The 144179-nt window shown below is 41.6% G+C and overlaps 5 protein-coding genes across 7 annotated transcripts in view; 3 read left to right on the plus strand and 2 right to left on the minus strand.

Moving 5' to 3' along the window:
* The first annotated feature begins 9631 nt into the window (after positions 1 to 9631).
* On the plus strand, positions 9632 to 18893 carry TXN (thioredoxin). Its single transcript, XM_030969047.1, has 5 exons — positions 9632 to 9820; positions 15589 to 15693; positions 16323 to 16382; positions 17174 to 17239; positions 18671 to 18893. The coding sequence occupies exons 1-5, from the start codon at positions 9797 to 9799 to the stop codon at positions 18731 to 18733; spliced, it is 318 nt and encodes a 105-aa protein (XP_030824907.1). The 5' UTR covers positions 9632 to 9796; the 3' UTR covers positions 18734 to 18893.
* A 7694-nt stretch (positions 18894 to 26587) lies between these two features.
* On the minus strand, positions 26588 to 49398 carry PTGR1 (prostaglandin reductase 1). The gene is made up of 11 exons (XM_030969392.1): positions 49354 to 49398; positions 37585 to 37732; positions 36824 to 36930; positions 34921 to 34966; positions 34158 to 34217; positions 32792 to 32959; positions 30857 to 30974; positions 30416 to 30571; positions 28833 to 28938; positions 27707 to 27825; positions 26588 to 26796 (listed from the first exon to the last, which is right to left on the minus strand). The coding sequence occupies exons 3-11, from the start codon at positions 36927 to 36929 to the stop codon at positions 26686 to 26688; spliced, it is 990 nt and encodes a 329-aa protein (XP_030825252.1). The 5' UTR covers position 36930; positions 37585 to 37732; positions 49354 to 49398; the 3' UTR covers positions 26588 to 26685.
* A 63-nt stretch (positions 49399 to 49461) lies between these two features.
* On the plus strand, positions 49462 to 73220 carry SMC2 (structural maintenance of chromosomes 2). The gene is made up of 25 exons (XM_030968558.1): positions 49462 to 49602; positions 50204 to 50452; positions 51266 to 51415; positions 52333 to 52455; positions 53330 to 53368; positions 53551 to 53661; positions 53847 to 53891; positions 54324 to 54557; positions 55233 to 55382; positions 56707 to 56940; positions 57781 to 57940; positions 59806 to 59923; positions 60576 to 60714; positions 60953 to 61072; positions 61389 to 61593; positions 62168 to 62303; positions 63299 to 63423; positions 64225 to 64418; positions 64721 to 64864; positions 65109 to 65303; positions 65869 to 66069; positions 66864 to 66980; positions 68269 to 68429; positions 69064 to 69211; positions 70702 to 73220. The coding sequence occupies exons 2-25, from the start codon at positions 50285 to 50287 to the stop codon at positions 70849 to 70851; spliced, it is 3567 nt and encodes a 1188-aa protein (XP_030824418.1). The 5' UTR covers positions 49462 to 49602; positions 50204 to 50284; the 3' UTR covers positions 70852 to 73220.
* Positions 73221 to 78342: 5122 nt separating this feature from the next.
* Positions 78343 to 135245, minus strand: ECPAS (Ecm29 proteasome adaptor and scaffold). Of its 2 annotated transcripts, none has more exons than XM_030968224.1 (49): positions 134782 to 134898; positions 127586 to 127716; positions 123940 to 124056; positions 122252 to 122370; positions 120999 to 121151; positions 118781 to 118949; positions 118167 to 118306; positions 116881 to 116962; positions 116517 to 116636; positions 116259 to 116344; positions 115919 to 115997; positions 114785 to 114834; positions 114159 to 114225; positions 113929 to 114051; positions 112738 to 112841; positions 111510 to 111633; positions 109451 to 109531; positions 108515 to 108746; positions 107899 to 107990; positions 106040 to 106174; positions 103892 to 104057; positions 103299 to 103471; positions 102727 to 102828; positions 100847 to 100970; positions 99789 to 99934; positions 98778 to 98832; positions 97960 to 98074; positions 96984 to 97049; positions 96624 to 96741; positions 94717 to 94884; positions 93772 to 93851; positions 92912 to 93017; positions 92219 to 92266; positions 91136 to 91257; positions 89920 to 90070; positions 89058 to 89123; positions 87281 to 87370; positions 86720 to 86786; positions 85997 to 86088; positions 85842 to 85908; positions 85416 to 85607; positions 84217 to 84425; positions 83695 to 83738; positions 82979 to 83171; positions 82306 to 82450; positions 81590 to 81695; positions 81351 to 81439; positions 80104 to 80175; positions 78343 to 79291 (listed from the first exon to the last, which is right to left on the minus strand). In XM_030968224.1, the coding sequence occupies exons 1-49, from the start codon at positions 134807 to 134809 to the stop codon at positions 79152 to 79154; spliced, it is 5544 nt and encodes a 1847-aa protein (XP_030824084.1). In that variant the 5' UTR covers positions 134810 to 134898; the 3' UTR covers positions 78343 to 79151. The 2 variants fall into 2 exon arrangements, with proteins under 2 accessions (XP_030824084.1, XP_030824085.1); XM_030968225.1 differs by lacking the exon at positions 134782 to 134898 and adding an exon at positions 135140 to 135245 and having other exon boundaries at positions 79152 to 79291.
* Positions 135246 to 138034: 2789 nt separating this feature from the next.
* The window catches only part of DNAJC25 (DnaJ heat shock protein family (Hsp40) member C25), a 7546-nt gene continuing 1401 nt past the window's right edge, over positions 138035 to 144179 (plus strand). The window contains exons 1-3 of one of the 2 annotated variants that reach the window (XM_030968879.1): positions 138035 to 138349; positions 139334 to 139486; positions 141446 to 141916. In XM_030968879.1, the coding sequence (XP_030824739.1) occupies positions 138044 to 138349; positions 139334 to 139486; positions 141446 to 141916 (930 nt within the window). In that variant the 5' untranslated portion in view covers positions 138035 to 138043. The remainder of the gene's footprint in view (positions 138350 to 139333; positions 139487 to 141445; positions 141917 to 144179) is intronic. The other variant, XM_030968880.1, reaches the window with a different exon arrangement.

Raw genomic sequence — 144179 nt, forward strand, 5'->3', positions numbered from 1 at the left:
AGGTTCCGATCTCAGCTCAACACTGATTTGGTTTTTTCAATTTGGAGGTTTCTGAAGGTGGGCTGTCTCCAAGATCTTGTAGGATATGATAGCACTCTGAGAGGGAGTTAAATGTCCAGCACGGGAAGGAAAAGCAGCAGCTATGCCTCCCTGCATCATTAACCACTGTCATATCCTTTGTTCTACAGCAGTTCAGGGACTTGGTATGACAGCACTGGCTACAGCAGCATTCACCTTTCCAGAAGAGCATGAAAATGAAAGGAAGATCCACACATTCTCCTGCATCTTCACTAGGCAGATGACAACAGCTTCACTGGGAGGGCCATGGTCTGTGTGTGGCATGGCCAAGTAACTTGAAAACCTCTTCTGGTTGGAGAGACAGGGTTCAGCCTGGCTGTAGAGAGGGTGGAAAGGGACCCCATTGCTCCTCTGTAGCACACAGAAAAGCCAAGGCCAGGTCTTCCCCTCGTGCCCTGTTGGTGACTAGAAAAAGGTTCCCTTGTAGTCCTCTGCTCCAATAGACAAAACTGGTGCTGACAGATGCCTGAAATGCATCACTGGCACTCATGTGACTTGTAGCCAGTCACATGAGATACAAGCTTGGGTACAATCTGTCAGTGGTCACCCTGATCATATAGAGAGACCCACAAACCACACATATATGTTGGCCAAACAGCTGTGAAATCCTTATGAAAGAGATGACACTTGCCACCAGCATGGATGTGACATTCACAGAATTGCTTCTGCCTGGATGTTGCAGTGGCTTGAGATGTCTGATGGATATAGAAGGCTCCTCTGTCCTGGGACTCTGGCTGTGTGGTTCCTCAAGCCTTGTTGTCATTGCATGAATCACAGCCACCTTCAAGCTTGTGGAAGGGGCAAGAGCACATGCCTCATGAGATTGCCAGGTAGTTTTGTTTCTTCCTGTCTGCTCCAGGGTATCTCATCCCTGTTTTTCAAATGCTTTATTAGAGATGTCTTCAAGTATCCTAAGTTTTCCTGGGATGTGGTGACCATATTCCTACTCATCCCTGCATATTTGCACATCCAAAAATATAATTGCTTTGAAAAATGTCAGCTGGACAACTTCTTCAGTGTAAACATGGGTTCTTCAGCACTATTTGTTTGGGCACAGAAATGCAATTGTATGTGCACTTTCAGTAACTGACGCTTGGGCACATCTCTCTCCAGTGAACACCATGGTTCTGTTAAACAAGTACCTAGGAAATCACAGATTACGTGTTTTTTAACTTGACTCCATACGCACACACAACCATCCCCTGACCTGAGCCAGCAATAAGAGATGAAGTGCTGCTGGTTTTGGGTAAGAAAATGAGACAGTGATGGTTTATTAATGCACTGCATTTTCAAGGCAAGCTTTTCATGGTGGCGGGGGACAGTCTACAGGGGTGGCTTTTATGACAAGCTTCTAGAAGCTTCCCCCATGTCCAGTGGAGCCACTGCTGGTCAAGGCCAAGCCCATCAGCAGTGGAGGAAGCTCCCCTGGAGTAACAGAAGGGGAAGAAGTTACTGTGTAGGAAAGGAGAGCCAGGAAGAAGAGTGAGAACATGTGAGAGAAGCAACTTTGCAGACAGGTCAGTGAAGAAGGATAAGGAAAAGATGTTTTGTGGGCTGTTCTCCTGTAGCCCACAAAAGTCCACAGCAAAGCAGAGATCCACCTGCAGCCCCTGAAGAAATCCAGGCCAGAGAACGGGAAGACTGTGAGGAGCCCTCCCCCTGCAGAGAAAAGAGCAGCAGAGACAATGTGTGATAAACTGACTGCTGTCTTCTCCAACTCCCTGCATTCTGGGGGATGAGGTAGAGAAATTGGCCAGGAAAAAGGGAGACATGGGGTGGGAGGTGATCCTTTGGCATTTAGTTTTATTTTTTATTACCCTACTCTGATTTGATTGGTAATAAATCCAATTGATTTCTCCTCCAAGTTGAGTCTGTTTTGCCTATGATGGTAATCAGTGAGTGACCTCTTCCCGTACTTATCTCAACCCACAAGAATTCTCTCCTCTGTTCAGCTGAAGAGCAGAATGACAGCTTTGAGGAGCACATGGTGTCCAGCCAGGGCTGACCCACCACAAGAGGCAACCATACAGCTGCATTTTAAGAGACCAGCCAACCCCCCAACCTAGGGACAGCCATGGGTGCAAGGACAGAAAACAATGCTGAGGCAGTGCTCTAGTGTTCTGAGGTACACCTTGTGAGAGGGATGTGATGCTGTCCCACAGCTAAGATGAATTAAGGCCTTGGCATGCACATCCAAAGCTAGTTTGCCTTTCTCTTTCCTCTTTCCATCATTTTTCCTTCACACTGGTAACAGCATTACTGCACTGCTACATCTCCAGATATCAGATCACCCATTAAAGGATTGCAGGCAGAGCATGAAAGTAAGAGCTGCATGGAATCCTGAGAGAGGGAATATACTTGCTCTCCTGAAGCCAGTGAAGATGACCCAGTGCCCCAAACCCATTTTAGTTTTTGGAGCAGAGAGGACCATAGAGGCACTAAGTGTAGGGACCCTGGTGCCAAATTTGTCCCTGCAGTGGTCCAGAAAACGTGCAAAACAGGAAAGAAGGGGTATGTGAGCACCACACCTTCCCAACAGGGCCATGAACAACTCTCAGTGTACAAATCACACCACGTTTTTTAATCAGACCTGTCAAATGCATCACTGATAAGGTCAAAGTCTGTGGGGCTTATGCATCTGGGTCCCTCAGCCTGCAGGTGGTACAGGAATGTGGAGGTTTGTGAGGCAGATTCAGAACTACACAGAAATGTAGTATTTTACGTCCAGAAGAAAAGATGAAGAGCATGGTGGGAAGAAAAAAAACTAGGAGAGGTCAGGAATTAAGAAAAAAAAACGAAACAGGGAAGAGGATGACACTGAAAGAGAAATAAAGCAGAACAGCTTTGGGCAGCAGCCAGTCAAAAACAATGTTTGTCATTAGCATTGGTTTGTAATTTGAAAATGAAGAACTGAACCTTATTCCCACACCCCTTCTCACACACTGCTTCTTGCAGGCAGCTCTGCATGGTCTGCCACAGCCAGCAGCCAAAAGGCACTGGACTCCTATACATTCGACTGAGAGACCAGAGCCAGGCTTGATGCAAGGATACCTGAATGGTGGCAGTCAGAACAAACACTTCAGGACCACAGAACAAGATTTGAGAAGGTAGCCAAAGATAATTACAGCTTGCAACTTCTCTATATTACATAAGCACCTGTGTGTGATGTCAGTACTTTTAACACAAATGTGAGCGTTAGTTCACCGGTAACACACCAACTCAGTGTACTTCATTCACAAACTTGCATTTAAGATGAAGAAAACCAAGAGCACCTGGCAAATTGTGCTAGTGGATTGGCTGAGACCTGTAGATTTCCTGGAAACTCTCTGATGAAAAGGGTCCTGCCCACACAACAATGAACAGACTCATCTCTGGTGAAATATATACATTAGTCATTTCCAGGAACTAATTGTATTTCAGATAAATTCTAAATGAAAAGCACTGAACTAAATCCCTGGTGAATGGGAATTATGTGTGAAAGTTTTTGTAATAGGAGGCCTGCAGGGGTGGCTTCTGTGAGAAGCTGCTAGAAGGTGCCCCCATGTCCAATGGAGGCAATGCCAGCTGGCTCCAAGACGGACCTACCACTGGCCAGATGTGAGCCTGTCTGCAAAGGTGCTAGCACATCTGGCGTAAGAGATCCAAAAAAACACCAAGGTCAGTGAAGGAGAAGGGGGAGGAAGTGCTTCAGGAACCAGAGTAGAGATTCCTCTGAAGTCTTTGGTGAAGACCACAATGTGGTGGTCTCTGCCACTGCACCCCATGGGAGTTCATGGTAGAGCAGAACCTACAGGACTGGCAGTCTGTGGAGAATTTCATGCCTAGAGCAAGGGGATGACCAGGGGAGGCTGAGACCCCATGGGAAGCTCATTCTGGAACAGGTTTCTGGCAGAACCTGTGGAGCCATGGAGAGAGGAGCTTGTACTGGCACAGGTTTGTTGGCAGGACTTCTGACCCCCCCCAGGGAACCCCAGCTAGAGCAGTCTGTGCTTGATGAATGGCACCCCAAAAAAGGGACCAACACTGGAGCAGCTCAGGAAGAACTCACACTGAAGAAACTCATGGAGGACAGTCTCCCATGGGAAAGAGAGGACGGGTGGGGAAAGGTGTTTTAAGGTTTGTTCCTATTTCTCATTATCCTATTTGTGATTTTAACTAGCAATACATTAATTTCCCAAAGCTGAGGCTATTTTGCCTATTACAGTAGCACTAGTCTGTCCTCAACTCAACCCACAAGACTTTTGGCATAATTTCTGTCCCCTCTGCAGTTCAGAAGGGGGAGTGATAGAGTGGCTTTGGCAGCCAGCCAAGGTCAACCTGCCACACCTGGAAGCAAAACACACATCAACAACTTTGTCATCTATGTAGACACCACATACACATTTATTCTGCATGGCCTGCTTCTTCAAAGACATCTCCACATGTGTATCTCTACAGGTCCTGAAACACCAGTATTTGCCTATTATCAGGCCAAGTCAGCAGATACTGTCCCCCAGACAAAATGTTATGAAAATGTACATGTCCCAAAAAAGAAAAAATATCTCACATCCTCTCCAGGACTTTCCTGGTCTCCCATTCTGCAGATACTCAGCACAAGCACAGCAACCACAAAGTGCTAAATTGCAGCTTCATGCTTTTGCACAGCCTTGAAATTCTCTATTCCTCTTTGTCCACTGCTATCCTCAAGGTCAAAAGGTCAAGAGCCTTTAAATAGCCTCCTGTGCCCCAAAGACTCTTGCTCCTGAGTAGCAGCAGGGGACATTTGGCACAGACAGATTCAGCATCATTCCCTAGGAAAATGAAGGATCCCCTAAGAAAAAGACGCAGTTCTCTAGAAATAATAATTAAAAAAGAAAACCAAACAAAAAACCAAACAAACAAAAAAAACAAAACAAAACAAAACAAAACAAAACAAAAATTGCAGGTCTGCTTGCTCCAGCCTGCTCTCCTACCCAAGGAAGAACAGAGGCTGGGAGCACGGAGGAGATGACTGAGTTTGAGACACTCAAGGCAAATACACAACATGTGTTTGTATTGACATGAGACCTGAAGTGCCTCGATACCAAAGAGTGCAGATGAGCATTCCTATGCTCACAGACCTCCTGTCAGGGTACCTTCCTTTGTGGAGACCTGGAATATGTCATAAACCCAGGTGAGCACAACAGAAGCTTTCTTTAAAAAAGAAAAAGAGGTTCCTTCTAATAAAAGTCCCAAAAGTAGCAGTTTCATCAGCTCTAGAGCATTTTGAAATTCTTTTCTCCAAAGAACTTACTAAAAATGAAGCAAAACTGAGTGTGAGCGAAGTAACATGGATGTTTTCTTGATTCACAGAAATGCTTTGTTAACCAACATCCCCACACCCCCCACCTATGGCAAGGGGAGATGAACTGTGGCAAGATCTTTATTCCCTTTTTTTTCACATTTTACTCAACTTCTCATTTTTAATCAGACATGCTACACCAAGCATTCAAAGGACTCTGGGCAATTACACCTGCAGTATATCAGCCTGGGAGAGAGAAAGAAGCATGTTTCCCCTGTGCCTGGCACAACACCTAGCACACTTATCCAATTATTAAACATTTATTGCACCTTTAATACATCAGTTACAAAAGCAAAATTTTCCCAAAGGGCAGGCTGGAAGGAAAGCGAAAGTACAATTAAAGGTTGCTGCTCTGTTGCAGTGTCAGGGCCAGGTGTTACACTCTCAATTTCCATTGTAAGACACTGGCAAATAACCTGGCTTTCCTATGGTAAAATCTGATGTTGCTATGGCTGGACTTGTTGCCTCTAGTTGCTTCCTAATTTCTGCAGCTGGATGCACCAATTCTTAATGTTGGACATGACTGACCATCTGTGCCATGGCTGTAGTATTGTTGTCTTTGTAGCTGCGTCTTTTATTGAATGACACATTTGAGTGGTCAGGAGACTGAAGAGACTGTTTTAGGAGACAGAAGTTTGTCTTAGATACGCTCATGGGAGCTTGGAGAAGTTAACTTCCAAGAAATTAGCACAAGCTGCTGGATCTAGTTTCCTGCTCTTTCTTTCCTTTTCCATTTCCTTTGTTCTTCCTCTTCTTTATCCCTCTTATTTTCATGTTTTCTCACTCTCCATTGCATGCCTATGAGGAAATGGAACACCAGTGACTATTGTGTGCCAGAGTCCAAAGCCTGCCAAGAGCAGGTTTTTTGTTGGTTAATGGTTTGCAACACCACATGTTCAGCTGCAGACCTCCAGCCTACCCTGGGTCTCACCACTCCATGGTCTCACCAACACGCACTGGCATACAAAGAAGAAAAGACAAAGCAAGCCCTGGAAAGAAGATTCGTGGCTCCAAAGCCTTTAAACCACAGACAGGTAAACAGATCTGGAAAGTCATGTGGAGCTGGGGGGAGCATCACACCAGGACCATGTGTCACAGCTCTGCCTCGTTCATCCAGATGGACACCATGATTTACAACCTGCCTCACTGATCATCCTGTCAGGGATTACTGCTGCCCACCTTTCCTACCCTGCTTCCCACCTCTCCTAACAGCTCAGAAAAAACTGAAATTTGCTCAGCCTCCCAAACCCTACTGCAGGTCTGACCCTGAGCACACCTTGAGCTCACCTCCAGCTGTGGGTGAAGCGCTTCCCTACTGCTTTTGCCCATGTTGCTCTCACCTAAGAGGTGACAGAAATCAATACAAGCAAAGCCCAAAAAATAAAGGGTGCCTTCCATCATGGGAACCTTTTTAAAGGTGACCAAAACAAGGCAAATTGAATTCCCACCTGGATGTTTGTGATGATTGTGGCATAGCATGAGCTCTCCAAAAACACAGTCCTTTTTACTGGCCTACACCTAAGTGGTACTGATTAATTCTCTTGAGGGCACCTAAATTTAGACCTTCTGACTTCCTCTCCCACATGTTTTCACACATCCAAGGAGCATGGCAAATATATACTTATAGTGCATGGGTGGCTCAGGCATTTGTCTACGTCTCCAGACCTTCTGCAAGAGAAACTATCTAGGGACTGATTTTTGAGGCTTACATTGCCTTTCCACTCTGTCCCTCCTCAAGCCATATTTTGTGATTTCAGAAGCAAGCAAACACACCTTCCTGATTGTTTTCAGTGCTTCCTGGTTTTCTGCCAGACCACATTTGCAAAGAGCCATCTATTGGCCACCCTCCTATCCAGTGACTCCTGGGTATGACACATCATACAGCAGTCTGCTGAAGCAGGAAATTCACGTGATTTTCAACGTCTCCACAGTCAACTCACATATTTTTAACATCCACTCTCCAGCAGCCTGGGGGAGAGAAGTATGTTGCATTTGTGGTTGTGAGGAAGGTGGGTGGGAGTGAGGGCACATGAGAAGCTGAGGCCCGTATGGTTGAGTGATTGTGTACATGGGACAGCTACAGCATTGTTGAGCTAAACAATGAAACATTCCACAGTTTAAAAAACAAAATACAAAAATAATAAGAAAACAGGGTATGTTTTCTGGGGGTGTAGATTTTTTTCCCCCATTTAGAGGACACACATTCCTCTGTACCATTTTTATTATGTTCTGTCATGATAGTAATTACTACAGTCTAAGAATCAAGCACAGATCACATAAATTATATTACTGTCCAGTTATTTTAGGCATCCATACAACAATTCTACAGCAACATGTTGGACTTCAAACTGCTGTATGCCTAAGCCTGTCAAGTCAAGTGACTGTGAGCACAGCAGGAGACAAGTGGCCATATATGGCACCTGAGAAGGGACACACTTCTCCTAGTTTAGATAGGGTTTACCCACCCACACTTGCCTTTAGAAAGCTGTTGGTTTCTAAGAATTTATTATCTGGGTGGGTTGTTCCCTGCCTTTGCTTGCACTGGCTTCTGCACGAGCCACACAATGCTTGGCTGAGCTGGGACATTCAGGAGCTGCACTTTGAAGGTAGTCTGGGCTTCTCATTTTATCCTGCCAGGCAGTTGGTTGTAGAGCAAGGTGCCTTGGCTGATGAGGAATTCCTGCTTTCTCTTGAGCCATTGGCAGCAGCTGCACCTCCCCAAAGCAGCACAGGGCACATGTACCAGCTGTGTCTGTCAGCCACAGGGCACACGGACACAAGGGCAGCAGGGACCAGCTGGAGGAAGCTGGAAGAAAATATGAATACCAACAGAAACCACCAAGCCTTCACGATGCTGCTTCCTGGCTTCTCTAGTGATGCCACCAAAGAAAAAAAGGGAATGCTTATGGCATCTAACAGGAGGGGGAAGAAGCAGGGAGAGCAGCATTCAAAGTGCTTCCAGCAGACAAAACCTATCAGGTCTGGAAAGAACTAGACAGGAGGAGGCCTGCTGTGGTGCAACTAAAGTTGAGCAAAGGGGATGCAACCACAGGGCCAGAAAAGAGCTTACTAGATCTGCTGCAGTAGTATGCCACACACTTAAAATTAATTACTCAGTTTCCACCACGAGTAAAGTAACATATGAGAGCACATCCTGTTGGGATGGGTTGGTACCTGTACCCAAGGAAAACTGTCTTTTGTTTTCTTTTTCTTTTCAAGGAAGAAGTGTATTTTTTTTTATCCAGGACCTGCACTAACTCTTCCCATCCTCTGCTCAGCTGTAACCCAGACCAAATCTTTCACAGGCTGGTAACTCAGCTGCTAAAACCTGCTTTTGTAACACACCCGGCACCAATATCCCAACGCCTAACCTTTCCTGTGTCCCGAGCAGTGGGAGCTGGAGTCAGCAACGTCCAGAGTCCAACATTAAACCCTACCGGCTCAACAGAAGGAGAGCAGGGCTGTGGCAGACCTGTTTTGCACTGTAGGGTGGGCAGTGGTGCAGCATGTGGTGAAACAAAGGATGTCTCTAAAACACAGAGAAATAAACAAGATAGATGGTAGATGGGAACTTAAGGTTCCACCAAGGAGTACTCTCGGATGGGAAGGCTAAGTTGTTCCCATGAGGGGTTTTTCTGGTCCTGGTTGAGTCCCTCCATGAGGGGAGCTAGGGGAGACGGTCAGTGTTTCACCCCGGGCAAGCACCGCTCGGCTGGCTGAGCCTTCTACACAGCAGAAGGGCCCACATCCCACAGAGAAACGGCGCCACTCCGTGCTTTTGGTGGTGGGAAGGAAAACAACAAGGGGGAAAAAGGGAAAAAAGAAAAATATTCCCGTGATTTATTCCCGCCTTCCAGCTTTGCAGCAGCCCCACTCTACCCGCATTACGGGTAACACCACCTCCCTTTCTCGTAAGGCGAGCAAAACGCCGCGTCAGGCTGGGCCGCTCCGCGGGGGGACGCGGGGGGGGGGAGGGGGGCCGAGCACTTCCTGCTCGTCGTTACACAGCACTTTTCCAACCTTCCTGGGTTTTCCTTTCTTCTGCTGCTGCTGCCGGTTCCCCCTGGCAGCCGGCAGGGACGCACTCTCCGCGTCCAGCCGAGGCTGCGAGCTGCCCTCGACCCGCGCCGCTCCCCTCACTCCCCTCAGCGGGGCCCCCGGCGACCCCGGGCCCCAGCGGCGCCGTGGGCGGGGGCGCGCGGGGGGCGGCAGGAGGCGGGTCGGCTCCCGCGCATGCGCGGCGCGCCCCGCGCTGGGCAATAAAAGGACGGCCGGGGTGGCGCGGGAGACGCGCTGGGACGGCGGGAGGCGAGGGAGAAATCCGAGCCGAGTGCGGGAGCGAAGCCCTTGGTTCCTTGCATTTACGCCACTGGCCCTCCTTTCCCAGCCGTCGCCGCTATGGTGAAGATCGTGGGCAACCTGGTGAGTCCGATGGGCGAGGCAGCCATGTCCTTTCGCCGTGCGAGGGGCGGACTGCGGGACGAGCATCCCTTCCCGGCGGGCGGGCGAACAGCGAGGGAGTGCTGCCGGAGGCAGCGAGGCAGGCGGGGATCAGTGCTTGGGCTGCCCCGGGCTCTCGGGAGGCCTTGGCCTGCGGGAGATGGCGGGTGAGAGCCCGTGTGCTGCCCGGGCAGGCGGAGCCTGCTTCTCCCATGCGGCGCGAACGGGGGAAGCCGCGCGGAGGGCTCGGCCAGAGCGGAGGGGGCGGAACAAAAAACTGCGCGACCTGGGGCTTCGGGGAGTCGGCATGAGCAGGGGAGGTGATGCAATTTCACGTTATGACAGATTGTTGCTCATAGCACTTTAAAGTCTTAAGGAAAACGTTCCGTTTCTCAAGCGGACAGTAGGGTACTAGAGCGACAGGAGGACAGGACGCAGTCTCAAGCTGCGTCAAGGGAGATTTAGGTTGGGCATTAGGAGAAATTTCTGAAAAGAAATTCTGAAAGGTGATTAGGCGTTGGAATGGGCTTCACAGGGAGGTGGTTGAGTCACCATCCTCGCCGATGTTTAAAGAAGAACTGGACGTGGCACTGAGTGCTATGGGGTAGTTGACAGTGTGGTGTTGGGTCGCAGCTTGGAGCAGCTCGATGATTTCGGAGATCTTTTCCAACCTAACTGATTTTGTGATTCAGTACCTTAGTTTAGCAGTCCTGATTTGCCTTATGTACTGCTAGTGTGTAGGGGACCAGGTGGCTTTCTTAGAGTTTGGGCTAAGTTCTGTTGCATTTCGGAGCAGGACATAATGGAAAAGTTCATCCATTCCTGACTTGAAAGGAGCTGCTAGAGCCCATTCCCCATACTTAAACAGCAGGCGTTGCTGGTATAAGAAGTATTTCCCTTGTTATGGTGCTGTCTGACATAGTCACAACCCTAATGCAGCACATCACTGTTTGGATGGTTCTGTGAATGCAAACACATCTGTGGCTCTGAGATACAAAATAGTAATAAAGCCTAGACCGACACAAGGAGAATACCCTGCTGGTGGTGAAATAGCATGTGGTCTTGTGCACAGCAGCTGATGTGGTTGATAGACAACAATGGAGTATTTGTTAGCTGTAACTTAGGAACCCAAGTCTCAAAAAATATTCTCCATGCAAACTTAGCAAGCTCTTCATTTCAGGAAAAATCCTGCTGGGCTAGTCTCACCATTTGAACTTGAAATTTGGTGCAAGTATCAGTTTGATCTCATTTTGAGGCATCTGCAAGTGATGCTGTGTGAGCATCCTGTAAGGCCCCAAAAAGTTGCTCAGCAGGTCTTTAACAGGGCTTACAGTTGTTCTTATACTCTGAGTTAGACACGGGAGAAATACCGTCAAAGATATCCTCAAGAGGTCAAAACAACAAAAAAGACTTTACTGGCAACTTTAGAAAATCAGGAAACTTTGGCAAAAGGTGTACTGCAACATTCAGTCAAAATAAAACACTTCTCAAAGCATTAACTTAACCCCCTCAGCTTAGCAAACTCTAAACCTGTTTGATTTCAAGTTACTTAAAAATTCTGGGAGAAGAGAATTAGAAGAAGAATAACACAGAAAAGACATTAAAAAGGGCACATATAGCTGCTAACTGCTGGGTCCCAGCGGTGTTCAGCTGATAGAAATTCCAAGAGGAAGGGTAAGACATATGCTAGCAGCCTGTTTGGCCTTAAATACCCCTTGCCTCCAGTGTGCCCATGACTGGCGGACGCCGTGTGTCTGGGATATGGGCTCTAGGGATGGGGGGTGTGGGGCAATGCACTGCCTCACCAGAGCCAGGCCTGACCTGCCCCTTCCCCCACACATCTGCACCTCAAATTGTTTCGAGATCTCTGTCTTTCCAGTCTCACGCATCCAAGTTTGTTTTCTAGGCTGTGCTCTTCTACAGCCAGTTCACTTTAAAAATGAAAGGTGTGTCAGACCTCTCCCACTGGACCGAAGAAGTGTTGGGATCTGATACATAAATATACAAACTAACACTTGTGACCACAGCTCAACCGGCGAATGCCGGAAGCTCCTTAAGAGGAACGAAATGGCTCAACTTTCAGGTCCTTGAGAGAGAATGGTGTGTGAATTCCGCAACCCGGAATTGTTGTTCTGCTTTGTATCTCTTCCTCCTTCTCTGTTTATGGCGGCACAGAAGGGGCAGACTTTTAGTGTAAGGGTCGAGGGTTTTGTTACACAGGGGAACAGGTTAAACATGGCAAGTCAAATCCGACTGTGCTCTAAGTTAGCTAGGCTTCGACTATCCTCCTAACTATGAGCCTTGTTTAGTAGTCTGCTGTAGTTAAAGCGACCTTTGGTTACGCATTCATGGACAGTGTGAGCTCAACCGTCCTGCTGACAACAGCATTTTAGCATCAGTGACACCCAGAGTATTCAAGCACAGTGCATCTGGGATTTCTGGATTAATTCTGGTTTTCAGTAAAACAGGTTTGTATTCTTCTCGGATACAAAGGGGAAAACCCATTCTTGCACTGTCTGCATTTCTGTGAGTGAGAGCTAGATAGAGGTGGCCCTTTTCCCTGCACACCTCTTCAGAAACAAAATAGCTTCTGAAGAATGTCTGCTTTCAGGGTGCTTGACTGATCCCTCTGTAGAAGCTGCTATAGCACTACAGAAGGAGCTGCATTGGTCGTTTTTTAGTGGCCCTGAGATAAGTGACTAGTATAACTTGTAAGAGGGTTTGACCATGGGACATACTGTCTTTTATAGTCAAAGCTAATGGAGTGTATAAACTTAAAAAGCTGGTGCTGCCAAAGCTTTCCTTTTCACTCTAGCTGCCTCTCTTGTTATTTAAGTTAAAGAAAAGGCTGAAAAATTGCAGCTTTTGCTATAAGTGATAATTTTATAAGTGGCCTGTGCTAGGAAGTTCAGGCAGTTGAACCTTTGCTTTGTTTATGCTAGCTTCTGTATTTAAAAGCCTCACTAAATTACATAGTAACCATTGGCAGTCAGCCGATGATTGGGCAGTTCAAGGGTGACTTGATATGTGTTGAAAATAATGTTTACAACCAAGCTTTAATCAAATAAGCCAGATAGTGTGGGCCTGTATTATCTATTGCTGAGGGCAGCAGACTCCTCCTTTCAGCGCCATCTGAAGGAGGCCAGCAGCCTCCTTTTTGGAGCTCTACCTGGTGCTGGGCCACTAGAGGCTTTCATTGTTAGAGCTTCTTACCTGGCCCTTGGGAACAGATGCCTGCTACCAGTGTGTTTGTTGGAGGTAGCATGCCCTTTTCTGCTGGACGACAATACAAGTAAAATGGGGTCTTGTGTGTGCTCAAAGAGGTTGTAGTTAAATATTTAAGGGAAAACAAACAAATAAACAAAAACACCAAAAAAAACCCCCAAAAAAACCAAAAAACCCACCATCACCGCAAAGAGCAAACCAATCAATATTGACCAGCATGCTAGCTGAGGTTTCCCCCAGTGAGCTGCTACCTGGAGAAAATGCTATTTAACAAAGCATGACAAATAGTCTTGTGATGGGTGGTTCCCCTTCTGGTAACAGAGATTATTTAGTTTTTCATAAAAAAGCTTGTCACTTTATAGTTAACATTAAAGACAACTAGTGAAGTCGGTTGGACTGGTCAAGCAGCTTGTTTTTTGTTTTGTGCCTGCTACTGTCTTCCTTCATCCAGGGAAATTAAGCTCACTAGAAAAACCTTCAGAACTTCTCAGTATGTTGATATTTTTTAACTTGCAGGGGTAACACCTTTGGACCCAGCATCTTATTTCACTGTCCTGCAACAATTTTGGCTGATAGTAGAGATGATTTGCAGGATAACACCTGATTTGTAGTCAGGACCAGGTCACCAGTGGTGAATGGTATATGTGACCAGCTGTAATTATGATGCTGTCCCACTTTCCCTTTGTTCTGTGCAATAACAAACCTCAGGTGTGTGGCCATATGATGAACGCATTCCAAAGCTGGCTTCCTTTTACAGAACACAGTAATTATGCAGCTGGACGGGAGACTTAGGGGTTAAAATAGGATGGTCTAACTGGCAGCGGTGGAAGTGGATTCAATAGAGTGGTGCTCTTACAATGCAGAGGTCTGAGAAGCTATATCAAAAATCAGTAGCAGGATTTCAAGGCCAAAAGGAGTGAAGCTTGATTGAGGAATTTATGATATAAGTACTGGGAGAGAGCAGTGAGTGTGGATTGCTGTGTACAGGAACACTTCAACATTGTAGGTGGGAATGGGTACAGGAATGCATATTATGTCAGTACAGGAGTAGGGGAACCTAGGGAGACAGGAAAACTTGACTGTTCCTGTCTCTTTCAGAATGAGAGTAGGTGGTGTGGAGCGTTGCTATTGGTTTTGTAGCAGAGTAGACTGTGACTGTCCAAGATGCAAGGATAGAAAAACCACCATGTGCCTATGTGCCTCTGAAGAGAGCTATGTGGGGAGGGAAGAAGTCTGTTAGCCGGGAGATGTAATGCTGAGTGTATTTGAAGTTACAGGAAGCTCTGAAGACTTTCACATAGATATCCTGCGTGAGCATTCTTATGTATGCATAATCCTGCTTCCTTGTTAAATATATTCATGTCCAGTTTGACTTTGGCTCCTCAACTGTGTGGCATTCTTTAGCTTACTGGAGTCGAGTTGCAGCTTATTGTGGCTGATTGCAGAAGCAGGTATGAATTAGTTAACCCCTGTGCTGCAAAACTAACCCCCCATGTACGTCTGGCAGTAACCATACTGCTTAGTCCACTGTTGCTGACAGGATTCCAGTGCTTTGCTCCATTAAGCTGGGAGGGACTAAAGTAGCTCTCTTTTGAAGTTTATACCAACAGCTCTCCTGAAGCTTGATTGCCAAGACAACAAAGTTGAAAATTATTGAAGTGGCTTGTACTTTCTTTGACATAGACAATATCAGAATGTAGGTGATCAGCACTTTCTGCTTCTCCTTGAGATATTTGTTTGCCTTTTGCTAGGATGCAAGTATTTATTGCTTTTAATGTCTTTCAGTTCTGTTAAAGCATTCTCTTTTTGACCAGCAAAAATGAGTAATGTAAGATGTTTAGTTCCAAGAAATATTGTCCATAGACTATTTGTGTGACTAAGTGCAACACAGACTGGAAGACTCAGAATAAGTATTGGGTGTTTACTTGTGTAGTCTGTATGTGTAGCATTGCTTTGGCTAATGATGTCAAATGTGGGTTCACTTAGCAAAATAACTATCCTATGAGGTTGCTTTCAAAAACATGCTTTAGAGTAAAACACACAATATCATTTTAATGTTAGCCATTGATTGGAAAAGTCACCAGAGTGGATGACTGTACAAAGGTTTGTGTCTGTCCTTTCCAAATTCTGCAGATGAAAGTCTGTTCCAGATGAAGATGAAAGTCTTACTGCCAAGATGAAATGAGAAAATGGATTATAAAATCTCTAAGGATCATATTTTGGGGATAACACAGAGCTGTCAGAGTTGAGCATCATGAGTAGAGAATTTCTAGCTTGTTTCCACAATTCAGTGAGTTTGAGCATTATGATTGTTTTCTAATTGGTGAGACATAGGACACTGACTGCTGCTAGCACCAATAAAAACAATTCATACTGAAGCACATGATGGTACAAATAACCCAGTTAAGTGTTTAAGACTTGCCATAATGATTAGTGTGTTAGGTCTGAGAGCAAGCCAGCACTAATCTTATAACGTTTAGGAAAGAAGGGGGAAATCATCAATGTGGTTTTTTTTTTTTTGGTAGGTTGAATTTGAGGCAGAACTGCAATCTGCTGGTGAGAAGCTTATAGTAGTTGATTTCTCTGCCACATGGTGTGGACCATGCAAAATGATCAAGCCCTTTTTCCACGTAAGTAGTTTTTCTGGATTTATTTCTGCATTAAATTGTATATAAATGTTTGTGTTGCTTGAACATGGAGGAACGTTCTTTTGCCTTATGTGATTGCCAGCATTTTCTGGAAAGCTGCAAAGTTGCAGAAGTGTCTGTTTTTAAGACTACCAAGTGAAATAGACTGACCGTTGATATAGCTGGGAACTAATATGAGGTAGAGCTTTTGTCCTGGCGCTTACATGCGTTTTGGGTACATGGAGACCTGCCAGTTGCATTGCAACCTTCTGTACATGGTTAATGTAACTCCTCCAGCTGCGTTTAGGTGGCCGTGTTATCTCCTGATAAGGTATGAGAAGCTGTAGCATCTTTGGGTGATTAGCTGAAGGCTGCAAGAGAAGGCCTTCCACCTATGTCTTAGCATATTTTGGGTCTTTGTGGGGAGAACATGTTTCCACAGACTCCTCCAGAAACAGTCCGCAGCAGAACAGAAAATATTTGCTTTGGTGGTAAAATAGCTGCTTTAAGATGATAAAGCATGTTTCACTAGCAGTTTAAGCAGCACCAGCCTTTCCATTTATACAAATGCATCTTTTCAGGAAGCTTTCCTGGGACACTGTAACTGCATAGTTTTTTTTATTTCTTTCTAGAGTTTGTGTGAGAAGTATGGTGATGTGATATTCATAGAAATCGATGTGGATGATGCCCAGGTAAGGTCTGGGGTGGTCCTGAAGGTGGACAGCTAAGGAGTTCCATGCAAGTGACAGCCAAGAATTCAAAATTCTTCACACATTTTGAATCAAAATCTGAAAAAAAACCCAAGAGTTTACTTCAACTTAAAATTGAAACACAGGGATTTAGGAAAGAATTAGTTTACAAACTATCTGCTGGTTATCAACACTCTTGAAGTCCCATGGCATGTGTTGGATAACTTGGAAGCAGTGACCCTTTACTTTGGGAGGGAGTGTTAGTCTAAGGTCTTAAGCTGCTTTGATGCAATCTTCCTTAAACCTAAGGTTCACAACCTACTGATCTGTCTGGTCCCTCCACAGCTCTTGGCACTTTTTCCTCTTTCATTAAAAATGAAATTAGGTCTTGAATTAAGTGCAATATAATGTCTGCTGTATTGCAGTTTCAACATTGTCAAATAGGTACTTGAAAAATATCGCATGGAAGCCCAAGAGTTGCCACAGGGCTCTTGAGTCTTACAAGCAGACATCTGTTTTGATGTGGAAGTCTGTCTTTTTCCAAGCACAGAGTACAGGTTAAGGTTTTTGCTATTGCATGAATTAAGTGTTGAAGAAGGGATCTTTAAGGCTTACTTAAGGGAGATGCTAACCCTGCACTGGTTTTGCTAGTGATGAACTAGCAGAAGTTCTTTTGCTTTGTCTTGAACAGCAATGGCTTTACCCTGTCAACTAAACCGAAGTCAGCTACAGTGGGTTCTAAATATAACATACTTAAGAATGCCCAGTTGAAGATGGTTTTTTGTCTCTTCCAGGATGTTGCTTCACACTGTGATGTGAAGTGCATGCCAACGTTCCAGTTCTACAAGAATGGAAAGAAGGTAGGCTCTGCCTTTTTGGAACTGGAGCAGGCAAGATAAACACTTGAAAGAAGATTGGCAATGTTGGACTACTTAGTCTGCTTTCTCTTGATTATGTCTCTATGGTACCACTAGCATTAAGACACTCCTGAGAGCAAGCAAGTTCATCTTAGTACCACAGCAGATGTAACCAGTAGTTAACTGGTGATGCAAACTGTCTTGTTCACAGGTAGTGAACTGAGTTAGTTACAGGTTAATCTTACAGACAATTTCATGAGAGACAGTGGGGTGAGATGTCTGTGTTAAGGCTGCTGGTCTATCTGCCTAGCACCCTGCCTTTTACTTGGCCAGTGTTTGTTATCTGGGTGCAGCTTGTCTTGAAGAGAGAAATGACTATAGGTGCCTATGGAATCCTGCCCAAACAGAAGTCTCTAACCTGGTCGAGGTTATATACAACAAGCAGCTGTTTCGTTTATTTCACAGAGAGGCTGTATAACCTTTGATATGAAGGTCCTGTCCCTGTTTAAGGATTGAGCAGACCTCTTTTGTCTGCTCTGCCAAGAGATGGATGAGATGGGATGCAGATTGTGCTCTGACAGCACAGTGGGCTGCCTGTGCAGGGTAGTTTGGGTAGGTCTCTGCATGAACTTGCTGAGCTGATTGTGTTGTCTTTAGGCTTTTAGTTTGCTAAGCAAGCTGAAGGTAGGCTTTTCTGAAGGAAAATAGTGCTTTGGGTGTAAGTTTTGTAGCTGAAGGTGATGGAATTGCACCTTGGATAGTTGCGTGTCACAGGTAGGGTGACTTTCAGTTCAGTATGGGGTCAGTATGAACCTCTGACAGTTCTGTTAGACTGAACTTCTGCAACTTCACGATGTCATTGGAAGAATTGTGATTACAGTGTGACAGTCAATGTGTGGCTTTTTGTATCAAGCAAGCAGTTTCATGGCCTGTAGTGTAGTCTTCTCTCTGCCTTCCATCCCTGTAGATACAGGAGGACAGATCTGCAGTTTTTGAGACAGCAGGTGAATGTTGCCTCTATCTTTCTGCTCTATAAGTTGCAAGAAGATCAGTTCTCACAGGAGAAGCCAGGCACAGGGGTAGGTCATTTGGAATAGTCCTTCCAGAACTTGATTGATAGCGTCCTGAACAAGTCAAGGTGACCTTGAGCTGCCTTTGATATGTGGGGACCTTCAGAATCCCTTCAAGCCTCTTTTTGAGTCTAACATAATAGTGACCCAGGATTAATGGTAGTCTGGAGGTGAAGTTTAATAGTCTTCTGTCTCAACTTTTGCATGAGTTGAATTGAGTAGGAAATAAATATATGAACATCTGCAAAATACTCTGTGTTTTGAGAGTTTTTAGCAGAGTTGAATAGGTGTGTATGTGACTGGATTCTATGCAACTAATGTTAAGAAGCATTGAATGCAGTTCTAAAAATCGATCTCTTTACAGGTGCAGGAGTTCTCTGGGGCCAATAAAGAGAAGCTGGAAGAGACCATTAAAAGTCTAGTCTAATCTCCAGCCATGAAGACATTGAAGTGTGACTGCTTTGGCTAAATTACAGCCTGCAACTTTTCTACTTAAAAAAAATAAACAAGCTAGCTAGATTAAATGGTGCAAACTATCTTCTTGGTCCATGTATATGAGTAAAATAAAATATAAACTCTTCACTTTTGGATATTATTGTGTGTTTAACAAAAAGCTTAAGAATTTCATAATGTCAGGTGAGTGTCAGGTTTTGCTGTTAAAAGAGTACTGTCTGTGTACAAAGACTTCTCAAAGGCAACCTCATCTATTGTTGGCTTGGGATCCATGACAGCTGCTTTAGGAGGAGTCTGCTGCCGCCCTACTCAGATGGCAGTCACTATGCCATAATCTAGTTTACAAATACCAAAAGAGGAGTTGGAGAAAAGAGAGTAGTCACTGGGTGGGATACTCCTTTCTTTCTTTCATTACATCTTTTTAGTTAAAAGATTTTAAAAATATTTCAAGCTGCATTATAGAGTTCAAAGCCAAGACTTGTCCTTCCAGAACATTATACCAATCCTACCATGGAAGTGCAAGGTAGGACTTGGACTTGCTGTCTTTTTGCCTTTTCAATTTACCTTGCCATTTGTATATGTACCTTCTGGTTCTATTAGTAAAGAAGTGTGTTTAGTCTGAGTTGGGCTGCTTTGTTCCTAGGCATTAGTCTGGAACAAATGACTGAAGAAGTAAAACTTGTAATGTCTTATGGTCAAGAGAATTTTAGATTTATGTACTCTTGTAATTTTCATTTGATTGCACCGTTGCACTCTCAGAACACATTTGACACTGTGTTGGACAGTAAACTGGACTCAGTAGTCCTCCAATCTTGATTCAGGCTGTCTGGATGAATGCTGACTTCCCAGCCTTTTTATATCTGCCATTCACCTACTCTTGGCACTGTAACCAAGGGAATGGTGTTTCTTCCACTGTATCAAAATGGCTTCCTTGCTGGCTTGGATGTCCTGTACAAGAACTCGGTGAAGAAGGGAGTGGGGCTGTAGTGAGTACAGCTTAGTGAGCTGTGCTGCTCACTGAATATCACTCATGGAAAACCTAGACTTCCTACTGCATATGCAGACAATGTGGAATGAATGAGCCTCTTGTCTTTGTGGTAGGAAACTCACCCATGACTCAGTCTTACACTCACTTCACAAGCATGCATGAATTTCTTGATGGCTCTGGAGGACTGGGGGCCTTGAAAAGCTTAATGTATATGTTCCTAATTTGAAACAAGATTTTTCTAGTCCAAGAAGTGGCCACACCCTTTACTTGAGAGTGAGCCATCAAGGCACTTCTTGGATGTAAGTTCTGAGTTGTGATTATGCAATGAGAAGAACATGGAAAATATTTTCCATATAGTTCTGGTTATTTGACTAAGAGAAGTGCAGCTTCATGTTTGAACTGTTCAAAGGTAAATGCGAAAGCACTACCCCAAGTGGTGGGTGCTATGAACAGACTTGTGAGGAGAGAATAAAATGAAGCTGCAGCAAGAATGCACTATGAACACACGCTATCTTCAAACAAGCGAGTGTGCTACAACATACAGTATTTCTGCTGAGGCAAGACCAGACCAAGTTGTTGCAAGGGAAAGGTACGGTCAGTGGTGTTTTGCTGCTTGTGTGTTGAGTTTAACTTAATACTTCGTTTAGTTTTTTAGTAAAATTATACTTGGCAGTAGCCTTGGACAATTCAGGTGACAGTGACTGGAAATTCAAGCTGTGATTGGAAAGACCAGAATAGCTGGAATACCTCTTGTGCTGAAGCAAGCAGTGCAAAGCAGTTATTAAAAGGGCAGTGAGTTCGGCTTCCTGTGCTGCAGTATCTTCCCCTCCCAAGAACTGGTATGTAGGCATATTGTGATGAAAATAACTTGCATAGCCTAATTTGAAAGATGATCTTTAAGGCTTGGCTCTTTGAGGAATACGCAGTGAGGATCATCATGCTATGTAAACTTTCTCTTTAAAGGAAACAACACATAGTCCTCAAATGCAAAGTTATACCAGAATTTGACTGTAGTTGGTCCTTGCCATTACAAGTGATGGAAAGCAAAGCCTATGCTTTGTTTTGGTTATATTCCTAGGAACCCTGGGAGGAGAGAACCCTAGTTCAGGATGGTAACTGGCTTGAATCCTTCAGCAGGCAAGGTCAGGGTGGGTGTTTCAGTCTTTAATAAGCCTAGGTATAGCAAATGTTTTGTTCCAAATGGAATGGGTATGAGTATCCTTGCTAAAGCCTAGGGCATATGCCCTCCCACAAGTATTAAGTAATGATACTTCATAGAGAGCTGGCTAGGTGCATTTTCTTGTTTGTTTTTCTGTGTGAAGGTGTGAGGCCAGTATTTGCTGTGTGCCAGGCAGTAGCACAGCATTCATGCTTTCATTAAACTCTCTGGTCTCCTTCTTGCATGAACAGAATTTGCTGCTTTGATCCAATGATCTGCAAAGATGCCTTTAAGAGGGAAGTGGGTAGATAGCCAACTGACTTGAATGTTTGGTAGACTTGATGTACATGGCAGAGAAAAAACAACATAGAAAGGTTTCTTTTGGGAATAAGGGTTTCAGGAAGAAGTTTTGCCCCTCAGGCAGTGACTGCAGTCTGTGTCATTTGTCTATGAAATAGCTGGGATCTGTCCCTTGCTGTCAAACAAGAAAAACAAGATGTTTTTGTCTGCAGGCCTGTTACATAGCTTGCTTATAATGGGCTGGCCAACAGGAAGAGAAGTACTTCCTTGAGTACAGCAATTAAAACACATAGCTGGAATAATTAAGCTTAATGAGAGAGGACTAATATGAAAGGAAGGGCCAAGAGGTCACAGTGAGTGGACATGTGAACTGTGCTTGATCAAATTGCAGTGGCATAGTGACACTCCTTACCTCCATCAAGGGGTTCTGAAAGGGCTGTTGTGCACTTGAGGAAGTGTGTGTCATGCATGTGAGGTGCTCAACCACCCACGTCTCCAATCTCTTGCAGCAGTCAACCTAACTGCAACTACAGCTAGCCATCTGCTTTCCCTTCTTTCCTTGACCTGAATGAAGACTTTAATTTCCCTCTGGAATGATTCCAGCAAGAGTCTTGGTAATCATTTCAATGTTTAATTTCTTAATTGTTCATTCATTAAAACTAGCTGGATCTACCAAGCTAAGAATTACACATATTTTTTACCAATGCCAACTGGCAAAGCAGCTCCTCTGTGTTGTGCTCTATTGACATGCAGCTTTCAGCCACCAAAGGAATTGGCTTGAGGAGCATACTGTTAAAATCCTTGCTGGATTAACTCTGCCGTGCTAGTCCCTGGTCCTTGGTGAAGGGTGGGAAAGTCTGACTTGGTAAAGGTGCAAGATGCTTTTTCCCATATGCTCTTGTTCCTTTCTTGCTACTACTATAGTTTAGAGCTTTTATTTAAACTCATATCACAAAACGCTTGGCTTTGGCCATTGGTTAAGGCCCCTTTGGAGCTGGCTGTCACTGGGTCTATCTGATGAGGTGGCAGCTTCTGGTTTTCACAGGAAGCCATCCCTGCAGCCTCCCCAGTAACAAAACCTTGGTAAGAATGAACTAGGTGAGTTTGAGAAACTTGGAAACACCTGAGGAGACAGTGGAGATGGACATCCACCTGAAATGCAGTTTTTCCTCCTACGGTCCAGGCTGGTAGACAGACAAGGTGATGGAGGCATGGGAGCTGCACCAAGTTCTATTTCTACCTGCAGCTGACAAACACAAGCTTGTGCCATGCAGATCACCACAAGGTGGCCACGGCTGTCTGTGGGTTTTTTACAGTGCATATACACAGGCAGGCTCTGTGAATGACTTGTGTTTGTACCTCTCTGACAGTGCTGGGGGGATGGTTGTACCTTGAGGCAATGGGCTAGAAGGGAATGCATGGGAGAAGGTGGGCTCCTACTATCCTGGTGGCACCATCTGCCTGGCTTACCGGAATTGAAGCATTTGTCATGGATGTAACAGGGGTATAAACAGACTCTAGGGAGTGGTGAAGCTAAGCATTAGAAGGCATAGGAGGAAGAGTTTTAGACTAGGCTTGGGTCATCTCCCATCTACTTGAATAAGCCCATGACATTTGCTCAGGGAGACAATGGAGTCTTGTATTTCAGCTTTCTTTGTTTCTAGCTCCTCTGAGTGAGACACCTGGGGGAGAGCAAGGACACACACCATGAACAGTACTGTATCTGTTAATTCTGCTGATAAGGGAAACACAATGGGCAGTTGTAGCACCACTCTGCAGGGTTGCTCCAAAGGAGGCTGAGCCCACACTCAGCTAGTGATGATGGGTTGAGGATAGGGACAGGAGGCATCTCCCTACACTGTAGGTAATGGCCAGCAGCAAGCTAACCTGTCTGGAGCAGATGGTGGAGGTGAACAATTAAAGTAAGGTTCATAGGAGCAAGATAAAAGCAAAGGATCGGACGTATGGTTTGTTTCCTCCAGTACAGGCAGTGGTGGTGGCAGATTTAAGGCTGGATTTGATCCAGCTGGGGAACAGACCTCACCTCACATAGAAATGGATGCTATGGCTGGGCCATGGTGTGTCATGACCCCTCCCGTGGGCACTGACCCTGGGAGGACCATGAGAGAAACTCATCAGGCAGCAATGGATTCCAGGGATAGCTCCCTGGTTTCAACAACCCATAGCCCTTTGGAACAATTCCCAGTGCTTCCAGAGGCTACCTTTGCTGTGGCAGGCCATGGTGAACTCCTCAAGGAAGTACCCACTATGTTCCTGAGCTCAAACAAGTTATTGCCACCAGCCCCAGCTTGATGTTGCTTAGGAACAGGACATAAGAGTTGCATATTTATTAGCCTGGTACAACTCTAGAGACTGCTTCATTTTGCACAGGCAAGCATAGGCATTAAGCAGTTAAGCCATGACTCTAGAAATAACTATATGTATAAATGAAGAGCTATTTAGCCAACAAATTACAAAGCCTGCAGCTGTTTACATTTAAGATAAAATAAACTCTTCCTCTTGCTCTCAAATATTACATCCTCAATTAACTGGGATAATAAAGTCTCGAATCCCACTGCCACCCTTCTTGCAAACTGTAACTTATAGTGGCACAAACACGGCCATGTGGACTGGAGAAAAGCAGCAGAAAAAGACCAGAGAGTATCAAATAGCCCCAGCTGCAAAGTGATGGAAAAATTACCACTGCACCCTGGGCAGAGCTGACACCCTTTTCCACCTTTGCAGACACACACAGTGGAGAACTGCTGAAGTGACCTAGCCCCAGGCAAGCCCTTGGAACACCTTCTGACAGCCAGTGGCACCACTGGAGCTCACCCCTTCCCAGCAAGCCTTTAAGATCAGCTGCAGAGTGATAATGTTAGAAGAGGGGGTGCCTGGCAGAGAGCTGCTCACAGGCCCTGTGCAGCTGTCAGAGGACAGGCTGGACTGCCTGCAAGGTACTACCCATGCTCTGCCCCTAAAAACACACAGAGCCATGTACTGGCAGAAAAGCCAATCCCAACAACACATTGCTGTGTCTTTGTTCTAGGCTGGACCTTGGCACCTTGTTAACTTCATTACCATGGCTGTAGTCATAGGATTAGCTTGCTTCACTAGCAGGGTGAAACAGAGAGACCTTCATCCTGACTTGTGCCACTGCCACAAGGAAAAAACCCAAAATTTTTAATATTTCCATTTTACTTTCAACATGTGGAAAAATCCAGGTATTATTCCACAAACTTAGAACTTTGAGGACAATAAGGCTTACAGTGAGAAACTACTGCAAGACCTCCAAACAGTGCCAGACAATGAGGGGTAATTGTCATTATTCATGTGGTAGCAGCATTCCAGACGTGTAACAGAAAACTTGAATTTTCAGGAGGGTACAGCTATATTCCCCAGAGAAGTTCAGAGGCTCAGAGGTGTGTGGTGTTGGTTTTACACAGAAAAATTATATTTTTATGGTTAAACAGCCTTGCAAAATCAACTGCTATTTATGAATCATAAAATCTGCACACAGCAAGGGGAATGTACAGATCTGTATTTTAGGAGGAAGCAGGCTGAGCCAGGATTGTTCTAACTGACAAATCTTTCTACAACTCTGACCAAAGGACAGGAACTCCATGCGGCTGTTCTTAGCTCATTTCCTAATCATCACTTTACCTGAAACAAGAGATCATTAATTCACTGGATTTAATTCAGTATTTCAGGAATTGCAAGCCCTTTGGCACAAGCTTGAGTTTTGCAGTTTGTCAGCTGCAGGTAGAAATAGAACTTGGTGCAGCTCCCATGCCTCCCTCACCTTGTCTGTCTACCAACCTGGACCATAGGAGGAAAAACTGCATTTCAGGTGGATGTCCATCTCCACTATCTCCTCAGGTGTTTCCAAGTTTCTCAAACTCACCTAGTTCATTCTTGCCAAGGTTTTGCCCTTGGAGAGCAAAAGGAAGTTTATTTTATCTTAAATGTAAACAGCTGCAGGCTTCATGATTTGTTGGCTAAATAGCTCTTCATTTATGCATATAGTTATTTCTAGAGTCGTGGTTTAACTGCTTAACACCTTATGCTTGCCTGTGTAAACTTCCTCAACAAAGAGCTACCACACAACAGCACACCTCTAGTCAGCGCATCTGAAGCCTACTGACAAGAAGTTCCCTTTTTTGGTTTACCACTTTATGTGATGTGCAATGGTATTAGTCCACAGATCTTCCTCAGTGGTCACTGTAAAACCACAGCACTGGAACTTACTCAAACTGTCAATTCATTCTCCTCAGAAAACACAATAAAGCTACCAGAACCTCTTACCCACTTGTGCCAAAGTTCATTATTTCCCTAGCGGCCAGCTGACCTGCATTTCAGGGTGTCTTTTGTTAAGTCCACTCAGCAAGTATTGCCAATCTACATCTTAAGTAAGTGATCTCTTTTTGTTGACATACAGAGCATCTAATCCTGGCACTGCAAAGATATTAAGACTGCTTGGGATCTCTCTTCACGGATCAGTAATGAAACCTTCAAACTAATGAAGTCAGTCCTCCTGACTGAAAATGGATCACCATCACCTTCAATGCCTCTATGTATCCCATAATAACAGGTCCTTGTTCTTTTTCAGAACATCTAAGATATCTACAGTTGCTAATCTTCATATCTCCTTTGTTTGGCACATTGTGTGTGCTGAACACCAATTTAACACAGTAGGGCCATCATATTCATCTCACCTTCCAGGAGAGCCAGGGTAAACTCTATGGCAAGGTCAGCTCCAAGCTTGGACACCAACGACAAATTTCTCAAGAAAATTAGTAATCTATCCATATCACCTGCATTCAGATCTGCTGGGATAAACAAGTCCTTGTAATATTTTAGCTCTTCTGTGTTAACCATAAGGAAGTGAAAGAGAGAGTATTCCACAAATAGAACTGTAACATAAGCAAAGTATACACTCAGATATTTATTTTTCCTTTCCATATTCTCAGAATAACTGAGATAGCTACACTGTTTAATGAAAAAAATTTTAAAAAGCCAGCTAGAGGTTAAGCTGGAATCCCCAGGTGTTGTTAGCTTAGCTTGCTCTCCGCTCCTTGACATGGGTTAAAAAAAATCCCCCTTGCAAAGTTCTGGGCCAAATCAATGGGTAAAAATTAAATGTGCCATCAGTTAGCAAATCTTTTCAAATTGATTTTCCTTTCTACAAGCCTGCTCATAGAAAAGTTCAAGCTATTATTAAATCTATTACAGGTCTGATTTTCAGCAATTTTAAGGCACTTTGTTTTGTGTAGCTCTGGGAAGCAAGTCTCAATTTCTTCAGAAGCAAAGCAACAGGAATATACTTAAGACTTATTAGTCAAATTATTAATAGAATTTACCATCAACAAACATCTAGCAAAATGATTGAAACATACTGATCACATGATTTGACAAGTGAATTAAAAGCATTTGACAGAATCACATTCTCCTGTGCCAGTCTCCCAGGAATATCTGATCTTCACACTTTTACAACAGCTTTTCCAAGATTTTCTCCTTTTAACATTCCTATAAAAGCCATTGGCATGTTCTCAAATCCTTCAGTGACTTGTTCATGGCACTTCACCTTCCCCTGTCAAAAGTAAGAAAGAAAATTGCTGAATTTTCATCCACCAAAACAGAACAAACTGCAGCAATATTTTCTCCAGCATATATATTTCATTTGAAACATGCAAGCTGGCATGCACCAGGATAACTGCAAAACCAGGTGGGCTCTTGTGAAGATCTCCTTTTGCTGTAAAACCTTTTACCTGGAGTCATAACAGGAACTGCTGTAAAAATGTACCAGGACAGATTTATTGTTACTTGGTCCTCAAACAATTGACAGGTAGGGGATCGTTTACCCAAAACCAGGCCTGTCTCTACCCATACAGAAGTATGGAATTGCAAATCCAATGATTAAAACCTGACCCATCCCAAAACCTCAAGTTTGTAAAAGCTAGAGCCTCTTAGCCTTTACTGGTCACACTCACAAACTTCTCACAGCCATGAACTTGGTTACTAACTCAGCCTCCACCTAGAAAAATAAAATACAAGAAATTCCCTATTAAATCCCTTTAAAGCCCTGCTCCTAATACTATAAATTCATTCTTGCCAGTAACTTCAGCACAATACTACAATGGAAATCCTGGCCCATACTCAAATGACTGAATGAGAGATACAGGAATTTACTCTAACTATGAAAATTTCCATTATCAGATAAGTATTTTTGCATTATTCTGGAAGCATGCTTCTTCAAAGCCAATATGTATTCTGGATTATATCTGAGTCTACAAGCTGATATCACACATCTCAACAAAACAGAAAGGATCAGGCATATCTACTATAGTTTAACTGTCCCCAAGAGTCTCAAGGATCAAGGCAGGGAGAAGGAAAGCGTCATGCTGTGACCTCACCTAAACAGCTATGACAAGAAACCTCTTGCAGAGATGGACTCTGCAGTGCAAGTACACCTTACAAACAGCTGCCCTTTCCTTCCTTACCTCCATGACCCACTTCAGCAGGGCCTGCAGACCTTCCTCCCGGCGGCTGTTCCATTGGGTCACAAGAAACCCTTCCATTCGAAGCTCTTTGAAGATCATGGGAAGCTGCACATAAGGGCCTGCAAGAGAAAAGAACCAGCAAGCCACCTGCAGTATCAGTTTCATTCAGAGTAAGTCCCGATGCATAAAGTGAGCTTTTAGCCAGTAAAGATCACTGAATCACTTCCTTTCAGCCAGCGGCAACAGATATATTTTCCAAAGAGAATTTCCAGCACAACAGACTGAAGATTCATGGACAGTCACCTAGGGAGACAAAGGCCTGATCCCTAAAGCTGTGGAGCTAAACAATTCTGAAAACAGAATTTATTTCATTCAGAAATAAAGTGGCCTCAGCTTCAACTGAGTGACTTAAGCTGAATCTCAAAAATACTGTTTTAACAGCTTGTTTGATAGCCTGACAGGCTCTCATGCTCTCTCTAACTCTCAGGATCTGAGTTATAAACTCTAGAAAAACAGTTTCCTCGGTCACAAAAATGTCTGATAGCCTCCTCATTACCAAAAGCCTGTTCCATTTTTTAAAGTGATCTGATAGTCCAAAGCCAGTCAGCTACCAAAGAAATACTGTCCTTCAATTTATTTTAGAAAGCAAATCTGGAAAATTTAACGCTATTGAAAATGAATATTCATTCATCCACACTTCTCAGTAGTTTTATTAGTAGCTGAAACCTTACTGGAAAAAAAAATAACCCAGAAAGCTTAAGCTGCATCAGCTAAAAACCTGAAGGAAAACCATTATCTCATCTTAAAGTACATACTACTGTATAAATGGCATCATGACACCACACCGGCTGATCTATATCTGCATAAGGTCATGTGGAGTCCTGTTTTAAGTATCTTAGCCACTCCCTCATTCCTAATCAGCTGATGTCACAAGACAGGGGGTGCAAAGGTGGATGAGTGCATGTACACACAGGGAGCATGGTCCCAGTGTCCCACAGCAGGAGTTACCCAAATGTATACATATACATACACTTAAATGGCACAGGGAAGTGAACAGTAGACTGTCGTTATGTATTTCTGCCATCACCAAAGACAAAATAATTTTAGATACAATAAAGACCCACACCTTTCTGAGGCACAGAGTCATTGTACTGAGAGATGGCACCACAGACTGCAATCCTTCCATATTTCTTCATTTGGTTGATAGCAACACTGGCAAATTCTCCACCCACCTACAAGAACCAGAGCACGTGCAGCATTAGAGACAATCCAGTGTTTAGCATTGGCTGCCAAAATCTGCCAACATTGCATTGTTGCACCAACAGGTTCAATCAGGGGAAGTAACTTCCACTACCCCAAAGACTTGGTGGCTGCAGAAACCCTTGGATTTACACAGACCTGTGAGGACTCAATCTCACTCTTCCAAAAATTAGTTATGAATGTATGGAATTAGTTTTAATTCCAAATCTGCTTCATGAAGCTTGGTTTGGAAGCATCAGGCAGGACTAGCACCTAGATCCCTCCTCCTAAGGGTGCTAAGAAGCACCAACCCTGCTTTTCCCACACACCAGTATGCAATTTTACATCTTTATATTATGGTGATGCAAACTTTTTACTTTATGGCTCTCATCTCCAAAATAGGGATGTGCTGTGAAAAGAAACTTTTAATAGTGAAAAGCTGTGAGAAAATATACTGCTGTGCAGAGCTCTGCACAAAAGTTAGAAGTGAGAATGAAGGGAATGGACAAGACCATAAAAACTATTTAAAACCTTAGCTCCTGCCAAAGAGACAAGTACTTTGCCCCAACACCGAACATTCCTTTCAATTGCCAGAGAAAGGCGAAACACCACGGCCTTCATCCCTGGATTGGTAGAAGCACTTCTAAAAGACAAGCTAAAGAGGTGATGATGGTTTCCTTTAAAACGGGCAGCTAGCCAGGGGGTTTAAGGCCAGTATATCAGCTAATACCCCCGTGGCCAGGTATTATATTTTTTTACCAAGTATGATAACTATGTTAACTGTAGTAGGAAATCAAAAGAGACAGGGGTAGTTCTTTATCTTGAAAGTGAACTGACACAATTTAACTGCATCCATACTGTTAAATTTTCTTAGCCTTCAAAACAAGATGTTCACATTCAAACACCTATCAAGAACAGTACATTGTCCCCATTAATTCCAGCTATATTTGGAAGATGTCAGAAACTTTCTGAGGGCTTCTCCAGTAGATTTGCAAGTGGGCCTTGCTACTGTTTTGTTTCAGGTACCAAGGCAGCCCCCATGACCACATAATGTGGAGTTATCCACACTCACTCCCCTTTCAGCAATAGCAGAGAACTGCCTGTGGTCAAAGGTGGGGCCAGGAATGGACTGGATCAGTTTCATGTTACTGCGAATGTCACTTCCCAAAATGTGCCACACTTTTCAGAGAGTGAAGTAAAACCTCTCTCTCCATTTACAAACACTGCCAACAATCCAGCTTTGCCTTTTCGGTTTTGTTCTTTCTGTTACTGCTCAAGTCAGCTGCAGAAATATGTGTGGGAACGGAACAGAAAAGCAGTAAGCTCCTACAGACACCATTGCTTGATTAAATGGATCTCCACATTGAAATCCTGGTGTAGACTTCAATTAGATGATTACAATATTGAGTTCCTGCTACAGTTTAAAGAAAATTACAGATGCTCAAGGAAAGGCCTTCTCTCTGAACTTACATTGTCAAAGAAGCAGTCATAGCCATCAGGAGAGGCTTTATGCAGCGCTTCATCCAGAGATTTAACAGTCTTGTAATTAAAGGCTTCATCAAAGCCTATTTTTTTCAGATAGGCAACCTTGTCATCTGAGCCAGCACAGCCAACCACTTTGCAACCCTGCAAGGAAAGGAGAAAAACAGTTATAAACATCCCCTGACAACAGAGGCTGACACTCAGAGTGTGCTAGTTGAAGGGCTCACCCTTTAAGTAAGGCTGTTGTCAGTATATGAGCTCCTGAAACATCCAGCTAGATTTGCAATGTACTCAGGAGCTTTTCCATCTCAAGACCCTAGTGTAGGCATTCCTTCAGGGATGCTTGTCCTATGATCATTCATGGCCCTGTTGCCCTGTTTAAGAGCTAAGTCTTCTCAGCAGCAAGTATAAGCAGTTCAAGCCACTCACCCCAATTTTAGCGAGCTGCCCCACTACAGAGCCCACAGCACCAGCTGCAGCATTAACCAGGACTGTCTCTCCTGGCTTCATCTTGCAGACCTCCAGCAGACCAAAATATGCAGTGAGGCTGCAAAGAAAATGAAAGAATGTTCAGTGAGGAATAAAAGATGACAGACACACAGACATAATTTGACCACACAGATCAAAAATATTGTCACTACCAGCACAAGATTAAGTTTTCTTGTATCGTGAAATACAAAACTTAATCCAACCTTCTTGATTTGGCTTTTTCACAGCCATCCCAGAAAAAAACCCACAGACACACTGCTGGGAAAGAGATTGTTGAGGCAGAAATCTCTCTAAGGCGAAAACAGCTTTTGTTGTGCTCATTAGTCAGAAGGAAAAGCACAGATAACTAACTCTGTGACAACTCAGTTACATACTGGAGGAGATAGGAAATCCAACGCAGACAGAGGTCACTTGCCAATTGGTATCTACTAGATTAAATTATACTCATCACAAATCAAAGCTGGCAGAAAAAGATAAAAAGCTTGCTGATGGGCTCCCTGCTCCAGAGGGCTACTGCGCTATGTCTACTGGGTGAAACACAGAATTGTTAAGGTTGGAAAAGACCTCCAAGATCACCGAGTCCAACCTTTGACCAGTTACCACCTTGACAACTAAACCTTAGTTTTAAGCGCCACTTCCAGTTGTTTCTTGAGCACCTTCAGGGACAGTGAATCCACCACTTCCCTGGACAGTCTGTTCCAACGCTTGACGATCTCTTCTGTGAAGAAATTCTTCCTGATGTCCAACCTGAACATCCCCTAATGCAGCTTGAGGCCATTTCCTGTTGTCCTGTCACTTGTTACCTGCAAGAAGAGACTCACCCCCATTTGGCTACAACCTCATTCAGGTAGTTGTAGAGAAGAGTAAGGTCTCCTTGAGCCTGTTTTTATCCATGCTCAACAAGTCCAGCTCCTTCAGCTGCTTCTCATCAGACTTGTGCTCCAGGTCCTTCATCAGCTCTGTCACCCTTCTCTGGATATGCCCCAACAACTCAAAGTCTTTCTTGTAGTGAGGGGCCCAAAACTGGAAACTGAACTTCAGGTCTCAGCAGTGCACTAGTAATCTGCAGGAACTACTAAAGTAGCTCATCAACTGGCCCAGAATCCCACAGAAGTCTTCTAATTTCTAAATTCAAGCTCAGAGCTTCCCACTTGGTCTCAACTGAAAGAGTTAACTGAATTCCTGTATAAGACATCTAGAAAAAACATGCATCTTGACTGATCTTAAAATGAAATCTGAGAAGTTCTCCACCACACACAATTTTACAATAATTTTGAAAGCCTTGCAGATCATTAGGACTGCCTAAGTCCTGATGTCCCATAAAAATTACAGAGAATGAAATAAGAAATGCAAGCAGATTACTGACAGATTCCAATAGTATATACGGATTCCAAAGCACAGCACTTTTGTCTGCTGCAGTGCAATTTAAAGACCATCTATTTTGCTGCATGATACAGCATCTGTCTTTTGCATTTTGGGGTTGATTCTGGAAATACAGTGAGAAAAGCAGAGCCCAATCAGTAAAAACAAACTAGTCCAGGCGCCAGCGAAGTTTGAGACTTTCCACTGACTTTAACACAGACTGAACTAGATTCTTTCCAGCTCTTCCTGGATCCTCTTTCTGACCTATTACAGCTCCTCAAGAAGAGGCACAATAATCTCCACGACAAATCTCCTCTGATGTTGAGGATGGGCTAAACTTCATGCCCTATACAGGGCCAGGGCATCCAGAAGCATGCCTTTTTTAGCAGCGTGAATAGGCAGTATGCTGGTAGAACAAGACAAAGATCAATACAAACAGGAAGAAACCTCCTGCACACCAAAATCCAGGGGATAGTTGCCTTTTCATCTCTGCCTTTTCATCATCAAACTTACCCTGGCATGCCAACTGTTCCAAGAGCTAGAGATACGGGGAGTGATTCCGGCCAATTGGAAGGAAGAAGTTGTAGGTCTTTCCCATCAGAGATAAAATGAGTTCTCCAGCCCCTGCCAGCCACAACAAAGGCCCCCACTGTGAAAGCAGGATTTTTGCTTTCTACTACCCTGTTTAAAAAGTAAAATAAAATAAAAAAATAAACCACAAAAAAACAAAACCAAAACCACATCCTGTTAGAAACAAATCAATACTGGTTCTTCCATTCTTCCTGTGATTCAGAAAAGAAATATTTCACATAATGATTTTTAATCCATACCTGCTGATGCTGTAGGTCTCAAGTGTTTTTCCTGAAATGTCTACAAGCTCTTCTCATGAGGGAAATACTGGCAAGATGATTTTAGATTTAGCCCTGCCCACAATAAACCAAATTTTCACACACAAATGCCAACAGTTTCTTTGACTAGCACCAGTTTGGTTTGAGACCAGACCAGGCTTCTGTGACTTAGAATGCAGGAAAGAGGACACTGGAATTAAAGCACGGAACAGCAAGGAGCTGCTGATAGGCTGTCTGTTCTCAGACAACTTGGACCTCATTTAAAAATCGAAGATCCTGAAGATGGAACCCCTTGGGGTAATGAAACCAGATAAAAAGCAATATCTAAAATCATGGAGATATCCATATTAGCATCTCTGTGCCAAATGAAAATTCCACTTTCTTAGCTCAACAAGAAAACCGTGTTGGAAAGGGGTAGACAAGCAGCTTAGAATTATTAGAAACAGTTGACCTTCTGTTCATCAGACTTGGTTGTTAATTTATCCCAGCCCTCAATGTTTCTGCAGAGAAATGCAAGAGTCAAAGGCCACAGATATTCCTTGGCAGCAGCTTACAGGCAGCACAGCAGGAACAAACCGACACAAGGAAACATCTGCAGCTACATTACCACAAGCTTGGGAAAAGGATGGATTTAAGGTTAAATAACCCTTTGGCAGAGATATTTTCAGCTGGAGTAGACAGCATGCATGGCTGCAGACATGCAGCTACTAGCACATCAGGTTGTAAAATATGAAGTTCAAAATGTGCCAAGTACAATGGTTGGTCCTTTATACTTGTAAAAATTGCCTTTGAAGACATTATCACCAAAAACAACATACAGATTTTATCACAGGTATATATGCTCTCCAGAAAGGCAAAAGAGATTCTTAGAGGAAAAACACATTCCAACCACTTAGTGGTAAGAACGTCAGTAGCAGAAGTATGTAGACCCAAGTCAAGGAGGGGTAACATAGGCTGCAGATGTCTGGAGTGTCAGCACACTCCTGTTCTGATCTGCCATGCACATTAATAACAGGAACTGAAGGTCTTACCTGGCAACCTGCGTGCCTATCATTATGTCACCCTCCTTCATATCCCTTCGACTGTAAGGTCTGCAACACAGGCAAACACAGCTTACTGTGTGAAACTTTAGTAACGTTCCAGACACACTAGGAACTAGTAGCAACTGTTTGACCCAGAAAGAGAGTATCTGTTGTTAACAGGTATCAATTAGCTTGCCATTGTAACAGCATGACCGGATGCTTTTCAGAGCCAGCTACTTGGGCATCCTGGGCAGGAATGCTGGTGGGATGATAGCAATAATCTTCACAGCATGGTCCATCTGTACAAGAAGCCTGAGACCCAGAGAACTATCTCTGAATTTAGTGTCAACAATGCCTCTTCAAACTACCCAGTCTCCCTGTGCTTCAGCTACCCCCTATTGGGTATATCAGCAATGTCCAACTTAAAATGTGTGTACTTAAGTACAAGTTTGCTAAGTTAAATTAAGCAGGAGCTGCTACAAGGCTGCAGTCTCATTTGAGTACATTGCATTCCAGCTGAAGACATGACAAGGAACAACAGCTGATTCCAAGAAAAGTCTAGGGCAGCAGAAATGTTACCCCAACGTCTAGTTAAATCTGGCACACTTCCATATATTGAGTCTTGTAATTCACATACATTTTTGAAAAAGCACACAAAGGCATTGGGACACTGATAACAGCAGTGGGTGCTGCCCACTGCTGTTTTGAGGTTTAAATGGCAATTTAAATGAAGCGCTTTAGCCAGAAATTCGGAAAGGACAAAAAGGTATACCTCATGTAAGGATCAACACTGAGAAACACTGATTCAAGCAGCAACTCTGCAACGAAAGACAAAACAAATTCCTGGATATTATCAGTGCAGTAGAGCATAGTTTCCACCAGCCAATCTTCCAACTAAATTGATATGAACTCCAGACTGCTCAAAATCTCCCTTATCCCTTCTTTGTTTAGGAAAAACCTACCAGAAACAACTATGACATTCTTTAGTTTTGGATTATTGGTATGCTGTTGAAAAAGAAAATTTCCCCAGTGTAGCTTTAGCAAACTATCTTATTTTCAATCTTGCAATTTTGCATGTATCTCCTCTCTCTACAGAAGAGTGAAGCAGCCAGAGTTCCTAAACAAAACTCTCATTTAATTTCGATATATATAAAATGTCATCCCATGATTCAGCCAGAAGAGGGTGGCACAGGTCAAACACAAACTGTCTGCCTTAAAGAGAAAGCATTAGTTCCTCTTTTCTAAATAGCCTAATCCACTTTACTCTCTCTAACAACACTAGTTCTTGGGAAAGACCTTGTTAAACATGTTTTAAACTTTTCATTTACACAGCACTTTTAGCGGTTCACCTCCACCTGCTAATATTTTTCATTGCCTGTGCTGCAGGGGTCTAGCTGGAAATGTACTCAGATGTTAAGTACCTTCCCATTACTCAAGAGTGAGCAGAAAGCCATGTAACATAACATCGCCTTTAAAAGTGTCACTGTTGTGTGAACTTATGCCTCTTTTTGCTTTAGGGTTTAAAATATGAAGGAAAAAAATACTCTTAATGTTCTTAAATACCCACACACATTAAATTTTTAAGTGTATCCGTAAATGTAAGAAGAATTCCATTTTCAAATATTTCAGTTGTAAACATAATTGGTACTTTAATATCCTTCTGGACAATTCCTTCTACACACCTTTTAAAGTGCGGCAAATTTTGTAACTGACAAATGGTGGGATGAGTCTCAAGAAAATACAGTACAAATGTTCATGTGAAACCAAAAATCGAAGTTCGTTCTTTTACCAACAGTCTTGCTATTGATATGATGATAAATTATCATATTCCTTAATCTCCTCCAGAGAAACACAGGAATAAAAACTGTCTTTTTTTTTCTATTTATATTCAACATCTCTTCTTGTTGCAACAGATCAAATAAGATAAGGAACAACAACAACAACAAAAAATTTTGAATGCAGGCAGAAATCTTGCCATCTTTCTTCTTGAAATAAAAGATCAACCTTCACTGACTCCAGCCCCGAGGTCTTTCAGGCTCATTCCCAGTGCAGTCACTCTGCTCTCCCCTAACACTATCCTCAATATTTTCTCCATCAGCATGAAAAACTCCACTGAAAACCAACTGCTATAGGGTATCATGTTCTCCATATTTTTCCAAATGATTTTGAAAATCAAAGTAGATAAAAATATTTTACTAGTAAAACATGTTAGGAACTTAATACAGTTACTTCATTGGCTCTGAGTCACAGTCCACATCTCTCTCTCTGCATTAAACAAATTATCTTCTTGTGTTTGTTCGTTTTGAGGCCACATCACTTCTTCACGGTGATTTTCTCCATTTGCAAACACATTCCAATGCCTTTGTCATCAGGCAGCAAGTGTGATCAGGCAGCAGAAACTGTGAAAGGTAGGCCCCAATTGCTGTGTGATGGGCTTAGAATTCAATCATTGTTTCTAAGGGACTTATCAGAAGGCAAGGTGTCTTTGAAACCACCAACCCCATCAGTATACTTCTTCAGCAATTGTCCTTCTCCCTTAAGGTGCATGGCTTGTGACAAGCCAGCAATTTTTGAAAATCCAAAGAGAAACATGCAGTTTTATAGCTCCATAGCCACACATCAGCAAACATATAACCTCCAGAAAAAATTGTAATAACAAGTAGCACTCTGCTCACCTCCATCCTTTAGATTTGGTAGCTCTATCTTTTTCAGGTCAAAGTCACTGGTTTTGGGAAAACCATCAAAATGCTTCTTCAGAGCCCATGCCTTGGCAATCACCATCCTGTGTACAAACACAGACAAAGCACACCTGTCAAAGCAATGCTCAACAGTGCCGGGCTGCTTGTGGGCTGGTTTAGATTTCATCAGGCAAAACACCTATCTCAATAATGTGCCATCACACAAGAAAGTCTCTGCTTGTCTCTGTGGTAATGTCACCAGATTAAGAAAATGTCAGAAAAGTCTCCTTATTGCATTAGCAACCCAGATCTTCCTCTGACCTGTCAGACCTCTCTGCCTGCTGGAAGCAAGTCATCGTGTGGGAAGTCATTCCAGCAAAATGTACAACTCCCACTCTAAAGATACTAAGGAAGGAAAATCTACTAGTTCTAGGAGGAAAAAATCCCTTTAGAAAATAAAACTAAAAACTTATGTCTATTGCCCCAGGTTTCCTATTAGCCTAAACTTTTACAAGCTTGAACCAAAGTGCAAATGAGAAAAACAAAGGTAAGTAAGAACACTTTCTGTGACATTCATCATATTGAAAGAAAATGCTTCTCCAACTGCTTAGAGCTTGGATTTAGAAGCACATTGCTACCAATATTTTCCATACAAGACAGAAACAAACAAATTACTTGCACTAATTCTATCCTCACATGTCCTCTTCCCTTCTTACACCCATGTGAATCAACAAGAACAAAGAAAGAGAAACTTATACTTAGAGCAGGCAGGCGAAAACTGGGTCTTCTGCTGACAAGTCAATAACCTTCTGCCTCGGCTCAGTCACAGGCTGGACTCCTTCAGTCACACACTTATAAAAGATGTAAAGGCCTGCTGTCCGTAGGTACCGCCCTCAGTACACTTCCCTAGAAGTAAATATAGCATAAGGCACACCCACTGTGATTCACCTTCTTCCCATTAAGATTTGAGATCAACCCTTCCAACCCCCCCAGTTCAGTGCCCAGCCAGCTGCACAGGCACATTGTCAAGCACGCAATGCTAAATGCATAAAACCCGTGGTTCTAGAACTCACAAAATACTGCAGTCAGGAGACAAGACTATCCATCACAACAGGAGTTTCTTCAAATTACATTTTACCCATCCAGCCCTGAAACTCTAAAGAGTTCTACCTCTGTGCAGAAATACCTAATTAAAAATTAATGTCCATTTCATTGCTCAATTCATACTTTAACACAGCAAATCCGTTTGCCACTCATGGTGGGTGCCCTGACACATTCCCTGTTCTCAGCACAAGGAGAGTTTGAATGGCTAAGCCTATATCTATGAGCCACCTTAAGAAACAATAGCAAATTTTGGCATTTTGCCCCAACTATGTTGCAATGAGGAATGTAGCAAGGGAGAAAACTCTGCGCAGGGGACTGTCTTCAGCTTATGTTCTTTTTGTCAAAACTCACAAGTACAATATTGTAATATGTAGTATGAGATAATTTGTGCTTATATAAGATACACATGAAATAAAGTTGTAAATAAAATTGTGCATGTAAAAAAAATCCAAAACCCCTAAGACCACGGACAGTCAGGGGCAGATTGCCACACAGAAATTGCAAAACTCCAGACGGCAGCAAAGAAAGAAAGCCTAATTAGCAATCGAAAGAACATTGCCATTGCCTGTGCAGAGATAAGCCTTTCCCAAGACTATCCCAGAACACCCCAGAGCTATGAACACTTGATAAGTGTTCACTTGATATGGTAGATTAATTCATGCTGTAGTTAGAAATAAGTATATATAAAATATTAGAAGAAATGAAACCCTACGCTGGTGACTGCTCTGGCCAGGGACTGCATTCTATTCACATTCTAACCAGTTCCCGGACAACACTAAAGATAACATCAAGCCAGTTACCGTATGAATAAAGAAATCTTGGACTATGAGCTCAGCCTGACTGAAGACAGAGTTATGCATATGGTAACCCCTCCCCGGACAGCCTGGAGACTGACTCGGGCCATCAGAAGGGGTTTTCCTGGGGCACCATGCATGAGAAGATATCATCTGGACCTTCCCGGAATGTCTGAGTTCGGACTTTGTCTTTGTCTGCTTCTACACATGTATAGATCCAACTTTACATGTAAAGAGACACAAAGAAATATGTGGTCATCTCTGCCTCAGGCAAAATAAACTGTATATAAACTAGCTCCTGTGAGCACACGGGGTGTCCCTTCGGGGGAACACTGTCACTCTGTCAGTGGGAACCCAAGGGCACCCAGCATCTGTGTCTGGGGCAGATGCTGTCTTGGCTGTGGTTGATTTTTGCTTTTTCCTAAAATTCTATTTTTTGTTAATTGATTTAATAAATCTTTGTCGATTTTTTTGATAAATTGGCTACAGATTTGATCATTTATAACAATAAGTATCTTTAATCAAGATTGCCAGAGTTGTGAAGAACATACATCTGAATACCAAGTTCCCCATCAACATTCATCGCTTGCCAGAAACAGCATTGTCCAGCCCTGCACAGAGAAAGGAGACTTCATGCAGATGCAGAATAACGAAAAGAACAGAAGAACCTCTGCCTTGGGCAAAAAAAACTGTGTAAAGCCAGCCCTGACAGAGACAGCATTTGTGAGCAGAGGGGGTCTGATGCAATGGAAGTCAGACCGAAGTTCACTCAGCGCCGATCTCGGGCTGTCCTTTTGATTGTGGCTATTGAAGACCATATTTTCAGTCATAAAAATAAAATCTTTAATTATTATTATTAATTTAGCTTTATTGATTTTTACCTATAACAATATGAATGATGAAAAGTCTAAAGAAACCAATATATAGCAACCTGTTCAACTACAAAACCCATGAAGACAGAAGTGCTAATTAGTACCAAGGACGTGAGAAAAAAAAAGCAAAACGTGTTTAAAGATGCACATGCAAGGATCAGGGAGAGCAGGGCAAGCTCTCCACTATTTAGATAGAAGAGTCTGTCATGAAATCCAGAAACTAACCAGCAGTCGACAACTTTCTGTGATGAAAGAGAGATATTCCGTGTTCCACAATGACAAAGAAACAAAAGGCAAGTGAAGGTTTCCTGCACCAGAAGTGTGTGCTGGGGAAATCACCTTTCACAAAATCAAGTATCATCAAAATCAAAGCATCCCACAGTAGGTAAGTGGGCCAACATTTGTATCTGCTGCTTTATGTATTTGCTTTGGTATCCACAGCGTTTGGCTGTAACAAAAGATACCATGATGCTGCAGCAACAACAAAGCAAAGCGAGAAAACATGTTTACAGGAGCAAAAGGTGAGTTCAGAAAAACACACAACTGATCCCATCCACTAGCTTACACTCACAGGCACTGAGAGGGATTTGTCCCACCTGTGTGCCCTGTATTCAGATAGGTACCCAAGTGCCCCAACCAGGAATGACCAGGGACAAAGGGATGGCTAGGCTGGCAGCCATTCACTGATGTGCCATTTGTACCCCCGGGGAGCCAACAGTGATTCAGAAATGCTTTGTCTTCCATCCTGTCACATGTTTGTGAATCATCAATACTGAATCCTTGCTTTTTGTCTCTTTTGTCTGTATGCCCCCAAGGCACTAGCCCTGTTCTTTACTTTTCCACTATCCTATCTTAGTAGCTTGAGTTTTCAAGTCTGAGTACAGGACGATCTGCAAATCTACGTGCCATCAGTACTGGCCATTTCTGTCCCTCTTCTGTTGTTTCTTCGGGTGCTTTCACTCTCAGATCTCCTATTCACACGAATCCTCACCTTCCTATCAAACATCTCTACTTTTTGGAATACCTGGGTTTTTTTCTGCAGAGCAATGATCCTGCTTAGGAACAATATTGAAACACTAATTTCACTAAACCCTTTTCTTTTTTTTATATTTACGCCTAGTTTTGGAAAGAGGACAAATTTTCTGCCTACTATTTCTCTTTTTTTTCTACTGAAATCACATCATTATAGCCACTTCAAGGCTAGGAGACTTTCCTGTAGGTCATAAAAAGAAAAAAACTAAACCGAAAACAATACAGACACATGCCTGATTAATGGATTCACAAACTAATTTCCAGGTTAACAAACCAAGATAGATATAAAATCATAAGAAGTGGTAAGGACTACATTGCTCAAGCAAGCATATAAAATAACTCCAAAGGATAAACAGCAGTGATACAACACTTGTGGGTTCCAGCTGAATTTTACTGGACTAAGTATGTCATAGCCACAATATCAGTTCCAAGAACAGTAACCTGCTCTTGTAAACTGTAACACTACCTTGTTTTTGTTAAGAAAATTAATCCACAAACACCAGAGGTTTATGTCTGTAATATGTGATGTAAATTAATTCATGCTTGTATGGAAAATGTATAAAATAAAATTTGTAAAATAAATTATACATGTAACAAAAATCCAAGGAGCCTCAGAGGACGCACAGCCCAGAGACAGATTACCAGGAAGAAGTTGTGAAAATCCTGGTGGCAGCAGGAAAGAATGCCTCCTCAGCAAGCAAAAGGACATGGCTGGTGTGGAGATGGGCTTCTCCTGGAACCACCCAGGAACACCCAAGGAGGATCAGGATTCAGATAAGTATCATCAATCAAGATAACCGAAGTCGTCAAGAACATACATCTGAATACCCGACTTCTCCTGACATGATCAGGGCCTGCCACCTCCCAAGAAACAGTGATTGTCCAACCCTACACAGTGAAAAGGAACTTCATACACATGCGGGTGACAAAAGGAATGGGGGCACCTCTGCCTCAGGCAGAAAAAACTGTATAAAACAGCCCCAGCGGAGACAGCATTCGTGAACAAAGGGATATCCGAGGCGACAGAGGTCGGATCCAGGTTCACTCAGCGCTGATCCCGGGCTCGATGCTGTCTCTTTGGCTGTGGCTATCAAGGACTGCATTTTTGGTCATGAAAATAAAATCTTTTGCTATCATTATTAATTTGGCTTTCTCGTTATTTATAACATGTCCAAAAAAGAGACAGAGGACCCTTTCTGGCTTTATTCGAATAAAGGGAGAGGCCATGGGGCATTCCCCTGGGATCTCTCTCAAATTTTTGGAGGACACAGCCTACTTTTTATCCTAATTTCCCAGCTGCATTTCCCTTCTCTCTTTCCCCATTGGCTGAGGTATTTGAGAGGTACAGACTCCCCAATACGCCTGATCCCGAAGATTTCCCAAAGATTTCCCTCTAATGTATAACCCTCGCTTTTAATTTTTAATTCTTAAGGAATTTAGAGGTTTTTCTTCCCCATTGCTTTTTTCATCTCTTAATGTCTAATTTCGTTTATCAGCAAACCTAAAGTTTATTTGTAAAAGCAAATATCTTTTTCCATTAATCAATTAGTGGAATCCTTCCCAATGTTTCTTTTATCTTCCAGAGCTAGTTTTATCTACCAGAAGACCCACAGCTTGTGGGTCTTTATGTAAAGATAAATCCCCTATTCCTCTCATTTTCAATGTCAGTAGGTTTGAATAATACATTTCTTTTGACAGTTAATTATATCTTAGTTAACCAGGAGTTCTGTGATTTTTAAAAAAATTTGTAATGAATTACATTTAATTAGTTAAAAAAAGTTTGACTGTGATTTTAGCTGGTTTTGATTTAGATCTGTGTTGGCTGAGTGTCAATAGAAAACCCTGAGAAATTACCTCACTGTAACTGCAGGAAGGAACTCCATGGACCCATACCACTTAGAGAACCTAATAAATAGCTGAAGAATAGAATTCAAAAACTTATTCAATGGCTATCAAATAACTAGAGATTAATTAGAAGTCATGGAACAAGAAAGATAAGGAGTCAAAGGTCTATACACCCCAGAAAACTTGATTAACACATTGCAGGTGCAGTAAGGGAGCCAATTCATAGTTGAGTACACCCCAGAAAACCTAATCAATAGGAATTGTCTAACCAGGACAGTAAATTTAATAAAGCACTGTTTAGCTGGATAAAACTTGGGTTACCCATTAAACAGAGATTAAATGCTCTGAAAGTACTTAAAAAGAAAAAAAACACATATACCATGATCCAATAAATGCAGATGCAGATGTTTTGGAGTGTCTACAAAAAATTTTGGATGCTATAGTGCATAGGAATGCCTGAAAATTGTTGTTTCTTTCAACATGTCTCTGCAAATAAATTCCCAACATGTTCCAAATTTTGACTCAAAACTGTTATTAGGAATGTTCCTCTAACAGCTTTTTGCCGGTAGATTTAAAACTCTTTGTTTCACTTATGTGTGTTTTCTGTATAAGGTGTTTCACAGACCATTATAATCATTACAGTAAAGAGACTGCTATGATAACTTGAGAACAAACTTTCTCAAGTTACAAAGAACTGAGCCCAGAGAGTGGATAAGAAGATGCCTTTAAAAATAAGGTGATGCATTTCTGCTTGTTTTTCTTACAAACGAACCATCAAAGCTTTTGCTGAAATTGAAGTCCTAGACAGTATTTATTCTGATGTCCTTGAAACCCTCCTTGACCTGTGGTCTAGCCCATCAACTTATTAAATAATAAAGACTATTGAGGAAAGAAGTAATGGATTGGGAAGTCTTGCCTTTTCGCACTAACAATATATGTAATAAAGCAAGGATCCCACCTGTGTTCAGACACTGCAGTTGCTGCAAACTGCAGCAGAGAGGAAAGTGAAAGCAAAGCACCTTCACATAGGTAATCATAGCTCAGTCCACAAAATCAGCATGAGTAAGGAGGTTCACAATTCAGGGGAAAATGGAAGAGAAGAAGGAAGAGGTGAAAACTGGAATACCATAATACATACTAGCAACTAGAAAAGAAGAGGCAGACAAGTCTGAGAAAATTGAAATAGTTTCAACAGACTGAAGAGTTAATGGTGATACCCAAAATCAGGGAATCATCACATTCAAGCAGAAAAGCAGTAAAAGCTTTCAAGAAAGCATGAGTCAAATCAGAAAAGTTTACCTTTCTTGACTAACCTCAGCTGTTATTCCTGATTGATGTGGTATAGTTTCCCAGCCTGGACTTGCCCAAATTTATCCTTGAGGACAAAACCCTTTTAGAAACCTGTCAGTTACATGACTTCAATTCAAATTTTAGGTTAGCTTAACAGCTTATCTTCCTGACAGTCACAATTTGCAGATATGATTGTGGTACTTCTCCTTTTATCTCCATTCTGAAGCAGTTACACATTGGAAGAAAAGGGTGTGATTTTTCTGAGGCTAAGTAAAGTGTATCTCAGACATAATTAGTTTGTAGATTGGTTCTGAGGAGAAATTCACCTGTCATCACAACAGCAAAGTTTTTCTGATAATCATCATCTTATCTATTTTCTTCCCCCAAATCTTCTGCAGCATTTCAAAACAAAGTGCCAGTCAGTAACCAGCATAAGGGACAAAAACCTTAAAAACAAACAAACAAAAAAAACCAAACCAAAAAAACCCAAACAAACAAACAAAAGAAACCAACCCACAAAAAGCCCCCCAAACTAACATAGAAGGATTTCTTGGCAACAGATACTGCCAAGGGAGTAACAATCCAGAGGCTACCTCAGGACTTCCCATACACATACAAGGATTACCAATTACCTGGGAGTGAATATGGCCTCAAATCCAATGTTCTTACAACCTTTAGCAAAAGCTACCTGTTGTTCCCCTCTGGCTTAGTTCTTACAATTTTTCAATTGTATTTTTTTTCCCCTGTGATAAGAGCAAAGTAAAGGCAAACCACTCCCATGCTACTTTTGGCAGAGACCATACTGCAAATATCCACACAAGCATGACACTGCATTATGAAACAATAAAGCTGCAACTACACTTACTTATGCAATACTATCAAATCTTGGAAAAAGGTCAAAGATTGAAGGCAACTGGTTTTCACTGTGCTAAATGACTGTACCACCCTGCACTTTGTTATCAGGTTGCAATTCCAACACAGGTTCAAAGGAGCAAGTTTACACGAGAAGTGAAAAGGGAAGTCAACACCATCACAGAAATAGGTCAGCTGCATTCAGCCCTCAGAAACTGCACAGTAAGTAAGACCTTATCACTCTCTACAAATATCTGAAAGGAGGCTGTAGCCAGAGGGGGTCAGTCTCCAAGTAATACGCAAACGGATGAGAGGAAATGAGCTCAAGCTGAGCCAAGGGAGATTTAATATAGGTGCTATGAAAATAGTATTCACAGAAAGGGCTGTAAAGCATTGGGACATGCTGTCCAGGGAACTGGTGGGATCACCATACCTGGAAATGTTCAAAAAACATGTAGATACGGCACTTGAGGACATGTCTACTACGCGAACAAACTACATTCATTTACTGATGAACATGGTGGTGCTAGGTTGGACTTGATGATCTTAAAGGTCTTTTTCCAACTTTAGCAGTTCTATATGGTTCTGTAGGGCACAGCAGCTGATGTGGGCTGACAAAAAAAAGCTCCAGCTACTTAAAGAGCCAGCTGTGCTTTCCCAGTCACTGCATATCATCCTAAAGTTCTTTTAGGCACTTTTTTTACTTCTGCCTTACTTAAATGTTGATACAGGACAAACACATGTTGTAACATCAGTAAATGCAAAATTTCATCAGAAATATCTTATAGCCCAATTTCACTTCTTAGATTTGCAGCAACAGGCCTGTCACTACCCCACAGAGAGAAATGTTTAATGTGCTTGATTTTACAGCTGCCAAATAAAACTTTGTGTATTTAAAAGCATAGATTTCTACAAACATTAAACACCCCCTTGCAGTGTACACATGTCTTGCAGCATAGTGACTAAGTGGACTTGGAAGGGAAGTGACAAACTTCAAGGTGGTGCTTTCAAGCACCAGAGATCTCTCTGAAGCCCCCTCCTGGACTTCTGTACTATAACAAGGGTAGTTTCATCGTGGAACAGGTTCCTGCTTGCAACATGCACAACCAACTTCTCCCACAAGAGGGAAACTCGCTGCTCAAGCCTGCTCAGCATATACATAGATCTGACCTGTATCTCTTAGCCATCACCTTGTAGTATTAAGGAGACTGATAAATGAAAAATTAAAGGGACATGAGGAAAAAAAGAAGAGGGATGTCAATTAGAGTCCAAGGAAACAAATTTTAAGAGTGGAAGCACAGATCAGACTGCACACAGACATGTGAAGCTGTATTACTTTGAAAGATAAAAATTTCACAATGTCTTTAGGCAACCTGTTCTAATATCTGACCTCGACATGGTTTGGCAGGAGAAAATCTCAGGACTCTCCATGTGCCATTGGAAAACACTGTTTAGCAAACAACAGTTATCAGCTCTTACCATGCATTCCCCTCAGATGAGGTGGGTTCCATCCTCTTAACACTTTCCTGATAAGCAGCTAAAGATGGCAGCAGAAACAATAGCTTTTGTTTCTGGATATTGAAGAAAGCCATTTCTCTCTTGGTTTTCCTTCATCATCTTGGTGACTCTACACTGGATCTGTTCATGTGTATCAGGGACTTTCTTCTACTAAGGAACTGAGAACACTGGATGGAGCTGGATCCAAGTTCAGGGTAGTGGGGAAAGATTCTGCTCTTCCAGGTCATGACTGTCTAAGTCTTTCACAAGGATATCAAAAATTATGGCTAGTAATAGGCTGCCAACCGGACTTTGTCCTGTGGTGGACAATCCTTCAATTTAGGGACAAGTTTAACTCACCAATTTGTCTCTGAGGTAGGGCTAGATGAACACTCATTTACAGACCATAGGAAATATTTCAGTCAGCTCACACCCACGACCAGTGTTGATCAGTGGCAAGAGGCAAAGCTGTCAGGTGTCATGTGTCACTGTAGGATGGTTCCTTTATCATGACACTGGGACCCCAGGATGGCATTTTTCACAGATGCAATCCTACCACTAGGCCTTCACTTACAGTGGGAAACACTTTGCTACTCCAGTCTCCACAATGCTGTCCATCCATGCTAAGGGTGTGGAGAGAGAGGTGGTTTGCCATTGAAGACTAAGGCAAAAAAGTTGTTGAGTACCTCAGCCTTCTCATCCATTGCTACCCGTCTGCCAGCCTTGCATTTCCCACAGTGGTATGTGTGTGCACGCTTTCTTTGACCTCTCCTATCAAAGTAACATACCGGTAGACACCCTTCTTGTTATTCTTCACACTCCTTGTCAAGTTCAGCTCCAGATGCCCCTGGCCTTCCTCAGCCCATCCCTACACAACCAAGATTCCCAATACTCTTCCCAGATACCTGTCCCGTGCTTCCACTGCCTCTGCATGTCCTTCTTGCCTTTTTATTTGAATCACCCATGCTGATTTCTTCCCTTCCTTAACCAATTTCTTGTGACTGGGGATCACTAGCTCTTGTGCTCTATGGAAGGTGTCTTTAAGAATATGTCACCTCTTGTCCAAAAGGACAGTTTCATAGAGGATTCTACTGACTAGCTCCTTGAACAGCTGGAATTTTGATTCCTGGAAGTTCAATAAATTTATTATAACAATAACAAAACCACTCCTAGATAGCCACCTGCTAAAAATATATTTTCCTTCCTCAAACCATGTGTTATATTCATTCCAGACTGCTAACTGCATGTTAAATAGCTACAACTGGATTTTATATTTCTTAAAATGAAGCACTCAAATTTAAGCCTTGTGAAAAATGCATGTATTTTATGATTGGTTTTTCTCAAATATTAAAATGAATATTATATGTGTTGTGTTAAAAAGTAATGCTGTATTAATTCACTTAAGTAGTGTGTTAAATATAGTTTTAGCTTATAAAAAATGTTAAAATAGAAACTATGCTATGTAGGATACTTTTTTTAAAGAAAGGACTCGCAGCAAGATAGCAGCCACAGGACACCTAAATCTTTCCAAGAAAAAGAATTTATTGCCCTCTTATAAGAAGAAACGAACTTCTTCCCACCTTGAAGGTGCTGTTAGGATTCAGAGGAAGAAGTTTACTATGAGCAGACAGCATCCTGTATTTGAATGGAATGTATGCATCATGTATGAAGTGTATGAATATGCAAGAGGCTATTGTTTTTAAGGGTTAATCCTCTGTTAACGTGGTGTCCTTTTTCGGGCTTGTGCTGCCCAGAAAAAGGTATCCGGACGTCCGCAACTCTTTGTATTTATTGTCTCATATTGTCCTAATTCAATTTGTCCAAATTGTTATTACTCTAATTGTATTACTATTTTTATAACCATTTTATTACTATTAAACTTTTAAAATTTTAAAAACAAGTGACTGGCATTTTTCACAAGCCTTATGACATCAAAGCTATTACAGATCTACTTAAGAACTTATTTCTTAATACTTTAGTAATTTTCTTTCCCATGTCTCATGTAAATAGGGAGCAAACCTGTCTGTCTTTATAGGATGAAGCCGCTCTCATCAGAATTGGTTCTGCTTTATTTCCATTTCCTTATTTCAGGCTGTGGTTAATCTGGATGGAAAAGGAGCAGCTGGAGCAGTTACAGTACTAGTTCCCCAGCTGCCAGCTCTACCAACCACACACTAAGAAAGACTTTGGCCATTTGAAGAACAAGCAGGTGCCACGTTCAGTGTATTTCAAGCAGCCACCTCTAAAAGGAACCCTCTTGCAGACAAGAAACACTCAAGCACCTTTGCCACAGCAGGGAGACTCAAAAATCATTTGGGAACACTTCCAGTTTGCCAAATGAAGAGTGGGTTGCACACTTACACAGTATCAATCTGATTTTTGTCCAAATTCAAAATAATTTTTCCCAGTATAGGTTGCAGATGTAAGCAAGTGAACTGCAGATAAAGGACCATCAAGTACTTCTGGCTACAGTACTTCCAGCAGCAGTGCTGTCACACTAATGCTTTAAACAGCTGCATCCAATATAATTCCTGAAGCAAGCAAATACACTGTATTTTTTTCCCCTAATGTAATGTTGACCTGCAGTCTGAATTATTTCAAATTACTGAAATAACATCAAAACTCAGTAGTCCAGGACATCAAGTTCTGCAGCAAATCTCAGCAGTAACACTGTCCAGCTGACAGCTTGAGCCCGCCTGCAAAGTCCTGGTCTATTTACACAGCTCGACAAAAGCAGGCTCAGGAATGAGTAAATGCATCCACCCAACTCTGCTTTCCTACTTTGACCAGCACAGCAATAGACAGCTACTGTTCTTCCAGGCACACGTACTCACACATTTTGAGCAAACTCCCCTAATTCTGCTTGAATGCAAACATGTATGTATAAATTACAGCAACAGATCTGAACAGGCATAAATGGCGCTTGGGTTTGGTTTTTTGGGTTTTTCGGGGGGAGGGAGTGGCAAAATAGGAATGCATGTAGAAAGTATAGAGCAGCACTTCCTCCATTTTGATGTAATTTCAGGGAGGTACAAAGACACTTCCCGCCGCAGCCTGGAGCTACCGCTCAAGCTCCTCAACTCCGCTAGAGAGCTCCCCAGGAATGCCCGAGTGCCTTCCCGTTCCCCCCATCTCCCTCGGGGACCACAGGCCCCGGCCGCTTTCCCTCCCTGGGCCGGCTCCCGCCCCCCTCAGAGCCGCAGGAGCCCCTTCCCCGCCGTGCCTGCCCAGCTTCGCCCACCGTCCCCTTCGGCCGCGCTCCGGCTGCGCCCGCCCCCGTCCCAGGAGGCGCCAGGCGCGGCCCTGCACCGCCCCTCTCCCGCCGGGGAGGGCAGGCCGCGCTGACGGTGCGGGGCGGCCGCCATCAGGCACCGCCCCTAACGGCTGCGGCTCTCGGCGCCAAAATTTGATCCTGGCGGGCATCGGGGAGCGGCTCCGGGCGCGGGCGAGCTAGTGAGGCACTGGCGTCGGGGAGCGGCTCTGGACAGGGGTGAGCGAGTGAGGCACTGGCATCGGGGAGCGGCTCCGGACAGGGGTGGGCGAGTGAGGCACCGGGACCAGGGAGGGGAGCAGGGCTGCCCGCGGCCGATTTGGCATCAGGGCCGGCAGGGAGGGCTCGCTGGGGCAGGGTCACTGGCGGGGGCAGCGCGATGAAGGCGGCAGGGTTGTGGAAGGGGCTCTGATGGGTGCTTGTTCGCGGTGCCTCAGAGCAGAGGCTGCCGCTTCCCTGGGATTTACCCCTCGCGGGCAGTGTGGCTGAGTAGGTACAGCAATTCTGCAAGAGGGAAGGGGAGGCTTTGCCGTGTTCTGGAACGTCCGGGGTTTTCCTTCTCCTTCGCTTGCGGCAAACCGTGGTTTTGCCGCGAGTCTGTGCCCAAGTGTCGCGATAAACTTTGTGTGAAGTCAAGGCCCTTAGAAATGCTGAAGTACAGTTGGGATACTGCCTGGATCTGTGGTCTGCTTGGATTTTTTCGTTTATAAATGCACGATATTTTTGTTGTAAAAGTCATGTGTTCTTTCCATTTTCTCAGATCTAGTTGTTTGTTTGGCAGTATGATTCATTTGGTTATTCTTTTTTCTTTACTCTGAAGTATATAGGATTATAATCCGGATACCTTTCTCAGTGCTTCTCAGAGGAATTCTTTGCCTGGGCCCTTAGGAACATTGAAAAGATGTACATTAAGTCAATTGTTCTCGACGGTTTTAAATCCTATGCTCAGCGGACAGAAATTAATGGCTTTGACCCGTTATTCAATGCCATTACTGGCTTGAATGGTAGTGGCAAATCCAATATCTTGGACTCCATCTGTTTCGTGCTGGGAATCAACAATCTGTCACAGGTAAAGAGATGGGACATTTAAGTTTCGTTATTCCAATTTTTCATTGCATGGATCTGGGTATCTGTCATTGTTGCTCAATCTTACGTTAAGGTTGAGTTACAACTTTATCCACATACCAAAGTTACATAAACTATGTGGCTTAAAACAATAGACTAAAACTAACCACTTAAGAGCTAACAACTTCAAGCCAAAAGTCCTTTTTGCATCTAAAGGCACTAATTTACTAATTTGTAATAAATGTTTTCGGTTCTGGATTGGGTCTTAAAATCTGGCTACCCAGTTAAAAAAAAAAAAATTAAAAGTGGTTTTCATGCAATGCCTGCTATTTAAGAGATAATACATCTGCTTTATTTTCACAAAAAAAGTGTGTGCTTTGACATAAATTTTAATCTCTGTCTGAAGGTGATTTTTCAATTTGCTTTCCTTCCCATCCCTTCCTTCCCCCAGTTGTAGACAAAGCCAGCAGGCCTCCAAGGAACACTTTCTGAATCATTTCCCTGCAAACTGCATTATGAAAAATAAATGCTTGTTAAATAAATTTACTGTCAGCTGGCTTTTTTTACAGATGCAGTCAGTATTTGTCAGAAGCCTCATGCAGAAAACAGTTTATCTGGATACGTAAAACTAGACTGGCACACACTGGTTGTGGTTTTATAATGATAGCACCTTGCAGCTCCCATATATCAGTTCACATGAACTCATAAGTATGCAGCTAGATCTTTGGTTTTTTGGTTAATTTCTCCAAAACCTACAGTAGTACAATTAAAATGTAAATTTCTTTCCAAAAAGTGTTTATCTGTTCCCTGGATTTAGGTGCGAGCTGCCAGCTTGCAAGATCTAGTTTATAAGAGTGGGCAAGCTGGAATTACAAAGGCAACCGTGTCTATTATCTTTGATAATTCAAACAAAAGTCAAAGTCCACTGGGATTTGAAGCTAATGATGAGATCACTGTGACTAGGCAGGTGAGTCTTTAATATCTGTATTTTTTTCATAACCTATTTACATTTTTACCATGCTCATGAGTGGTCAAGGAAAAAAAAAGGGTGATTTTTAAAGTCCCTGAGTTTCTGCAGCAGAGACAAAGCTTCTATGCTGCTTGTAGTGTAGTTAGTTACACAAACTGTAAGAGTAGATCCAGTGTACTAGCTAGAAGTGTTCACAAAGCAAGTTAAATTTTTCTATCTTGTGGCTTTTTCTGCTTTCATATCTTTACTCTTAAAATCTGGACTCTGTGTTAAATTTGGTCTGCAAGGACAAAGGAACCTTTATTGTTCTGGTGAAGATGTTGGGGTTTTGGTTTTTGATTATTTTTTGATTGTTTGGTTTTTTTTAAAGTAGAGCTTTTGGAAAGTTTCTTGACAGTATTGTCCTCAATGACTAATATTTCTTATAATTTAGTTAACTATTTTAAACATCAAACAAGTTCTGTTTTGATGTTTGTTGTCTTAAATAGCACAAGAGTTCTATTATCATTATAGTGCAAGGATTCCATACCACCAGAATTTCATACCTCCTCGATGTTTCTCGCAGGCAGCTCCTCTAAGCACTGACTGTTCCTGGTCCTTGTAGCAGTCATCTGACTCCAGAGCCCACCAATCCACTCTTTTATACCACTTGTTGGCTACAGATATGGCCTGTTAAGATCAGGCCTGCTCCTAATCTTTAGTAATTGGTCCAGCTGCAACTCGTTGGGGGTTAAGATTACATTCTATACCACCTTCATTTACCCATACTGTATCCCCCTACAGATGTTCTGCACAGTTTGCACATACATATGTATGCAAAGATTTAACAGGTGTGATTTCCTTAGATTTTTTTATTCTTTATTACAGTTTATATTCTCACAACACTAGGCAGTTTTTTTGTCTTTGTTCTCTAGGTTGTTGTTGGAGGTAGAAGTAAGTATCTTATCAATGGTGTGAGTGCTGCCAACAGTCGTGTGCAGGATCTCTTCTGTTCTGTTGGACTCAATGTCAATAATCCTCACTTCCTCATTATGCAGGTATTGTGTGCATCTTTATAAAATCTAGAAAGAGCAGGACTTGCAGTAAATTTAAGACAAGGGAGATAATGGGAAAACACTTAATTTCCTAGTTAGAGTGGCATCTTATGAAGAAAAAATGAAGTCTGTTAAGTTGTTGATATTTCTAGTACAGCATATTTTGACCCTTAAACACATCTTTTAGCACAAGACCTCATGTGGCCCTCATGTTAGCAAAACTTTTCCAAAATGTGTTTCCATTTTATTTCCTATTTTTTTTCTCCTTAACACATAGGTATTGCTTTCATAAATATTATAAAATGGCAGATTTTATTTGCTATTATTGTTTTCCATGTTAGACAGTATCTTGAAAGAAGTTGAGATATGTACCTTTTTAATGTACAGTTATCAAAGGAAGACTGACAAAGGAGCTAGGCAAATTCCTGAAATATTTGCAAGGAATAATAAAACAAAGCAGGATTTATTGTTTCAAATATAACTATCCCAAGTGGATGGCAAAGGGGGGAACAGCTTACTGTACATACTCTCTTTCTCCCTGTTATGTATGAGCTACATCACCCATAAAGCTGGTTTATGATTAGGAGCTTATTCAACATCAGCAACCCAGTAAGACTGTAGGAAAAATATGTGCATTACTCCTTTAAGATGTAATCAGGACTGTGGAGGATTAGCCTAAGATACAATGTAAGGGCCATTTCAAGTATATTACCCGAAAGAGTGACTTATTTGAACTTTGAAGAGCAAAAGAATAGAGTAAACTAGATTACTGTTGTAGCAAAAAATTTGCGGGTTTGGGGTTTTGGTTTTTTCTTTTTACTACTTCATGGTACACAACCATGAAGTAGTTGATCTTGTTTTATCTTTCTGTCACCAGGGACAAATTACCAAAGTTCTAAATATGAAGCCACCAGAGGTAAGAGAGTTGTGGGAGTGTTTTTGTCTGAAGTTTTACTGAACTGATTTGAGTGATAAGAATCTATATGTTGGGAGGGGGACAACAACAATAAAGGTTGGAGGGAGATGACATGTTCAGCTTAATTGAACCAATCTAATGTAAAAAGAAACATCAAAGTTTTTTGCATTGCTTTATTTTAGATTTTAGCTATGATTGAAGAAGCAGCTGGAACTAGGCTGTATGAGTCCAAGAAAACAGAGGTACAGAGAACCATAGAGAAGAAGGAATCCAAACTGAAAAACATTCAAATGGTACTACATGTTGTAAAGTAGACTTTCATTCATGTTTGTTAAAGATAACTGAACAAGTAGTTCAATGTTGACTTTGTGCAATGTTCTAGAATATTTCATTTCTGCACCTGGAACTAGATATCCATGCCTAGACATGTTTAGAGTTCAGTAAAATCAGAATATAAATCTTCTGTTTTATGTTTCAGGTCTTAAATGAGGAGATCAGTCCAACTTTACAGAAACTGAAAGAGGTATGAAAAATTAGAAGGGTGGTAAGGTAGGTCCTTCAAGTACTAAAAAAATACTTTCACAACTACCCTCAACCAGTAAGTTTTGGCTAAAACAATAGCATGTTTTCAAGTGCTGCCGAGTCTTGTAAGGGAAATAATTTTGTCCTATTTCCAAATACAGAGAATGTGACATTTTAGACTTCCAGGAAATTCTAGAGAGATGTAGGGAGAAGGAAGAAAACAAGAGAACTAGATAAAAATATATTTAAAAGTGTCTTAGTTCTTAAAAAAACTAAGTCAAGCAGTATTTCTGGTGTGCAATCAATCAGATGAATGTTGTTTTCTTACAAATACTGATGTTTAGAGGTGCTTAAAAGATTTCTGTAGTAGTCTTATGTAACTCTGGTTTTCCATCAAAATTTACAGCTTTTTTTTTTTTCTTTGTCTGTTCAGGAACGAGCATCCTATCTAGAATACCAAAAATTAGTACGAGAAATAGACCATTTAAGCCGTTTTTGTGTAGCTTATCAGTTTGTTCTGGCTGAAGAAACAAAGGTATCCTCCAGTGATATATTAAAGGAAATGCAATCTAATATAGAAAAGCTTCAGGAATCAAGGGCTGAAATTGAACAGAAGGTAAAACAACTTAATGAAGACATAGCGGAGATGGAAAAGGAAAAGGATAAGGTAAATGAAAACAGAGTTGTGCTCCTCTGAATAACCGAGAAGCAGGGAGAAATACAAAGAATTTTAAGATACTGGAATTATTTTTATAGATAATATACCGTTGAATTTTTATCTTCTTCTGATGTGTTGCTTAGGTTATGCAGTTATGCTTAGGTTATTTGGTTTTATGTAGAAGACATCCATTTAAAGGGTTTGGGGTTTTTTTTGTCCGAAATGCAAATGAAAAATAACTGAAGCGTAAAAAACTGTTTGACTTCATGTTTTCACTCTGTGCATTCAACAGTAAGTTTTGCCAGAGCCTTTTTTCTCCCTTTTTGTTGATGTCTCAAAAGAAAAGTAAGCAAGGTTTTGTTTGACAGTAATCAGTATTGATTTCGATTTTGGGGGCAGTAAATTTAACGAGATGCAGGATGGCCCATAGAGTCTTTGGATGTCTAAATCCACCTTCTGTACAGGGACAGTGTCCTGTCTTATGGAGTGATGTGGGTCTTCAACACTACCTTCTAGTTAGATTGGATTTCAGAGGTGAGAGATGGTCTGACCTGTTTGTCTTGGAGACTTCTGCCTGCTTGGTCAGATTTCCTTCTACATAAAGCTCTGAACAGAAGATGAAGTACTACAAATACTGCATCGGTTTCACAGGCTAAATTAAATTTCCTTTATTACTGGTTGTAGGAAGCTGGTTGTAAACTCCATGAACTAGAAGCTGCTCTTTCAGCACATCAAAGGGTTAATACAAAAGCACGAAGTGCTGTTGATCTCCAGAAGCAAAACTTAAAAGGTGAAGAGGTTAAGTACAATGAATTGGTAACACGTATGCAGAAGGTAAGATATTAATATATAATTTTCTTTACATACTAAATTCAGATTGTGGAAAGAGCTGTTTTTTCTTTCCTGTTATGGTATGAAGAATCCTGTGATTGGCAAGAATTGCATTAAGAAAGACAAATGTTAAGGGCTTTGTTTAATTTATTCAGCATAGGTAGTGGGTTCCCTATAGAAAAAGACATGATGCAAATACAAATAAAGTGCAACTCCTTGTGGTTCCAAATTTTCTCTTAAGCTCAGCAGAGGTCTCTGTAGCTTCAAACAATTATGCTCTCTGGACATATGTTACTCTTAAAATTAAATGAGGAATTTCTGCCTTGCATATTTTTGACAATTAATGGTTTTTTATGCAGGAGGATAATTTTTTAGATATTGGGAAGAGCAAGATAATTCTTCTAGTTCTTGGGGAGTTGTTACCACTTCCTGTATTTCATGTCTCTGTAAATACTCGGAATGCTCATGAGACGAGTAACTGTCTTGGTTTGGAAAGACAGGAGTCTGCTAAGGAAGGCAGGAGCCTCCCCTGAAATTGAGAATGTAAGCCCTCCCCACCCCTCCGAATTGCTACAATTTTAAATTAAGTGGCTCTCAGGCAAAGATATGGGAGCAGTCAATAACAGTTCTTTAATAGGGAAGAAATAAAAAGAATAAAATAAACAATACAGTCCACTGGAACAACACTGACAGAGTCAGAACCTAACCTGACACCCTGTTGGTCAGGGTGTTGGTGGCAGTCCGATTGAAAATGTGGCTGCAGTCCTCTGAAGTATCAGGTGTGGTTCTGTTGGAGCAAGGGGGTTCTGTAGAGAAGGATATAGTCTTCCTCTGAAGATCCAGGAGGAAAAGGCAGCTGCTGTTCCTCTGGGGAATCTCGTGGAGAAAAAACTGAACTGCAATTTCAGAATCTCAGAGTATATGGGGTAGCAGTGCTTGGCTCCTCCCTCTGGGCGGAGCATCTCACAATGGGATGTTATAGTTCTTATCAGTCATGCACTGATATTCAATAGTCTGTTATCAGCGGAGGTCCCCTCCCGAGGAAGGTGTGAATGTGGTCATTCAAAGAGAGAGATAAGGCAAACTGCTCACTTGACAAGGTAATCAGCCATACAGATGGTAATGGAAAACATCTTGCATGCAATCTTCAACAGTAACACATTGGGAAACATGCAAAGACATATCACAGGATCACAAAATCTGACAAAGGGTCATAGAAATGTAGTTGATTAAACTACTTGTTGCTCCTCACCTAAACAACATGAATTTCACGGTAATAGACTCAGGTTCTCTCTCTCTTTTTTCTTTTTCCTTTGTTTTGCTGAAGGATTCTAAAGCGTTAGTATCAAAGGAGAAAGAAGTAAAGAATCTAGAGAAAGAACTAAATGTTTTACTGGAAGAAAGTGAAAAAGATGCACATGCTTTAGCTGCAGCACAACAGCATTTTAATGCTGTATCTGCTGGCCTGTCCAGCAATAAGGATGGTGAAGAAGCTACTCTTTCAGGACAGATGATGATCTGCAAAAATGAAATTAGCCAAGCACTAACAGAAGCTAAACAGGTAAGGAAAATACCTCTCCCGTCTCAGACCTGCCTTCATGCTTTTGAAAATTGCCTGAAAACCAATTGACACATGCTTGAAAGATCAATGAAAAGAGGTGCAGAATATCTACGCGAGATATTTTACATTTTGGCATATGCATTAAACTAACTTTTTGATAAAATACAAACAAAATATCCTTGCACAGGAAAATGCTGTAGCATTGCTGTGAGGAAGTATTAGAAACTGGCATTTGAGATATAAAGTAGGATTCACTGTACTCAAATGATCAATAGTATTTAATAGGAAAAAATTAGGACTGTTGTCCATGATACACAGTCAAAGAGATTTCGATAGTTAAACTTAATAGAATCAAAATAAAGATGCCCGTGATTGTGAAATGGAGGGTTTAGAAGAAACTATTTTTTCCTTAGTTAAATTGTATGCTCATCACATGAATGAAAGAGCCAATACTTGTTTTCTCTTAAGATAGAAGACCTCTGCTGGGGTAGTTCTGATAGTGGAGTTTAAATTTCCAAAGTTCACTTTCCTTGTCTCACTTAGGGAGAAATTATTCTCTGTAGAGTAACAAGGACAGCTATATCCCATCTTAAATTACTTTGTTTCTTCTCAGAGTTATTAATGTTCTAATATGTTACCACAGTAAAATACAAGATCTGTGGGTTTGTGTCCAAATAACCTGTGTCATTATTTTCAAAAGCCAGGGCTGGCTTTGGCATATCTGCAACCAGTGGAAAACTTCATAAATTACATGGACAGCTTGATAGTGCAAATGTTATAAATTTGTGCCTGCAAGATTGTCTTTGAAGATTTAGTTCCACATTTGCTTATTCCTTTTAGGCTCAAATGAAATTGAATTATGCACAAAAAGAATTAAAGGCAAAAGAAGCTGAAGTTAAAAAGATGGATGAAGGCTACAAGAAAGACCGAAATGCATTGGAAGCTGTCGAAAAAATGAAAGTAACCCTAGAGAAGCAAATAAAGGAGCTGAACTATTCAGGTCTGGACAGACTTCTGATGCATAATTTTGGGGCAATCTGCAAAGGAATATAGAATTGTCATGAGTTGATCCTGACTTGATGCCAGGTGTTTGCCAAAGGTGTTCTATCACACCCCTTCTCAGCCAGACAGAGGAGACAATATACTGCAAAAGCTCATTGGTTGAGATAAGGACAGGGAGAGATCACTTGACAATTACTGTCATGGGCAAAATAGACTTGACCTGGGGAAATCAATTCAACTTAATGTCCCAGGCTCTATTTAATTTCTGATTTTCTGTACCTCCTCTCCATGAGTGATGCAGGGGGATAAGGAATGGGGGCTGCAGTCAGTTCCTCACACGTTGTCTCTGCCACTCCTTCCTAGTCAGGGTCAGGACTCACACCCTTCCCCTGCTCCACCATGGGGTTTCTCACAAGGGAGGCAGTCCTCCTTGAACTTCTCCAGTGTGAATCCTTCTCATGGCCTGCAGTTCTTCACAAACTGCTCCAGCAAGGGTCCCTCTCATGAGGTGCAGTCCTTCAGGAACAGGCTACTCCAGTGTGGGTGCCCTGTGGGGGTCACACATGCTGCCAGCAAACCTGCTCCAGCATGGGCTCATCTGTCCATGGGTCTGCAGGTTCTGACAGGACCCTGCTCCAGTGCTGGTTTCCACAGGCTACAGGTGGACATCTGCTATGCTGTGGACCTCCACGGTCCACCTCAGCATGGTTTGCACCACAGGCTGCAGGAGGATCTCACTTCCAGTGCTTGGAGCACCTCCTCCCTGTCCTTCACTGGCCTTGGTGCCTGCAGGACTGTTCCTCTCACATTTTGTCACTCCTCTTTCCAGCCACTCCAGATAGGTTTGGCCTTTTTTTCCCCTTCTATAACATGTTATCCCAGAGGCTTCACTACTATCAGTGATGGTCTTGGCCTTGGCCAATGGCAGCTCTGTCTTGGAGCTGGCTGGAGGATGCAGAAACAAATGAAAACAAAATAATTTATGCTCTGCTTCCCATCAGGAATTAGGAGGCAGTGTTCAGCCACTTCCTGTGAAGTAGGACCTCAGTCTTCTGTTTTGGAAGAAAAAGGCCTTAATAATGGATGCTTCCTTCCGTCATCCTTTCTCTTAGCTTTTACTGATGAGAATACCTTCATAATAGTATGGAATATCTGTTGGACCCCATATCCTGTCTATGCCCCCTCCCAACCTGTTGCCCCCTCACAACCTACTGGCTTTTGGAAGAGGACTGGAGGGACAGCCTTGGTGCTGTGCCAATATTCTTAGCAGTAGCCAAAACTGTGTTGCATCTCTGCTTTCTCGGTAGAAACACAAAGAACAGCACTGTGGGGGCTGCTGTTGGGCATCTCACCCAGCCCCAGTGCAGGAGGGGAATGAAAAATCAAGTACACTGCTTTCATACATAAATTCCTCTGATGTAAGCTCTGCAAACTCTTAAACTTTCACTGAGAGCAGCTTAAAATAATTTGATTATATCAACTTTGGGCTGACCATTTTGAAGTTTGATGGCACAATTGGATTCCAACTAAAATTTAGATGGTAAAAGAGACCAACACCCCTACTGCTTCCTAGTTTTCTGTACCTAAAACACTTCTTAGTTTGTTTCTTATGCCAGATAACATTTATTTCAGACACTACTGTTAGTTGATATTCCAGATCAACCTTTAGAGAAGAACATTACTCTTTAAACTTTTTCTTTGCATGTTTGGTGTCATGATGGTATTAATTTATTTAGTCTGAAAATTTACAAAGAATTTTAAGAAGTCCTCTCTACATATATGTAGATAAGCATAGCATAATTTTTAAGCTAATAGATTTCTCTGCTCTGGATACATGTGTACTGCTTGTGTTCAACTCTGAAGAAGAAAAAGGAGAAGCCCTCCTAGCAAAAAAGAAGGCATTGATTTCTGATATCAGCCGGCTAAGAGAACTGAGTGAAAATTTAATGGCAAAATTTCCTCATCTACAGTTTACATACAAGTAAGATCTCAGTGTGATCCTGAAAGACATTTGAAAGGACTTTTGGGTGCCTTTTACCACATAATTCTACCAATGTCTTAGCTCTTGCTGTCTTTTTCTTGCTGCCAGTGAATAATGACTGTCTTACCCATGCTGAAAAGTGAAGAGGAAAGTGAGGGGGAAAGTCAGGAAATGTTATAATCTTATCTAAGTCACTAGAATTTAAAACTTTTGTCTGATGGTGTCTCAGTAGCAAAGGTCTAAACTGGGAAATACGAAATCATTTTCTGCCTGTGGACACAAGTAGACTTGCTCTTGGAAGGTCAGCTCCAGTCAAATATCTGTATCCCCAGGTTTAATTTTTTGTGTAATGGGCTGAACATACTCCTATAGCTGTGGTAATAACAGAGCCCATTGGAAAAATCCATTGAAAAAATATGGAAATAAATTAGGAATTCCATTCTTTTAATGGCTATGTAACTGACTCTTTATTGTCAAATCTCTTCATGTGAAGTATTTAATTTAACCATTTTTTCATTGTGTTCTTTTTCTGATAGAATTTAGAATTTCTTATGGGAAAACCCATTTTCATGGGGTTTAAATATAAAATTTTTAAGGATGTGTGAGAGAAAAACAAACATGATTCATGGTCATAATTTATATTTATTTTAAGACATCCAGAAAAAAATTGGAATCCAAACCATGTGAAAGGCCCTGTTGTGTCTCTTTTCACTGTGAAAGATCTATCCAATGCCAAAGCCCTGGAAGCGGTGGCTGGAGGGAAACTCTACAACATTATTGTGGACACAGAAGTAAGTTTATTTCATTAGTACACAGCTCTAAATTTTGGGATGTGGTTGTACGATTTGGGGTTGGCAAGCATGTGCCTGAATGCTCGAGAGGGGTTAAAACACCTACATGCTTTAATTGGCTCAAGAAATTCATGCATAGTTGGTGGCAACAATGTGTTCTTCTTCCAATGCCCTATTGTCTTACTTTACAAAATGACTTGTGTACTCAGGTATGCTTTGTAACTATTTTTCATTTGAGGTTACTGGCAAAAAGCTTTTAGAGAAGGGTGAACTAAAGCATCGATACACCATCATTCCCTTAAACAAAATTTCAGCCAGGTGTGTTCAAGAAGATGTAGTCAAGTTGGCCCAAAGCTTGGTATGTAAATAAATACACTCTTTACACTATATTGCTTCTGTCCCATTTTAATTTTATTTCTGTACTAAAAACTTGAGATTCTTAATGGTTATTATAATAAGAATTTGTACAGAGTTTGAGGATATATTGATTTTGTTTTCCTTTGTATCCTTTCGATTGTGTGAGGTTTAAATGGGTATTAATTATTCCACTTTTAACTGAAGTAGTTTTAAAATGTGATGATACTTTTGGAAGAGTTATTATCAACAAAAAACAAATAAAATTTGAAATGTATTATAACTTAAGGCATACTAATTGCATTTTGTTTGATTTCTAGGCTGGGCGTGCTAACTTGCATTTAGCTCTTTCTCTAATTGGATATGAATCTGAACTGCAGAAAGCAATGGAATATGTCTTTGGAACAACACTGGTCTGTAATAACATGGATAATGCTAAGAAAGTGACTTTTGACAAAAGGATAATGACGAGAAGTGTTACTCTTGATGGAGATGTGTTTGATCCCCAAGGAACTCTGCATGGAGGCAATTGCTGGTTCCATTCATATAATACTAATAATATTGTGTGTCTGTTGATATGTTTACTGCTTTTGCACATATTTTCTAAAAATTAACAGTAACCTTTATGTTTAGATACATACTGGGAATAATATATTTGAGCTAAAGTTGTCTTGAGCTGAAATAATATTAATTAGTTTAAGAAAAAATTAATTATAAACTTCACATAAAGTGACTTAGATTTTAAATACTTAAATCTTATTAGACTGTATAATCCTCTTGGAAGCAAAAGTGCTTTTTTGAAGTAATTCATCATTGGTTTGCAATAATTTCATAATTTGCAATAAATTATGGAAAGTTAGCTGTTTGCATAAGTCACACATGTGTAGTATTCGAAGTCTGCAGAACCATGTTCGGTAACAGAGGAAGTAGTCTTACTCTTCTGAGAACTCTGGCTTTAGCCTAGCTGCTTTCTCTGTTTATCAGCTAAAATAAATCATTAACCTGCCTCATTATTAATGTTTAGAATTTGCAATTACCAGTGGTGAATCCACTGGTTTAATTCCAATCAGCCTGGCTTTTTAATTTTTTCATTGAACAGGTGCATCCTCACAAGCTGCACCAATATTGTCTAAACTTCAAGAAGTGAAAGATGTTGAACTAGAACTCAAGAAAAAGGAATCTGAACTTGAAGCTGTAGAGAATGAGTTGGCAAGCTTGAAGAAGGTTGCTGAAAGGTAAGGTTTGCACTATATAATGTGTATAATTTCTCTTAATGTGACCGAGTAAATTTAACGTAATGAGTTGCTTTGGGAGGCCATAGGCCTTTTGAGAATGTAATATGCAGAAAGTAATTCCCTTCCTCCCTCTCCTCCCAATATAATTAGTAAGTTCAGTAATCAAAAAGCAAATTCAGTTTTTAAATAACACATGGAAAACCCCTTTGTTTTGGATAACACAGGGGGGAAAAAAGGGTACACATTGGTATTTGCAATTGGTTGAATTTTCATGAAGTCTACTGAAGAATGGATCTGTTCCAGACATATTTTTAACATCTGTATTAAAAGAATTCCAATTTGTAGTCAGTCTTATTTTTCTCACAAGGAAATAAAAAGTTGTTAAAAAGGACTACCTGAGTGATACTGCTGTAAGCATTTAAATTAAATAATAATTAATATATTTGATTTTCAGCTACTCAGTTACTGAATACTGTATTAAAAGATGGAACAGAAAAATATATTTAGTCAGTTCTGCAAAAATGCCATAAGGAGGTAGTGTTGCATAACATGCTACTACCAGCTGGATTTATTTTTTCAAATTGTTTTTAGCTGCAGTAGACTTCCAGAAATATTGCTAAGAGGAGGGAGGAACTTCTGCTTCTAGATACCCTTTCTACAGTTCTTCACCCTAACATCTGTCATGCTGCCAGCTGGCAAAAAGGTGATCTCTGAATTGTTGCCAAAATTCCATGCGTTGCATTTGTTTTAATAGGTTAGATCAGGGCTAAACAGCAGGAGCTACATATATAATAACTTACATGCCTATAAACCTCACAATTATTATTAAAGCAATTATATTGGATTTTCATTCATTTAAGCTTATTTGCCCTACTGTCATCACTGTATCTCCCATGAGAAATGGAATACAGATATTCATCTACTTACTTCAGCTTTGAAAGTGAGATGCTGGGTAACCTTCCATATGGCAGTGTGTGTCACTACTGTCTCCAAAGGTATCAGCAGCTGAAGCAGCAATGGGAGATGAAGTCTGAGGAAGCAGAGCTGCTGCACAAGAAGCTTTGTCAAAGTGCTTACCACAAACAAGAGGAAGAGCTGATTGCCCTGAAGAAAACCATTGGTGACAAATATGTTCTTACTCTTTTACCTGAAAACTAATTACTGAGAATGAGATGGATATCAGGCTGTTTGAGTAACACATTCTTTATTTAAGAAGTACTTTTCACTTAAAAATACTAACTTTATATTTTTGAACATGTAACAAACACAGAATCGCAGTATACTTGCATAGAGGTTATTCACTTAAAGGTGGCTGTTCTCTTATAGTAAAGGTTATACTCTTATTGAATGTTTTTTATATACTTTGTAATAAAGGAAAATACATCTTTGCAGGGAAGTTCAAAAATGGATTTAATCCCATATTTGAGTAATCTTTGCTTTTTTCAAGCCATCTGTACTTAAGGTTAGTAATGTAGTTTGCATAGCAAGAAAGCGTAGGAAAGAAATAGTGTTTTGTATAGCTAAGGAGAGATAAATTTGCACAAAATGCAGCAGCAAGTAAAACATCTAAAAAATGGACAGAAGTGATGCATATCTAGATGTAGTATTCTAGGGATGAGATGGTATCTTGTTAGGTAGCTGTACTTTTTTATCCTGCAATTTGACATTCTTCCCTCTGTCAAAAAAAAATGGTCATGTTTTCATAATGGCTGTTTGGTCCCCTACCAATAACTGATAGCAACAGCACACTGTCTTAGAGTAATAATTGAAACATCTGATTATTCAGACTTCAGCAATTAGTGAGTGTTCAACCACTTTTTTTCTGTTGGGGGAAAAGAGAGATTTATTTCAGTCGGCATTTAGGATGTAAATTTAAAGACAAGAACAGTGCTCAATCTCAGTACTCTACTTCTTGATTCAGCATCTTGTGAAGAGACATTAAACAAAACTGAAGAGAACAAAAAGAAGGCAGAAAAAAAATACAAGGAATTAGAGAATAAACTTAAAAATGCAGAAGCAGAGTGTCTAAAAGAGCGAAAAAATGCGGAGCAGAATCTAGATAATGCCAAGAAAAAGGCAGACACTTCAAGCAAAAAAATAAAAGACATGCAGCAGGTAAAGCTTCACTTCTGTTGGCAGTTCTCTCCATGTTAAAAGTGCAAAAATCAGAAAGTTTGATTCTCCTGAGGTTTTAATACTCTCAGTTTTGGGACTTAATATACTGTGTAGTCACTGACTGAGCTTTTTTTGTATTTTTCTTTCTTTATTTTTTGGGATTACACCCTTGCTCAAGAATGGGTGCTGTTAGTCTTCTACAGCATTTACTACATCTAATTGAATCTCAACTCTTTCCATCCAGCTGAATCTTAATTCTTTGCATTTAAGTATAACTAATAAATTAGAAAACATCTCTCTAGGAAGTCAAAGCTTTAGTTCTGGAACTTGAAGAGCTGAAACAAGAGCAGGCCTCCTATAAACAACAGATAACAGCTTCAGAGGAAGCAATCAAATCGTACCAGAATCAAGTTGATGCTCTGGTGGCTGAAGTGGCTAAAACAGAGGTAAAAGTGAAATACTATGTTTCATTATCCATTTTGATGTTACTCTGTGTGATCCTCTGAACCTCACATTATAATGTGTATTTTTTTCTGCAGATTTGCTTACTATACTCAATCAGCCTAGGTAGTTATTTTTTTGCTTCACTTTCACATGTGAATTTTTTTCTCCTTGCTGTGTCAGTTCTAATAAGGCTTTAATGCCAGCTTTAAAAGAGGCCAATAAATGTCTGCTGATTTGCTTTTTCAGGAATCTGTAGAGAGAGCACAGAAGGAGCTTGCCAAGCAAAAGGAAGTAATTGCTTTACATGATAATGCAATTAAAGACAAATCTGCAGAGATGGTAAAATACAGAGAACAAAATAATGAATTACAGTTTAAGATTAAAGAATTAGAACACAACATCACCAAATGTCAACAAGAAGCTGCTGATGCTGCTGCTAAGGTATTGCAAAATTGTGCTTTTCTTCACATCTTGTGACCAAGAATGGTTATTCCCTTGCCACATGCAAAGGAAATAGCCTTTTTCCTTTAAGCGCTGTCATATTTGCAGGTCTCAATGTAAAATTTTTATCTGAGGAAGAGGGAGTGGAAATTGTACATTGTAACAGACCTGATCTGTATGGAGTAACAGAGGATAGATCACGGTGAGAAGGTTATCAGTAAGAACATTCTGACTGTCTGGACAAATTAGATAACTAATTAAAGAAGGTAGTTCCATGATGCAGTGACATTGGTAGAGTTCAGATGTACAAAAAAGTGCTTCAAGTAAATAAGATGTACATGAAAGCAATAACCTTGAATCTTTAAATCCCTTCTTTGTCCACAATGAAGGAAATCACACAAAGCATTGTAAAGAAATGAACCTATGCTGCACTAGGGTAGAAGAATTAATGTGGTAGTTTCAGAATGTAGGTGGGGTGGGGTTTTTTTGCTTTTGTTTGTTTAAATTTTTATTTCACATTTGAGAAGGGTGAGGAAAAAGCTTCACCATAACTTTTTGTTTAAAGGTGGCCAAAATGCTGAAAGAATACAAGTGGATAGCTTCAGACAAGCCACTCTTTGGCCAGCCAAACACAGCCTATGATTTCAAAAGTTGCAATCCTAAAGAAGCAAGTGAGAAGCTGCAGAAATTGCAAGAGCATAAAGAGAAGTTGAGAAGGAATGTGAACACAAGAGCTATGAACATGCTTTCTGATGCAGAGGAAAGGGTAAACATTCTATGCTTTAATCTATAAAAATTGGGCAGGCTGGTCATATGGTGTATATACAAGATATACAGATATATATAGTGTAGCTTTATGTTTTCATGTGCTCTATTTCTCAATATACCAAAAATAAAACGAAACCTTTTCCTGGTTTTTTCATACAAATCTTAGATCTTTGAACTATTCATTGGCACACCAGGTTTTTAGGTTACTCATAATCTTGACCTTGGATGATAAAAAATAGTCTTTTATTCCTTCCTACCTTAGATCATCCTAAGTTGAAGCATCAGCAAGCTTTGTGGCATCTATTAGATTATTTGAGAACTATATACTGAATTAAAAATTGCAGACCAAAAATATGTTCATCTTCAAGCATGATAGTTTGACAGTGTAGCAAAGTTGTCTTGAATTAATCTGTATCTTCAGGCTATTCCAGGATTGTCTGGAAACTGCCCACTGATTTTATCCTTCAACTTTTCTAATACTTTTCCTCCTGTCAGCCTTGAGAACTAACCTTTCTTCTATGGAAAAGCAAATGAAACATGATTAACTTGGAAGTGCAACTTTCAGAGCAATGTCCTTCCCCTTGCTGATTGTTGAAAATTCTGATGCTTTAATTTGCAAATAATCCCAAAGTTTACATCCCTCATGCAGCTAAATGAATGCACTGGATTTTAATCTTGTGGTTAATGACTATTTCATAGCGACGCAATGATACTGTGAAGCTGCAAGATTAGCACAAAGTGCATTTGAGCACAAGGTTCATTGAAATCAGTCTTTTTTTCTCCTTGCACCAGTACAATGACTTAATGAAGAAAAAAAGAATTGTAGAGAATGACAAGATAAAAATTCTTGCAGTTATTGAAGAGCTTGACCAGAAGAAAAAACAAGCTTTAGATATTGCTTGGAAAAAGGTATGAATGACACTTGAAATTTATCTTCATGTTTTAGTAGAGGATCAGATTTATCTTCGATTATTATTTTGCATATTTCCTTGGGAAAAAAAGGTCTGTTTTCAGAACTAATATCCCTGACCTATATTTTAAAATAACCACTTTATTTCTCGTGTTTATTCCCACTTTTGAGAATAAGACATGAATTCTCTGAGAATTGTAAAGGTCCAGTTAGAGCTGCAAAACTACTTTCTCATTCCCTTTTAGTGTCCACAAACATTTCATGAAGGTTAGGGCATATTGAAATATAGCTGGGGGTTTTTTGTGTGTGTGGTTTTTTTCTTTTCTTAAACCAATATTTTACCAGAATAAAAATTTTCTGTCGTTATATTGCCCTCTACAGTGCAGGGCTGTGGACCTGGGGTACTGCTCCTGTTAATGTCAGGATACATAATATTGGGGTAGAGCAATGTCTGATTTATGTTTCTGTTACCTAGGCACTCTGCCTTTTTACCAGGTCTGTCATATAATGAATTATAAGAAAAGTATAAAATTATGCCTTCCTAGATGGAAATCTTTTGACACTTTCTTTTCTGCAGTACCAACAGAACTTGTGTTTTTTGGCCTTTGAGAAAATTGGTTTTAACCAAGATTAAATTGCACATAGATGAAGTATCTGTTTAATTATTAATTATCCTGCCTGTACTTAGGATATCACTGACAAAATGGTACCTTTTCATTGTAAAAATGGTGTTTGACAGAAATTAGTGAGCTATAATGCAAAAGCATCATGCATGGTGGAATAAGTGTGCTTTCAGATAATTCCTAAACCTAGGACATTTTAATCTGCATTTACAAAGTTGCATCCCATCCCATACCTGGACATTGCTTAAGTAAACCTGGGAAGAAGAAGAGTGAGGAGGATGCCACCATGTATCTCTTACATGGTGCTTGTACTTTTAGTAGTCCATTAATTGGGAGAAATTGCAATTTGCCAGTTAATAAATCTGAATTAGGGCATAACCATTTCCCTGGCTGATAGCATAAAGAAGCCTTCCAATACATCTCTCATTAGATCCTTCTAAAATGCTTAGTATGAGATGTCACAAATCCTTCGGAGTTGCTTCTATCTTCAGTACAGAAAAAGTAAAAGCTAATGTTTTCTCACTGTCCTGTATGTGACATGGGACGTCACTGTGTTGAACAGGGAAAGATGTCTCGAGTGTTGTGCTGCTCACCACTAAGTTTTTCACTCTTTGTGCTCTTCATCCAAAGCACACTTATACATCTTTTGTGGTCTGACTTCTAGGTGAATGAAGACTTTGGTTCCATTTTCTCAACACTCCTACCTGGAGCCAGAGCTGTGCTATCAGCCTCTAAAACTGGCAGTCACTTTGTTGGTATGGAGTTCAGAGTTGCCTTAGGAAACACCTGGAAGGAAAACTTAACGGAACTTAGTGGAGGACAAAGGTTGGTGAATTAATTTTTTTTCCATTGTCATTGTGTATGTAATTGATATGTCTAAGTAATTAAAGTTCTGAAAAGCAAAAACTTAATCTTTTCCTTGGCAAGTCAGGGACTCTGCCTTCCAAATGGACTCAATATTGGAAGCACTATTAATACATTCTGACTTAGAACAATGCTTTACTTAAGTATAAGATAACAAACACGATTTAACTCCTGTCACACAAGATCATCAAGTTCAACCATTAACTGCCAGGTCCACCATTTAAACTATCTCGTTAAACCCCACAGCTACATGTCTTCTAAATCTCTCCATGAGTGCTGACTTTTGTGGGCAACCCATTCAAATGCTTGATAACCATTTCAGTGAAGAAATTTTTCCTGATATTATTTCCTCTTGGCCTGTCTCGTTACCTGGGAGAAGAGGCCAACCCCCACCTGGTCACACCCTGCTTTCTGTAGATAGCAATAAGGTCCCTCCTGGGCCCCCTTCTCTCCAGGCTGAACAACACCAGTACCTGCTCCTCATCAGACTTGTGATCCAGACCCTTTGCCACCTTCATTGCCTTTCAGCAAGTGTTTTCAAAAGCCAGAGCCCTTCAAACAAGACTAAATCCTAATTTTCGTGTCTCCATACTAGATCGTTGGTGGCCTTATCCTTGATATTAGCCATGCTCCTCTTCAGGCCTGCCCCAGTTTACATCTTAGATGAAGTGGATGCAGCCCTTGATCTCTCCCATACCCAGAATATTGGGCAGATGCTTCAAACGCATTTCAGACACTCCCAGGTATGATATTGAAATTATTGTGGTAATAGAATGGTCTGGGTTGGAAGGGGCCTTAAAGATCACCTAGGTAATCCTCTGCTATGGGCAGGGACGCCTTCCACTGTAGGATTCTGTGGCTGGCTGGGCTGTTTGGGTCCAATCCGGCTAGCTGTGGACCCCAGCCCACAGGATCCTGCATGGACAAAAGGTAAAAGACGAGAAGAGCTATTCTCCACGTGGGGACAAACGTCCTCAGTTTATTTACTGGAGAGAAAACACCAGATCAGGAGACACACACACACCCCGCCCCCCCTTCCCGCCCTCCCCCCCCCCTTCCCCCCTCCCCTTCCCGCCCCCCCCCTTCCCGCCCAATAGAAAAGAGGCCATCCCGTTCTCGAGGAGGGATTTTGAGCAGAGGGGAAGGGGGGCGAAGGAAGAGGAGCACAGCCAATGGGATACAAGTGTGGAGGGTATGGGGAGGGACTGACCAGGGGAGAGAACACCACCGGGGTGTACTGGGGAGGCGTGTGTGAGGGAAAAACCATCTGATAAGAAAGGGGAATTCCATGAGAAGGGAAGAACAAACCTTCTATTTTATGTTACGTGATATAACATGAACTATTCAGTGCAATATAAAGACTACTCAGCGCAAATCTCCAATCGCCCAATGCAAAACAACAACTAAAACTATTCAGTGCAATACAACATTCCACCAGGCCAGATTGCTCAGAGTTCCATCCATTATTTCCAAAGGCAGTCTGGCACTGAGGACTCTGAGCTGTTTACCTCTTTTTTCTACAGATGTGTGTTATATTTCTGAGTTGTTTCAGCTGAAGGTTAGACTGACATGGCAAGTGGTGAAACTTGAATGTTGTTTCTGCGTAGGTTAAAATGGAGCAATAGGGAGGAGTGTCTGTGATGTGCTCAATTTCAAGCATGATAAAATCCTGAATTCTTTTTTCCTAGAGATTTTTAACTTGAGGGTAAAGATATTTCAAGTTGACCCTCTTAAAATACGTGAGGCACTACTTATTATTTCCTAATGGAAAGGATCTCTGTATCACTGTGACCTGTACCCCATCAAATAGAGTACCCGTCTCTATTTGATGTAAGGACTTGACCATTCCAAATTATGAAAGTGAGGAGGGGAACCAGTATTGCAAAATTATTTGAGTAGTATCTTTTGACTAGGTAAGATCCTACATTCTTTCATAATTAGTGGCACAGTTAACTCCATGTTTACTTCCACCACAAACAGGCATCCTGCATTGTGGACTGTATCCCAGACCAGGTGCTGGGATATGGACAGAAGTGTCATTAGCTGCAGAAAAAGTGGTTTTACATTGACCTGTGTAGCACATTCTGTTGGCCCTTGATTAGTTTTAGAATATTTTTTAAAGATTATTACTGAGGTATTAGCCAAATGAAAGAAAGGAGTCCTCTCTTTGGAAACCTTTTCTAGTGTTGTTGGGATAGCAACATTAATTTTAAGTGTTTCTGGTTTGTTTTAGTTTATTGTGGTGTCCTTGAAGGACGGAATGTTCAACAATGCAAACGTCCTCTACAAGACCAGGTTTTTGGATGGTGTATCCACTATTGCCAGATACAGTCAGACTCAAAATAAAAAAACAAATCTGCCTGCAAAAACATGCAAAAAATAAAACATTGACTGTGAATGGTGAGCTAGGAAGAATTGGTCTTCTACATGCAGTAGAAAGCAAATGTTCCCTGTTGCTTCCTAATGTTTATAATGTTATGTTTTCATATGTGTTAGTTCATATCTGCATTTTATTAAGAACTGAAATAAATAGGAATTAGCCTGTTACAACCGGTTTTATTATATTAAAACTATAAGTTTTATGGTGTGCTGTAATTCCTTTCATTCCTCTGTAATATTTACACATAAATGTATATAAGTAGTAGCTTTGTAAACTTAAAGCCTTCAGATGAGGAAAAGCTGATTCAGCTACCAGAGTTCTATTCAGAAGACCTATTGCAAAGTGTAGTAACAGTCTTCCTCACCTGACGCTGCTGAGTCAGGGATGGACGGAATGACTCCGTGGTTCAGAAGGCAAAAAAGAGAGATCCTTTATTAAGAGGTATTTATTAGAGGTTTTATAACCAGGATCGCTCAGGTCTCAAAGTAAAACCCTTTCATACTATTGCTGAACTATGAGTAGCATGCTCTGAAGGTACATATCCATAAACAACATGAACAGAAAGACAGATCATAATTTTTTCATTCTTCCTCTCTAAGTTTCCCAGGCCTGAAGCCTGGGAGAATTCTCTTTGACTGAACTGAGAATCTCCACAATTGCCTCTTCATTTAAAGAGGGAGCTGGTGTTTCTAGTCCTCTGCAGGACCCCCTGCAGGAAGGAGAACAAACACAGCTCAAGAGGTTTGTCAACTGTCAATCAAAACCTCTAATCAGACATTGGATCAGAATGGTCGAGGAGATCTCTAACTTGTATTATAAATTCCAAGAAATCAGTTACCAACTCTAGTAGAGTAACAAACCATTGTCAGTCTGCCAAAGGACTGGCAGTCCAACTTGTCAAAACCATTTCCCAGTGTGAGCAGATGCCCACATGGCAGAAAAGAAGGTATTAATAAACATGTGCACATACCCAAATCAGCCCAATTTGGCAAAATGAGACATCTGTTTGCCACAGCTGCAAACCTTTAGGCCTCTGGGATTATCCCAGCCAGTAAGGTGCAGCAGGTCAAGCCTTGGTTGGCTTTCATAGAAATTGCTTTTTGCAGGATGTGTGCACTTTGATAGAAGAATCATGCAAGGCTTTTGGCCTGTGCAGTCGTGTCCTGAATAGAGTGATAAAATTGAACTTGGGTCCAAATTGCATCCTCAAAGTTTTCAAAACAATTGAGTAGAATTGACCAAATTCAGAAACACTGGAGAAGACTTCTGGAAAGCCATGGCAACAGCCCTTACTACAACCAGGCTGAGCCTAAGTTGTGATGTTCCAGTCTGATCTGAGCCGTCTATGAATAAGATACCCACATGTTGGGGTTTTTTTGGGGATTTTTGTTTGTTTTGTTTTGTGGGGGGGTTTTGTTTGTTTCTTTGTTTTTGGGTTTTTTTTCCTCGGAAAGGCCAGCAGCAACAGGGGGTTTTATGACCTTGGGGCAGGGCGGGGAACCCAGTCCCAGTGGGCGGACCAAGGACCCCAAACCTGGCCCACGGGGCGAGGTCTTTGCTTCCACAGCCTGCCCCCACCATGCTGCGAGTGTCCCCGCCACAGGAGTGGCCGAACGCCTCCTCCTCCCCCCACTCCCTCCTTCCCATCTGCCAACTGGTCCATGTTGGCAGATGGGAAGTGTGAAATACAAAGCTGTGTTTCGTGTCAGGTACATACAGGCAATGTGCGTATTTGTGATTGCGATATGTGTGGAGACTGACAATGGGACAGTTGCGAATTCTAATAATAACTGAGGAAAGTAAAGCATGGAAGAAGGCCTTTGAACCTATCTTTTGTTTGCAATTAACCCTCGTTGATTTAGGAGCATTGGAATTAAAGCGTTAAAGATGTTGCTTTTTTGCCTATAGTTAATCCTTAAAGAGTTCTGCAATAATAACCTTTTGAAGTATAATTTTAGAATATTGCTTGTATCCTTGAAACTATAGCTTTGGAATATATATAAAGGAAATATGCTTATCTCACGCCTTAATAAAGTAGAGAAAAACAGCTTGAGAAAGGAAGATGAACATCACCCTCAAGGAATTATGGTTTTGACCAAGGGAAGCTGGACATCACTGTTATGAGATTTATAGTCTCTGCAATTAAAAGGTGGACTCACATCTGGGGAGCTGGACTCCACCAGATGGGATTAGTCTTTCTTCTTTCGCAAACCAGACCACCACCATCTGGGAATACTCCTTTTGGGATACATCCTGAGAAAAACTAAATCAAAATAAAAAACTAAATCACAATTCGCTCTCTTCAACTTCCTGAAGGGTGGCTGTGGTGAGCTGGGCGTCGGTCTCTTTCTCCGGGCAACAACAGACAGAACAAGAGGACAGTCTCAAGTTGTGCCAAGGGAGATACAGGCTAGAATTAAGGAGGAAGTTTTTCACAGAAAGAGTGGTCATATACTGGAATCATCTACCCAGGGAGGTGGTGGAGTCACCATCCCTCAATGTGTTTAAAAAAAGACTGGATCTGGCACTTGATGCCATAATGTAGTTGAGGTGTTAGAACATGGGTTGGACTTGATGATCTTAAAGGTCTCTTCCAACCTAGAAATTCTGTGATTCTGTGAGTGTATAGAATTGTGATGTAAGAATTGGGAATAGAAACTGCTGATGAGTAAAAATTGGAATAGAAACTGCTGAGAAAGGTGATGAGTACCCCTATAAATATCTGTAACCCTCAACTATCGGTGTGCAGTTGGAGGGAAAATTTCCCCCACTGTACCCAGCGCTGTATTGCTCATACTTTACCATATTAATTAATAAATTGATTGCTGCTTGAATATTGGCCTAGTCAAGCTTATTCATAACAGGAAGGAGAGGTTTTTCCGGGAACATAACATTTCACCCTGAAGTTGGGGTTCTTGGCACCACCCACGTCTGCCCAGGACAAGCAGGTCATCCGCGCTCCCTCCTGCTCCTCCTTCCCCCCGATACAAGTGATTGTTGCCCAGTTCCCTGATTCCTGGCCCACCCCCATCCCCCCGGGACAGGAGACCCAAGGCAGCATTTCTGGACACCGTTTCTCCCGCCCCGTAGACGGGAGCGGGGGCGGGCGAGAAGCCCCGGGCCCCGGGGCAGCCCCACAGGGCGAGGGCACCTCCTCTCCTAACAGGGAGTTGATCCCAGAAAAGCACTGGGTTTCAGAGTTCGCAGTGTTTCGGCACCGGCAGAGAGGAGCTGCGCGGCGCCTCCGCTGCAGAGCAGGCCAGTGTCTCCCTGTCCCCATCTCAGGAGAGCACGGCTCGGGACCGCCCGAGGAAGGGGAAAGGGACACTGGGCTGAAGGAGGCTGTGCTGGTTGCAGGCTCCATGCAGGCGGCGCAGCGGAACAGGGAGCTGCTGCAGGGGCAGCCGGGCAGTGGAGGGAGCAGCGCTCCCCGGCGGATCGCAGGGGCTCTTCCAGCGCTGCCTGCCGCGCCGCCAGTCCCCGCAAAGCGGGCTGTGGGTCGGGCCCCCCGCGGACTCCACAGCTGCAGAGGCGGCGGCGGCGGGCGCTGGCGCGGGGGCGATCGGCGCGCCAGCCGCGGGTGCGCGGAAAAGCCGCGGCCGCTCCTCCCGCTCCGTGGGGATGTGCCGCCGCTGGCAACGTCCCGGCCGCGGGCGGCGGCTCTAGCCGCTCCTGCGCATGCTCGGGCGGAACAGGAGGAAGCTGGTTGAGCCGAGCGCGGAGCTGTCCCGCTCCGTGCGGGGCCGGAACCAGCGGCGCCGGAACCAGCGGCGCCGGAACCAGCGGCGCCGGCTGTCGCCGTCGGCGGCTCGGGACAGCTCTTCCCGGGACCTTGCGCTGAAGGGCTTTAAAAATGCGTCTCCAGGCAGGCAGTAAAGACCTTGCGACCGCATCGCCGGTGGTGACTGCAGTTAGCAAACAATCACCTAGGGATTCCCAAGTCTCCAAACTGAATGCAGCGCTCACATCTGCTGCGAACCAGCCATCTCTGGCGCAGGCCAGCAGACCGCTGAGCTCTCCATCAGAGACAGCGAGTTTCATGGGCGGGACAAAAGGTGTCCACGCGATCAGAACTACTTGTTCGTCGCTAGAAACTTGGTTCCCCTTTTTTAAGGAAAACCCGTCCCTCGGCAGGCATCCACTTCAGGAGACAGTCAGTCTGCTGTGTTGGGAAAACCATCCCCACTCAGTTCCCGGCCTCTCGGGGCCGATGCCCACGGTCCGAACGGGACCAGTCCTCTCAGAAGACACGGGGCACAGTCAGCGTTACCTCACTCAGGAGGGCAAACGGCAGCCGAGTCACGAGCGGTCTCCAGATCCCTCCGTGCTCAGCCTCGGCTGCGAACTCGGCCGGACCCTCCAAGGTCCCGTCCTTCAGCCGAGGCTGTGCTCACGTCGGGGTCACCAGATAACGCTGCTGAGTCGGGGACGGACAGAATGACTCCGTGGTTCGGAAGGCAAAAAGAGAGATCCTTTATTAAGAGGTAGCGTCCTTTTATAACCAGGATCGCTCAGGTGAAATCTGATTGGTCTCAAAGTAAAACCCTTTCACACTATTGCTGAACTATGAATAGCACACTCTGAAGGTACATAGCTATAAACAACATGAACAGAAAGAGAGATCATAATTGTTTTCATTCTTCATCTCTAAGTTTCCCAGGGCTGAAGCCTGGGAGAATTCTCTTTGACTGAACTGAGAATCTCCATGCTTGCCTGTTGTCAAATTCCACAGAAAAATGTAATTCGTATGTAATTAGTTTTTAAGGAGCAAATCCTCAACAACTAACTCCCAAGCCCTTTTTACAATTTTTAACCTGTTGTTACTAAATATAAACTATGCTATGTAACAGAGCCTGGTTGTGTATGTGCTTTCCTTCCTCAAAGTTTTTCACTGAACAGTGCCTTCACAGAATTGAACTGTTTCCCATTTTTTAACTTACTTGAATGTATCCTGCTGCTTTCACTGGCCAGAAATGACATGTCTGTGGGGCTTAAGTCCAAACCAGCTTTATCACAGCACTGCAGAGTAGGTCTCTGCTCACCACAGCACAGGACCCACACATGGTCTGTGTATTGTGGGTGGATGGTCTGATAGCATTTCCCTTGCCAGATCATGCTTCAGCCTCTTGGTGGCCAGCACAGGTGAGGTTTGTGTTTGCATGCTGTCCTCTGCTTACCTCATTTGTGTCCCTGCCTTCTTTTTCTTCCTCTCTGAATACTGTTTAGAAAAGTACATATAACTGAGGTTGCACTGGGGGAGAAATGTGTGCATGCCTGGAGTAATTTGGAAATACTGGAGTTCTTTAATATTATTTTAGTAAGTTTTCAATCTCATGGCCTCATCTACCATGTATATGTAATACGTACAAGACTGTATATATAACAAATGCAAAGAATGTGTCTGTAATACAGACACATGCCCTAACCCTGCCTGGTTTCAGGAGACCAAGCTATAGGTTCAAAAACACACACTTCCTTCCAGGGCTGCAGAGCCACCATGTGTCTCCATGAGGGGAGGGCAGCGGGCCAGCACAGAGCACAACAGCAGCACACACTGAATCTGGAGCACAGGAACACTATAAAATACCCACTGCAGGAGAAAAAAACACTACCAGTTACTCCAAGGAACAGGTCATGCAGCCTTTATTTAGTTTTTAGCTTTTTGGTAAGCAGGAGGGTTTTCTTTCAGTCAGACCATTCACATATTTGGACAGTACAGATTGCAGTAAATTTGATGGAGATCTTGCAACATTAGAAAACTTTTCTCAATATACATCCATTTAAGCAACAGCTTGTAAGTCAGAGCAGGAGTGCTAGAGTCAAGTCTGCACACTGCACTCCAGGTATACAAAGCATTGCAGCAGCACAAGAAATGCCCGTGCTGGGCAAAGTACAGTGTGTTTTACATAGTGCAATCACTTTTAGAGGAGAAACTCTAGGAAGGCCACATCTATTTATTTATTTTTTTTAATTCTATCAAGTTTACAAATGCGAGGGGGGTAGAAATCAAACCTCTGACTTAATTAACTTTTGTACAGGTAGGTTTTGTGTATAGGCACATGCTTTAGAGAGGAGCTCTGAATCTGCTCTGTAATCACGAGAAAGACATATTGCTTTGTGATTCAGAAAGTGTCACACCGTCTCTAACTTTCCTAACACCATTGGCCAGAGTTGTTAATCCAGCTGTTTTATAGAGTTCCTAGAATACGCTCTTCCCTCTAGTGTAAATCCCCAATAGAGAAATTCAGGTTGCTATTGACAATGATTACAGTTATTCTACGTACAGTCATTTGACCATACTAGTCATTGCCTCTGAATACTCCAGTCCACAGTGAAAGCTCAAATTACCAGAGACATGGAGGCTCTTGCTTTTTTTCTGTTACTGTCACTCACCAATATGAAAAAACCCAAGTCAGACAATGAACTGCTACAGCAAAGCATCACTGGTAATATTCACCTAATACCAAAAAAAAAAAAAAAAAGAGCACTCATGACACTACATGTCACAGTAAGCAAGTTTTTAAAGATACTGCAAAATGATTTGCCCAGTAAAATTTTAAAATGTACACTGTGCTCAATAGTTCAAACTACACGTAAACAAAGAGCAGCTCCCTGCAACAAGGTGTAAATCAAAACATTGTAGCACCAGCTCCCAGCACCAAGGAGTTGCCCACTGACCAGTTCTAATGTACAATGCAATAGTGCTCGCTGAGGTTTCTGCTACACAAGAGCAACTGTGGGACAGCTCTGCCCATTTCTTCCTGACATTCTCTTACCAGGTGTGCACAAACTGCATGCTTCCCTACGGAGAGCAAGTCAGACAACAAGATTGTTACAGTACCAGAAAACACTGACTGGGGAATGGCACCTGAGGGGAAAGTAGGTACTGCATACCTGAACCTGAATAAATGGGCATGGAGGAAACATGATGTCATCTGAGCAATCCTCTCCTTAAGAGAGCATATCTGAAAGGAGCTGCAGACTGCAAAAAAAGAAAACAAGCCTTCTGGTGCTGAAAACCATGAACATGATATTGCCCACACTAATGATTTTATTTCACCATCAGCAAAGCATTTATCCCCAAAAAGTTGTACACATACTGGTCAGATTATGGAGCAGTGCTATCTTCACACTATTAAAGTTTGTTGTTATAGTGGTCAGATTTGTCTTTTGTCAGAGGAGGAGAAAAAAAAGGAGACAGGCAGCAGGGCCACATCACCATATAGCAATTTTACTCCCATGTTAATGCAGATATAATCTTCATAAGTGCAAATTGCTAGATACCAGCATGACTTGGGCTCTGATAAATGACAGATGATTCCATTTCTTACAAATATTGACAAGTCTAAATTGTTACAGGTTTCCAAAGCAAGAACAGGTTTACGAACAGGAAGGGAATAAAACATTACCACTACTATTAAAAAAATGTGTCATTTCAAACTTCAAACGCCCTTCAAAAACATATCTAAAAAAGATTGTTTTCCTTTTTTTTATTATTTCCTGGAGCTAAGGAGTGTCCATGCAAAACAATTTTGAGAAGAGCAGTGTTCCACCTGGGTACCAAGCAGGCTCAACTTTGTCCCACACAGCTCAGTAAAGTGCTCTCTTGTGCATCCTTTTGGGGAAAAAGTTCTCATTTAAAGTTTGGGAGGCCAAGGTTGCCAGCTGGGGAAGGCATAGTCTCGGTCAATCCATACTGAGGTCAGAGAAGGAGGAAGGAGTGAAGTTAACAGTACTCTGCCTTTCATAATGCACAGACAACAGGCTGCAAGGGAGGAGCAAGCAGAAGCAGAGGTGGGTGTCAGATGAAACTCTGCCCCTGGGAAACCACAGGAGTCGAACACAGGCCTTATCAAGGGAAGGATTTTGTTCTCTACAGATAACAAACACCAGCACTACTGGGGTAGACACCAGTTAACAGATCTCTACGTACAAAAAATGTGAAAACAAAATATGGTTTAACTTTCTGTGCTGGTGGATTTTCAACAATTTTTCTAAAGGACAAAGGGGGTCTGAGTAACATTCTCCTGCCTATTTAAAAAAAAAATCTTGCCCTTGTGTTTTTTATGCTGCACACTTACAAACATTATAGGGCAGATGAGAGGTATTTGCTGATAAAACAACTAATAATCAGCTTAAGAGTAAAAATAATATTAATGGGGAACAAATTTAAGGCATTTTTTATTTTGGCCAGGAATGATGCATCCTACAGAGTAATCTTCATTTCCCCACTTGAGTTTTCAGACCACTGCACTTTTTTGTTTTTGTTTTACATGGCACTTTGAAATTTATGTTTTACAAACTTAGTCAAGATTTTCAAGTGTTCTCTTCAACACAGATGCCCTCTCTTGCAGCTCAGGTCTGCTATCTGATGCCATTGTAGACAACGAACGAACAAGGTGCTCTCTGCTTTCCCGTGTCAGGCTTTCCCACTGTTGAGCTTCTGTGCAGATAAAGACAGACAGACATTGGACATGAACACCAGAAAACAAAACAAAAAAATTCCAAAAGGACATTGCTTTCCCCAGACAGGCTAAAAGAGTGGCTGCTTCAACCTTTCACTCATAGTTCCTACTGCACTTCCAGGAGAACTCAGAGTCACCTGGATGCTCAGGTGCATGTGCTGCCTCCTGACAGGGAGTTGCACCTCTCAAGACCAGGTGTCATTGTCTAAGCCTGCAACGTGGGACCACAAGGGCCTGAAGAGCCACATGTTTCCCATGTTGCAAATGGCTTATGAAAGAGGCATGTAAGGTTTTTGCCAGAATAAAGGAAACATGAAATGCATACCAGAAACCCAAAGGAAAAATTTGCTACGTAACAACTGCATATGAACCTGAGACCTAAGAAGACCTCACCCTATGAAGACAATTCTGCAAGTCTTGAATACTAAATAATAATGAGAAACCAAACTTGACACTGAAAATGTAAAAATCACTCTTCTGTACTAAGAGGAGCTCCCCCCTCTACGGAGTTTGAACATAACACAGACATATCTGACAAGACAGTTCTGCGAGCTCCATGTGGGACTCTCCTTGATGAACATTTTCCTCACCAAAGGAAATAATATCCAATGGTACTTTAGAACTTGATATTAACCTAAAGGCCTCTCCTACTTCCAAGTCCCAGCTTCCCCAGAATCACCCAGTACTGCAAGCAGAAGGTAAAGTCATCTCTCCAGAGTTCCAGGCCATACAGCCAGGTGCCATCTTTACCAAGCAGTGGCTCTTCCAGGCGGCAAGTAAAAAGTCTCACCTTGTAGTCTGGTGAGCAGCAGTTGTATCACAGACAAAGCTTCTGTTCTTATGGATGTGTAGCTTTTGTTTTCTAAAAGATTTAAAGAAAACAGACAAGAAAACCCAAAACCACATTGAGAACCAAATGCATTAATCTTACAAAAAGCAGTCACCTCTGTGATCTCCAGACCACTTTTGCTAACACAGTTTACTGAGCTCTTGTTTGTGCTGTCAGTCTGCAGTGCCCACTTGAACACTAGGCACATTTGAATGGCAGAAAGTCAGCAACTGGAGGCTGACAAGTCAACTAAACCTTGTGCATTGCCTCTGCCAGTACCACAGAGAAATACATATTCCTTACATATTTCAGTGGGGAACAAAATGCTGCCATAGCTGCAGGGCGATGGCAGACAACATCTGTGTGTAACAGAATGTTCTAGTGAGTTGTACTGGTTGGAGACCATACAAATGTTAACAAGCAGGATTAAGTAAGGGTACATGAACCCCATGCCAGCCATCAAGCACAAGCTTGTCACAAAAAGTTACTTGGTCTCTGAGTTAAAATCTTACTAAGGTGAGGTCCCTAGTCCTCATTCCATGAGGACTGATACCTAAAAGAAACTTTCTCCAAAGGGGTCTCTGAATTGGTAGCTATCACTAAAGTAAGTGCTGTCTTTAGGCACATCTGAAGCAAGACTACATGCAGATACGAGATATAGGGCACTGTTAGAGCCACAGGACAAGTGGGAACACTACGAAAGTAACAAAGAGGCCCATGACTGTCGGCATGACACAAGCAGCACTTATATACAGGTGCCCAACTCCAGTAGAGCACAAACTGCCTCTGAGCCTTGGAGCTTCATGCACCGGCTATCTGAGAAAATTTGGAGTATCTTTTGGATACTATAATCTTGGATACATAATGCATATGTATCCAAGAAGTCTGAATGGTGGAGGAGAAAAGTTTGTGTTTCATTAAATCAGGATTGCTTGCTTGTGTTCTGAGGGGTTGCACTGTCTTGCCTCTCCGTGCCCTTGCAGAGCTCTCTTGCACCAGAGGAACACACTTGTCTCTGAACTGCACCCTGCATGCTGCTGTCTTGAACACTGCAACTTCACAGTAATCACTACAGTGCAAGGAATGGCTAAATGTTACCTCTGACAACCTCTGCTTATTCTGCATTTCCTCTACCACACAAACCCCCAGAGGACAACAGTATTACAACCAATTCATCATCCAGCACAAATCAGGAGAAGCCCATTTACCTAAAGAATGGGTGATAGAAGAACAGGTTTCCAATAGTATTTCTGTCAAAGCCACAGGGTCAGAGTGCTCCTCATCAAACAGCATTAGCCTGTCAAATGCAAAAACAGTCAGTCATCATGCATCACTGGGACAGAAGTTTGCTCAACTTCTCCATTCATTCAGTGTCATCAAATTCATAGAACAGCTTCAAGCAAGAAGGAGAAGAGAAATCACTGAAGTGGACTGCAGAAAGAATTACCCTTGAAAGTAGGCATTCATGGCTTGTAGCACTCCAAGCTGCACTTTCCATGTGCTGAGTTTCAGACGGTCACACATTAACTTGCAAAACTCTTGGCGATAGCAACCTACAGGAGAACAAGGACATACATCACCGTGTTACCACATGGAAAGGCAGAAGGAAACACTCATCTGTCTCCAAAGTGCTCCTCAACAAGTGAAATCAAGCATTTGATCACTGCATATGACCAAGTCAACATCCTGTAACAAGTGACCCTGAAAATCTTCACCACATCAACTCACTCATTACAAATGCTGGCAGACGAAACAGCTGCATTACATACTCTGGCATGCTAATAAAAGCAACTTTTTCCCAACCCTCTCCAGGTATTCCCAATTCTTGTACTAGCTTTGTTGCAAATGTAAATGTGAGCAACAGAATTAGGCTTCTTTTCATTAGACATGCCACCTCACTCATCCTGCTTATCTATAAGCTCAGAACATTTTTGTGAAGTGAATTTAAGACAACAGTAAAGATTTTTCCCAAGGATGGGTTATTTTGCATGAAAGCAGTGGGGGCAGCTATCTCAATGAAGACCCTCAAGATCTGCCTGCAGTGAGATCCTGCATCTTCTTCTCCTGCACTCTTCACATTCTGCACGTGATCTCCAGGTCCTTCCCTTCTGCTTTTCATTTTAAGAAAAAATAGTTTGTTCTGCATGTCATCAGCTGACTTACGCTGTGTCTCCAGGCTCCTCGGCCAGGCTTTGCCCAGGGTCTCGAAGGCACAGATCAGGGACTCCATCTGAACCTCTTTCTCCCTCATGTCCTCATCCTCTTCATCATGCTTTGGAAAAGCTGCTCCCATGCTCTCCAGAGAGTTCTGCGGAGGCCACGGGGGAAGATGTGACTGACAGAAGGATGAGGGCAGGCTAGGCACACCCTGCAGTGCAGCTCTGTTCCCTGCAGCTGCACACACCAGCCCCCGTGCCCAGCTCTGGTGCTGCTGGGGCCCAGCTGCACCCAGCACAGTGCCTGTACTACACCAGTCCCACTCCCAGAGCTGCAAGGCTCTGCTGATACTAAACACAAGTACTCTACACAGCTTCCCAGGAGCCTTTTGCTGCCTGTAGAGCAGTCAGGAATTAACTTTTCAAGGGGTAACAGGGCAGTGCGGTAGGACTCTGTCTAAAGAACAGTTGGGCTAATTCAGAATTTGGGCAGCACAGGTAGAACCACCCCAGGGCTCACCAACTGTCTGGTATTCAGCCCCACCAAAGATCTGGCTGTGTGGGGAATCTCTCATATCATCAGCCCTTTGGGCAGAAGTCTGGCATGCAGCCAGCATCACTGGGACTACTTTGGGTGTTCTGCTTTGAAAGAGAGAAAACTTGAGAAGCTGAACTGTCACCTTCTTTATCATGGGGAAGATGATATCAGCAAGTTCCTGGAACCGGTCTTCCTTTGTTGCCTGCAGCACCCCAGCTGCACAGCGCAGTGCCACCATCTTATACTTCAGGTTTTCTTTACGACATTCTTTCAGGAGAGCCTGGACAACATCTGTGATGGTGGGTTGACCTGGCACTGACTTCTGCAGCTCAGCACTGAAATGCAAGGCACATGGACACTCTTCCCAAAATCCACTGTTCCCAGAGAGGAATTAATTCCTGTGTCGAGGCACTCAGTCGCCTACCAGTAATTGTAACAGAAGTTACACTGGGGTGATCTTTCTCACTGTTTGTCTGCTCTCCCTGTTTTATTCTCTTCTTTGCTTATATGCTTCCAAGGCACTTGCACCCTCACTACTCTTTTACCTCTTCCTCCTTTTCCCATTTAAGGTCTCAATCTTCCCCCTTAGTCTCCGCTTTCCTCTTAGCAATTGTGGCCTCTCAACATCCTCCTCTTCCTCTCTAAATCAGCCATTTACTTCTGTAGGTCTCTCTGAAGAATCACTTGCTCCTCACATAAGAGGAGCTCCTCACTTGCTCTCTCCTGATAAGAGATCAGGATGGTGATGACAAACCTTCTAGAATATCTCCTTAGTACCCTATATGCAATAACACTGTACAACAACCTCCCTTTTGAGATGTCAGATCCTGAGGGTATCACCTCATTCAAGCCACTTACCTGCACGCAGAAACAACACTGGCAATGGCCTTTAACAGCTCCTCCTGCAATGACAGAAGAGACATCACTGAGAAGTGCCACAGAGCCAGAATGCACAGTCCTGCTGCACGGGGCAAACCTTTGTGCTCTTCTGCGAGGGGCAGTGGGGACACATGCCTGTGACACCAGTTCGGAGAAGCAATGTCTGTCTATCTCTTGCCACTTCTCCTGCAGAGGACTTAGCCTTCAATCTGCACAGAGCTGGCAGCAAAAGGGGGCTGTGCACCTGCTAGTATCCCTCCAGGCTAGAAATGGTGCAGTGCAATTACTCTAAGTGGGAACCCAACTTCAAAGCATTCTGAATTTCACCTACCTATCTTCCCAGTCATTTCTGTATCTGCTAAATGCCAGGACAAAAGGCAGACTCCCTGCATCAGCATTCTTATTGTGCTGCTCAGCAGCAGAGAACACTGCATTTCCTGACTTAAGGGCTGCACGCTGCTGGGCCCACAGCCAACCATGAGGTGACAATTCCCTCTTTACCTTCCCAGTCCAGGTTCTCCCTGGCAGGCCTTGCAGCAGTGCAGAGAGCACCATTCCCAGATGTGGCGGTACAAGGGAGCCGGTCTGTTTGGCAATTGATGCCATGGCAGCTGCTCCCTGAGCTTTCATCTTCCAGGACTGGGACTGCAGAGCCTTCTGGGTGATGGATATTAACTCCTGCAAATACAGTCTGATCCCACCCTGAGTACCTGCATGTCAAATGGAGGAAAACTATAATTTTGCTATAAAACAAACATACCTTTGATCTTACTAAAAAAAAAAAAATCCCCAACAAAAACCACCACAAGTGAACAAGACCAGTGCTACCCTGGAAAAAACAAAAAACAACCAGTTATAGATCTCTTGGGGTTTTTTGCTATGAGATACATCAGGAAGGTCTATTTCCGGCAAAAGTGTGTAGAATTCCTCCCAGCCTGGCTGAAGGTGGGTTCTTTTCTAGGAGTTCCAAATACAGTCTTTGTTGAGTATTTAGAGACACAGCTTATGTCAGTCCTTCCATATAGCAGACACTAGACATTGTGTTAGCCTGTTTCTAAACAATATAATGTCTTTTTTTTTTTTTCTTCCAAGAACAGGTCACTAGAGAACCTCTTCCAGCTCCTCTCTAAGAGTCCCGAAAAATTATCTGGTGACTGAGGAACCAAATCTGAAATCTGAAAGAGTCAGCAAGGCAATACTATAATGCATCCAGATCTTCATCTATAGAAAGAACTGCACTTCTATAGCATAAATTCATTCATTGAATCTAAAACCAGAGGTATTGTCACAGAGATCTCCTAAAGAGAGAAAGGGCAAAGCCCCTGAAAGTTTGAAGTGTGCAGCAGCCCTATATATAGGGGGCTATATATAGAGGGCATATAAGGCTGGCATAAAAATTTCCAAAGATGTCTAGTTATCTACACCATCAGGGCCATATTACAGTGGCATTCAGTGTATCACAATTTTAAAATACTTCTACTGTGTCTGTTCACCCTTGTGATCATTGCCCCTGTAATTATTTTAAATAGCCAGAGAAGGCAGACTTCATACAAGAAATCTAGAGCAAGGAAGAAAATGGAAACAAGCTTCCCAAATCTCTTACCATGAAAACTCTGTATTTTCAAAATGGAATTCCAGAAAGCATGCTATTTCTTGTCCCATGCTTTCCAGAAAGCTTTACTATTCTTAATACAACGTACCAGGTACATTTTCCTGCCAAACTTCAGTCCACAGAGTAGAATTCTCTTTCTCTCCTTTCTCTTCTTCAGGAACTTCATGCATCCCAAGAAAAGCCAATGGCAGCACCTGCTTGGCATGGTTCTTCAGTACATCTGGGCTGTAGCGTCCCATAGCATGCACAGTTAAAGCACAGCCTGCTCTGTAAACTGGCTCTGAAAGAGCAAAACAAGCACTTTATGACTGGGAAGCAGGATTATCCTTTTAACTGCTGGGTTTGCCTCTTGGAAAGCAGAGTAACGCACAGTATTGTGTAACATTGTATAGGAATTATTCAGCCAGTGAAACCAAGCATCAGGACATAGAAATGTTTCTTTACTAGCTTTTGGTGTCACCAGGAACTTTTTCTGCACTGTATTCTGTAAGTGAATACCTCAAAAGCAACACACCTTCCTTCTCCATGTACCAGCTGCTGAGTTTGTGCAGCAGCTTCTCAGTGCTACTGTCTCGGGAAGTCTGTAAGAAGGAAGAGACTTAAATTATTCAAACACTTCAAAGAAGACCACCTATAAAGAAGCAAAATAAAATTTAAAGCCCAACTTACCCTGACTAGATGCCCTATAGCAAAGGCGAAAGACTTCTGTACCACACTGTTGCGATCAGTCAGGCCACTAAGTAAAGCACTCATAAGTTTGCCTGTTGGAAGAGACTTTATCAGAAACATTATCTTTTGTTACTCTGGCAAGAATTGCAATAACCTGCAGTTCATTAGATTGTCTAAATTGATGCATTTTTCCTCACTGCATGTATGTGGGGTTATTAAGTCTCTAAGTCCTTATGTTTAAACTAGTGCTAGTGTTTTGCACACCTTGACTGATAATGTTTCTATAAGCAAGCACTCCATGCTTTCAGCTTCATTTCTGTTTTGCAATAGAAAGGTGAGGTTCTTTCTAGTATCAGAAGAGACCCAATGAAGCCAAGTTGCTGTTCATAGTCCACCCATAGCTCAAGCTGAAAGAACAATGCATAGTGACAGTGCTGCACTAACATAGGCATTGTTAGACTGCTCCAAGAAAAACCAGAAATAATTTTGCCTATTCCTACTCAGTGCTAGCGAATTCGCTCAACTCCTTCCTCTACCTCTTGCAGCTTGGTGGGGGTACTGAACCTACTCCAAGCATGCCAGTCTCAAACAAAAAAGGTAATTTCAAACAGATGTCTGATAAAAATAAACATGTAATGATCATTCTTGTGCTAAACTCAAGGGAAGAAATACTGCAGCAACAAAAAGTCCCTTTAAATCCTGACACTAAGAGACAAACCTTACCTGAATAAGGTGTTAAGTCTTGAGGGCACTGTGTGGTTAATGACACAATTACACTGGCACAGCCCCCCTGGAAGATTGCAAGGGAAAACAAAGGTAAGATAAAACAATATTTGTCACTGGTTATTATTGTTAATACTTGCTGTGGTGCTACTTGCACTTGTAAGACATGATCTACATCCACTGACCTCTATTCTCATAATCCAAGATCAGTAAAAGTAGAAGCAGTAAAAGTTTGCAAAACATGAATGACAAGAATTGAAATAGGAAGTGAAAAAGGACCCACAGTCAGGACAGATGATCCTAGAAGATTTGCAGCAATTGAGGACAACCTTCTGCACTCGTGTCACAGAGCACAGCAGCCATGTAGCCTAGAGGAGACTAGGGCAGCACACATTCAGTAGAGTGATGTAGTGGAGAGGGGCTCAGATGTCAAATGACTCCAGTATCTATCAACCCAAGCTGTTGCTTTAAAAGACATGGTCAAAGGAACTATATTTACATTGACACTGCTCTATATTCCCTTCTTCATTTCCAAAATAACTATTAAAACCACAGACATACCTTTGTGCCAAGGCCGACTCCACTTTTGATCAGTTCACACAGCCGAGGGACCAACTCACCGAGGACAGACACATCCAAATACTGCAAGCTCTAGAGAAAGGCAAGAGACAGGGAGAGAGAGAAAAAAAGTAAAAAAAGAGAAAGGTAAAGATGGTAACTTAAGTTTCTAGCAGAGGCTGCCTCAGCACTGCTGGCTGGTCCTGATCTGAATCACAAGAGCATGCTGCATGATGAGAAAAAGCCCACATGAACTGGATTCTAACACATACAGATTCTCCTGTCTCACTTCTCTGTTGAGCTGACCTTGCTAAAACTATCATTTGCTGCAACTGATGTTCTCTGGCACTCCAACTCTTCAGGAAGCCTGAAACTAACACGCATGTGAGAATGAGATGCAAAGGCATCTGTATCTTAGGACAAAACCCAACATTTTCCCAGCTTCCTGAAACCAGGAAGCAACAATATATCCAAACTAGGGCCAAATATATCCAAAACTGGGCCTCATGTTACCAGCACTCTATGTAACGCACTTTTTCCAGAGGGGAGATCCATTCTCGAGCAAATTCAAGGATCAAGGACATACTAAATGAAGGTAACTTCATGAGCTTCCAAAGTCAGATCAACTGTTACTTCCCTTTCCATCACTAGTATGGTGAAGGAAATTATCCATATAATCTCCCAGCCAGCCCCAGAATATAGAGGAGGTTGCTCATAAGCCAGGACATCTTCACAATACTCCAAGGAAGCCATTACTATCTCTCCCCTACCCTACAAAAGCCCAATCAACGATCAGGGCACACAGCTGCTCCCCCAGGGCGGGAAGGGTAGGGCATGGCCTGGAGAGGGACAGCAGCAGCTGCTGCAGCCTGCAGGGTTGCAGCAAGTACACTTTTACATGGGGCATTTCATTCCCAACTGCTTTACACTCTATTTATAGAAACCACTTCACCTGACACCAAAACTCAACTCCACATGTTGTTATGTACAAGAGGGCTTGCGGTTGCTGTTTTTCCAGAAGTCAAGGAAACAATAAATTGCTCTGGTGGCTACAACTCCCTCAAAACTTGCTCAACCCTCACATTCTCTACCTGCCCACTTGCCCCAGGCATGCAATGCCTGAGTAGAAAAGAGGTGCCTTTTTTTGGGAAGGGACAGATTCCTAGAGAGAACAAGGAGTTCTGTCAGGACAGATCCTACAGCACAGCATCTAGCCATCAGCAACTCCTCCTCCAGCAGCAGGAAACTCTGGTGCCAAACACCGCTTGCTGACAGGGCTTCCAGTGATTTCAGCATTTCCTCTAACTACCTCCACCATGAAAGTACGGGCAAGGCCCAGATAGGAATATCTAAGGCACCACAAGGTAATGGCTGAACAGCATTTATGCCTTACCAACAGTGCCTATCATCAACTGAAGGCCCAGGTGAGAAGCTGGTTTTGGAGTTGTGGGCCAGAGATGAAAAGACATGCTAGCTAACATAACCCAGAATCAGCTGAGGCCCCATCCAAAGAAAAGCACCTCAGTGATGCCCTTTTCATCAAGGCAGGCAGGTCTTTAGATGAAGAAGCAATCCATCTAACTCCAAATGGACCTAAGTTATTCACAACTGATCTGAGGGGAAAGCACTGGTGCCATGATTAGAAGTCTGTACATGAAAAATGAAGTGGACACACAGCCACATGGAGATGTGATAAGAGATATTCTGTAAAGCTTCCATTTTAATTCCTCTTCTTCTAAAACATACCTCACACTGGAACTCTTCTGAAATCAATACTTACCATGTTAATGGTTTCCATCATGGGAGATGACTTGACAGCACTAAGTCTGGCACTATCCATTGCAGTCTAAAAACAAACAAACAAATAAACAAACAAATGGAAAAAAACCCAAACAAATCCAAGCGTTAACACATCATGAAAACAGTAGAAAGGACAACAACATCAGCTGTAACTCACTACCTTACACTAAAACCTATTTCAGCTGCATGGAGAAAGCAATTATGCCTACAGACTACGATTGTTTCCCTTTCAGAGACAGACAGATGTTCTAGAGGGAGAGAGAGAGAGAGGAAGAGAAAACAAAGGTGGGAGAAGAGAGATAAAATCTCATACTGAACTGTCCACATTGTTCACTCCTTTTTCATTTGCAAAGGGATAATCTAATTGAATCACAATGAAATTAGCTAAATTTGTTTCCAATCAATGGGTTTCAATCACTTTCTCAAGACTGTGATTGCTTAATATGGTTCTTTGACAACAATTAAAGAACAGGGTGCTGACAACATCCACCTCCAGCCCACAGTGCTACAGCACACCTTCCAATTGAAGTTATATGAAGTCCTGAAGGTAATCTCTTGGGAAAAACAGTGGTGACATTTAAAAACAGATTACTAAAATTGCTCTTTACTTTTGAAAACATACAGTGGTCTAAGGAATAAAAATAATCCCAATCCTTCAAAAAAAACTCCACATTTGTCCAGCCATATTCCATGACCAAACTTTTTAGTAACTTATTAGCTGTTTCTCTTTACTTTTTGAACACCTCTCTACCAAATCTGCTCTTTTTTCTGTTCAATGAATGAAGATTAAATCTTTGTCATCTTTGCTCTGTTGATACTTCCCCTGTTATAGCTGCACTTACTTTCTCTTGATCTGTTGCAGAAAAACTCAAATAATTGAGGACTTGAGGCTCCAGCACACTCAAGGATTCCAACAGGGCTGGGATAAGTTTTGGTGCATGAGGTTTCAGCATAGACCCAGCACTTTTACTGATCTTCACAAGCGTGTTAATGCTGGAAAAGGATTAAAGAGTAGGTCAACACAGATACACACAAAATTATCTGAAAAGCCTCTCTCATCCACTGTAACCCAGATATACTAATATAAATCTTCCTTCAAACAAAAATGTGTAATTTTTGCTCAAACAAAAGTATTCCCTAGCCCTGAGCTTCCAAGGGATGCTATGTATATTTTGGTCAGAATTGTTTACTTTGGCCCTGGAATCACAAAGGGAAAGGGCAAAGAGGCACTACTGCACAGAGATAAGGAAGATATAACACACCCCCATGTTTTAAATAAGCACTGGGCAAAGTCACCCTGAGACATTCATTGTCTCTGCCCGAGAAAATACAAGTTACAATAATCTATTCAAACCTTACTACTCAACTTCAGACTGATCACATCTCTCATGCTGCATTTTGACAAAGGGGTTTTATACATTCAAAATGAATGAAAAAAGTTCAGGAAATATCCTTTTGTTAGAAGTCTTCTGGCTTTCCTAATAATTATTTTTGTGAAGACCAGCTATCTACTCTTCAACTCTGAATTTTCCAGTTTTTCTGACCCTCGGTCAAAGGAAGGAATAGACAAGGTTATATATTGACAAGCATATAAAGTCCTACCCATCAAGGAACATTGAACTGTTACAAGACATAAAATGTACTTGAACAGTGTGATCAAATGCTGCCACATGCGGGATGTGAACTGTCAATATTCATAAGAACTTGTGCAATCAGACATGGTTGTTTGAAGAACCATGGGACTTTTTATTTGCAACCAGAACAAATATGCCAGTCCCAAAGGACAGCCTAAGCATGGCACACTGCTTCTGGATCAGCCTGCCATTTGTACAGGGAGAAAAGAACTTCCTGCTGGGAACTGAATCTGGGCATTTGCAGAGAGGCCACATACTCCCAAAACACAGGCAGAGTTCTCATGGCTACTGTTTAAACTCCGTGAAAAAAGAACTGAGCAGGAAAGCTCTTTTGTCACTTCAAACACAAAGAACATTCTGCAACTCAGGTGAACGAGCTTGGTCAAGACCCGACCCCCAGGAACTTTCATAGGGCAAAACTAACCTGAGAGACCGGACTTCAGCAACTGTGCTTACTATTCCTTTGTCTAGGAGGCAAGGGAGCAACACAGCTATTGTCTTCTGACCTGCTGCTCCTTTAGAGGGGTCACACATTTTCACACAGACCTGGGGACAGGTGAGAATCAGTGCTGTAAACATGTACAAACCTCCTCCCACAGATTATATTAAAGCACCATCTCCTTCAGACAGAAGAAGCCAACAGCAACTAAACAAACTGCTCACAGCCAAGCGCAGGCTCTGTTATACCTTCATCTTCTCTCCACAAGGTAATTAAGCCAACTAAGTTAAGTCAACTACAATCTGCTTCTAGAAAAGGCAAATTCAGAGCCTAGCAGGCCTTGACCCGAATCTGGATGAACAGATTAATCAAACAGCCTCTCAGTTGAAGGACAGCCTATCTCAGCCACAGGGACTCAAACATTCCAAACAGCAGAGCAGTAAATCACAGAGGAGAACAGATTCTCAATCACAACCTTTCACAACATTTTGGAACCAGATCCTCACTTGCAGCATTAAAATGTCATGCACTATGAAGACTCTGATTTCAAACACAGCACTTCAGATACCCTGCCACCCATATGACTTTTTCAGGGGATCACCAAACAAAATATCAAGTGTGTACTACACCCAAAAAACCTTGTCAGTAACAGCATCACAGAGAAGTCCATACACAGTTACTCTGTTTCATACCAGTGACGTACCACCAAGCTTGGTCAACTAGATCAGTCAGTCTTGGTAAACTGTTGAAGTTACAGTAAGTTTACTTAAATCCCACCCCCAAGTAATGAAAAAACAACATCAGAGGAAAAACCCACAGTTTATTATATCCTTCCTTTGCTTGCACAGACCTTAACATAGCATTACCCTCAAGCAGCAGGACTTCACTAGCATCAATAAAAGTACAGGGGAGTGGTGATGCTTATTATGATTGCTCTCTAGGGCAGTCCTTCACAACTGGATCTTATATTAGAAATCCTCTGAATAAACATAGTCTATGGTCACTCCTGACATCAAAACCATACATGCCTTGTCTACATGTGCATATGACAAAATTGTAGAGTTTTACCTTGCTTAAAGTTTTTAGGGCTAATTCTGCCGCCTTTCGCACAGTCTCCTAAAAAAAGAAGTCACCAATTATTTCTGTTATTTTTATTCTTCTAGAATTAGAAGAATAATTAGAATTCTCATTATTAGAATAATTAATATTAATCAATAAGCATTAACAGTAGAACAGACAAGGCTATCTTCTTGGTCAATACTTAATAGAAAGTAGCAATATCTTTAGAAGAAAGTATTAGAACATTATTAAAAGATGGCTTTGTCCATCTGACTATCTGGTACAATCAATACATTGGCAGAGCTGAAACCCGGAAGGAGCCAAAGACTCTGACGTCACATATCCAAGTTCAGCACACCATATATCACCATGTATCAGTTCAGCACACTAGAAGTCCAAAATAAATGTTTTTATATTCAAAAGTTAAGCAACTAATCAGGAATTCTTTTATATCAAGGAAAAATCTCAAATCATCTAGAATAAGCCCAGCCAGAACGAAACCCAACACTTCAAACATAAAGAGAATTTTCAATGTGGCAAGCAAATTTTACTTTCAAGGAGCATGAAATTCTAGTCTGCTTAATACTCAAAACTCCCACTGGCTTCAAACTCACTTGTCAGAGAAATCTGTCTTTAAACACCTCAGAGCTTGATCACTGTACTGTTTGTTGAAGATTCCTATTCAGTTCTCAGTTCCATTACCTTAATGTCATCTTGCACTCTGAAAAGGACTTCCCAAATCTCTGGAAGCTTGTCTATGACATCATCCAAAGGTCTTCCTCTTAGTAAGTCATTTAGTGCTAGACAACTGCAAACAGGGAATTTTATTTCTTTCACAGTGTTCTTACTTGATATAGGTGTATATATTCAGATATCCTTATAAATATTAATAAATAGTTTAGAAAAATAAGAACTGTTTTACACTCCTTACTTTCCCCATACACTAAATCTACTCTGTCACAAGTATGTCTCCTTTGGCAGAGAAAAAAAATGCTCAGTCATTCAGGAAAAATCTGAAACACGTGACAGGAAGTAAAAAAGGCTGCCATGGTGAAAACTGCTACTGCAAACAATCCAGTGACAAAATTGTTTTAGTCTTCTCTTCTTTAAGCATACAATAAGAAGAAATCAAAATGATATGAAGTATGGAACTGAAATTAAAATGGAGGTTTTCAATACAGCATAGCTACAAACCATTAAAAACAAAAAGCAGTACGGCATCCTGCTGCCAAGTATATAACTGTCAGATTGACAAGGTTTCTAAGAGAAAACATTATTCCAGATGTAAGGACAGGCAAGAACTAGTAACCAGAAAACTCAATTCTTCAGAAGATGTTGTTTAGTGTAAAGCAACATGCAATAAAAAAATTCAGGCAAATAGCTTCAAGATTGTATCATACTTCCTAGGGCAGGCTTGGAAGTATGAGTACAAGGCTGGGTTGTATCCTGATGAAAGGATATGTTCTCTTTTCCTCCTCAACCTCTTCAGGTTAACAAGTTTACGGTGAACAAAAGAAAAGAACCGAGTTCAAAGACAAATCTGATACTTTTCCTAGCAATACCTGGATTCTCTGATCCTCCAAAGACTGCTGGTTAAGTTACTGATCAAATCCTCAAGAATTTCCTTCATGTACTTATCAACCTATAATTAATAAAAGGAAAAATCATGAAACAAGTACAGCTATGCATCCTTCTCCAGTACTCTGCAAAAAGAGTCCTCTTGGACAAGACAACCTGCTTTCAGACACATCAGATGAACTAATACTTGCCAGTGCTGTGCAAACTTTCTCCAACTGTGCTTTAGACACACCCTTCTCTGCACTACTTCAGTGCTTAACATTGTGAAAGATTCAACAAGAAAAGTCCCCTGTGGCCTTTATCAGCTGAACTGTTAAAATGCAACACCACACATGTATTTACTCAAGAAGCAGCTGGGCTTTAACGAGGGACTAGAGTGAACGACTTTACATTAAGATCAGCTTTCCTAGAGGAAAAAAATGCAAACTCAATTCCAAGCCTTGCAGAACCAGAGCAAGGGTATCTTATGAAAATCACTTATTCCTGAAATACACCTGGGAGGAGTGCTCCTCAAACAGATGGAATAGCCTCCAACCATGAGCTTCCTCCCACTTAAAAACTGAGGAACTATATTTAGATGCTCTTCCTTTAGGAAGGTATCTTAGGCCATAAGGATTCCTGAAAAACTTATCTTAAGCAGTAACAAAGCAATATCAAAGTGGAAAGACCCCATTTTAAGTAAATAATAAATTTTAATGCTGGCTGCACAAACAAGGTCAGCAAAATCCTTTCACATACGAGAGAGTGCAAAACCTTTGTGCAAGCTCCAAGCTCATCCATGAATTTAAACACCTCCTTTCCAGCGCAGTACCTCACCCCTTTCTGCACTACCCCTCCTTTCACAAAATGCATCTGTCTGTCCCACGAGGATCTCCAAGACACTGCTGGCTGGCAGCAAAGCCCCTTGCCACACTGTGCTGGTCACTCACCATAGACTTGTCAGTGACCAAGGCATTCCAGATGCTGGTCATTGCCTGCCGAATGCCCAGGTTGGGGTCAAACTGGTAACGGTAGAGCCGGGGAAGAAGTTGGGGCAAAAATGGAGCCAGCTGCTCTCCAGCCTTGGCAGCTATCACATTGAAACCAAAAGCTGCTCCCTGAAATAACAACAAAATAGTATCTGTTGAAACATTGTTCACTCACCCAGTTACTGCTCATGGGTACAACACAGTCAGGGGCAAAACTGACTGACATAGTTCAGATTTAGACCAGATCAAAAGGTCTAGAATGGTTCTAGAATTAGCCCATCCTCACTGCTACAGTAACACAGTAATCTCACACTCAGCAGACAACATACTACTTCAAAACTTTCTTCCAACCTTAAATTCAAGATACTGATGGATCTCATTTGCAGAAATAGTAGTGGTGAATTAAAACTATACAGATTTAAATACGTTCTTCAAAATGAGATTCTTTCTTGGCTAAAATGGTGAGGGTGGGCCACTGCTTCCTTACAACTCGGCTGACTTAGAAAAGTTAGAGTAACTCAGGAACTGAAAAACTAAAACCAAAATAACTTCACCTTATTTCTAAAACCTGAAATTTCTGGGGATTATAATTTTGCATCTGTCCATATTTACTATAAACTTCAGTATTTTTCTATGACCTTTTCTCTCTCCAACACTGTCAGTTCCACTGTCACTTCTAATACAGTGGAACTGATGCTTGCCTGTGAGGTCTCATGAGATTTGGCAGGATAGCCCAAGAAGAAATTACTCAATGAAGGCAGTGCAGTGACTGCCTCTAATGACCGCCTGTTTTCTGACTTGCAGTGTCAAAAGTTGCCACTCAAAACCCTGCACTAGGGACTTCAAAGGACAGGATGTGTTGTTTGGGTTAATCTAGAAAACAGCAATAAAGACACATTTTCAGTTAGGACTCCTGCCATGAAAAGCAAGAAGCTGCAGAAAGTGTAAGGAAAAGCAAGGCCTCCAAGGCCCTGAACAGCATGCTCTGTTTAGCTCTTGGGGGGAGTTTAGAGCATAGATTTCCAGATGTTCCCTTCAAATTAAAAGATTTTGCAAATTCTTCATATGCCAAAGCTCAACCCACACCTTCTGAGTGGATTTTTTGGACTCATCTGGGCTGGAGAAATTCCACAAGGGTCAGGAACCTAACTATGCTTCTGTGCTTTTGAAGTCACTGTTCTGAGGGAAGTCTTGAGATGTGATGAATTGTCAAACTCTGGATGAGAGTTAAAGCTAGGACTTGTTTTTTGCACCAAGTGGTGTTGTCAGGGACTCAAGTTCTTCCCTTCTTCTGTGAAGCCAGTGAAGAGTCCCCACACAAAAGCTCTGAATAGCACACCTAAATCTTCAAGCTTATGATGTTCCTTTTTTCACCTGGAAGTGGATCCAACAGTATTTTGGCTTTGCTAAAGCTCCCAGCTATTTTAAAATATCAAAACTTGAGTTAAAAAGGGGTATTTTTGACAACAGTGCTTTTTAGCAACTTCCTGATTACTTTTTACTCTGCCTCCTTAAATAACAAAGATCACTTTCCCTGGTATCCAAAATTTCATCCCGTTTTCAGAACATTATCACTGTTTGAACACATTAAGGATTGTCCTTCTAAGCACACTCAAAAAAAAAAAAAAAACAATGTCAGATAATTCAGAAGGGAATGTAGGATTTTATGAATACTCTGATACCAAAGTTTTCTTTTAAGAATTTCAAGCAATTCCAAATTTTTTATCAGCCTGCTAAATTTGCCTTGGACTGTACCAAAAATCAACACATGCAGTTATTCATAAATCATATAACCAAGAATAGAGAAATGGATTGTTGTTTCCAGAGTTCAGAATGGGAATGGAAGTTGTATGAAAGCAGAGCATTACCTTCCGAGAATTCCACATGGCGTGATGGTTGGCCAGATTCATGAATTTGTACACCAGGTCTGGCTGATTGAGGTCACTAGCCAGTGAACAAAGCTCCTTATAGGTGGAAAGACCTTGACTTTGAAAAGCAGAAGGGAAATCAGTGTTACTATTTTTATTTAGACAAATGCTACAACAGTAAAGCTATATTCAATTCACATTGTAAAACAGGCAGAGAAAGGTGAGTAGCACAGCTGTACTACACAGAAATAGTTACAGTAACTTAGACAACAAGAAGAAACAAAATGTCAGGAAGCAGATTTTTTAGGGAATTCTGTTTCAGCACTGACTGTGTCTCTGTGTCTCTGTCAGTAAACTTACCCATCTGGGGTTTTACTCAGACCTCCCTGAAATACCACAGTTTCTCCAGTCATCTCATGTTTGGCTCTGATAGAAAAGAAGTCTAGTATCAGCATTACCAAACTCTACAGTTGAATACACTGCACAGTACAGAACAGGTAATTTTGCTTTATTAACTCAGCAACTTGACTTTTTTTTCAGTTCCAATCCCACAAAAAGCATACAGGTGGGCAAAGCTACACACACTGCAAGGAATGTCATTAACTTATATCATGTGTAATATTAAGGAGACACTACAGCAAGTGAGAGTTTTGCTATGCAAAGGCAGAAACCCAAAACACTGAATGATGACCTTTCAGTTCTGTCCAGACACGAGCTATATAATGGACAGCAAATCTGTATTTAAAAATGAAATAATATCATTTCCATCAATCTTACTTCTTCCTGCCTACCACCAATGAATCCCTATACTCAAAGCCTAGGTTTCTATGATTCAGTGGCCAAACCTACATCAGGTTAGACAGGAGAAGTCTATTAAAGAGCATTTTCAATACTGACCAACATGATCTCTAGCCATAAGTCTTGTAAGACCAGCATTTTTCATACTAAAGCGGACAAGAGACCATTAACAGCACTTCTTAGCAAAAGGTGCATTTCAGCACAAGCAAGTCACCACTTCCACATCACAATGTGCAGAGTTGCTCTCTGCAATTACACAATGCAGCAAGTAGCAAATCTAAGTAAACCCCAACCCATTTGAACCACTTTAATCAGGACTGACATATTATTTTGAAGCTTTGCTGAGTGGAACAAAACCAAAACAACTTCAGTCACAAAATACTCTAAGCCAATTTAAGAAATGTTCAGTTTGACTCTCTGTGAATCAATATTGGCTTGCCCTTAACTCCAAAACATCCCTTTCCACACAAAAAAGAGGCACATTTTTATTCCCACTAGATACAGAGTACTCTCTCACTGTGTTGTGAATTCACTGTACCTTTTCCCAGTCATAAGGGTATCAACGAGCGTAGTGACTAGCTCTTGCTGATCCTGTTCACTTCCTAGCTCATATATCAGCCCAAGACCTTTTGAAGCAACATCTTGACTAAGCTCTGCAAGAGATTTTACCAAGCAAAATTCAAGATAAGCAGTATACAAATTTCAAAAGTAAGGTTCAATCAAAATCACGACATAGCAGACACAGTTGTGTTGCACACAAACTTTGCATTCTGAAGCTGTAAATTGTTCTGAAGGCATAAACTCCTTCAAATTAGGTGACACCTTCACATAACTATTGTTACTGCGAGTTTTGAAACAGCAGAAAGAGTTCCAAGATGCATAGGTATTCTGACATGCTAGTGGCACCTGAAATCAACTGTGGTAACACTCTCTTCGGCTTCAGCGAGCTTTGCATAGGCTGTTGGATGCCACTCTTTCCACTAGCTGCCATGGGTAGAGCTGTAAGCCAGAATGTGCTAGCTTGAAGAGGTCTCAGTGTTTCTGCTCATGCAGAACTCTGCAATATACATCCTGCTGCCCAAAACAGAGCTGAAGTAACACCACTTCTGGTACTACAGTCTGAAGGGGCAAATGCAGTGTGCTTTTTAGCCAAATGCACAAAAAAGTTGTGCTTCTGATCTCTGCACATGATGCCTAGAAAAGAAATCATTCCTATCAACATCAGAAATGCGAAGCTTCTACAGTCATCTTTTAATGCTGACAGAGTGTAGTTGACTATATGCCTGTTGATAGATTCCCTCCAGTCTGCTGAATGCCAATGAAAAGACACAACTTTTAAGATACAGCAGTACTTACCATCACTATCTGACAGAATTGAAACAAATGCACTTTGAATATCCTTGAGATGAGACTGTAAGACGAGAAAAGAGGACATTATTTTGAATCCTTCCTTTGGTCTCCAGGCAAGTTTCTAACAGAGGCTACTGTATCAATGGAGTTGTCTACTTGAGCTACATTTATGACAGGAATTGTCCTTGTTTAATACAAGGCAGCAATGCATCATAAATCTGGATAGCAGCCAGATAGGGCTTTCTCCATACCCAAACTGGTGAGCTTTGCCACCCCCCAACAAGGTGCACTGTTTAGATGAGTACAATATGGGGCAATGTTTTATATATAAAAATTTACATTTGCAAAAGCACCTCGCCCCAAAGCTCTTAATCAATACCTGTACAGTAAAAAATGGTTACTTGATCCCATCGCAGTCCATAGCAACTCTATGCAGATAGAAGACATTTTGGTTGGGAATGTTTTATGTAGTCCTTGTATAGGACTTCTCACATTTTCTCATTATGGACAAGCACTTTAAATATGAAGTTCATAAAATGTACCAAAAATACACAGCACACGAAGCACATTATAACTGCTCTTGGGTACCAAAGACAAATACCGTGAAACACTTAAGTTCTGCTCTCCTTCTGCTTCCCCTCCTAGACCTCTCAAATATTATTCAAACATAAATCCTAAACACTATACAGACACCAAACTCTTCTTCCCAAGGGAGGATGTAGTGGTACTTCATCTTACAACAGCTATTTACATTGAGATTACTCTGACTCGGTCAGATGTTTACAAAGGTGAAAAGCACCCTTGTCAGATGTTTACAAAGGTGAAAAGCACCCTTGTTCATCTGCCAGATCGTTTGTTCCTCTAGAAACAAAAGACAGGCCATGTGTCAAAAACCCCTCAGTACCTGCATGTGGAGAAAAGAGACAACAGAAGTGAAGGGGAAGGAAGGCACAGAAACAAGATGAGAAGCAAAAATAGGGACAAGGAGCCAGTGTTAGGAAAAGGCATATTTCTTACCTTAATTGCTTTGTGGGTGCTCAGCTTTTTCACCAATGACAGAAGCCAGATGCAAGCTGCCTGTCTAACATGTGGGTTGGGACTGATGATGTGCTTGTTCAAAACAAGGTCTAGGACCCAGGGCACCACGTCATTCACTTTCAAATCTATATGAAAAAAAATAAAGGTGGAGGAGAGGAACTCTTGAGAACTATCCCCACCCATTTAAATGGAAATAATGCAAAACCTAATGAACTCAAGAGTACTCATGTGACACCTTAATCTCTGCTTATTTAGGAACTCACTGGAATACTGGGAAAGTAATAATAGTAGAATAAATAACAGACATACAGAATCCTCCTAACTCTTCATGAACATGTTTTAGAACCTGTGGCCAAAAAGAGGTACCATTCACATTGCCTAAGACTCAGGGCAAAACTTTTTTTTTTGTTAAGACCCACAATTTCTGGAGCAATGGCAAGGTTTAATTTTTACCATATGCTCAGCTTTCTGTACACTGCACATCTTAGACTACTCTCACAAAATTAAAACGTTGTGTTTGCAGGTCTGAGACTGATATTTACAGTTGCCTGATTTGAAGCTAGCCTTTTGTGACACTTGTATTTCAATGGGTGGAGAACCTTAGTTCTTTAACAGAATTTCTGCATTTACTGCACGTAAATTTCACTTAATTGTATCACTTGAAGTGATTGGAAAACACTTGCAATTTGATTTTATAACCCTATTTTCCTGTTCAGGGTTTAAAATGGTATTTTTAAAGATCTGTGTATTAAAACCCCAAAACTAACTCAACATGGCACACAAAAAAACAAAAAACCAAACATACACAGAGTCAAGTGGCAATGAAGTACATAAGCAGCTATTTAAATAGCCCATGAATGAAGTCTTCTGCCCTCTGAGCAGACGGACATGACGAGGTAAAACAACCTGTGCATAACCACAAACACAAAACCTCTCTTGTGTATTCTGTTATAAACCAAACACCACAGAAATGAAGCTTGGAGCTAAGTGTTAGCCCAGACATTTCCCAACCCAGCTCCTGCATTAGGAAGACCTACCTGAAGGAGGGATATATTCCTCCTCTGTGACTGTCCATGCATCCCGTGCAGCCACTGAGCTGGTTCCAACAGCAGCACTGGTAATAGCTTCACCAACAGTGAACTGCAGCTCTATCTGTTTGGCCTGAAAAACACATCAGAGCATCACTGACAGTACTAATGAAGCATACACCAAAACTTCCAGCACTTAATCCACAAAACCACAGCCTCTCAGTCCCAGTCCCAATGTTCAGTAAGATCACTCTTCTGGTGAGCTTCTGAGACTATGTGGCACCTCAGACCCACTGAAGTTGATGGAAAATTAGGCAATGCCAAACTGTCTGACATGAATGATAAAAGCTAAATTTCCAAATTTTTTGAAGCATATCTTTGACAAAGTATTTACTAGTCTCTGCAGAAGCTCAAGGTGGTGAAAAGAAAGAATTCAATAGAATGAAAATAAAGTTAAAATTATGCTGATAGTGATTAGTGAAAATTACTATGGCTTAACTATAATAGGGAGTATTGAAAGAGTCTCCTGTAATTCCATCCAGAAGCTGATATCTTAAAAGATGCAGAAACCTTTTATTCACATTAAAATAATTCAGAGGGTACTTGTTTTGCTTCACTGTACTCCTTACACTATCCTCTGAGCCTTCAGGAACAAGATATGCCACTTTCTTGCCAGTACTTATGATGAATTTTATGTTATAAGAACTGGTTTCCACAACTGCTGAGTACCTCCTAGATAGTTTTCCTATGCTCTAGAAGCACAAAATGCTCAGGCTCCTGGAGAATCAAGTCCTTAGCTTCCTGCAATCTAAGACAAATAGGTTTTTTTTCAAGTACACCTTTTATAAAGGAAGTTGTAATGTCCCCATGCAGTTACAGGAGAAAAACATGGTACCCAGAAACATCTTTTGTTGTTAGGGTACAAGGTATTCTCAGTATTTTTTGTTGTCTAAGTATAGTGATAGGACAAGTGGTTAAAGGTTTCAAACTGAGAGTAGGCTTAGATGAACTATTAGGAAGAAATTATTTACTGTGAAGGTGCTGAGGCACTGGAAGAGGTCACTCATAGATGCCCCAACCCTGGCAGTGCTCAACGTCAGGTTGGATTGGGCTTTGAGCAACTTGATCTAGTGTGAAGTGTCCCTGCCCTGTCAACAATAGAGGGGTTGGAACTAGATCACCTTTAAGGTCCCTTCCAACTCAAATTATTCTATAATTCTATGGTTCTTGCATGTTTGATCAGATCAGAATTGGAGCACTCAGCAAAGCAGGCCTGTCTGCTACTCAACAGCCACTTCTACAATACAGAATCCTATGTCAGTATCAGCAAGGAAGAAGGGTACTAAAAAAGTTTTTATTTAATTTTGTTATCTAGCATATTGCAATATGTATAGAAGCTCTGAAGTACTGTAAAAGAATGCAGTGTACTTCAATAATGAACTTCGATGGACAAGTGATAGATATGTTTCTATAAACTTCTAATTCAAATGAGTTGTATCAGCTAATGTGGCTCAGAGGTATTCATATTACCTACTTTCAGGGTACTTTAGAAGGCCAAAGTACAAGCCTAAGGCTTCAATAATATAAGCTCTGGAGATTTTAAACATACAGTGTACAAAACCAAAATCTATAAGCCTCTTGGAGGGGAACAAGTATTTGCTCAGACTGAGGCAGAGACCTGGACTAGCAAGTTTTTAAACTATGGCATAAAGCCTTGTACCAGCCCCAAGTCTATCTCTGCTCTCCATTTCAAGGAAGTTTTAAAAAACCCAGAGGCACTTTCACAAAAAGTCAACTCCCTTTGTATATCTGGCTCTAGAGTACATAAAAAGCACCGGAAGAGAAATACTCACTGTAGTATAAAGGATAACATACTGATAGTGTCTCACCTCCACAGAATCCATTAAACCCTGCAGCAGTAGTTTCTGGTGGGGGAAATCTTCATCTCCCACTGGGAGATAACCTAATGTTTGTATTGCTCGTTCCTTCATCTTAAATATAAACAAAAAATAACACCATCATATAACCTTCCTGTAAGTCCATAAGATGCACTTTAAACCCACTATTTCTCACCCTTGCTGAAGTTTCACTGAAGGTATCAGATGTACATGCAAGCAGCTTATTAGATTAATCAGTGCACCTCTTTTCCAAAGTAGATCAGAACAAATGTCCTGTTACCTTTGAGAATTATGTGCAGGTAAAAGAAGATATTCCCATTTTTCTTGAATTAAAATGAAGACTATTCATATTTTTATCTCTTAAGCCCCTAGTTATGACTATAGAAAGTACAAGTGATCAGTATTAAACAATATTAGAAAGACCTAGACCCTAGCCAACTCACTAAAGCCAACAAAAAGCCTAATTCCTTTAAAAACCAAGGCTGAGTTTAGCATGTAATACATATACCTAGTGAGCAATCAAGAAATGAACAGGAATCACACGAACACTACAAAAATCTTGCCTTATTTGTTTCCTTGCTGGAAGGGATTCGGGCCAGTAAGTTTTCAACAAGTTGCAGCTTTGTAAATCCTGTTCCTTCATTGGGGATTGGCAAGGGGCCATTCCTGCCAATCTCTCCAAGAGCCATACAAGCACCCACCACAAGGAAGGGAGAGGTACTGTCCAAAAAAGAACCTACAGGGAAAAGCAAACCAGGATGACTCAGATTTTGTATTATTATTTAGCAGTGGACAGGCACTTATATTTTACCCATGCAAGAAGCAAAGCATTAATCTCCTCTACAGTTGGTGGGAAGCATTATGTTAGAAAAAAATGGGAGAGAAAGGAAACATTGAGAGGAATCTAGGCAATAATATCACTCCTGATTGTACTCTGTTGGTTTGCAAGTTACAAAGTCCACCTAGGTTTTGCTGAAATGTCCATACATCTAATCAGATTATATTCTTACAAGCTGTAAATTCTATCACAAAAATTGAACTCAACATTACTCTGTCTATGGGCTGAGCATCTCAGAAAAATATCCCAGAGAAAGCCTGGGGTGGACTGAAAAAAACCAACTATTACAATGCAGCAAAGTCTTAGGCAGGAAGTTACCTATTGTCTCTGTTGTCGACTTTATAAGTTGTTCTTGTTCCGGCATGACTGAAGTGTTTGGCTGTTCTATGTCATGTAGCTCCATTGTTCTGATTTTCCCTTTGGCCAAGTACCTTCCTACTGTAAATCCCAAAGCCAACAAGGATCCATGTTGGACCTCCGGGCTCTACAGACAATACCAACAGTGCAAAAAATCTCATTTTCAAAGTAAGTAACACTTTGCACAAAGCACTCATTTAAAAACACATATGGACAAGCCAGAAGGTGCCCTGAAGAATGCAGAGCTCTAACACATAATAAAACAACAGAGAGTTTGATATTGTTAGTGCTCTCTGATGGATGGAGTTCTTCAAGATTCATTAACAAAACTTAAAAGAAATCTAGGAGGACAGATAAGAAATTTATCACCAGCACTCACATTCCTAAAGCCACCCTTTGGTAGCTAGACTTAAAAAAACCCCCCAAACTACATTGTCTCTGCTTAAAAACCAGACTATATTCAGACTAAGGGGACAAAATGTACTTTTTGGTAAAAAGCAGTCCAGGGTAATTGCTCTACATCTGTTCTACATGGCTAAGAATGAGTTCGGACCTGGCCTATGCTGAAGGCAGTGCCTCTACAGCTTGCCAGGCCACAAATTGTGAAATCTAATCAATACAAGTAAATGTCAAGAATACCAGTTTCTCCAATGCTGATTTGGTGCTGGAACTATTTAATGACCATGTTTATTCCTGTAAGTGAATTCTAGCAAAAGGATTTTGTGGAGAAACAAGGCTGTGAGACTCAAATGCTACCTAACTGGAAAAAAAAAACAAAGAGAGGGGTGCAGGAGCTTAAGCTTGGATTAGCTCATTCCTCTTGTTTCTTGACACTACAAATGTTGCACCGGTGCAATTGTGGTGCCACAATGGGATCCTCAACCTAGCCTGGCCACCAGGAACTGTTCCTTGATGTGGTCTCACTGCAGCAAGCCAGCAGAAGATGGATCCTTCCTCCATCTCCACTTTAGTTATCCATTCCCACTGCAGTCCTTACTGAGACACTAGGATCACCACCACTCCTACATGTACAAATTCAAGCGGTTTTGTACAGCAGCAGCAAGTCAGAGCTCTACCTGACTCAGACTCACAAAGGCATAGGAACACCCTGCTTTTTTTTTTCTTTCATGGTTCACATGGATGAGTGAGGCTGAAAGCAGTGGGGCATTGGGACCCATCTACACTGACTTCATGACTGCAGGAGCTGTGCCCTACACAAAAGTGAGCAATGACATGGCTTTGGCTCACACGCAGAGCTTTCACAGATTCAAAATAAATCATGTTTGTTAACTACAACATAAAGCAATCAGCACTTCTCATCAGCCTGTTACCTGCAATGTAAAATGGTGGCCCTTTAAGTCCATTAGAGAGACTGATAAAAAACCATTTTGGGGAAACAGAACCTGGAAATACTACTACTTTCCCTCCCACGCAGGATTCAAGACACACCAGCACAGAAACCAGACCAATTTGTTTTCAGGACTCCTTTTCTATGCTTGCAGTGCCAAAATGGAGAAATAAGGATAAAGGGAGGCAAAAGGAGCTGCTGGAGAAGGGAAGACAGGTAAACCCAGCATGTAAAGACACAGCTGTGGAGGCCTGCTGAGCAGTCCACGTGGGGCAAGAGAGAAGAAGGCACAGCCCTAACACAGCGCAAGATCCTGAGGTGGTGAGGACCCAGTAGGTGACTATGGCTCAGGAGGGAAGAGCTGAACATTTAACAAGTTAAAAATTTTCTTGACTCTGTGAATGCTCAGGAATAAGGAACAGGTAAACAGTTTGAGGTAGGTAGTGTGATCCATTACCACTCAATGGGATGCAGCTATTTAGCTGGCTAAAACTGGTTAAATACATGACGGTGCTTTGCTTGGAATGTGCCTCCATGAAATCCTCCTACTGACCTTAACAGCTTCAGGGATTAATTTATTTAAAGATCTGTTGCACTCACCTACAACAAAAATCCATTCTCACCATCCAACTGGAAGCCAGTTAGTTATTTTTACACCCAGATTAAGGTTAATACATCCTGGACACATGGTGAGATTCAAATATCCTATCAGTTACATGACATGAGAAAAAAACAAGAAGCAGACAAAGGAAGGTAGTTACATGGCTGTCTTTTGTCATCTTGATCAGCTGCTCCAAGGATGCCCTAAGCTCATCTCCAGACATGGTAGACAGCACTACAGAATAAAACAGGGCTGCAAGCTCACGCATTTCCTCTTTGTTAGTGTTCATCAAGTTCTGTGGGAGTTTAAAAAAAAACAAGCCTTAAAATATGGAAGCAGCTTCTTACCCAGTCTGTTCATAAAAACCTTCAATATACAAAGACAATTGTCATGGAGATACATAAACAGTTCTTAATTCAGAAAGCACACTTTAAACCAACAACATTATCACTTAACAAGAAATATAGCTCTCAATTCAACCAAGCATTCATTACACACTGAGCACTTTGGTGAAAGAAGACCACTAGCCATAAGAGGGTCACCCACCAGCTCTGTGTCAAAACCACGCACATCGAATTCTTGGCTGAATTTTGTCTTCAGCTAAGAGCTTCCAGGTTTTGCATTCATACTGTGCTAAAAAAACCCATACCGTAAACCACTACACTTTCCCTGAGCTGCTGGAGGTTACCATGCTCTTCTTATTAATCAAAGGGAATTTCAAAACCTCAAGAGGGTTAACCATTCAAATGCAACCAAAAAAAAGTGTCAGGAAATCACAGTTCTAAAAGCAAAATTACCCAATTTGAATCTTGTATTGTCCAAATAAGTTATTAAAAATTAAATTTTGGAAGCTTTGGGTAATTTGTTAAGACATAATCTTACCTCTACCAGCAATTTGATGTATAATGCAACACATTCCCATGAAAAATTCATACCCAAATCTTTGAGTGCCTTGCGCTACCACAAAGAAACCAAAATGAGCCCACACAAGCAAACAAGAAATAATCCTTCAGGGTCATGAAATGTATTGTTAACTTCAACATAGCATCAGATCATATATCTGACCTCAAACAAACCCTTCACCCTGTTTGTTTCACTTGACAAGGCAAAACCACATGAAATATGATTTACAACACTATTTCTGAAACTCAGTACTATCAGTAACTACCTCTAGAAGCTTGATTCTGCAAATGGACACTAGGCCAAGGACAAAGAAAAGCTTCCTACAAATGATGAGGAATACTGAAAAGGGCAATGTTTTTAAGTATTCTCCCGGGCAGGTCATACCTGCACGTAAAACAGAAGTGATAACCTGCATATAGCACAATGCAGCACAGATATCATCAGGAGAAACTATTAGAACACATTCTAATGTTTTTTAATACTTGACTAAGTATTTGTTTCTGCCACATTGCCCCAGTGAAAGCAATAGCAACCTGTAAGACCTTCAAAAATCCTAGGTGTTTGAGGTAAATAATGAAAAAGCAGAGAGCTGCCTGAGGAAAGAATCCAGGGAACACTGACTTCCCTTTGGCTTATTCCCAAGCAGACTCCAGTGTATGGGATTTCTTTTGTCTGGGGTTAATAAACAGAAAAAAAACATCTCCAGAGGAAGGTCCCTGAAACAACTAGGGATGTAACTAATCTCATCATCTAAGAAGTCATTCACATCTTCCCACTGAAAACATTCACTCTGTCAAAAATGTGCAGAACGTTGTCTTCAGTTTTCTTCTGCAGAGAAAAAAATGGATGACTATACCTAGGATAGCTGACAGACCACCTAGAACATGCAAGTGAATGAACAAAACAGTAATGTAGAAGAACCAAAAAATAATTTTCCCCATCCTGGCACATACAACATTTCATGAGGTGCTGACTATGAGTAGAAATACCAGATTTCAAATCAAATGCATATTTGGAAATAATACTCTGTTTCATCATGGGAAATGTGCCAGATTTTACTAATGCCAAATTCCATCCATCCCCCAAAAAACACCAAAAAAGGGGTTTTCACAATACCTTAATCCAATCCATTTTGTCTACAAATCTGGCGGCTAGTTTTTCTGGATACACTGAAACAACTTCTAGAAGACAATACATGACTGGTAAACCTAAACAATAATTAAAGAATGAGGTTATTAAATAGCTCTAGTATTTACAACAATGTAACATTCAGTGCTAAAAAGAGGTAAATAAGTATCAGGCATTTATTTGTAAATCACTAGTAATAACAAACAATACAGAATAATAAGGTATATTTCTCAGACATTAGAATTCTAATAGAAGCAAACAGTCTAGTAGGAATTCATTCAAAATGCATTCAAATTTTAGACTATGCTTGTGGTGGATAGGCTATTATCAGAGTGAGGAAGACACAACATTCTCTGGTGAAGAAGCTGTTATATACAATGGCTTCATAATTCCATACTACTATATCATCTGATGCTACAATTTTACAGTTATGATTTCTCCCACCTACAAAACAGCATGGAAGAAAACAAGTTTAAATGAAATAGTATATAATCTATGTTTCAACTCTACAATTTCTGAAGCCAAGTTCAAAAAACAAGACAACTCATTTCTAGTAGGAGAAGACGCTTATTTCTTCAGCATAGTGCTGCACACAGTTTCTTACCTCCAACACCAGCTAAGAGCTGCTGAAGAAGGCCAATATATATATGTACAGGGTTGGTTTCTGCACTTTTTGAAGAGGAGGAGGAGGAAGAGAAAGGTAAGTGGTTGCCAGACATGAGGTTTCTTATGTAACGTCCAATGGCGGGAGCATGATCTTGCATGTCTGCCAAGCTCTGTGAGGTTGGCACCACACCAGCACTGTGAGCAAGACACATCCGCAGATAGAGAACTATCTAAGTAGAGAAAATAAAAAACATAGGATCCTGAATGCATAAGCACTTGAAAAACCATGCAGGAAACGAAAGAGCAGAGAATATGCTGTATTCAGTGTAGGCAAAATGGATTTTTTTTTTCTTTTATCAAATATAGACAGAGAAGTTAACATAGAGACAGGAACAAATATGAAGTGTAACAACCTTAGGATCACTTGCCTGACAACCCTACATCACTTCCTAAAGATTAAATCATATGCAGACTTTTGGTTTATCACCAGCTGATGTAAGTCCGTGCAGGAAGTTCAGCCAGTACTCTATACCAATTTGGCATGTGTACAAATGCAACCCAACACATTGCTAATAGAAATCTCACTTCCCATTTCAGTTTGTTTCTACAGATCACTGGATCCTGGGATTCTGTTAGGAAAAATGCCCCACGGAACATAATGGGACCTCTGCACAGAACTGCCTGTCTGTATCTAATGCTACTCCATTAGAGATGCTGCAGAAAGCAGTGGAGCAACCCTCTTGTGAACATTTCTCCCAAACCCCCCATGACAATCTTGTTTGGACTGCCATTTAAGGACAAAGGATGGACAGTTAATCCCAACATCTGTTTCAAAGAATTTTAGAATGTAGGGTGACTTATGGTACTGTTTCTTACACTGTCCTCTAGACAAATAGTGGTACACATATCTGAGGAAGTAAAACCAGATAATTACCTCTCCAAATGTGGCAGGATTAAAAGGTAATGCTGCAGTTCCAGTCATATATTTAGCTGGAGTTTTCATTCGGTGAGTGGCCTAAACAACAGAATACATTAAGAGTATTAAGAGTGGACCATCCAGACCCACAATAACAGACACGTTGGAAAGCTCAGTGAAATTTTGCTGATATGAGTGTGTTAATCCCCCACTTAGCAACTGAAAATGTGTAACACCTCTGTAATAAAAAGGGCACAGTGTACTTGGTAATATCAGTTCCATCTACTTTACACCAATTCAGAAAGTGAAAACTCTGAATGCATGAGAGAGAATAGCAGGGGAGGTTGAAGGAGTACAACATTCTTTCTTCCTTTCAGGAAACAAAGAAGCACTTAAGAATTTAGAAGTAAAGTACCTCACAAACTTCCAAACTCTGAGCCTCCCCCCTGACAGGCAGCCAGAAAGCTTTAAAATGGCAGCTCTGCCAGGAGAGTCTGCAGAGCAGCCATGCTTCCCCAGTACTGGGAGATGGGTGCCCTGTGCTGGGCCAGCCAAGTCTGGGGAGCCTCTCAGACTGCAAGAGACTTGGAGGATCTCTCTACTTGCTATGTGGAAGCCTGCAGCAGCAAGTGAGCAACTCCTATCCATGTAAATGTTAGCTTTCATAAGCAGAAATATGCCAGCAGAAAAACATCCAAACAGGAGGTTTTAAGTGACACCCTCTGCAAATGTTGCAGAAAAGCAATATGTATGTATTAAACAGGCAACATGCACATCAATGTGCATATCAGTCAGGCAGCCTTGTACCTGAGTAAACACACAAGGCAATCAGACAAGAGAATGATCCTTAACATGCCATGATCTTTTGCAATGCTAATTTTAATGACATAAAGAATTATTAAAGAAAACCTGATTTAGTGAACAGACAGTGACTCCCTTGAGGAATGGTTTCCCACCCATACCCAGCAGACAGGATCCTACTCTTTCATGTCTATTTTTTTTTTTTAAAGGAGAGAAGGATCATACTAAATCATTCATTCTTCACCTCAGCCAATTGTGTCAAGTAATGCATACAAACTTCTCAAGCATCTCCAAACGTCACAGATTATTGACAGTATGTGAAAAATCACACTTTCAGATAACTAAACAAATAATTATACTTCTAGGATTTTTTATACATCTTCAGGACACAAAGATCTGAAAAGTACTCAAAAACATTTTAATTCCCCCATGATTGATGGACTCTTGCTTTTATCACTAGTGATTGAACTACACTGATCCATAATTATTTAGTAACATTATGAATGTTAAGTAAAACTTTAAAACTAACTACAGCACAACAGAATTTAAGAGTGTTATCTAAAACTGAATCTTGGTTTCCTAATTTTTTTATCTCTACTTAAGTAATCAGCATTCTGGACAAAAAAGCAAGTTTTCTGACAGAGCTTCAAATACTTCAGAGTATTAGTAGAGTACAACACCACCAGATCACATATTTCACAAGAAATCTCTCAGGTGTAAGCATTCTGCTATCACAGATCTCATGCTAAATCACATGTGCTTCAAAATTACATACTTCTGACATTTTTTAAAAGGTAGGCTATCATAAGAAAAAATATTGTCAGTGACTCTCCACATCTCTTTTACTGCTTATAAGCCTAGTACAGCTACTATACACAGAAGTGTGTAACACAAACAATATTTTAGCCAAATAAAAAGTAGTCTTCTTGCACCTTCAGGAACTGTGTTTGCAAAACATGCTGGATTATAACCCTTGAGAACTGGATTCCTCATTCCACATATCAACTGCACAAATTGCAAGAAAGCAAAACATTCCCTTTATTAAAAGATCTGTCTCGCTACTTAACATTTGGATTTCTTGCAATCACTGCCAGCAGAAAGTGATGACGAGTGGTAATCTTGGCAATGAAATACTATGCGTGGTTCTTACTTTGATTTTCACTAATTTTATTCCTTGGGGCAGCTGTAGGAAACAGACACAGAGAAGGCAAGACCACACCTTTCCCATGCCTGAGTATCACATATCTCTGTCTTTACTGTGTCAGAAGCACTGTACCTTGTCTTGAATGTAATGGACCATTTCAGGGAAGGAAGGCATCTGTTTCCCAGAACTCTCCTTTTCATTTTTTCCAGAAAATGTTCTCAGTACTCGCTGGGCTTCTCCATGTACCTCCTCCCGCCTTTCAGAAGAAAAGATGAGAAACAGACATTATTTGCACAGAACAAAAAGCCTTTAATGAGCAATAAGATATGTTGGGAAGCTGGGGGAGAGAGAACAGTTTTTAAATGAGACGTGGGTTGGGTTTTTTTTGAAAGAGAGAGAGAAAAAAATCTTCCACTACAACTTTTAATATTTGTTTATTTTAGAGACAGGAAAGAAAAAGGGATAGTACTGAGTGCTCTCTGCAAAACTGTCTGGATGAGCTCACTTCTATTCCTCCTACATCCTTCTAGGTTTCACCATCAGTTTCTGGTTCCCACATCCTCGTTCTCCTATTTGCTACTTCTCCCTATCACTTCCTATAGTCAAGCTTCAGCTGCCACCTACTAGGTTTATCATTATCTACTTAACAATAGATAACTACTCCTGAAACAGTGCTGACACTGCAATGACAGAGCTGGTTGTTGCAGCTAATCTGCTTAGCTTTCCTTAGTTACACAATAGCTGCTTCCATCAAAATTTTAGTAATTAAAGTAAGCTGGGGAAAAAACCCCACCACTTACACTGCAGTGGGCAGAAAACTGCAAATGAAATGATTACTGTAATTTAAGGAGTCACCTACTCTTCAGCAGAGTGGCAACTCTCAAAACCACATGCTCAACTCTCTGCAAATACAAGCTAAAAATAGACTGACAGAATTTGCCAGGAAAAAAAAACTTCTAGATACTGTAAAAGTGATTTCAGTTAATGCATTTTTACTTTTGCAATTGCAACTGATCATTAGTATGAAATGCTTTAACGACTGCAGTTCATCTGAAACAAGAAAAACAATCTCAAGTAGAGCAGAGTAACAGCTCTCCATGAAACTGTCGAGAAGTTTGATTTCCAAATTACCATATTTAATTTTCTTCACATTATTTATGTGCAAACTGATGCACATACAAATACATGTATTCATACTTAATGCAAATATATATATATTATACTGAATGTATATACAGATGTGTGTGCATATGCATATATATGTATATATATATGTATGTAGACCCACATATATACACATATACACAAACATACATAAGTATATATATGAGAAAACAATTTATAAAGGAAAACAACTTACGGGTCTCCTGCAGCTAACAGGAGTAAGTATCTGGAAGGGATATGATCTGGAGGGAACACTGTGCTAGCAAATTTTACAGCCACTTGACGTACTTGAACTTCAGGCTTAAAGGGAAAAGATACAAACATATGGTTGAGTCTTAAATGACAGCAGTAATGACTTTCACTCACCATTTGTACATCATCAGTCATTTTTTCTGACTTCTGGTACCAACATGATTCAAAGTTTAGAGATTTTGAGACACTACGCATGCTTACAGTTCATATAGCACGAGACAGGGCAAAGAAAAGCAAACTTCTCATATACACACAAGTGGGGAATTAAATGTTTAATTAAACACACACACACTTCAGGGAATCATACTAATTCTTGAAAAACTGAACTGCTCCATCCAGGCAGTTTTGAAATGAAACGACATATATCATCTTGCTACAGAAAACAGAGCTATGCTTAGGAGAGGTGGGAAAGAAATACCAGTTCATGGTGGTGATTGTGTCTGTAAGGTATGCATAGTCTCAAAAAGGTATTGCCTGGAGATTTAGATCCCTTGAGCAAAGGAGTTGTCAGCATGAAAATTATCTCTTACACTAGAAATACATACAACCTTCACAGTCAGACTGGGTACTCACGCAAACACAGGGTATACAACACTCACTCCTTCTGAAAATCCAGACCTCTGGTGTATTCTGAACACAAACAAGGTACTCAAAATATGAGTAAGTCAAGTCTGATTTAGTGTCTCAAGGCTAAGCTCCTGGAGAGGTCCACAGATGCCTTATGTCACATATCACACAGCCTGCTGAAACCCCACTTAGGAGTGAATGATCCTTTCTACCAAACTCTCAATGTCCCACAGTGTTTCAGAAGACTGTCCCTGAAGCATTTACTTCTTGAAGTTTTCTAAGGAGAAGACTATGAGAAACATACAATGCAATTGTAATGGATTTGGATTTTTGCTAAACAGAACACAAATAGAGAACTGCAGTATTACCTTCCTTGCCATCACCGAGCCATGTTAAAAATATTTTATCTGAGCATACACACCCTACCTTCTCCCAGACAGGCCAATACATTCAGTAAGAAAAGGAAGATCTGATCCAGAATTATCTAACAGGAAGTGTCAGGAAACAGGAAGACAATTAAGCATTCACTTTTTTTTAAGGTATGCGATTTCGACTCCACTGAAAATACCTTTATTAAATAAGAAGCTACAAGAGCTTCCATCAGGGTACGCTGGGCTCCTTCCAAGTTACTATATGCTCCAACCATCATAGACAATGCCTCTTGAATGGCAAGCCTAGTATCAGCATCTTCCTGCAGTAAAAAAACAAAGAGTTTTCACTTTACAGTGCATAGTGTCAAGAATCCAGCAAAATCAGAAGAAAACAATAATGATTTCCCAAAGCCCCATCAGCACCCACCTTGCATAGGGCTTCAAAAAACTGCTGTACCAGTGCTATATCCTTGGTAAAGAGCTGAGGCATTCGGCTGAAACAAGATATTTTAATCCATGAAGCTTTTGCTTTATTAAATTGAAATGCTTCACACTTCATTGGTCTTCCCCTCATTCCAAATTTTAAGTGTCGAACAATTAGAGCCAGCACAGGAAGTTTGCTCTATCTTAGCCATATCTACCATAAAGCAGCACATTCTCCCTCCCTTAACACAGTTTGGAAAGTGAGACATTTTATGGACAACCACTTGGATCACCAGCACATGACTGAACATACCACTTGCCTAGCTTCATGCACTCTGGTCTTTGCTGTACATTCCTTAAATTTGTATTTCTGGCAATCCAGAATGCAGAACCATTTCTTAAATTCTGTGCATAATTCATGAGGTGCCATTAATCACTGCTAGAGAAGCTATCAGCTGAAAACATATTTCTTTTTGCATCCCTAAAGTTGTCACAAGAAGAGCACTTTTCTCTGCACTGTGCACTCAACTGTAAAATTGGTAGGTGGCATAAAACTTGCTGCTGACAAATTAACTGGTTACTCTGGAGAAGTTGTTCAATGTCCCATTGCTTAAATGATGTTTCGGTTACCTGGAGAGCTTTCCAACTGCTGAATATGCCATTGATAGCAGTTTTGAATCCTTGAATAATAAAACAATAGACAGAATTTAGCGAAACCAGAAATACACACTGGTATATCTTTTATAAATAAACAGTTACTTTAAATCCTGTCTTAAAATTGCTCAAGCAGGCTTTCATGGAAAAAAAATCCTAAAATATAAAGTATTTCTATCCAAGAATAAAAACATATAGAAAAAAAGGGAGGACACTTTTGTCTAAGAAACAGAGAAACTGCAAATTGTGGCAAAATGCAAATCTCTCTTCTGGTCTCAGCTAACTACACTTTAGTTCAAGAGAAACAAGTAAGGAGATTCAGTGAGGATATGAAACAGTAGCAAAGGGACAGAAACCACTGGCTCTGAACAGCAGCTGTAAACAAAGGAAGCTGTCTGCAAAATGCATCCTGCGGATGACCAATACAGCACATTTATACACAGGGGATTACTTCCTCCTTTTTCATTCCCTTCCCTATGGCAGGGTGTCCCATGCATTCAAATGCCAACTCAGGCCAGAAGGTCACATTCAAAGGTCAAACAAAGCAGCAAGAAGCTCAAAGCTGCAGAAAAGGTGATCTGCAACATCCGCCCTTTCTATGATACATGTAGGAGTATCATGGAGAATTTGACTTCTGAAATGGCACTGGAAACACCTCATCAGGCCAGACTGGTATCTGCAGTTCTCTTTGGTAAAACCCTTCTCACAGTAATACCATCCCTGGATAAACAGGATGGAATGTATAACAAGCAGGCCTATACAGATGCTTAACACAATGGGATAAACATCCAGAGTTGAGGTCCTTGTATGCTCCAGAGTAAGGACAGCTAGATACTATGACTTCTCTCTTTATATTACTAACACTATTACTTTCTATAGATTTTGCAATTGGTGCCCAAGCACATATCTATCAGTGTTACATAAATAAAAGAATTTTGATATATAGCATTTTAAAATATCTGCTTCTCTTCCAACAAAAATTCTTAAAAGGTATTCTCCAGCAACCTCTCAAGCAAACACAAAAAAAGATACATCAGTTCCCATCATAAATAAATTTAACTTTTGCTTGTATTCACATGAAGAGTTATAGTAAAAAATTTTTCATCTTACCTCTTTGTATTCATTGATCAGCTTTGTAAGTCCATTTAAAAGCATTGGACCTAAGGGCTTTATTTTACTCTCTGGACAACTGCAATTAGAGAAACCAACAAAATATTATCTTTTGCATCCCTGAAAAGGTTCTTCTCTAGTATCACTTCTCTCGACTGTGTTAAGATGAGATATTACAAATTACTGTGTGCAAGCACAGACACACTAAGCTTTCCAGATTAAGTAAAAAAACCCCTACCTGCCCTGTGTTTTAGTATTCATTGGTTCAGTTATGTCTTTACTGAACAGAGTGGCTTCTAGGCAAATAGCTAAGAAACACTGTTCTCTCTGAACTACTTACATGATACAAATATGATGTACAAACTGCAAAGACAGACTTCTCAGTTTTGCATTTGTGTTTGCGCCGAAGAGTCCATCATACACCACCTGACGAAAAGGAAGGAGCAGATTACAGAGTGTCTGGCTTCACTTTCAAAGATTTTCATTCCCCCTCTTCTTTAAACACTGTCATCAGTAACAATGCTTCCTAACTCTAAGTACTGGAGGAACTGTATCATCAAACTTATTAGGAAGTGTAGCTTTGGAAAATAAGCATCACCTGAATGTTAGCTGGGAACATTTCTGCAGCTTGCTGGGATCGTAGAAGATGAGGAACTATCTTTAATTTAACACGGGTGCTGACTGACTCTCGTTTCATTTCTGGTTTCAGCACAGATCCCTGTCAGAAACAGAGATTAAACAGTGCATCTCTGGACAACAGTAAATTACTTTCTCCTGCAAATCAGAACACACTGGCACAGAGAAAAAAATTACTCAAATATCATGAATATTCAGTGAAAGCAGATATCAAAGGAAGCGATAGATTAAAGAAATACAAATATGTTTTTTACTTTTAAAGTAAGACAACTAATATTACTTCTTCAGCAATTAAGAAGATAGACAACTCTGGGGGCAAATCTTACCTCCTTGGTTTTCAGTGGTATATCCCCAAGATACACTTTATACATTTTGTTGATGATAGCAGGATTGTTCCAGTCAATTAAACTGAAGGAAAAAACCATATTGAACAAAAACATGTTATGATTCTGACCTTTGACTACTTCCTAAAATACAGCATTTTGCATCATATTCATGTCAGTCCCAAAATTTACATAGAACTTCACAGTTTGACTTCTGACCTCTTTTCCCACATCCACATAATATATACTCACAAAGAATGTGAACTAATTTCACTTTAACAATTTCTGACAACATGATTAGCAAGTAATTTGTTACAAACCCACATGCTCCCTTCTCTGCTACTGAAACAAGACATACAGACCATGGTAATCTACCAATTGAATATCAATCAGTAATCTGTGAACCAGCATACATTTCCTATAAAAGACATTTAACATTACATATTGTCCACACAGTTATTTTTCTCTCTGGACATCTTTCTCATTAGAAGGAAAGATAAGACAAGAAGGAGAGACCAGCTTTCTTAATCATGCTTCATCATTTAATAGAATCATCTCCCCTGTCACGACTGAGGCACCTGAACAAACTTCAGCTGCAGAAGGTTTCACATGAAAAATCCGACTCCATGTTAAATAATTCAACAGAAGCCACATACATATTTCAAAGATGGCCCTATCTTGCTCCAGCCTCCTACATGAGCCAGCAAATCTCCCATTGTCAATGTCTCAGCAAACAGTATCAACAGCCATTACTCTGGCCCCTTGATGAGTTAAAGACAGAAGCATTGTCTTTTAGATGATGAGGGGCGAACTGCAGGTGAGGAGAAGCTTCAGTAATAACTGACAACAGTGTTTGCCAAACTTTCTAGACTATGATCCATTTCACAATTAGTCTCTTTACTCGCCTAATAAATTAAATGAAAGTATACTCTTCTGGGAATCATTTACTAAAGCCTTATTGACAATTGATAATCCACAGGGGGGCAATGTGGAAACCACTGCTATTTTTTATTATTTGGTAAGAAAATGGCTCAGAAGTGATTCCAAAAATGATCAAACCCACACAGCTAAAGCTGTGAGCTTTGGAGACAAGCGACATTTCCAGCTGCAAGACTGCAAACCACATCATTCCCAGCCCAGTGGGAAGACATGGCAGCTTCATGAGGGAACCTCATACAGGGAACCTCAGCCTTCCTCACCTCCAGCACAGTCTCTCTGGAGCACTACATTCATTGCAATAGCTGTTTCAGGAATACTAACACCATCTTTTCCAACCATCCAGACCTTACCTTTGCTTGCTCTTTAGTTCAAGGTCTGCTGCAGTGGCAACGCTGTGTCTTGTATCACTGGAGGCTACAACCAGGTGTATAACAGCTTCAAGTTCGGGCACTTGCTCAGCCTCAATGAACTTCACTATCCCCAGCTTACACTGTTCAACACCAGGGAAAAGCAGGGTTACTGACAAGAAAGCGGATGTTACAGTAACTGTAGCACCTCAGTTGTCTCAAATCAGGGCTTCTGCTTGCTTAAGAAGAAGTTCACATGCTCTCCCTCTCTTAGCTTGCCTCCAGTCAAAGTTATCTGCAGCAAAGTACCAGCATCACCATTATGGGATACTTGTTACATCACTGCTGAAAAGGGATGCTTTGGAAGACACTGTTGCAACCTTTCAGAGTAAAACACAAGAGTAGGCTGCAGTCATGGCTGCTTCCCAATCACCTTCCTCCCCGGCTAAATTCCTTAAGGCATCATGCAAAATTCCTCAGTAAATTTCCTCAGGGCAACTAAAGACCTGGTCAGAATCAGTTACCTATTTTTCCTCCAGCTTTCCATTCCTCCATCTGCAACTGTCCCATTAGTATATCCACAATTCACCACGGACCAGCCCCACAGCTCTAAATACCTGTTCTAGCAGCTCTGGGGTCCATGGACTATCTCCAATAACCCTTTTGGCTGCATAAAAGCTCATCCCTGGAGGTGGCTGAGGGATTCCAGGACCTCCCACGCTACTTGATGAAGACCCCTGGGCTGAGGGTACATTTTGTCGACTTTGAGATTCATTCAATACAAACCTAAGCAGGCAGGGAAAGATTTTTATTAGAGGCTTTTCCAATCCACATTACCAGCTGAATTAGATTCTGGAATTGAGAAAGACACATAACTTGTCCAACTTGATTATTTTTCTCTAATTAATCCCATGACGCTAACATAAGATAGAATTTGAGGCTCTGCTGACAATTATCCCAACATATTCTGCAAAAGCCATAACAATATCACAGCAAATGAAAACAAACTTCAGTTAGAAAAGGGAAGGGTCCACCGGCATTTCCAGAAAGAGTCCTTAGCTTACAAACCAGAAAAAATTATTTATTTTGTATTAGAAGTAAATACTCATGCTGTACTACATGAAACTCATGTAAAAAGCTCCACTAACATTTGTATGATTTCTATAAAAAATACAAACCTAACAAGGGAAACAATGAAGCATATGCAACACAAGTGGCAGGAAACATCCTGATGTAAAAAAATAAATAAATGAGATACTGTCTTGGAAAATGGCAGTTTTAATACTGGGGAGAGAAGGAAAGCAAAAATAAAAATAAGTTTATGGAGCTTGTTCTTTCATAAGACCAGCTAGCCCAGCTGCCCTGTGCTCACCTTCATGCTTTTATAAAAGCCACACCACTGCTCCATGTATCCTTGGAAGATGGCCAAATGGCCTCAAAATTGCACTTGCAGAGGCCAGCAAGAATTCTTTTGCCCCAGCCAGCCTCCCATTTTGCATTCAGCACACAGGCAACAAAAAGGTAAACAATCTCAACAATAGGAATTAATTCTAAGTCTCGTTAGTTAAAACTTTAAACACTTTATTATGAGCTTTAAACCCTACACTTAAGCTTTTTGGTTGCTTTACTGCAGCAAACTAGTAAGGCTAAATCACAACTGGACAAAGACGGACCAAGTTCTAACAAGCATAAATTAGCTGTGAACCACTGCAAACAGCTTCACCCCAGGGAGCAAGACTTTAAGAGACAGACAACTAGAGCCACAGGCTAACTCAAGACACTCTCTAGCACCTTCTGGAAAGAAAATTAAAATCTGTACCTCCTACTTTCAGTGTCTCTGAGTGTTTTCTCAGAGGTCTCTTCCAAACTAAATGATTCTGTGATTTAAAAACTCATGCTTGGCCAGAGTATTAAAGTGTGGAAAGGACTGGAAAGCCCAAGGATTCATCTGCTGAAGCTACAGCCATGGATGAAGCTAAGGGCAATTAACCTGAGCCAACTGAAGAGTTGAAAGAACAGGCATTTGAAACTGTGTGCTGCAAGATTCTGTATATTTGAATGAAAGGGAAGTGGCTCCCTAATTATCTGATGGAAAGCATGGCCCCCAACAAATGGACATGGAGAAAGACCATGTGCTTGTTATTTTAAATTCATTCCTTCAGGTTAATCCACTCAGGTGAGCAAGAACTATGAGTTCAAATAGATCATACTGGCACCAATCCTATGAGACTTTTATTGCCAGGAAAAACATAGAAGCACGTTCAACCATCAAAACCATTTCTATTTTTTTCCAAAGCAAAAGCTCCTGTAGCAATACAAAGACACACACAAAAAAAAAAAAACCAAAAAAAAGTTAGTGGGAAAAACATTTTGAGAAAGTATTGATTTTAGACACTAGAATGCTCCTAACAAGCAGTGATCAGTAAACTCAAGTTGTTCTGTACATTCTTCTTGCTTTCAAAAACAGTGTTCACACTAAGACAACATAAGTGTAGTTTGAAGATTTTTCACCAGAAGACAGACAGAAGACCAATCGTGTTCAAAGGCTCAACTCTGGAAAGCACAAGTTTTTAGAGATTATTCTTGCTTATGATCTCAGAACAATAAGCCTAAAAACTCAACTGCAGAAAGATGGGGACACATTTTTGTCAGGCTTCTCTTTGAAAGGGTTGGCTATCTGGTTCTTACAATTATCAACTTCTTTTGTACTTTTCTACTGATTTCATTTGAGTCAGGAAGTAAAAGCACACTTTAAATGTGTTTTCAAGGATGCAGTTTGTACTGTTTCACACATAAAGAACACATCAATGCTAGAGAAGACTGGTATCAACTCACCCATAAGGCATAAGAAGAACATCCAACATAAAGTCCAAAAGCAGCTGTACAGTCTTTGGTTTTTCAGCAAGATTAAATGGAGAAGCTGCTGCTTTCAATGGTTCAGCAGTGTATTTCATGTGAAAAAGGGTTGGTATTAGAAGATGCATTAGGCTGAAAAACAATTACATTTACTGCAACCATTTAAAAAAACCACACCTGTTTACTTATAACATACAAGAGAAAAACCTTTTACAACAAACCTGTTCCTTAATAGCAAAAAAAAAGAAAATCTTAACAAAAGTTGAACATATTCACAATCCAGTGGCTTCTATTTACCACCTAATGTACTTAAAAATGGAAAGCAGAAGATAAATTAGGATTTGTCCTTAAAATGGAATATATGTGTCTGCATGCATGCAGACATCTGGAGAGAAAAAGTCACTGTCTTTGTCCAGATTTTTGACAGTTTCACAATTACACCACAAAATACAGTATAGGGCTGTCTCATCCTTAAGACCCATTGGCAAATGTCTAGCAGTACAGCCGGATTTTCCAAAGCTCTCTTCACTCATGTACTTGCCTTTTCAACAGAGAAAAAACATGCTTCAAGTATTTTCACACTAATCTCATGAATGGAACAAGATTTTACTCAAGACCTTTCAGTAATGTAATTTTAAAATATTTTTACACCATTATTGTATGTAGAGGGAATGAAGACATGATTTTAATGACATTTTCCAATACCAACACAGTGGAAACTCATCTCAGTGTAGGTAAGAACCAGGACCACCCATAGAGATTCTTAGTATACACCAGTTCCCAACACTCTTTTTTTCACCTATTACAACTTAGTTAAAACTCCTACTAACTTGAAACACTACCTCTCAATTTAGAGTGGCCAATCTGAGACATCTAGCACTGCTCCCGCAGCTGGTCAGAGGGCATCTACTGAAGGTCTGGCCTTAAACTGGAAACCAGAACTTGATGGAGATGCATGGGGGATATGGACAGGCATTTCACTTCCATCATAACACAGATCTCTTATCATATAGGGAGTCTGCTGCTGCAGATTCTGTATATTATTACAGCATTGGACTATAACAATTTCTTGTACCATTCAAATAATTGATTTACTGATCCAAATTGTACATGGCAAGAACATCCTAAGTCATGAAGATAGCATTAAGGAAAAGAAATCTTTTAACAACTAATATAAATTATTTTACAAAACAAATACCAACAAAATTCTCTCCAAGACTAAGAAGTCATACCTGTCTTGTTGTGGCTGAGGTTTCCCTTCCATTGCAGTGAGAAGGGTTGGAGCCAATTCACATTGTTTTTCCACAGGCAGACGGGGGTATCCCATCTTAACATAAATTATGGTAAAATTCTAAAGGGGTAGAAAAAGCACATAGTATTGCAGCAATGGAAAAGAAGTATGTGTTCCTTAAACTCTTGTTGTATGTTCTGTTACATAATTGGGTATTGGAAACGATATATGTTTTGCAAGACCAATTTCTTAAGTCTAAGACTTAACAGATTGACAACCATTATAGTGGATACTCAGCAAGGACTAGTCAGAGTAGGTCTTGCTGGGCCTCTGCTTTAAAAGGTGGGAAAAAAAACAATGAAAAAAGCTCTCTCTGGTTTGTCTTTTCACTGTCAATTTCACCAAAAGCAGCTGTAACTAAGCAACAGCTTACAATAAAGCAAATGTAATGATCTCTCTTACCTATTTCTGAAATAAAATAGAATACAATACTGAATAAATACAAAGTCAGCAGCATAGACAAAATTTCTCTTAAAAACATGTTTCTAAATCACCTCATTTAAAAGCAGCAAATGCAGTTAAAAAAGCCCAGTAACAGGACAGCACAGCAGAGCAATACTGAATACTGGACTATGCTGTTCATCGAAATCCAGCCAAGAACTGCAGAGGTAAGAGTTGTGTTCCATGACCTGGCTGAAAGCAATGTTAAAGAAGAGTGTTGTAGTACACTACACTACTTTGCAGATGACACTTCAGTTAAAATGCTATGAAGCCTTATGATGCAAAGGAATATGCATTGCTGAGATACCTGAACGAAAAGATCTTTTGACAAGTACAACCAAATACAGAGTTTGTCAAGTACGTCTCTAAACAAGATGGTTTGTTTTGCTCTACAAGACATACGCACTCCAGAAGTCTTGGTCATTTCTAAAAAGTGAATTCCAGATAATGCCACTTGCTGAGGACAACATGAGACTACTTTTATGTATGTCACTGCTGTTTAAAGTCTAAATATTTCTCCATACATTTCTAAGATGTCATATTTTTAATTTATGCTACACACAGGACTTAACAGTAAAACGAAAAGCACAAAGTTTCCCTATGATTTAATCACTTTTGTTTCATGATGATGATTTGCAACAGACCTATCAAAACTGAAATGTAAACTGTCTCATAGTTTTGGAAAAACTTATAAAACCATTTTCACTTTTTAAATTAGATTGAAAGAAATAATCTGCGAAAGTTTCACAATCTATAAAGTAACATTTTTTTCATCTTGCTCAGCTACAGTCCTGACCCTAACACCACATAAAAATACAGGTCCTCACGAGTTCAAAGAGATAAAGGTGTTTTAAAACTCTGATCCTGCAGATATCAGGATAAGGATTGGTAGTTGCTTGCAAAATGCAGCTTTTACCAGTGAACAGACCCTTTACAATACAAGCAATGACAATTCATGCAACCATGAAATATTAAGAGTAACTGTCTAACTTGAACAGCAAAATGATCTATGAAACCAAGTTTCACCCACACCACATTATAAAACTGAATATAAAAAAAGCTCTTAAAACATCAACCTCACAACAATTACATACCTGCTAGGAAAACTGTCAGAGCTAAATACAGGAGCTTTAAAGAATATTCTCCTTGCTAAAGTAAACCAGCAAACAGTCTTGGAAGAACACTTACAGTGACAAATGACACTGCAGAAGGATCTTGATACTGAACTAGCAGTGTCTCTACTGGGAGCTGAATTTTTGGTCGACTTTTGATGCGTTTATTCAGATGAACCAGCAGCTCCATGACCTGACAGGAAGGAAAAAAAAAAACAACAAACAAACTTGAAAGAACCACCATTAATGTTGCTAATTTGGGGTCCAATCATCAACCATAATCCATTAGGCAGGCTTAGTATAAGAAACCAGGCCTGATCTAACTGATTATTAGATTTGTAAGAAATCAGCAGCCATCATTTATATTATCTTGAAACCATGCCACTGCTAAGACAAACACAAAAGTCACAAACCACACCACAATCAATAACATCCATCAACAGAAATATAAGAAAGGATTACTGAAGATGATCAGTTCTCTCCACAGACTGGTTACTATCTGTCAAAACTGTCTCTGGCTTGGAAATCTGCACTCCTGCTCTATACTGAGCTGCAGAATAACTCCAAATCACAAAGCAGGCAAAAAAAATATCCCCACCCATAATAAAATTACCAAATAAGTGTACGAGAACTGTTAGGAGTAGAATGTTACAGAACTGAAATCCTTCAAACAAGAGGAGAAGCCAACAGGGGCACTGTGAATGTTAGGCAGAAGCAATGTGCAGTCCTGCCTGGGTGGGGAGAGCTCCAGCAGCAATGCCAATGGGAACAGGCAGATGCTTGAGGGGAATGACTCCGGACTCTGACAGACAGCAAAGCAAAACTGGGGCCAGAGTGTGTAGAAACAAGAGAGGTGCACTGTGGTATTCCCTCATGATGAAGACTATCAAGTAGTGAAGTTCGGGCCCAGATGGTTTGTACAGTCTTTATTCTCAGAGGTTTTCCAAGACCCATCTTGATAAAACCTCCACCTTCATCCTGAACTGAACTTGTAATGGACTGTTTTAAATAGGAGATTGCTCTGGAGACCTTCTAAAGTCCCAAATTACCCCATGATTCTACAATCCCATTAGGCAGTTTCTTAGCATCACCGAAGTGCCAATTGTAAATCTCCTGAAGGAGGTATCATAACTGAATGAAGAAAATTGAAAAACTACAATTTCTACTCTGGAACCATTATCCATTCTGAGAAATCACACTGAACATCTGCATGTTGCTTGCAAACTTCGTTAGATTCTCAAAAGAGGTGGTGCAAAAAAATGGAAGTGACATTAGATGAAGTCAATTCAGTTCCGGCAAAACCAGTCACAGTCAGTCCTAGATTCATGTTGACTCCAAACAATTCAAGCCAAAAAGACAGGGTGTCCTGTGTTTTCAAGGGATCATTGCCTTGGTCATAATATGCTGTCACTGAAGCCCATAATGGAAACTGCAGAACCATATGGATGCTGAGCTGCATATGAGCAGCCTCTTAGACACCATCTTTACATCCACTCCATGACTAGGTCTCAAACAAAATAACGTCCAGCTATAATCCAGAGAAACTGCAGAGCTGACTGCAAGCATGTGATCAAAACATTGTTTATCAGAGAGAAACTAACAAACTAAGTAACACTGACAGCTTCCAGATTTTGCTGCTGTAAATTTATTGCAACATTTAAAATTCATACTATTTTAGAGAGGAAAAAAAACCTGTCTACACAGATCTCTCTGAGAAAGGGTAGGAGATACTAATACAGAACTCAAGAAACATGTTCAAATGATCAAGTGCTATAATTACTTGTATTATAATCATCTGGTGAGAATGAAAATCAAGAGTTTAAACACCTAAAATGAAGAAGAAATGCATTCTATTTCATTATTCACTCTAATGTAAAAACTATTAACGACTACCAGTACAATACACCCTTAAGTAGGCTTGTGATTTCAAGAGGCCTCTTAAAATTTAATTTTCAAAAGACTAGTCCTCCCCCTTTCCTGAATCTTCCAACACTCCCAAATAACTGACAACAGATTTTAGGTTAGAGAGAAAGATCATACAAAAATACCCTAGGAAATTTCAGCAGCTGGTTAAATGCTTTTCTTCACAGCTTCAAGCACACACGGTAAGCAGGTATTCAGAAGAACACCCCATCTGAGTTGGAGTATCTGTCCTTCAGCACGGTGGAATGGCATGACATCCATGGATCCATGACAAGGTCTCTGGTGTTCAGATGACCTCGAGGTGCTCTACAGAAAGTCTCTTTTTCCAGCCCCAAGTCCAAAGAAGAAGACAGGATTGCTTGGCTCTCGTTCTCAAGGTTGTTTACTTTCTCTTATGTAACACATTCTTTCTCCAACCCGCCAAGGTCTGTCTGGTAGGTCAGGTTCAGGCACACTGACCGCTCTCAGGGGGGTGTTATTTTTTTATGCTAAAAACTACGTGTACTTTATTTACAATAATTTTCCAATACCTATCACCAATGTTAGACAGTCTGTCTCTACTCTAAACCAATCCAAAAGTGCCATCACAGCAGAAGATGGAGGCTAAGAAGAAACAAGAGGAAGGACAGGACATGCCCATATCCCTCCATCTTGCCTCCGGAACTCCCATTATAAAACCCCAAAATTCTACATTTTCACCCTGTGATAAATTCACTATCATTCTATTCAAACTCCTGTGGCTTGTAACTCTTCGCACAAAATTGGTAATTGTTTCCAGAGGTTAAAATCAAAGGCACAGGTGTCTTTGACGCCGTGCCAAGGTCTCTGAGTCCCCTGCCAGGGTCTCGAGTCCTCCAGGGCAGTCAGAGGAATATCCTGGATTTTGACAGATCCACTTTGATGCAATCACTCTTAGAGACATGTTTTGTGCAGAACTTTGAGAAAAATCTATGCTACAGTAACTTGCAGGTTCTGAAATCTATTTATAAATGCAGTGACAGTATGATCATTTCCCTATTTCTACAAGACAGAGGGACTTATGAAAAACTTCTTTTCCACCACTAACCCCCTACACTACATCTGCACTCTGCTCTAAAACATTTCAATCCACTCCTATTACCAGACCTAAAACCTAATGTAGGAAACTGAATTCCCCTGAAACTGAATGCTGATAGTTATATATGAAATTCCACCTCTAAAACTGCTTGGTCCTTGCTCCTTATGTCTGGTTACAGGCAAAAATCAAACAGTTTTGGTACATATTAAGTAAGGTACCTGAATAAATTTTGTGATAAAGCCGTCTTATGTACCACGGAACTGATTTTTTTCAGGTAGGTATGACAGTCCATCTTCACAATTACTTGGTTCTCGCTCTTATTCCAGTTATCAGTCAAGTGAATGACATCAATGAGTATGGCTTCATGGTATTTTGTGCACAGAAGGCAGCTTGCTTCACACGTGCCCTAAGTCAGGTGGAAGCACAACAGCCCCGGAACCCAAGGCAACCGTCCCTATGGAAGCAGCCTTGGTCCCAAGCTAACTCGGAGCTAGCTGGCCTCAAGTGCAAACAAATGCAGTCTCCACACATCTGCAAAACCCGTGCTGACACAAGCACTAACTGTTTTGTTTAAGCTCTAACAGATGTACTGAACCAATTCTCTATTATGGTAATGATAAAATCTCCTCAAAGAGTAATTTTCTCAACAGAGAACATCCAAGCATAGCAAATATCATACATCACAGGCATTTCCTTCTCCCTGATCAGGACAATATATCTTTATGGTAAATTGAACCCTTACCTTTTTGCGAACTCCTTCCTGTGTGCTGGACAGCTTGAGGAGAACAGGGGGTAGGAATTTGGAAATAATGTTCTGTAACTGCTCATCTGTTTCTGCATGGCCAAGACGTAAGAACACGCGCTCCAGCTGATCTGCAATTAATTAAAGAAAGAAAAAAGAAAAAGAGAAACTGGTTGAAACTCAAAATTTCTGTAGCATGAAAACTTTTTCTGAACATCCCCTAATGGACTTAAAAGAAACGCTGCACAATGTCATTAGAGTACTTATATCTCAAAAGCACTCATCACAGATTTTTAACGTGAGAAAACAATTTATGGTAGAATCCAGCCTGACGGCTTCTAGTACTAGCCTTCACAAGCACTGGGAGACCTCTCCCAGCAAAGACAAAAACAATTAAGGCTGCCTTTGCATGTACCGTCCACACACCAGAAAACACAAGAAACAATTGAGTGAAATATCAGTTTTTTTGAAGCTTGAGACAACTGTTCCAGGGTAAATTTGATATGCATAAGTTAGGGTTACAGGCGTATTCATACAACATCTTGACCCAGGCTAACCTCTCCAGCACCTGTCCACTGGGGCACTTAGGTGTCCCAGAAAATCTGAACAAATGTTGGCTGAGCCAGTTACTTGTTTGTTATAAGTAGCTGATCTGTTCTCAAAAACACAGCACTATCATCAATAGGAGTAAGAGCACAAGCACAAAATGTAGGATATACTGTTGTGATCCTACTATCACTCTACAAAGCAGTTGGGGTGTTTCAACTTGCCTTCCTCTGGCCAGCTGATCTACTCCCCAAATCCAGAAAGGAATGAATGAAAAATCATTTCACAAAAACAGATGACAGCAAAATCGTCTATCAATAGCTCAAGCACAAAGGCTGAGGATCATTTGTTTTTATAAAAACAAGGTTGAAAGTCGTTATTTTAAGCACCAGCATGCAACTGCCCCAACAGCTACACCAGAAGCAAAGCAAAGGTCCCCCAACATCAGCAGTATTCCCAAGAGCTGGACCGAGAAGAGTTCTTGTGCACAGGACCAAGAGCATGTTTTTCATCCTGCAGCAATGAAGCCCAGAACCACAGGGAGCAAGGAGACCCAATGCTTTTGAAGGGTTAAAGGTCTTAAGACATCTTACCAATGGAAATATTTCCCCAAAGACTAATGTAAAGTGACCTATGAGATTAGAGGAGACCAAGGAGAGGCCTCCTTCAGCAGACGAGGATCATCAAGCTAACTGTAAAGGACGACAGTGGGGAAAAAAAAAAGAAAAAAAGCACTGGTACAGGGCAGCAGTAAAGATCGAGGTGAATGGATATCGTTAGAATCAAAGTGAAAAAAAGGGATGTTGAATGCAAATACAGCTCTAACCAGTAAACCTATGATGATTTGGCTTCAGAAGCTTTTATTGTCCTATTTTTAAAACCTGTGTTATCCCTGCATTCATAGCATCATTCCTCCTCTGCTAGATGCAGATTAAACACAAACATACCACTTCCAAAATTTCATTTTCTGCTGAGCAAATATGACAGGCAACTGAACAGACAGAGGACGATGAAATTTTACTGTCAAGGAAACTACTGCCAAAACTCTGCAGCATCTATACAATAAACTGAAGATATGAGTCAATCTTATTTCAGACAGATTTCACAGACCACTGAGATTGTCAGGTAGTCAATGGCTCTATAACACTTATCTCATGTTTCAATTTTTGAAAAAATCATTATATTTGATTTCTTTTCACCTTTCTTCTTGTGTCATCCTTCCCCCACCCCTCCTGTCCCTCCCTTCCCAATGAGCCCCTATTCAAGAACCTCCTTGGTGTCTCACTACCACACAGGCAGTAAGGGACTACAGAAGTCACATCAAGCAGCTAAAATTACTCTAACAATTAATAAAAACTATAAAATCTTTCCCCTTGGACCTAGAACTCCAGGAGAACACTGCAGATCCATCATTCTCAAGCAAGTCAACTGAGGAACTTTCTCAACATGTTCTTTAATATTGTAACAGATTAAAAAGAAGTGTAAGGAAACACAACCAAAGTTAGTTCTAAAGCCACTTGTTGGTAGTCACTGGACTACACAAAGACCTGCTCAAAGGAAGAGAAACTGACTTGAGTGCACTTTGCATGTCCTCTCAGGAAATGCAGCAATGCTCTCAATTGCAAGCACCTGCCCCACTTCCAGCTTCCTCCATTATTCTCATTTCAAGCAACAACCAGAATGGTGGAAATAATTTTATCAAGAGCAATAATAATAGAAATCAGGAGGGTTCTTCTTAACGCTGTCTGTGAGATAAGTTTATTACTTTGCTCATACCTCTGCTGCAAAGTCAGTTAAGCCCTAATACTGTCATCAGATATTCTTTAACCATAATCATAACAAGACTCTTCAGCCAATTCAAGGATACTGGTCACCTGGAAGTAGTTAAGAAACTGGCCAGGAGTTTGTTAGAGTACTCTCTCATGCTGCTGATGCAGGCTGTATCCATAGGAGTGAGACAGGAAAACAAAGAGCTATAAAACCTCCCAAGTATTGTACATCAAACATTTCCTCCATGGTTTTTATTCTACTAACAATTAAGACCATTTCTCAAGCTGACAGCATTCATTACAGGAAAGCATAAACACTGGTGATTTCAAGCACCACACTCAATGGCCCAGAAAAGTAATTGTAGATGAAGTATCTGCATGTCAGATGCTGTGTCCAGTCTTCATGTGTGCTGCAGACCTCCTGGCTGGCATGAGGAAAGTGCCTTTCCCTGAATGTCTCTTCACAGCCAGCAAACATATCACTATGGACCAGACATCAAACAATACAGCTTGCTCGCAACTGGTCTCAATTCCCCATGTCATGCATTTCCAAAGTTTCAAGTACAGAGCTAAAAGCTTCCCCATCTGATTTTACAGCCCCTACTACCAACTGAAAAACTGCACTATTGCAATTTTAGGAGCTTATCTGATAGTAGAAAATAAGTAAAGCAAGATGTCTAACTTGCTTTACCACATACCAAGGAGGATTGGGGGGCGGGGGGGCAGGCAGAAAGGACAAAAATTGTTTGCAAAAAGCCTTAGCAGCTGGAAACCAATCTTAGAAAAATCGTATGTGTGCCACAGCTATGACAGTTAGCATTTTACTATGGATTAAAAAACACAATACAACAAAGAATAAGGTGCTTGAGTAAAAAAATTGGTAAGTAGATTTACTTTTAAAAAACATACATCTAAGTCCATGCAGAATTTGAAACGGTTATTCACATATTTTGGCACAATCACTTCTTTTCATGCTGCTGTGTAGTACTTTCACAAAAAACGCCGATTTTGTGGCACTTTTTTGAGGAAAAAAAGGTGTTTCCAAGAAGACAAAGATAAATATGGAGAACTGAACAAAAGGCATTGTATATAAAGAAAACATTTCCTTTCATTGTATGTAAAAGAAACAAGGGACAGAAAAACAAGATAGATCTTTGTATCTCTATCTCCAACACCAGTGTCCAATTTGTGTAACCTGACATGGTATATTTGGAATCTGCAATTCCCAAGTTACCATGGCAATGTAGCTACCTATCTATGAGGAAACACATGTTTCACTTCTTTCCAATCTCCATTTATGACTACAAGGAGGAACACTGGTTTCAGCACTTAACAACCTTGCAAAGACAAAAAAGACTTTCAAAACACAGATAATGCATAAAAACTCTACAAAAAAACTACATTGACTAATAGACACTAACTTCCAAATCCTGCAATACCCTCCATAAAAGAATCAGCATTATTTTAAGTTTTGTTACTTCAGAACTGACCTTGTGGTCACCCAAGGTAATGGTAAAACCCCACAGCCTGCTCTCAGGAAAAACATGCCCTTTCCTTCCATTTGGTAAATACTGACATGGAGCTCATCAAAGATAAGTGAGAGAAAGACAAGGAGGGAAAAAGGATAAAAATATAGATTTAGTAAAATAGGTACCTCAACAGAACCAACAATTCAAAGAGTTTACCCTCATTATTTTAATTACCAAAAAGAAAAAGAAAAAAAAAGCCTGGCTATGCCACTGTATATCTGTATTTTTATCACAGAAATCTCTCAGCTCAGCCAAGCACAATACCATTTCAAATCAGTTCCGTCTGGCATTTATAGATATTACATACAGCACACCAGTTATTCCACACAGAACTCTCAGCATGCACATTTGTGTAGCAGAGTATCAAGTAAAACACACCGTTCCTTTTATGAAAACTGACTCAAGAAACTGCTGGGGCTAGGACATGTCAAACTAGCTGTACTTCATAGTTTGACTGTTAACCACAAAACATCTGATGAACTAAAAAGAGTGTCTGAGCTGTCTGCAAAACAGAGCAGATCTGTGCATGAAGTCAGAATTTATCTTCACTTTCCTGAGAACTATCAGTTTGGCAGAGTGGTGGAACTGCGACAAAATAAATAATTTCTACAATGGTTTCAGTAAATCAGACAAAAACCCCTGAGACCCTCCTCTATTACCTGAGCACTGCAGAAACATTACATGCACAAGCATCCCCCCACATTTTCTCCAAAGGGCCCTACATCAAATAAAGAGTTCTGGGAGCAAAAGCATTTCAATTTCACCTCCTGGATGGCAGGGGTAGTTTTAGGGACAGGTTCCTACTAAAGCAAAAGCTCTAACACACCCTTTTGTCTCTCTAGAACTAAGCAATTCTTCATTATTCCACATGCAGAGGAATAAAGTTCCCATCTGCTGCTCGACTACTAAAATAGAAGTCAAATTCTTGTTCAAATGTTATTAGATGCTGGGAGAAAATATAACTAGTATGATTATAGCAGCAAACAGTGAGTCAGGATTTGCTGGTGCTATTCTTGTCTCTACCAGTAACCCCTTGTGTGCCTACAACCAAAAAACTTAAGGGAGCACTTGTATGAACAGGCCACTCAGCAGGCTGTTTTGCAAGATTTGACTGGAAAAGGATAGGAAGGCCTGTTGGAGGAGGGATATATTATGGTTTTTCCCCATTCTATTCCTTCACTTCTTTCATTGTAAAAGCTGGAACAGTACACCAGAACCCATGTTGCAATTTGCAATATTCCAGTCACAGGTTCTCTATTTGAATGGATGACTAGTATTATTTAAGATTATCTTGCCTTTCTTGCATCTGAACTCTTGTAGCTTTAGGGACAATTTACTGATTTTGCATTAATTTTTCAACCGCCATATCTTATGCTGCCTTTAAACAACCTGACCTCTAAAATGAGAAGCATCCTTTACACAGCATTTACACAGAGTTTCCATGTTTGATACGGGCTATAGATGAAAGCTTCCTACAGCCATGTGAATATAACGCAAGGAAACTTGGTTTTCCAATCTAAAACTAATGGTAATTATTTTTGTTATTTCAGGACTAGTTGTCCTAGTCATGAAAAAGAAATTATTTCTTTCCAAATATGCTGAAATTTAACTATTTGAATGTATCAAAAGACAGCGAGCCCATATGAAGGCTTAGCTTCCCTCTCTTTCTCTACATGAAGTTACTCTTTTTTCCATTAGCTTTAATTAATTTTTTATTTAAGATTACAGTACTTTCTATTCACCAACAGAGAGGCACCGCAAAAAACCCAAACTAAACAAAAAGAAATTTCCAAGAAGAGATTCCTCCTCCCACCCAAAGAAAAGGTTTCTAAGCAAACCAATAAAAAACTCTCATTTTCGAAGAATGTCATGGTCATATAACCTGAATGACATAAGGTAATTATTAATGTGAATCTCAGTCTAGGGATATTTGTCTTTTCAGCCCAGCTTAAGAGAAAGGACTGTGTAGCAACAGGCACACAGCTGAGGACTAATTTTTTTGCAGGATCAGATCTGGAGCCTGGAACGTTAGATTGCACACAGATAAAAGCCAAGAAATCACAAGGAAGAGATCTCACACTGACTGGTTTCACCAAGGGGAATCACGATAGCATTGTAAATCTAACAACACAATTTTTTCGATGACAGCAGCAGTAAGAGCTTTCAGTGTCCTTACATGAATTTATCCCAGGTGTCAATGGAAAAAAATATCTTGGCATTTGGGTCCTCCAGTTCTAGGATCAGTACAGGATCAAGATTCTTCTCTACTCCACCATGGGACCTTGGCTACATAAGGGATATGACCACCATTATCATATCACTCAGCCTAGTTCCAGTAACATCTAACAAAGAGCAGAATTAGGACGTTGTCTACACAGAAGCTCACAATTAAAAAAAAAAAAAACAACCAAAACCAAAAAAACCCAACAGCAACAACGAAAAAATAAATAACAAATGAAGAAAGAGCACACAGAAATTCTTTAGTACTGAAAGCCAATAGTGCTCAAATATGCTCAAAGTATTTCTTCCCTTTCTCTCTGACGACTGCCAAGTACTATTTCAGGGCAACCAAAGGCCCTCTCATTTGGCTGAGTCATATGCTACCTAGCTATTAACTCTTCACAGATAAGAACCATCTTTATGTCAGGCCAGGAAAAGCAAGGGAAGAGAACCCGCTTTTTTTGAAGTTCCATAAGCTTCTCCACAGAGCAGCTGATAGGGTGCTTTCCCAGAGTCCCTGAGAAAGGGTTTTGGAGATGACAAGAAGGCAGGGCCGAGCTCCGCTGTCTCGAATGCTCGGCGGCAGCGGCACCTCCGGTCATGTGCCGAGCGCCGCAGGGGCGGCCGCGATGCGCTCTCGCACCCACCGCCCAGCACAGCACTCGGGGCGAACCCGCCCCTGGACGGGCCGGCCGGCGTTGTGCTCATGCCGCTGCTGTAGTTCCAACACGGCAGTCGCACAGCGCAGGGCGAGAGCATCGACGGGCAGAGGCGCTGCCGACAGTGCCCGTACAGGAGCGGTGGGCGGAGGCCGCTCCCCCGAAGCCAGCGGCCCCGGCGACCCCAAGCTCTGTCCCGGCCAGGAGCCGGCGCCACCTCCCCGCAAGGTCACGCAGCCGGCGTGTCCGCGGAGGAGCTGGGTATGCGGGAGTTGCCGCCGCTCCCGGTTTCCGCTTCCCGAGATGGCCTCCCACGGCCGGTCCGGCCCCGCTGCCGTCACCGCCCGGCCGTGCCGGGGACCGAGCCCTACCGCAGAAGAGACCCACTGCGGGGAAGCCGCGGGGAAACTCCGGGTCGCCCGCCCGCCCGCCCGCCAGCCCCCGCTGTGAGCCCCTGCACCGCGAGCACTTACTGAGCTCGTCCTGGGCGGCCGCGGCCATGTTGCCGGCTGGGGAGGGAGGGGAGGCGGCGAGAGACGCCCCGCACCTCCCACCCCTCTCCGGCACCGGCACCGGGCCGGCGGCGGCGGCGTCTCTTCTTCTTCTCCTCCTCCCCCCTCCTCCCTCTCCACCTCTTCCACCCCCTCCTCCTCCTGCTCCCGGCAGCTCTCCTCGGCAGTAGCAAGCTCCCGCTCTTCTGTCACCGCCAGTTTATATTTAGAGAGAGCTGCCGTGGCCATCGCCCGCCCCCGTCGCGTACACGGCCCGGCCCCGCCGCCGCCGCCCCGCCCGGCGGGCCCCGAAGAGGAGGTTTACGGGGGCAGCACTGACCGGAGTCCGCGCTGACCTCCATGGCTGCCGCGCCGGCTCCGCGCTCGGCACGGCGGCGCAGGGACGGGACGGGACGGGAGCGGCCTAGGGCGCCCCCGCGCGGCCATGGGTGCGCTAGCAGCAGGGCGGAGAGCCCCGCCCACAGCAGGGAAATGCCACGCCCCCCGCCACGGCCGGCGCTGCCGAGTCCCTATTCCAAAGCCTTTTCCCGAAGGGATAAAGCTGCTCCGTGGACCTCCTCCCTTGCCGTTCTGGGGTTACTCAGAGAGACCACCACACCGCGTCTTTCTCCCAAACTCTGCCATGCCATGTGTGATCTCTGTAAGGAGCACCTTGGCAACATGCCCCAGCCGAGGCGTCGCTGGGGCACCTCTGGAACCAGACCGCGTGGCGCCCGCTCCCACCGCCCTCACTGCTTCCTGCAGGCGCACGGGCACAGATGGTGGCGCCTTCCGGAAAGCTCCAGGGCCAGTCCCAAGGCAGACGTGACTTCAGCGCCTCTGCGCGGTGTCAGAGGACTATTTTGTTTCTCGAGTCAGGAAAAAAAGCTTCTGTGCACCATTTTTTGCTTCATCTGTGCAATGTTTCTGGCTGAGCTGGAGTTCATTTCCCCCACAGCAGCCCTCACCTTGCTGCACTTTGCACTGATAATTGGAAAGGCGCTGATAACACAACGCTGTTTTGGCTATTGCTGAGCAGCACTGGCACAGCATCAGTGCTGTCTCTCCAACATTCCTCCCTCCATCAAGGGGGCTGGGGGTGGGCAAGATCCTGGGAGGGGACACAACCAGGCCAGCTGACCCAAACTGCCCAAAGCCATATCCCATGGCATATGATATCAGCTCAGACATAAAAGCTGAGGGAGAAAGGAGGAACAGGGGCCATTCATTTTTACAGTATTTGCATTCCAAAGCAAGCTCTACAATCCTGAGGTCCCACTCCCCAGGAAATGGCCAGACATGGCTTGTGAATGGGAAGTAAAGAATAAAATTATTTTCTTCCTCTTTGCTTGTGTGTGCATAAATTATCGCTTTTGCTTTAGTAAACTGCCTGATCTCAACCAATGTGTCTTTTTCCATCTTATTCTCTCTCTCCCACCCAGCTGAGAAGGGGAAGTGATAGAGCAGCTTGATGGGCACTAGCCACCCAGCCCAGGTCAACCCACCACAATTTTTTAAGGTCATGGTCTGAAGAGTTGACTCAGCCTCCAGTGTTGAGAGGCTGGGCTCTAATGAGTAATAAGCTGCAAAGAGGTGGCCCTTTTTTTCTTTGGGACCCATCCACAACTGATGGTAATTATAAGCATTTATTTTTGCAGAAAGGAGACAGGCAGAGGAGGAGACCAGCCACATGGGAAGCACACTCATTTCTAGCTTTAAGAACAGCACATGCGCTCTGATGAGCTGACCATTTTTGTGGTGAATATTTGCAGCATCAAGCTCATATCTGCTTTCCTAAGGTCCAACACTGAGGTGATGTTCCTGCTGGTTACACCAGAGCAGAGATGCAATCCTTCTCTCCAGAAGTCTTTGGGTACGGGACATCACAGGTGGCAGACCGGCTGTCAAAGCCACCATTTCAGAGAGCTGTGCATACAGAATCACTCAGAATCACAGAATGGGTCAGGCTGGAAGGATATCTGGTATGACCTCCCTGCTCAAGCAGGGCTACCCTAGAAGACATAGCACAGGATTGCATCCAGGCAGTTCTTGAATCTGTCAGGTGAGGGAGACTCCACAACCTCTTTGGGCAATCTGTTGCAGTGTGCAGTCACTTGCCCAGTAAAGAAATTCTTCTTCATGTCCACATGCAACCTTGTCACCCTCCCTTAGGATACTTCTAGACATGAGGTCACCTATAAATTGTGTCTTTGGGCAGCAGCAGCTTGAGGAGCATTCTCCACGATTCCCTGCCATGGAGGCGGTGCACCATGCAGTTCCCAATGTGGAGACAGTTAAATTTTGTTGGACCCTACATGACAGGTGGTCAGAGCTTGAGGTCTGCCAGGAGCAAGCCTAAACCAGGCAGAGGCTCAGGAAGTACTTCAAAAGTTTCTTCCCTGGAAGAATCACAGAATCATTGGGGTTGGAAGGGAACTTTGGAGATCACCTACTCCAACTCCCCTGCCAAGGCAAGGGTCACCTAAAGCATGTGGCACAGGAACGTGTTCAGGTGGATTTTGAATACCTCCAGACAGGGAGACACTGTGACTTCCCTGAGCAGCCTGTCCCAGTGCTCTGCCACTCTCAGTGTAACGTGCTTCCTCATGTTGAGGTGAAACTTCTTGTGTTTATGGCCTTTGCTCCTCATACTATCTCTGAGAACCACTGAGAAGTCTGGCACCATCCTCTTGTCATTGCCTTTGAGACATTTGTATGCATTAATGAAATCCCCTCTTAGTCGTCTCTTCTCCAGACTGAACAGGCCCAGCTCCTGCAGTCTCTCCTCAGGAGGGAGATGCTTCAGACCTCGAATCAGCTTTGTGGCCTCCTCTGGACCCCTTCCAGTATCTCCGTGCTTTTCTTGAGCTGTGAAGCTCAGAAGTTGAACACGGCAGATCAGATACGGCCTCAACAGGGCTGAGTACAGGGGGCAGGACCACCTCATCGACCTGCTGGCAGTGCTCTTCCGAATGCATCCCAGGATTCCGCTGGTGGGGGTGCAACGGAAGGGCACACCGCCGGCTGGAAGAACGGGCCAGCACAGCCTGTGAGAAACTGGGGACAAAGGACCGGTCCCAGCGCTCGGCACCCCGAGCAGGCCGCGCTCCCTCGCTCCCCGCGCCGCCGCCGAGCGCGGGCTCTGTCGCGACCCGCCCCCTGTCGCGCCCCCCGCCCTCCCGTGCCGGCCCCGCCGCCGGCCGCGCGCACGGCGCCGAGTGCGGCCCGGCCCGGCGGCGGAGCAATGGCGGCGCCGCGGTGGTGTCCGGGCGGGCGGTGGGCGCTGTACCTGTGCCTGTGCGCGGCGCTGCTGCCGCGGCCGGCTCGGGGCCTCACCGACCGCCTCTACTGCGGCCGCCGAGTCTGCTACGAGGTGCTGGGCGTTAGCCGGCAGGCCAGCAAGGCGGAGATCGCCCGCGCCTACCGGCAGCTCGCCCGGCAGTACCACCCCGACCGCTACCGCGGGGAGCCCGCGGGCGGCGAGGGCAGCGGGGTGCAGGCGGCGCACGAGAAGTTCCTGCTCATCGCCGCCGCCTACGAGACCCTCAAGGTGAGAGAGCGGGACCACCGCCGCGGCCGGAGCCGCTCCGGTAAGCAGTCAGGGAGGGGAGGAGAAACACCCCGAAAAATCCTCCTTCCGTAGCCAGCCCGAGAGTGTGGGAAGGAGGATGGAGTGCTCTTGAAGAACCTTCTGTGTCTAGAATGAGTTCTTTTCAAATTTATTTATTTATCTATTTTATTTATTTATTTATAACGAACCGACTAGGCTTTATCTTGGAGGTATACCTTTACGAGTAGCAGTGACTCGAGTAGCATATGGGATCTGTAAGGGAAGGCTTCTCAGGGCAAATCATGTGTGACTTGGCAAAGATGGAACGCAGGAATGGAAGAAGGAGACGTGTAAGTGTTTTAAGGCTACAAGGGAATAGAAAAGGGAACTATTTTTTTTTTTTGTGGGATTGAAGGGGGGGGACAGAGTTTGGAAGGAATTCAGTTGAGCCTGGCAAAATTATATTTCCCGTTCTGCAATTACATGGAGGAAAATGATGAAAAACTCAGAAGACATGAGAACAATGAGGTTTTGAATTGGCCTTCCATTGGACAGTTTCCATATCCCTGAAAACTAATTCCTTTAAGTTTTGTAAAAGAATTTCCTAATAGGTTCTTCACCTGAAAATCTTTTCCTGAGCAATACTTATTAACTCCAGTCCAGCTGGACTTCCCATTCTGAAGTTAAACAACTTACTCTGTGGATTTTAGTTGCTTGTCTCTTTTCTAGTTTTAAATGGCTTTGCACAGTGCCTTCTTATTCATTTTATGACTAAACATATCATATGTGCATGGGCAGATAAGTGTGAGAACAAATCAATAGAGAATATGAGAAAACAACGAATTTCCTCTATGTTTCATACTCCCTTGGGCTGCTGCCAGTTTTACAGACGCATGGTCCTTAATGAGGTGTAAAACACATGTACAATAGAGCAAGTGAAAATGGGGATTTAAACCGGAATGAGTTTTTCATGTCATCCTACAGGATGAAGAAACACGTAAAGATTATGACTACATGCTGGATCATCCTGAAGAGTATTACAGGCATTACTACCACTACTACCGCAGGAGATTGGCACCTAAAGTAGATGTCACAATAGTGATCCTAGTTACAGTGTGTGCCATCTCTGTGTTTCAGGTAAAATTTCACCTTTACATCCTACTGCTCTCTGAGTTTCTGAACAAGAAGAGAAGTAGTGGCAGCTCTCATAATGTGCCATTTAATAAAAAGTGTCAGCGAGGAGCTGTTCCTTTGTGCTGTGGTTCATGTCTGTGTGGTGTCCATAAAAATCCTGAAGTCAGGAGGTACGTAGCTGATTTTTGACTGCCCTTGGTACCTTGAACAGAGGTAGAAATTAATTTTGTTGAGACAAGGCGAATCTTTTCTGAAGAACTTACTCGGTTCTTCCTGGCAGGCTCAGAGTAGCTCATGCAGGCCTAGTGCCCCAAATAATGTGTGTCAGTTTGTCAATATGCATAAGTAAATTTAAAAAAAAGCAGACTAGCAAACTGAATTCAAAACTCAATTCAGGTGATAGGACTGAATATCAGGAGTTTACTAAACTTGTGTGAATCTCGCATTGTGGTGTATTTTAAACATCACATTGATGAAGTCAGGAGAGAAGCAAATTCAGTTCAGCAGAGTTTACTCTGAAGGTGGTAGATCCAAGGCCAAGAAAACCCCCTGTGTTTTAGATGAAAAAGCTTGTGCTGTTGCTGACAAGAGGACAAAAGTGCTTAACTTCTCTTTAGAATCTTTTAAATTACTGGTTCAAAACATCATTAAAAATACCCAAGAAGTTTAAGAGATGAAGATACAGCTTATGCTGTGGTGCAGGCTGCTCAGTGTTTAGTAGGATATTGGAAGTTAGAATAAAAAGTATGTTGATCAGAATTTGAGAACTTGTAATAATAAATTCTAATGGCATAGTCAGGCAAATACCTAATTTATCTTCAGATTTAGTAGCGGCAATGTTTCATTTCACATCTTATTTCTTATTTTGTCTGTAAGTGCAGACACTCACTTTTCTGGAGTCCCAACTGCAGAATGCTTCTAAATTCAGTGTAAGCGTCTATGTAAACTGGTTTGCCCATCTTGCTTTCTGTTGTTTCTGCTCCTTGGCCTTTGCTAAGGTTGTAATAATGGGTTTATGTCGTGCTTGGCCTTGGTAAACACTGTGAGATGCGTCATGGTTAAAAAAGTTGCATCAGTGAGACATGCTTGGATGTCCCAAGAATGAAAGTGAGCTGCTAACTTATTCCCTCTTTGCCTATCTAGTTTCTTCCATGTTTTCTGTGCATCATCTCAGGTCATTTACAAGACACTAGAGGGGAACAAAATACGCTCTCAGTTAGTCTTTGTGCTTCTTCTGTCTTCAGAAGGAATCATTCTCAGGGTTGTGTTGTACAGGGCTAGAAGTTGGACTTGGTGCTTTTTGTGGGTCTCTTCCAGCTCAGGTTGCTCTATGATTCTGTGTTCATCCAGGCAGTAAATTTCTGGTTTGTTGTCTGGGGGCTTCCCCCCCCCTCCCTTGAAATCCAGAGAGCAGCTGAAGATCAGAGAGCTGAAGATCAGATATGTTGAGTCTTGTAAAGTGGACGCTGCCAGACTAATGAGATTGTCACATACTTAGTCGATGTTCAGTGAACTGCTTTAAACAGTTAAATTAAACAGTTTAAATTGTTACTGGGTAACAATTTTATACTTAAATATTCGTATAGTAGCTCCTATGTTTATAAATCTAAGAAGAGGGGCTTCTGAGAATGTCTGGCACAGCCTGGTATTAACTTGCAGGAGGCTGACATCTACTCAGGAACAAAACTGTTCAGAGCAGTGTCTGCTTGGCCTTCTTTGTCATCATAAATTGCTGTGAGATGCACTTATATACATCCATTTCCAGGGGCTTCACTGAGTCTGGAGGGATAGCTTCTGTGATACCACATAAGTATTGTTAGCTTCACTTTTTACCCTTACTGTAATGTAACTGTGGTTAAAAGTGTGTGAGAGCATTACTTATTTCTTTTCCTGGCAAACCTCCAAATAGGAATGTGTCTGTATTAAAACATGGTTTTTACTTTTGCTCTTCTTAAATTACAGTTCTTCAGCTGGTGGAGTAGTTACAATGAAGCTATCAACTACTTAGCATCTGTGCCAAAATACCGTATACAAGCTACTGAGATTGCCAGGCAACAAGGTTTACTCAACAAGACTAAAGAAAAAGGCAAGAACAGGCGGTCTAAAGAAGAAATTCGTGAAGAGGAGGAAGAAATTATCAAAGACATTATTAAAAATAAAATAGATATAAAGGGTGGTTATCAGAAGCCCAAAATATATGATATCCTCCTATTTCAGATCCTTCTTGCTCCTTTTTACTGGTGCAAATACATAGTTTGGTACTGTTGGTGGATTTATTGTTTCACTATTAAAGGGCAAGAGTATGGTGTGGAAGAGAAGTTGTATATCATACGAAGGTACATGAAAATGTCTCAGTCTCAGTTTGACAGCCTGGAAGATCATCAAAAAGAGACCTTTCTTGAACGGCAGCTTTGGATACGAGAAAACTATGAGGTGGGTAGCAATACTGAAATTGGCTGGGAAATAAACTTTCTAACACAACTTGAAGTATTAGAAAACAGACATTCTTTATTACAGCACTGGACGCACCCCAAGCATATATTCTCTAATCAAATGTGTGTCGTGAAACTTTAAAGTGGGGTATTTATTCCATCATGATCATACATACTCATTACAATATACTTCCTAGCTTATACGTAAACATCACTTTTCCTAGAGCTAATTTGCATGCATCTGAGTCCTGCTGGAAGTCCTTTTATGGTTCTAGAGGCTTGTCTGAAGGGGTCTGTGATGCTTGTATTGACTTAGTGCTTCAATGTTACAGGTGTCCTTTCCTTAAACTTTCTCTTCCAGCGCGTGCTGTTGCTTCTTATTACATGCAAAAACACCAACTGTTTTCCTTATTATCTTATTAGTTCCTTATTACTTCCTTATTAGTTCATCCACTGGTTCCAGCTACTTTTACATACCTTTAGCTTTTTTTGGTCAATAGTCTTTAAGGTCTATCCAGCAGCTTCAGGGAAACTGAAGATCTCTCTTCTCTATGTTATTTATCAGTAGCCCTGGTGGAAAAACTACTGTTGGTTATCCAGCAGTTCCAGAGCAGTAATAACAGTGTGCTATTATGATAGGTTGAAGACTACTGTCTGTTCTCCAAACAGTAATAATTTTTAATAAGAATTACCCAGATTGTCTGAAACTTCTATGTCTAAGTCTTCTAAGCTGTTAATTTCTAGCTCAGACTGTTTTGATTGGTTGGTTGTTGTTGTTTTGGTTTGGTTTTCCCATCTGTCCTTTGGTAGTGCTTTGGCCTGTGGTGAGTAATAGACTGTTCTTGCAGTGCTGTATACCTGTTCAAGTAGGGATGGCATGAAAACCACCTTTAGGCACAACTTCTACTCTTGCTGTGGATAGTCATTAAATTAATAGTCAATACTAGATAGTCACTATGTAGTTTTTAAAACTTCTGAGAGAGCGGAGAAAGAACATGAGCCACAGCATGGGATCTGCAGTCCAGAATTATTTGGGATGCTGGGGCGTGGCAGGTTGACAAAACCCTCCTGTTATTCCACAGAGGTGCATCTGTGAGCCATTTGGATGGGTGGTTTCTAAAGAAAAACATGAGAATGTGAACTTAGTCTGCTTCAGGGGAAAAAGAGTTGGTGCTGCAGTTCTGCATATGCTGAGAAAAGAGATGGGATGATGGCAGGACACCAAAGAGTGTTTTCTAGCAAACCCATCCTAACTGAGCACATATGCATACCTGGCAGCTAATCCTTTCCTTACATTAACACCTATTTTACCATTTTCCTCTTCAAGTTTGTAGATAATCTACCCCTGCCTGCTTTTGAAGAAACAGTCTGGAAGTCCAAAGACTGAGTAATGCTGCTAGTTAAAGCAGATATTAATATGGAAAAATGTTGGATGGATATCCTGTAGTAGAGAAAAACTGCCCTGGTTTCTCATCCGTGCAGTTTTTAACTAAGGATGTTTTGGTCACTGAATGTGAAAGAGCTGTATTTGCCACAAGTGAAGTCTTTTTAGCTCACACTTCTCTCCTGTGGTGGCCAGCAGTTCATTTTCCCTGACAAATTCATGACAACTACACCTGTGTAGTAATAGTTGTCCAACATACTTTGCACTTTGTAACTTTCTGAAAAGGAAATGGTGTCTTTGTAGGTAATTGCTTTAATAAGTTTTACCTGGTCAGTTGTATGCACTGAAGTTTTCAGTCTCTGCTGTGCCATCTGGTCATGAGTTCATCAATACTTGTAGAAGGTGGTAGAAGAGGATTTTTGAAGCCACCTGGACTCCTGCTCATTCCAGTATTACTGGAAATGGAGAATGATCATGCTTTTTTCTGTTCTTGTGCTAGCTGTGTTTTTGTGTACCACTGTCATATCCTTGCTTGAAACGTAGTAATGTATTTTCTAGGCTGAAAAATATTGCTGTAGTGTTTCTCCCCAAAAGCTTGTCTGTTCCTTCATCACTGGAGATGTCTATCTACATATTGTTCAGTTTTCCGGTGTTTTAGGATGGGAAACACTAGGAATTCAATACACAGGGCTCCATAATATTTTTACTGTTTCCTAATGATTCTTAAAACCTTTATGATCACTGAGCATTGAGTTTGTGTATTCATGTAGCCATCTATAATATATTTTTAAAATCTTGTTTGTGTATATTGGAACCCTAAATTTAATAGGCCTTTGAGTCAGACTAAGTCACGTGACACTAGATGATAAAATGATAGATG

The sequence above is a fragment of the Camarhynchus parvulus genome, chromosome Z (genome assembly GCF_901933205.1).
Source record: "Camarhynchus parvulus chromosome Z, STF_HiC, whole genome shotgun sequence".
Taxonomy (NCBI): Eukaryota; Metazoa; Chordata; class Aves; order Passeriformes; family Thraupidae; genus Camarhynchus; species Camarhynchus parvulus.

Bases quoted from the DNA above. Each gene is read 5' to 3' on its own strand.
- TXN (XM_030969047.1), top strand. From the start codon at position 9,797: ATGGTGAAGATCGTGGGCAACCTG. The intron at 16,383-17,173 runs GTAAGGTCTGGG...TGTCTCTTCCAG, and splicing joins TCGATGTGGATGATGCCCAG to GATGTTGCTTCACACTGTGA. The intron at 17,240-18,670 runs GTAGGCTCTGCC...ATCTCTTTACAG, and splicing joins TCTACAAGAATGGAAAGAAG to GTGCAGGAGTTCTCTGGGGC.
- PTGR1 (XM_030969392.1), bottom strand. From the start codon at position 36,929: ATGGTGATTGCCAAGGCATGGGCTCTGAAGAAGCATTTTGATGGTTTT. The intron at 34,967-36,823 runs GTGAGCAGAGTG...CTTTCGTTGCAG, and splicing joins ACCAAATCTAAAGGATGGAG to AGTTGCTGCTTGAATCAGTG. The intron at 30,975-32,791 runs GTAAGTTTGATG...TTTTCTTTGCAG, and splicing joins GGAACAGTTGGCATGCCAGG to CCTCACTGCATATTTTGGTC.
- SMC2 (XM_030968558.1), top strand. From the start codon at position 50,285: ATGTACATTAAGTCAATTGTTCTCGACGGTTTTAAATCCTATGCTCAG. The intron at 62,304-63,298 runs GTAAGGTTTGCA...CTGTCTCCAAAG, and splicing joins TTGAAGAAGGTTGCTGAAAG to GTATCAGCAGCTGAAGCAGC. The intron at 63,424-64,224 runs GTGACAAATATG...TTCTTGATTCAG, and splicing joins TGCCCTGAAGAAAACCATTG to CATCTTGTGAAGAGACATTA.
- ECPAS (XM_030968224.1), bottom strand. From the start codon at position 134,809: ATGGCCGCGGCCGCCCAGGACGAGCTCA. The intron at 114,835-115,918 runs GTAAGATGAAAA...TTATTATTCAAG, and splicing joins TGATCAATGAATACAAAGAG to GATTCAAAACTGCTATCAAT. The intron at 84,426-85,415 runs GTACGTTGTATT...TTTGACATGCAG, and splicing joins TTGGCAGGAAAATGTACCTG to GTACTCAGGGTGGGATCAGA.